Genomic DNA, 144,179 nt, shown 5'->3' on the forward strand with positions numbered 1-144,179 from the left:
CAAGGGGTCATCGAAAATGAAAGTGGATAGTGGTAAGACAACTGCGCCACCATCAAAGGTGGGGAAGGGCCAAAAACTGAAGGGCAGGTCAGGAGAGGGCATGGTGGCACAGACTGAGGGACCAGAGTCACACCTTCTGTCCACGTCCACGCCAACCTGTATGGCGGCGAACACTGCCAACTGCACCGCCACCTGCACCGCCACTTCACCGCCTCTGGCACGTCTACAGCTGCTGCGACAGTCCCCAGCCTCTACCCCAGTGGGCAGCCGTCTGAGGCTGCAGGAGAAATCCTGCTTTCTTCCTCAGCAGGTGCTGACACATGCTCTCTGCCACAGACCCCGCCGCCAGGACCCCCGCCACAGACCCCGCCACAGACCCTGCCGCCACAGACCCCACCACCAGCACTGCCGCCACAGACCCAGCATCCAGCACCTCTGCCACAGACCCCGCTGCCAGCACCGCCACAACGGACACCGCAGCCAACAGCACCACAACAGACACTGCCGCAATCACCACCAGCGGCCCCCACTACATCCTCGGACAGTGGCACCACCGCAGACATGCCTACCATCCCCAATGATCAGTCATCCGAGACTGGTGGTGAGTTCCAGGACCCTGGGCAGCTTCCTTGAAGCATTACTGTCATCACTGTTGTCACCTGCAGGTGGAATGCGAAGCCGCTGCAGTGTGGGGTATGTCACTGCCTCCATGGCATATCATGCTACCTGTACCTCAGCAATCTCGTGGCACACACACCCAGGTGAGGGAATTGTACTGGCCACTCTGCACATGGAGCACTCTGGGCACCAGGCTCCCTCCAGAACCAGTGGAGAACAGCATCCACTCACCCTATCCTTGGCAGGATGAAGCACTCTGGGCAGAAAGCCCCCTCCAGAACCAGTGGAGAACAGCATCCACTCACCCTATCCTTAGCGGGATGAAGCACTCTGGGCACAAAGCCCCCTCCAGAACCAGTGGAGAACAGCATCCACTCACCCTATCCTTGGCAGGATGAAGCACTCTGGGCAGAAAGCCCCCACCAGAACCAGTGGAGAACAGCATCCACTCACCCTATCCTTGGCAGGATGAAGCACTCTGGGCAGAAAGCCCCCTCCAGAACCAGTGGAGAACAGCATCCACTCACCCTATCCTTAGCGGGATGAAGCACTCTGGGCACAAAGCCCCCTCCAGAACCAGTGGAGAAAGGCATCCACTAACTCAGTCCTTGGCAGGATGAAGCACTGTGGGCACAAAGCCCCCTACAGAACCAGTGGAGTAAGGCATCCACTACCTCAGTTCTTGTCAGGATGAAGCACTCTGGGCAGAAAGCCCCCTCCAGAACCAGTGAAGAACAGCATCCACTCACCCTATCCTTAGCAGGATGAAGCACTCTGGGCACAAAGCCCCCTCCAGAACCAGTAGAGAAAGGCATCCACTACCTCAGTCCTTGGCAGGATGAAGCACTCTGGGCACAAAGCCCCCTACAGAACCAGTGGAATAAGGCATCCACTACCTGAGTCCTTGGCAGGATGAAGCACTCTGGGCACAAAGCCCCCTCCAGAACCAGTGGAGAACAGCATCCACTCACCCTATCCTTAGCAGGATGAAGCACTCTGGGCACAAAGCCCCCGCCAGAACCAGTGGAGAAAGGCATCCACTACCTCAGTCCTTGGCAGGATGCACCACTCTGGGCACAAAGCCCCCTACAGAACCAGTGGAGTAAGGCATCCACTTCCTCAGTCCTTGGCAGGATGAAGCACTCTGGGCACAAAGCCCCCTCCAGAACCAGTGGAGAAAGGCATCCTCTACCTCAGTCCTTGGCAGGATGAAGCACTCTGGGCACAAACCCCCCTACAGAACCAGTGGAGTAAGGCATCCACTACCTCAGTCCTTGGCAGGATGAAGCACTCTGGGCACAAAGCCCCCTCCAGAACCAGTGGAGAAAGGCATCCACTTGAGAGACTGTGGCTTTGCACTCCCCAGGATAAAACAGTGGGCAAACCACCCACTGTAGAGACTTGAGAGACTGTGGCTTTGCACTCCCCAGGATAAAGCAGTGGGCAACCCACCCACTGGAGAGACTTGAGAGACTATGGCTTTGCACTCCCCAGGATAAAGCAGTGGGGAAACCACCCACTGGAGAGACTTGAGAGACTGTGGCTTTGCACTACTCAGGATAAAGCAGTGGGAAACCCACCCACTGGAGAGACTTGAGAGACTGTGGCTTTGCACTCCCCAGGATAAAACAGTGGGAGAACCACCCACTGGAGAGACTTGAGAGACTGTGGCTTTGCACTCCCCAGGATAAAGCAGTGGGCAAACCACCCACTGGAGAGGCTTGACAGACTGTGGCTTTACACTCCCCAGGATACATCAGTGGGCGTGGAGCCCCCTAGTGCAGCAGTGGCGTTGTGCGTTCATCTGGCTGAGGTGCGCCCTTCCCCCTGAGGTGCCTGTTTCATTTTGATCTGATGCCCCTCTAGTGTTCTCTCCGTTTCCAGTCAGGTATCTAGTGTGGGCTTCGCCAATGCATTTTGGGCCCAGTGATCCATGGACAATAATTGGTGCACTATTCAGACTTGTGCAGTTGCTGTACATAATTGCGTTTACTGGATTTTGAACTTTGATAGTGAGATTTCACATGATTACATTTGTTCATATCAATTCCTTATGTCCTTGCGTTCTTCCAGGGGGAGGGAGGGTGTATATGTACTATTGCTGCATGTGTGTCACTCTCTTTTCCCTCCCCCCTCCCCTGTGTTGTAGGTGCAGTACTGACCGTGGTCGTTGCCGCTGTCGTTAGTGCTCCTGATAGAAGAGAAGGAAGACCAGCATCAGCAGTATCTGCAATTCGGGCTCCATGACGTCCTGGTTCCTCGTGGGCTGAGGAGAGGTGAGTGTTTTCCCTTCTGTGTACTGTTTCCACCGTGTTTTTGTTCGTGTTGGTACCGCCCCGGAAAAGGTGGCGGATAGGCCTTTTTTGTGATAGGGTGGGCGGTACATTGTCTTCTGCCTGTCTCTTGGCAGTTACTGCCGTGCTGTTTGTTTGCACTGCCATAGCAGTCAGAGTGTTAAAGTGGCTGTCTATGTTGGCGGTTTCCGCCACAGTTGTAATCCCATTTTTTTTGCTGCCGGCCTGTTTGTGGTATTACCCCCGCTTTAACACCGACCGCCAGGGTTGTAATGAGGGCCTATATATTACACTACACAAAGAAAACGTAAGTTAGTGTTCACCAAACAGGGACTTAATTGATAAGTAATTAAAATAATACTAAGCCAACCAATGAAATACAACTATAAACAACTTTAACCAATAAAATAGCACAAACACATAAACAAACAATGTAAACAACATACTAACCTAAATAAATGCTAAGAAACACAAATGCTGCAAGAGGAGGAAACTCTGCTGGATTCTCGCAAGAAACAATTATAAATGAAAATGTACATCTCTACAACTACATATTCAAGTAAGTAATACGTATATGTAATCTAAAAATCAAAGGTTATTAGACTAAAAATTTAAAAAATAACAACTAAATAGCAACAAACTCTGTAACTTTTAGTAATGTACACAGACTATCTAAAAGAAAATAAGTACTTCCAAACCACCAAACTGCCACGAAAAATCAACTGTGAAAAAGCACCACAAACATATAATAAAGTAAATATACATAGATAATAAACTAGAAACTCGCTCAAACAGCGACCACAAATAAACCTAACTCCTTAAACCTTGACAAACTAGCAATAAAATATCCATGTTAAAAATGTTCTAACTTTTCTCCTCCTTTAACAGGAAATAAACACGGCTCCAAGTTGAAATGAGCTGAAAGGACAAGCTGCAAAACAGTGCTTAGCATATTAAGAAAACAGAAGTAAATAAAGTAAAAATAGCTTCAATTAAAAAAAATATTAATAGCTAGCATGCAAAAATTAAACAATAATATATATTTATTTTATTAAAATACCATTACTGCCATTATGACAGACGGCAACAATTTTATCACTTCACAGTAAGGAAAACAATTATTAAGGGGCTCATTTAGAGTTTGGTGGACGGGTTACTCCATCACAAATGTGATGGATAGCCCATCTGCCGTTTTACGATTTCCATAGGCTATTATGGGATTGTAATATGGCAGACAGAATATCCATTATGTTTGTGACAAAGTAACCACCTGAGCCAAACTCTAATTCAGGCTCTAAGTCACATGGGCTACACCCACAGCCAAGAAAGTGCTTTAAGAGAAACTATAAACTTGAAAATTACTAAATATTATTCTAAATCATGCTGTGGAAGGGCAACTACAAAATAAAATGTTGTGATTAATGTAAAAGAGCACAACCACCCCCCAAATATGACAGAAATAGAAGTACATTAGAGAACTTTTCAAGATATAAGAGAAGCAAACACTTGTTCTCAGGAACCCACAGGCAAAATCCTTCAATACATCCTAACCAAAGTCCCCGAAGACATAAAAGGCCAACTTCCATCTATTTCCACTTTGAATATCTTATTGCATGCACTAAAAAAGCCACTGGTGATATCATACTTGCTCCGACAAGATGCCTACACATACCAGACCATTTAACTATTAAACAAAATGAGGAACCTTTACTTTTATATGACAATCAAAATAATGAAAAATGAATCCTAATCTTCTCTAATGTAAGCAACTTAATAAAACTTATCCAATTCCAAACCTGGATGATGGATGGGGCCTTCAAAATGTGTCCCAAACCATACACTCAGATATTTTCCTCCATGCATGCCAAATATCAACAAACCAATATCCCTTTCGTATATGCTTTACTTCCAAATAAACAAAGAAGTACCTACTATGAACTCCTAATCTATATAAAACAACAAACAAATAACTACTACCTCCCAAGATAATCATAGACTTTGAACAAGCCATGATTCAAACAATACTACAAATCTACCCCAACATAGCTATACAAGGCTGTTACTATCACTTTAATCAAAGTATATGGCGACACCCCTAAAATCTACACAAAGGTCCTCATCTACAAGGGTAGACACACTGCTTCAGGAAATGCTTCAAAAGTAGGAGGCCACAAATTCCATCCTGTCCTCCCTAACAGGGGCATTCGGGGAGATTAGCAGTATCCGGTTCAGGGATTGTGAGCAACACAAGGGGCCATATTTATACTCCCTTTACACCTGATTAGCATCATTTTTCTTTACGCTAATCCGGCGCAAACTTAACATCATACCTATACTTTGACGCTAGACCCATCTAATGTCAAAATATCCGAGTGTGTGCCATTTTCTGGACGCATGAAACCGACTTGCTTCAATGATATGCAAGGTAGGCATTCCTGTCCCAAAAATTACTTAAACACTTGTGCGGCATATTTATCCAACCACGCAAAAATGCCGCACGTCTGGTAGGCAGAGCCGGAAAATGGCGCAAATCCCGATTTGTGCCAAATTGTAATGCCTGGGTCAGGGCAGGTGTTAAAATAGGGCAAACACAACACTACTTAAGGAAAACTCACAAAAGCAACATCATTGCTCAAAAAGGAAGACATGGTGGTGCTACTCATGCAGCATGCACGAAGACGCAGAGCACAGGAGCAGCAGCTACCACCACACCAACATGAACCCCAAAGGCAGCGCAGAAGGCAGAAGAGGATATTCAGGACCAGGACAACCCTTCAGGGCATCAGGGACATGACATTATCCTGAGGTACAGACTAAACTGGCAAGCCATACAGTATCTGCTGCGCCACATTGAGCCACAGTTAGCAGCCAGCTTGCAGACACCCCACATCATTCCAACGGAGACCAAGCTGCTAGCTGTCCTGCACATATTGGCAAGTGGCTCTTTTCAAACCACTGGTGCCCTGGTTTCCGGGATCTCACAGCCCACATTCTCTGCCTTCCTTCCCAAGGTACTTGATGCCATCACCTCCCTCACAAGCCACCACATTAGCTTCCCCAATACACAGCAGAAGCAGCAGGAGACCAAACAGTGGTTTTTATCAAATTCATGGCTTTTCGCACATGCTCGGTGCCATTGATTGCACACATGTCCAGATTGTGCCACCTGCTGCAACTGAGCACCTATACCGCATCAGGAAGCACACAAGCTTCATCAATGTGCAGGCCATTGTGGATCACCGGGGATTGTTCACCAACATCATGGCAAAGTATCCTGGGAGTGTAGATGATTCATTCATCTTCCGCGACAGCACCATCAATCAGCACTTCCAGGATGGATGAAATGGCAATGGCAATGGCCTACTTGTTGATAAGTACAGAAACCTAGTAAGTTACACACAGCACAGCAACCTTGTAGGACACCCAACACATGCATCACTACATTGACACATGGCGAGGAAGACACTGAAGTGTGACACTGGTAGTCATGTTTGATAACCTGACCAAATGGGATACACACCTATGGACAAATGACAGATGCAAATGACAAGAGATGTCACTCCAGAGCCACACTGGACCAATTTAAAACCACACAGTGACAATTACATGGCCTTAACTGGCAGTACAACTTTGAAGATGAACCTTTCAAAATCACATCAATAACAATCATACCCACACCCTTCCAAGCAATACGTCCTGTGTAAGGGGTGTGTGATGTGTGTTGCTGCAGGTCAAACACCATGAGACACATAGCATGATGATGCTGACTCTAATGAAGGTGACATGGAATTATTGAGGCAGTACCAACATCTCACATCACTCCTGGGGTGAGATTGCCAGCTAGCAATAAGGAATTGGACGGTGCTATGAAAACATGTGGATGTGACACTAATGCAAAGAGCACACTGCTACACATACGGATTGAGACAATTACCCATATACATAACAGATGTACAGGCAGATAGACCTTCCTACACTAAAACCTTCACCCCCACAACCAAGTTAGCCAGCTTACCTGGAGCAAGTTCAGTAGTGTAGGTACACTTTTGCATATGAGCCAACTCGGTGAGGGCACAAAAATAGGTTTGCATAGAACTTGTCACACAGGGGATAATTGTGCATTGTCAATTGTGAATACTTCGGTGCTGCCAATTTATGGAGATGTGTGTGCATTCTCACCTAGCCAAATCAAAGGGCCTCACTGTTGCATTTCACCTGCAATTATATATGTTGAATTGGATGGGATGTTCTGGCCATATAGTGCAACCATGTTACCACCGACTGGAATTGATTGTGTGTGTGGAAGTATCATGTCATTCCAGTGAAGGCACACGGGCACTTCTTTCACATTACATAATGCATGGGAGATACACACTGAACTGCAAGTTGCTAAATATACCACTGATATCAGGTCAAACAGCCAAACACCAGTTTTGATAGTCAAACAACCCAATGCAGAAAGAACATCACAGACGCCTAGGATCCCACACAATACCACAAACACAGATGAGTCACAGACGACACAAGATGACAACTGCCATGCAAAGTGACAATCACGGTGCAACCAACAATAAAATACTTACCTTCATTTTCTCTTTCAGCTGATCAGGGTTACGATATCCAGCCATGGATCATGACCCCAATTGCCAACCCAAGCACAGCAGCAGAGTGTGCCTATAAGGAGGCACATCGTAGGACATGCACCATAGTTGAGCGGACTTTTGCCATCCTGAAGTCCAGATTCAGGTGCAGGGACATCACCGGAGGAAGCCTCCTATATTCCCCTGAAATGATCTGCAAGATCATTTTGACCTGTGCCATCCTGCACAACATTTGTGTGAGGAGGAACATTCCCCTCTATGAACCGGATCAACAAATGCCTGAAGAGGAGGAAGAGGAGGATGCTCTCTGTGAAAATGATGGGGAACATCCAAACACAGCTGCAGGTTTGCGTCAGAGACAACAAATCGTACAAAACTTCTTCTAACTATAGTCACCATCACCACTTTGTTATCATATGTAATTAAACACCTCACTTCATCACTCAATCATGCTCTGGGTATTTATTTATGCATCACATGATCTCCAGGAATCATAATCAGAGTTGTGCCTCATTGAGCATTGCAGAAATACAAATTTGCATACTGAAAAATACACATCACATTTGATGGGCATGAATGTACAGCACACATCACACACAGTGTAAATGACATATATCCTGTCTATTTCAAATTTGAAGGGCAATATCAGAGGACCACAGCTATAAGACACATCCATGTTGCCAACATTGTCCATTGCAGCATATGACACCCAACTAAGACACCATCAATCATAAGGTAAAAAAGTGCATCATATATGAGGCAGTGTGTGTGCTATTGCATTGGTAACAGGAATGTATGACCACACCCTTGACAGCAGTAAGTGTGACATCAGCTATCTCTGCAAGGAGCATATGTGACAAGAAGTGCATCAAACCTGAAAATGGATAGCACAAGTGCCCCAGGTATGACAAGCATTGCTCACAAGACATGCCCTCCGCAGTCCATCCCAGGTAATAAGTCCTGCCACTGTCATGTTTTAAGTCTCTCCCCACCCTTCTCTAGGGGGTGCTGTAAATGGAATGTCTGTACCCTGAGAATCTTCATCTATACTCACCCAGACTCCCATTTTGACTTCTGTGTGCTTCCCTCTCAGTATGGCATGCCATAGTCATAGTTCTTCAGTCTGCATGGACTTTAGGTCTGATAATGCACTACTTGGTTAGTCGGTAAGACCTGTAATCAGCTGTCAATTGCTTCCCATGTGAACGGTCCAGTTGGCCCTTTGAACTTGATTCTCAACTCCAGGACTTGTGAGAGACTGAAGGTGCACACACCTGTGAGCACTTCCATGTAGACCTGCTCGGCCCTTGCTGCTGCCTGGAACTGCTTAGAAGCTGCCATTTTCTGAATCTCCTTGTTGTTCATTGGCATACAAATCACTTGTGTACCAGAGTCCTTGGGGGATTGTGTAACAGTGCAGACCACAGCCCAACCTGTTTTTGTTCCCACAGTGTTGTTCCTGCTTGTCCCAGTCAGAGTATGCTCACTGTGTATTTCCCTTGTTCATGTTTGTTCCTGACAGAGCCTGCATCCTGTTAGCCAGACAGGTTCCAGTCTTTGCTTTAAACATAGAGGTTCCCTGTGGCTACATTTTTCTCATAGTTGCTTTCCATGCCCTCTGTTTCCTTCTGTGGTATTATGGGGGTCATTCTGACCCTGGCGGCCGGTGACCGCCAGGGTCACCGACCACGGGAGCACCGCCAACAGGCTGGCGGTGCTCCCTCGAGCATTCTGACCGCGGCGGTTCAGCCGCGGTCAGAAGCGGAAAGTCGGCGGTCTCCCGCCGACTTTCCGCAGCTCGGGGGAATCCTCCATGGCGGCGGAGCGCGCTCCGCCGCCATGGGGATTCAGACACCCCCTACCGCCATCCTGTTCATGGCGGGAAACCCGCCATGAACAGGATGGCGGTAGGGGGTGGCGCGGGGCCCCTGGGGGCCCCTGCAGTGCCCATGCCAATGGCATGGGCACTGCAGGGGCCCCCGTAAGAGGACCCCGCAAAGTATTTCAGTGTCTGCTATGCAATACTGCCACTGCACCCGTCGCACCTTCCCACTACGCCGGCTCAATTCTGAGCCGGCGTCCTCGTGGGAAGGTTGATTTGCCCTGGGCTGGCGGGTGGCCTTTTGCCGGCCGCCCGCCAGCCCAGGGCAAATCTCAGAATCACTGCAGCGGTCTTTCGACCGCGGTGCGGTGTTCTGACGGGGTTACTTTGGCGTGCGGCCTCCGCCGCCCACCAAAGTAAGAATGAGCCCCTATGTTTGGTAGGTCTACGATGAATCCTCAAATGTATAGTATAGTTTAGTCAGTTTACTTATCGTATTCTGTTCTGGGACATGTATTCAACATGGCCTAATCCAGCCCCCATCCCTTGTCTGGTTTTGCATGTATTCATTAGTGCCAAACAGTGACAGTGTGCCATGGCTGTATGCATGGATTTGGTACTGTGCCTCCAGCACAACAAACAAGGGTTGCTAATGTGTATGTAAGGACAAAACATGTTTGTGTCCTGACGGGCCAGACACAGATTCACTTCTGCCGCCACCTTTTGCTGGGGCTTGCGTGGTGACTAGCTGTGAGATTAATCAGCACAGAGGCACTGATGTTCCCTGTTGCAGTGGTAATTTTAGAGCCCACAGTGTGTACAAATGTTGTGATGAAACCTGCCTGTTTCCTATTACTGATCCATAATGTATTTGATCACACCAAGGTTGCTCTGTCGTCAGCCTTCAAAAAGTTATGCTGTGCCATAGCTGGACTATCCCCATGCATGTTGTTTGTTGATCTTTGGCCTTTGGCCAAATCTGCTTTGAAGGATAATCTATTAATTCAAGGGTTGGCTCCACAGACTCATGACTAGACCTGCATGTAACTGTGACAACATGGAGACCAATACTGACACAGGGTACACATGGCCACACACTTGAACTGGACACCTTTGTGCAATTAACCACTGGAAATTGAACACATGCAGCCTGGTCTGCTGGTCCTCCACAGCCACAGGAGAAACATAGGTAATTTACATGACTCAATCTGTGGTGTACATAACAATTTTAGGATTGGATTTGAGACTCTGTGTCACAAACACTGTACCTACCTAGCATGTTCAAAAGCCTGACTCATGGGTAGTATACACACAAGTGACCATGAAGTGGTATCCAACATTTCATTACATGTGAAAGGTAACATTTCTGACATAGCCATTATCAACCGTCCTCGATCTTTCCTATGTATAGTTTGTCATGGGAAATGTTTTGTCCTCAAAGTCAAGGAAGTACACACAGCATAGGACGCAACAGATAGAACAAACACATATCATGACTGATGTACCTCAATGAATGACATCTGATGTTGTACACATTTCTACCACATTCATACATGCACATTACGCCAACATTTTCTCATGACATTCCCACAGAGTCACAACAATAATTTGAACAGACAATTCATAGACATAAACACACAGGCCATGAGTCTATTTGTTTAGTAGCGTAGCTTTGCTGTCTTCCATTGATGAAACACCTGCTCAAACTAGTAAATACCTATTTTATTTCCAAAGTTTGTGTTGCTGTTGCATCAGTTAAGAGAGCTAATCCTGCACAACAACATGAGTATTATGGGCCGCAGTAGTATGGTCTGCTACATGTGCCCAAACACTGGAACACACACTGCAGGTCATACCATCCTATCTTTGTATAGTTATAGGTTGCATGCATGTAAAAAATGGAAAATTCACACAAACACAGTTTAAGACAGATTTTTTCAAGCAAACGGGTAAAAAAAGATGCATACGCATCAAAATATTACGCTTATGCGTTAAAATATGACACTCACTCACATTATACATCAATTGGTCCCTAGCGTTAATTCTAACACCGCTCCCCAGGAAAGCGGTTAGCCATTTAAAATGTATTGATCCTAGAATGAGGGGGAATTTTCATGCATATGCATCAAAAAATATTGACGCATACCCCGTAAGCATCATAAAATTACACGCAATACAAAAAAACGGCACGCAATTGAGACAAGAAGTGATGCAATAGGATATCCTCTTTACAGAAATGGTACAGTGGGTGTACTTTCACTTACACTTTGCGGAATGTGATTATTCCAGACTGTGTGGCTGTGTTTTGAGTTGTCTCTGTGAATATTGTGAATTTGTCTGATGTGTGCTATTGATATTGTTATTTTGGTGTTTTGTAAGTGTCTGTGGGAATCTGTGAATGTGTTTTTTTGTCATTTAGTGTAATTAGATTTGTCTTTGTACTATTGGGAGTCTGTTTGAGGGTATTGTTAGTTGGGGTACTGTTGGGCTGTCTGTGGGTTATTTAAGTTTCCTTTACCAACCTCCTTTCCCTGTTTTTCCCTCTTTACCCTTTTCTCTCCTAATTTTGTTGATATGTTGGGAAGGCCACGTCTTGGGCGAATGGATGAGGAGGAGCTAGGGGCATTTGTGTGGCTGGTGTGCCACTTCCTCCCCCTGATGTTGGAGGCTGGGGGCCAGGTGATACAGGGGTATCACACGGAGGCACGGAGGCTCAGGTGGGCAAAGGTGCTGTTCAACAGCCAGCGCAGCGACCACCAGCTGAAGCTTCGCTGGGCTGACCTTGTGGACCGAAAGCAGGACCTGCTGGACCACCTGCGTGTGGTGATTGATGGCCCTGTTGGTGAGTGCAAATTTGACTAATGTGTACAGTACAATGCTCCGGAGTGACAGTAGAAGATTTTGTGACATGCTGCATGCAATGTTTGGGGACATGTGGAATGCAAGTTGAACAAACTGCAGCCCTGATTTATACAATTTTTGCAACGCATTACAATCATTTTTTGACGCAAAAGCTGCGCAAACTAACAAAAGACAAATTTATCTTGTAAATTAGTGCTGCTTTTGCGTTAATAGATTATGGTAATGCGGCACAAACAAAAGTATGAATCAGAGTCTGTGAGTGTACCAGGAATGGGATATATTTCACATGCTAACACAAGGAACCAATGTAGACCCCGTTTTTTTTTTCAACCATGTCTGAACAGTATTCATGGCCATACGTACAAAGCTCTTCCTAACCTCCGCTAATATCTTAGGCCGATATTTCTTCTTTGTTTTTGCTGCATTTGCGTTATTTCTGGATGCAAAAGTATAGCACACTTGCTACAAACAAATTTATTTTGCCAATTTCCACAGCTGTAGGGTAAACAAATGAAGCAAATGCAACACAAAAAAATGACACATCTGGCCCTAAGTTCATTGTTTCTGTGTGTTTCCGTCTGGACAGAAAATCTTTCACATGGCCAAACCCAAATGTGCCAGGATGCTACCAGATTTCAGTAGCACAAAACAGGTTCATCTTGTGGCTTTTCAGAATAGGCATTGAAATCCTATCATTGAGTAGCAGGGCCAAACAAAATTTTTGTCTTGGGTGCAACTGCTGGTACTGAGCTCGTGCTTTTACCATCTGCGTCACTTTATAGCCAAACTATTTTGCAAAGTGAATGGCTCATCATGGTATCTCTGCTCTTTGTGAATGCATGGTCACAAACTTTTTATTAGTATGATGTTGTGCAAGGGACCACTGACTGCTTCCATTATACCATTTAAGTGATGAAATAGGTTGATATTTTACTTTTGGTACACCCCTGCTGATATAGTGCAGAGTATGTACAATTATTAACTTCATGAAGGCTGTCACATACATGATGGTATGGTAAGATCAGCAGGCCAGCATTCCTTGAGTGCCACCATTCCCAAGGTGCTTTCAAATATAGACCTACTTCATCATGATTGCAGAAGTAGGACATTTGCTAACCCATGTTTCAATTAGCGGACAGTGTCAGTTCTGTTGTACTAGCACTGATCACCCAACTTGGCAATTCTAATTTAATGAATCTGGCAAAGTGCAATTTACAATACCTAATATAGGTACACAGGGCCCAGAGTAACACATTTAGGCCCTCATTACAAGTTTGACGGGCGGCGGAGGCCGCCCGCCAAAGTTGCGCCGCAGGAATACCGCACCGCGGTCTGAAGACCGCGGCCGGCATTCTGAGTTTCCCGCTGGGCGGGCGGGCGGCCGCCTTAAGGCCGCCCGCCAGCCCAGCGGGAAACAACCTTCCCACGAGGACGCCGGCACGGAATCGAGCCGGCGGAGTGGGAAGGTGCGACGGGTGCTACTGCACCCGTCGCGTATTTCACTGTCTGCTATGCAGGCAGTGAAATACAAGCGGGGCCCTCTTACGGGGGCCCCTGCAGTGCCCATGCCATTGGCATGGGCACTGCAGGGGCCCCCAGGGGCCCCGCTGTGAGAAGGTAGCCTCTTTCTAGCCTTGTTACCCCCACTTTTGGCCTGTTTGTGAGTGTATGTCAGGGTGTTTGTCACTGTTTTCACTGTCTCACTGGGATCCTGATAGCCAGGCCTCAGTGCTCATAGTGAAAACACCATGTTTTCAGTATGGTTGTTATGTGGCACTGGGATCCTGCTGGTCAGGACCCCAGTGCTCATAGGTTTTGTGGCCTATATGTATGTGTCACTGGGACCCTGTCACACAGGGCCCCAGTGCTCATAGGTGTGCATGTATATGTTCCCTGTGTGGTGCCTAACTGTCTCACTGAGGCTCTGCTAACCAGAACCTCAGTGGTTATGCTCTCTCATTACTTTCAAATTGTCACTAACAGGCTAGTGACCATTTTAACCAATTTACATTGGCTTACTGGAACACCCTTATAATTCCCTAGTATATGGTACTGAGGTACCCAGGGTATTGGGGTTCCAGGAGATCCCTATGGGCTGCAGCAATTCTTTTGCCACCCATAGGGAGCTCTGACAATTCTTACACAGGCCTGCCACTGCAGCCTGAGTGAAATAACGTCCACGTTATATCACAGCCATTTTACACTGCACTTAAGTAACTTATAAGTCACCTATATGTCTAACCTTTACCTGGTAAAGGTTAGGTGCAAAGTTACTTAGTGTGAGGGCACCCTGGCACTAGCCAAGGTGCCCCCACATTGTTCAGAGCCAATTCCCTGAACTTTGTGAGTGCGGGGACACCATTACACGCGTGCACTACATATAGGTCACTACCTATATGCAGCTTCACCATGGTAACTCCGAATATGGCCATGTAACATGTCTATGATCATGGAATTGCCCCCTCTATACCATCCTGGCATAGTTGGCACAATCCCATGATCCCAGTGGTCTGTAGCACAGACCCTGGTACTGCCAAACTGCCCTTCCTGGGGTTTCACTGCAGCTGCTGCTGCTGCCAACCCCTCAGACAGGCAGCTGCCTTCCTGGGGTCCAGCCAGGCCTGGCCCAGGATGGCAGAACAAAGAACTTCCTCTGAGAGAGGGTGTGACACCCTCTCCCTTTGGAAAATGGTGTGAAGGCAGGGGAGGAGTAGCCTCCCCCAGCCTCTGGAAATGCTTTGTTGGGCACAGATGTGCCCAATTCTGCATAAGCCAGTCTACACCGGTTCAGGGACCCCTTAGCCCCTGCTCTGGCGCGAAACTGGACAAAGGAAAGGGGAGTGACCACTCCCCTGACCTGCACCTCCCCTGGGAGGTGTCCAGAGCTCCTCCAGTGTGCTCCAGACCTCTGCCATCTTGGACACAGAGGTGGTGCTGGCACACTGGACTGCTCTGAGTGGCCAGTGCCACCAGGTGACGTCAGAGACTCCTGCTGATAGGCTCCTTCAGGTGTTAGTAGCCTTTCCTCTCTCCTAGGTAGCCAAACCCTCTTTTCTGGCTATTTAGGGTCTCTGTCTCTGGGGAAACTTCAGATAACGAATGCATGAGCTCAACCGAGTTCCTCTGCATCTCCCTCTTCACCTTCTGATAAGGAATCGACCGCTGACCGCGCTGGAAGCCTGCAAACCTGCAACATAGTAGCAAAGACGACTACTGCAACTCTGTAACGCTGATCCTGCCGCCTTCTCGACTGTTTTCCTGCTTGTGCATGCTGTGGGGGTAGCCTGCCTCCTCTCTGCACCAGAAGCTCCGAAGAAATCTCCCGTGGGTCGACGGAATCTTCCCCCTGCAACCGCAGGCACCAAAAAGCTGCATCACCGGTCCCTTGGGTCTCCTCTCAGCACGACGAGCGAGGTCCCTCGAATCCAGCGACGCTGTCCAAGTGACCCCCACAGTCCAGTGACTCTTCAGCCCAAGTTTGGTGGAGGTAAGTCCTTGCCTCACCTCGCTGGGCTGCATTGCTGGGAACCGCGACTTTGCAAGCTACTCCGGCCCCTGTGCACTTCCGGCGGAAATCCTTCGTGCACAGCCAAGCCTGGGTCCACGGCACTCTAACCTGCATTGCACGACTTTCTAAGTTGGTCTCCGGCGACGTGGGACTCCTTTGTGCAACTTCGGCGAGCACCGTTTCACGCATCCTCGTAGTGCCTGTTTCTGGCACTTCTCCGGGAGCTACCTGCTTCAGTGAGGGCTCTTTGTCTTGCTCGACGTCCCCTCTCTCTGCAGGTCCAATTTGCGACCTCCTGGTCCCTCCTGGGCCCCAGCAGCGTCCAAAAACGCCAAACGCATGATTTGCGTGTAGCAAGGCTTGTTGGCGTCCATCCGGCGGGAAAACACTTTTGCACGACTCTCCAAGGCGTGGGGGATCCATCCTCCAAAGGGGAAGTCTCTAGCCCTTGTCGTTCCTGCAGTATTCACAGTTCTTCAGCCTAGTAAGAGCTTCTTTGCACCAACCGCTGGCATTTCTTGGGCATCTGCCCATCTCCGAGTTGCTTGTGACTTTTGGACTTGGTCCCCTTGTTCCACAGGTACCCTCAGTCAGGAATCCATCGTTGTTGCATTGCTGAGTTGTGTTTTCCTTGCATTTTCCCTCTAACACGACTATTTTGTCCTTAGGGGAACTTTAGTGCACTTTGCACTCACTTTCCTGAAAAGTGAGTGCAAAGTGCACTAAAGTTCCCCTAAGGACAAAATAGTCGTGTTAGAGGGAAAAACTTGGGGAGGGTTATCTTTCTAACTCTCACTATTTTCTAATAGTCCCAGGGACCCTCTACAAGGTCACATAGGTTTGGGGTCCATTCGTGGTTCGCATTCCACTTTTGGAGTATATGGTTTGTGTTGCCCCTATCCCTATGTTTCCCCATTGCATCCTATTGTAACTATACATTGTTTGCACTGTTTTCTAAGACTATACTGCATATTTTTGCTATTGTGTATATATATCTTGTGTATATTTCCTATCCTCTCACTGAGGGTACACTCTAAGATACTTTGGCATATTGTCATAAAAATAAAGTACCTTTATTTTTAGTATAACTGTGTATTGTGTTTTCTTATGATATTGTGCATATGACACTAAGTGGTACTGTAGTAGCTTCACACGTCTCCTAGTTCAGCCTAAGCTGCTCTGCTAAGCTACCATTATCTATCAGCCTAAGCTGCTAGACACCCTATACACTAATAAGGGATAACTGGGCCTGGTGCAAGGTGCAAGTACCCCTTGGTACTCACTACAAGCCAGTCCAGCCTCCTACATTGGTTGTGCAGTGGTGGGATAAGTGCTTGAGACTACTTACCACTCTTGTCATTGTACTTTTCATAAGAGAAAAATATACAAAACAAGGTCAGTGTATATACACATAGCCAAAAAGTTTTGCATTTCCTCTTTTCACTCTTTTCTAAGTGCTGAAAAGTACTTCTAAACTTTCAAAAAGTTCTTAAAAGTTTAAAAAGTTTTTTCTGTCTTTCCAAAAAGTTCTGAAACTTTTTTCTCTTTTTCTGTCACTTTAACTCTCTCTAAAAAATGTCTGGCACAGGAAAAAATGTTGAACTGTCCAAACTTGCATATGATCACCTTAGCTGGAAAGGAGCAAGGAGTCTCTGCATAGAGAGAGGTTTGAGTGTAGGGAAGAATACTTCCTTAGAACTGTTAATTAATATGCTTAGAGTACAGGATAAGGCCATAAGTGCCCAATCTGTAGAAAAAGTAGCTAATGGTTCTCAATCTGATCCAGGGACTCCCCCAGGAAAAGGTTCAGGAAAGAAACTTCTCAGCCTGCCCATTACTAGACAGTCTAGCATAGTTGGTACAGAGGTAGAATCACACCATACTAATGGTGTGCTCTCACATTATACTGGTAGCCAAGCTGTTAGGGTGCCCTCTGTAAGGGACAGGTCTCCTTCTGGTCATTCCCATCATACCTCTGTATCTAGAAATGTCCCTCCCACCCACCCTGATGACAGATTGTTAGAAAGGGAGCTCAATAGATTGAGAGTGGAACAAACCAGACTGAAGCTCAAGAAGCAACAGCTGGATTTGGATAGACAGTCTTTAGAAGTAGAGAGGGAAAGACAGAAGTTGGGTTTAGAAACCCATGGTGGCAGCAGCAGTATTCTTCATAGTCATCCTGCAAAAGAGCATGATTCCAGGAATCTGCACAAGATAGTTCCCCCTTATAAGGAGGGGGATGACATTAACAAGTGGTTTGCTGCACTTGAGAGGGCCTGTGCTGTACAGGATGTCCCTCAAAAGCAGTGGGCTGCTATCCTATGGCTATCATTTACTGGAAAAGGTAGGGATAGGCTCCTTACTGTAAAAGAAAATGATGCTAATAATTTCCAAGTTCTTAAGAATGCACTCCTGGATGGTTATGGCTTAACCACTGAACAGTACAGGATAAAGTTCAGAGAGACCAAAAAGGAGTCTTCACAAGACTGGGTTGATTTCATTGACCATTCAGTGAAGGCCTTGGAGGGGTGGTTACATGGCAGTAAAGTTACTGATTATGAAAGCCTGTATAACACAATCCTGAGAGAGCATATACTTAATAATTGTGTGTCTGATTTGTTGCACCAGTACCTGGTAGACTCTGATCTGACCTCTCCCCAAGAATTGGGAAAGAAGGCAGACAAATGGGTCAGAACAAGGGTGAACAAAAAAGTTCATACAGGGGGTGACAAAGATGGCAATAAGAAGAAAGATGGTGAAAAATCTCAAGATAAGCATGGGGATAAGGGTAAAACCAAAGATCCCACTTCAAATCTTAAACACTCTTCAGAGGGTGGGGATAAAACAAATTCTTCCTCTTCTTCCCAACCTGCACACATTAAAAAGCCTTGGTGCTTTGTGTGTAAAAATAGAGGCCATAGGCCAGGGGATAAGTCCTGTCCAGGTAAACCCCCTGAGCCTACCACCACTAATACATCAAGCTCTAGTGCCCCTAGCAGTAGTGGTACTAGTGGTGGGACTGCTGGCAACAGTCAAGCAAAGGGTGTAGTTGGGTTCACTTATGGGTCCATAGTGGAAACTGATGTAATCAGTCCCAAGACAGTTTCTGTCACACCTAGTGGCATTGGCCTTGCCACACTGGCTGCTTGTCCCCTTACAATGGATAAGTACAGGCAGACAGTTTCAATAAATGGTGTTGAGGCCTTGGCCTACAGGGACACAGGTGCCAGTTTCACTTTGGTGACTGAAAACCTAGTGCCTCCTGAACAACACATCATTGGACAACAGTATAAGATTATTGATGTCCATAACTCCACTAAGTTTCTTCCCTTAGCTATAATTCAGTTTAGTTGGGGTGGAGTTACTGGCCCTAAGCAGGTGGTGGTATCACCTAGCTTACCTGTAGACTGTCTCTTAGGTAATGACCTAGAGGCCTCAGGTTGGGCTGATGTAGAGTTTTATGCCCATGCAGCCATGCTGGGCATCCCTGAGGAATTGTTCCCTCTCATTTCAAGTGAAATGAAAAAGCAAAGGAGAGAAGGCCTGAAAACTCAGGATCCCTCTCCATCAACAGGTAAAAAGGGTATCACAGTATCCCCTAACCACCCTACCATTCAGGATACTATTCCTGTGGTGGGAGAAACCTCTCCTGGGGTGGCACCTGTACCAAGGGAATCATCAGCTGGCCAAGCTGGACTCCCTGAGGTGGAAGTACCTCTCTGTGGGATAACTAACATTGGTGAGAAAAAGAGCACCATTTTAGTTAACATGGAGCATCCCTCCAACCCTCCCAGAGAAACTTTAGTGCAGAAACTCTGCACTGCCTCACAACACTGAGGACAGCATCCCTGCCCTAGTGTGAAGCTGATAGGACAGCATCCCTGCCCTGCTCCAACCCAAGAGAAACAGCATCCCTGTTCTCTCTTCCAGCCATATGGACAAAGTTTTTGCCCAGCTATGGCTTTTCTGAGACAGCATCCCTGTCTGGCATTTCCATCACTACAAATAGGTTCAGTGGACAATTCCCACTGCTCTAAACCAAAACTTACTGATAGAAACTCTGAAAATACATCTTCACATTGTTGCTTAGCTAAAAAAATTCAAACAGGGTGGTTTACATCCCCACAGGGAAGTAACCATATAGTGGATGATAAAGGGAGTAACCAGTCTATTGCAGAGCTACTCTCTACTTATCACCACTTAGACAATAAAGTCTCAACTGGCCAAGGTTAGCCTTATTGTCCTTCGTTTGGGGGGGGGTTGTGTGAGAAGGTAGCCTCTTTCTAGCCTTGTTACCCCCACTTTTGGCCTGTTTGTGAGTGTATGTCAGGGTGTTTGTCACTGTTTTCACTGTCTCACTGGGATCCTGATAGCCAGGCCTCAGTGCTCATAGTGAAAACACCATGTTTTCAGTATGGTTGTTATGTGGCACTGGGATCCTGCTGGTCAGGACCCCAGTGCTCATAGGTTTTGTGGCCTATATGTATGTGTCACTGGGACCCTGTCACACAGGGCCCCAGTGCTCATAGGTGTGCATGTATATGTTCTCTGTGTGGTGCCTAACTGTCTCACTGAGGCTCTGCTAACCAGAACCTCAGTGGTTATGCTCTCTCATTACTTTCAAATTGTCACTAACAGGCTAGTGACCATTTTAACCAATTTACATTGGCTTACTGGAACACCCTTATAATTCCCTAGTATATGGTACTGAGGTACCCAGGGTATTGGGGTTCCAGGAGATCCCTATGGGCTGCAGCAATTCTTTTGCCACCCATAGGGAGCTCTGACAATTCTTACACAGGCCTGCCACTGCAGCCTGAGTGAAATAACGTCCACGTTATTTCACAGCCATTTTACACTGCACTTAAGTAACTTATAAGTCACCTATATGTCTAACCTTTACCTGGTAAAGGTTAGGTGCAAAGTTACTTAGTGTGAGGGCACCCTGGCACTAGCCAAGGTGCCCCCACATTGTTGAGAGCCAATTCCCTGAACTTTGTGAGTGCGGGGACACCATTACACGCGTGCACTACATATAGGTCACTACCTATATGTAGCTTCACCATGGTAACTCCGAATATGGCCATGTAACATGTCTATGATCATGGAATTGCCCCCTCTATACCATCCTGGCATAGTTGGCACAATCCCATGATCCCAGTGGTCTGTAGCACAGACCCTGGTACTGCCAAACTGCCCTTCCTGGGGTTTCACTGCAGCTGCTGCTGCTGCCAACCCCTCAGACAGGCAGCTGCCCTCCTGGGGTCCAGCCAGGCCTGGCCCAGGATGGCAGAACAAAGAACTTCCTCTGAGAGAGGGTGTGACACCCTCTCCCTTTGGAAAATGGTGTGAAGGCAAGGGAGGAGTAGCCTCCCCCAGCCTCTGGAAATGCTTTGTTGGGCACAGATGTGCCCAATTCTGCATAAGCCAGTCTACACCGGTTCAGGGACCCCTTAGCCCCTGCTCTGGCGCGAAACTGGACAAAGGAAAGGGGAGTGACCACTCCCCTGACCTGCACCTCCCCTGGGAGGTGTCCAGAGCTCCTCCAGTGTGCTCCAGACCTCTGCCATCTTGGACACAAAGGTGCTGCTGGCACGCTGGACTGCTCTGAGTGGCCAGTGCCACCAGGTGACGTCAGAGACTCCTGCTGATAGGCTCCTTCAGGTGTTAGTAGCCTTTCCTCTCTCCTAGGTAGCCAAACCCTCTTTTCTGGCTATTTAGGGTCTCTGTCTCTGGGGAAACTTCAGATAACGAATGCATGAGCTCAACCGAGTTCCTCTGCATCTCCCTCTTCACCTTCTGATAAGGAATCGACCGCTGACCGCGCTGGAAGCCTGCAAACCTGCAACATAGTAGCAAAGACGACTACTGCAACTCTGTAACGCTGATCCTGCCGCCTTCTCGACTGTTTTCCTGCTTGTGCATGCTGTGGGGGTAGCCTGCCTCTTCTCTGCACCAGAAGCTCCGAAGAAATCTCCCGTGGGTCGACGGAATCTTCCCCATGCAACCGCAGGCACCAAAAAGCTGCATCACCGGTCCCTTGGGTCTCCTCTCAGCACGACGAGCGAGGTCCCTCGAATCCAGCGACGCTGTCCAAGTGACCCCCACAGTCCAGTGACTCTTCAGCCCAAGTTTGGTGGAGGTAAGTCCTTGCCTCACCTCGCTGGGCTGCATTGCTGGGAACCGCGACTTTGCAAGCTACTCCGGCCCCTGTGCACTTCCGGCGGAAATCCTTCGTGCACAGCCAAGCCTGGGTCCACGGCACTCTAACCTGCATTGCACGACTTTCTAAGTAGGTCTCCGGCGACGTGGGACTCCTTTGTGCAACTTCGGCGAGCACCGTTTCACGCATCCTCGTAGTGCCTGTTTCTGGCACTTTTCCGGATGCTACCTGCTTCACTGAGGGCTCTTTGTCTTGCTCGACGTCCCCTCTCTCTGCAGGTCCAATTTGCGACCTCCTGGTCCCTCCTGGGCCCCAGCAGCGTCCAAAAATGCCAAACGCACGATTTGCGTGTAGCAAGGCTTGTTGGCGTCCATCCGGCAGGAAAACATTTCTTCACGACTCTACAAGGCGTGGGGGATCCATCCTCCAAAGGGGAAGTCTCTAGCCCTTGTCGTTCCTGCAGTATTCACAGTTCTTCAGCCTAGTAAGAGCTTCTTTGCACCAACCGCTGGCATTTCTTGGGCATCTGCCCATCTCCGAGTTGCTTGTGACTTTTGGACTTGGTCCCCTTGTTCCACAGGTACCCTCAGTCAGGAATCCATCGTTGTTGCATTGCTGAGTTGTGTTTTCCTTGCATTTTCCCTCTAACACGACTATTTTGTCCTTAGGGGAACTTTAGTGCACTTTGCACTCACTTTTCAGGGTCTTGGGGAGGGTTATCTTTCTAACTCTCACTATTTTCTAATAGTCCCAGGGACCCTCTACAAGGTCACATAGGTTTGGGGTCCATTCGTGGTTCGCATTCCACTTTTGGAGTATATGGTTTGTGTTGCCCCTATCCCTATGTTTCCCCATTGCATCCTATTGTAACTATACATTGTTTGCACTGTTTTCTAAGACTATACTGCATATTTTTGCTATTGTGTATATATATCTTGTGTATATTTCCTATCCTCTCACTGAGGGTACACTCTAAGATACTTTGGCATATTGTCATAAAAATAAAGTACCTTTATTTTTAGTATAACTGTGTATTGTGTTTTCTTATGATATTGTGCATATGACACTAAGTGGTACTGTAGTAGCTTCACACGTCTCCTAGTTCAGCCTAAGCTGCTCTGCTAAGCTACCATTATCTATCAGCCTAAGCTGCTAGATACCCTATACACTAATAAGGGATAACTGGGCCTGGTGCAAGGTGCAAGTACCCCTTGGTACTCACTACAAGCCAGTCCAGCCTCCTACACCCGCGACACCCCCTACCGCCATCCTGTTCCTGGCGGGCGAACCGCCAGGAACAGGATGGCGGTAGGGGGTGTCAGAATCCCCAAGGCGGCGCAGCAAGCTGCGCCGCCTTGGAGGATTCCAACGGTCAGCAGAAAACCGGCGGGAGACCGCCGGTTTTCCTGCACTGACCGCGGCCAAAGCGCCGCGGTCAGAATGCCCTGCGGGGCACCGCCGGGCTGTCGGCGGTGCTCCCGCCAACCGCGAGCCTGGCGGTCACAGACCGCCAGGCTCGTAATGAGGGCCTTAATGTGCAATGACTACACCAGTGCCCATGCATTCTACCAGGCATGATCAAATTAGACACTGTCAGCATACATCTTTTTGTTGTTTTTTAATCAAAATAATGGCCAATCCATGTTTAGCGTAACATTGTCATTAAGTAACACACAGGATCCCGACCATCATGTTGTCATAAGGGGCATATACAGCTCTGGCTACACTGCCATTGTGGCATATGTAACCTACATTCAACACTGGCACACATATACTGGACCACTGAAAACACAATAATTTCCTGAACAAAAATCAACCCACATGAGCATCACACAGTTACTCATTGTCCCTTGATGCACAAGACACAATACCTGAGTCACTGGTATTGCAGTGCACCAGGAATGTGGCATTGCATGTGTCTCCCAATTACAAATGATGAAATGGAGTACCCTCTGGAATGACTTAAGCACAAAATTGAATAATCATGTTTGGCACCACATGATTGTTAGTGACAATGCATGTGTGCATATGTGTGTCTATCACTCACTGGAGTGACAGTGTCAATGCATGTTTGCAGTGATATGTCTGTTGGGGTTTCTACATGCCTGATGTGCAGCTCTATCTATAAAATGTCACACACAGTGATTTGTTGTTCCATGTTTTGTACAGTGAGCAAACATGGAGCACATATCACCCTTGCATGTTTTACAGGTGGACCAGCCCCCTACACAATTGTTAAAGTGACTTGATTTGCAGACCCAGACCTATCCAGCAAGTGTTAATATGTTTGTCCTGTGTTGTGTTTGCAGCTGTTGTGTGATTGACTCCTGTGTGTTGAACTCATTGCAAGGTATGATGTGCTGGCACGTGATCTGATATGTGACTCGACTGGAGGTTGACATTTTTTTCCATGGTAGAGTTAGACGTTCTGCGGCAGAGAGTCATATATTCAGAGTCGAGAGCCGCGCAATAGGCATGGGCAGGTGAACAAGGTGATTTGTTGCTAAACATTTATTTAATCAGCAAGTCATACCCGAATTCACACAGACCAGTGATGCATCAGTTTTCCACACAGACTTGCGCATCCGTGTTAAGTAATGAACATGTAGGACTGTACGAGTGACTGTCCCGCAGCATCTAGCTCCACATGTTGTACTCCTTTTACGTGGCACTTGAGTGAAATGTCATAGGCGTGGATGCAGGTCAAGGCCAGTTGGGTGCTTGCATCAATGTGCTTGATTTTGGAAATGTGTCAGTGAGATCTAAAGATGTTGACAATTGTCCGCAATTAGAAAAATAAATGTAGATGTGATTGTCCAATGGTTGACTCACTCTTAGTTGGCAGGCCTCCTTACCTGTGGTGGACTGACTAAACCCATGGACAGCTGTCCAAAGCTTCATGGTTGTCCTTGATGTTTGAAAGTATGTGTTACATGTCCATCCCCCTCTGAGGCACAGGGTTAGGCCTAGAAAATATGTGAACCTAGGTGTGATGATCATAGTGTAGATGACAGACATGTAATTCAAGCATTCATGTGTTCCAAACTACAATGCCCCCTCATGATTACCAACCGCGTACCGTCCTGGCAGTTCCATATACAAATCACATGTCTTGTGAGCTTTGATTTTGATCCTGAAGATAGTTATTAGTCAGCCTGGCACATGTTGAGTACTTGCAGCATTTGTTATGTGACTAATAGTAGTGCAAATATGCACAGATCATTTAATTAAGTACACACCTTGTTGTGCATTGCTGTGCTGTTAGATAGTTGATGGGTAGGCTGCGATGCATTTCATTCCTCAGGGACATTCTATCATCTGTACTGTGATTCGGACTGTATGTGCTATTTTTGATGAAGTGTTAGAATATCATCTGTACATGTATCACACAATGATGTCACTAATGTTTGCCTGTCTCTGATTTTATAGCTGCCAACATGAATGCCTAGGAGATATGGGAATTTCAGAGGCAGGCAGTGGGGTACAGCCACATACTTGATGTGGAGGCTGGGTTCCGCAATATGGCAAGGAGATATCATCATGAGAGAGCCACAGGGGTATGGAGGGCATTTAGCCAAGGGGGGACCAGCATTGCCTACAACTCCCACCACCACCACAACTCAGACCGCAGTGGCCCCAGGGATGACAGCCACTCCAGCAGGTCCCTCAACCTCGTCATCCCAGGGCCCACAAGCAGCACCTCCTGCACCACCCCCTCCAACCACGGCACCAGCACCAGCTTCTACAAGTGCAACCCAGACGACACCCGCTGCTGTATTGAACATGACTGAATTCCAGACACTAAAATGTGACATGCACCGTGTGTTGCGCCTGATGGACAGGCTGCAGCAGAAGGTGGCCCACAATAGCAGGAGCCTGTGGGGGATTAAGAAGATCCTGTGGAGGACCAATTTGTTACTTTTTGATCCTCACCCATAATTCCCTCTCCTCCCTCCTCTTTTCTCCTTCTTTTCTTTAGTAGGTTTAAGGGGCTTAGTGTTAGGTTAGAGCAAGCTGTTAGTTTAGTTAGGATAAGTGGTTTGGGGGGTGGAGGTTGTTATATTATTACATGTTTGTTTGTGGGCGGGTAGGTGGGGGATGACTTTGGGGTTTATGTGTATAAAAAATTAATTATTAAATAAATATACAAAAATATGTATTTTTTAGGATAAGTTAGTATGTGTTTAGGTTACACGTTTCCCGTCATATAAGGGGGTCGGGGTTGATGTTTACAGTGTTAGGTTTGCATTCCTACTGATATAATAACGTTTTATGTACTCCTATACAGTGTGTGTCATATGCTTGGGGATCAGGGCCTTTGCATGAGTGTACAGTGTCAATTTAGTATTTACATTTGTGTTCCATCCTGCATCCAAATCCCATTCTTGACATGGTTATTCCCACTTCCAAATGAGCCGTCACATTGGCAGCTACAACAAAGCTGCTTCTCTATGCATCTGCCATCCATTGCACTCACCACTCAAGGTAACTATGGTTCCCAATGTGTTGTAAAGGTTGTGTGATTTTAAATCTGTCTTTGTTTGAGTCCTGTGTTGGAATCCTGGGCACTGTGGGACATCTGCCTGCAGCCTGATGTTCATGTGAACCCTGATAAGCTGAGTGATGTCATAATCTTATAAAGTTCTGTATACATAACTCACACCTATCATTTCATACATTGTACTCCCAGGTTACATAATTGCCCATACACTCATACACATCCATTCCTGCTGTATGGTGTGTGGTGTGATTAAAGTTTAGAGTCAGATGTCACATACATAATGATTGTCTTGAAGGGATTGTGGGCCACATTGAGTTTCATCTTGTACATACTTTGGACCTGACATATTCAGTTCTACACAGCATTATAGTGTTTGTGATCTTTTAACTTCAGATATAAGCCTAAGGAAGCACAGATGATAGTAAAACCCAGACCCCTGTGCATAGTTATCAGCCCACATTCTTTCTACACTGTTGTATTGACATTCTGGGGCCATTGACATGTTACATACATCACAAATCTCCTACATAGTTAATGTGTCACATTACACAGAGACAAAGTGGTTGTATAAGTGCTATTTATTTTAAAGTACTGTAGTGCAATATTTACCTAGTCCAGGATTGTAAGTCCATTAGTGTGACGCCTTCTATTGTGATGTAACACAAGTGCAAAGGTGAGGGACAATTCATTGGACATGCTGTGGTGAAATGTCATTCAGTGCAGAGGAACATGAATTGCCAATGAGGTAGTGAGAGACAATTGCAGTGCATAGTGGTAAGGTAAACAGTGTGCTGGAGAACAGTGCATCTTACCAACTGTAGCAAGACTGGCATGTTAACAAGCACAGGACATAGACAATCAATGCCCATGTGGCATGAACTGGTGCTACCGGATACTCCTACGGGTGAAGGTGATCTGTTCCACGTCTTCATCTTCTGATGTGTGTGTCGCCTCCTCTGCCCTTGGTGGTGGTGGGTTAGAAGAGGCAACACACACTTCAGTCTTTGAAGATGTGGAGTCAGAATTCCCGGTAGCTGCCAACAGTGGGGCTATTAAGGGCATTACTGCAGCAAGGAGGAGCTGCTGGTTCTTGAGTATAGCAGCTACATTGCTGGGGTAGGCAGCCAGATCAGCCCTGAGGGGGTCATCATTGTAGTCATGCACGCAGTGAAATGTTTGGGATGCCAGGTGTTGTGGCAGCTCCCTAACTGCTGTGGTGAAATCCCTCACACATTGTTGTAGTCCTTGCAGTAGGGATTGTTGCGCATGCATGGCTGCTGACTGTTCTGCCGATGACATCATGCACATGCGCATCCCCTCAAGGCTGGCTGCCATATTTTGCATCCCCACCCACAACTCCTTGGCCAGCTCCCACTGTACTCCCACTACTGTCCTCTCAAAGGTGGTACCAGTGTCATCAGAGTCCTCAGCTGGGTTGGAGCTGGCAGGTCATACTACTGGGGTGGTGGGTGGGTCCTTAGTGATGGCTGCTGCATCTGTGCTCCTCCTTGCGTCTGAAAGTGGGGTTTGGAGGGTTCCAAGGACATCTTGGAGGGTTTGCTGGCTAATGTTTGTCAGCTCGTCATCCATGTCATCAGGGAAGTCCAGGACAGGCATATCCACAGGAGAGCCATCGTCCTCTGCAATTAGATATTGTACAATTACTGTGTCTGTGTTATGGCAGTTGTAATGTGACGTCACTGACTTCCTATTAGTGAGACATTGTAATCTTGGTTCCTGTTCACTGTTCCTGTCATTAATATTAGCATTCTCACAGGCCTATGCCCCACCTGCATATCACATGTATTGTGGTCAGTTCAGGGAATTGTCTGCGTCACATCCTCTAGGTGTAGGTTCTGTCCACATTGTGTGTTGCCACCTTCTTGTCCTACACAACCCTCCCTCTACTTCCATTAGCATGGTGAGGCCTTGCAATAGCTGTGGGTGTTCTGATGCCACTTGCACCACATTCAATAATATGGGACTGACCCAGTCTCTGATATTTCACATACACCAATACGTTACTGAGACAAAGCATATACTGTGAATAGCATTGGCATGGCACGATACAGGTGTTATCATTGGTACTATGTCATGTTGATGTTTGCGAACGTGTGCTACGTTATACTGCACTGATGGGCCTGGCAGTGTTCCATTTCATCTTATGACTGTGCAGCTGTGTTTAACTAGCTAGACACATATGTTCTACCCCTCAATGCTGTTGTCTTAGCAGTATGACATTTGGGATGTTTCAAGGTGGCATTGCAGCTATTGTAACACAGGCACGGGGTGGACCCTGGAATGGGCAGCACGGGTATGACATTACTGCTGTGTACTTCATAATGTGAGTAACAATACCTGATGTTTATTGCGCCTATAGACATGAGCATTTGACAGAATTTACACTTTGGTAGGAATTAAAGGGGATTGATAACATTGTCATAGTGAACCCTCTATTTTGGGGGTGTTTGATCCATGCCATTTGCTACTTGACCAGCACACACAGCACAGGTGGTAAAGGCAACTGTTGTCAATGGTACATGCCACTTGCAGATATGGCCTGAGACTGGAAATTGAGCCATAGTTCATGTTGTGACAATAACAGCTGTCCTGTGACAGCAGGCCAGTTTTACATTCTACCCTACCCTCCTGGACTGGCTTGGCCTTTCAAACAGCCTTGCCATGGCAGAGTACCTCCATGCAAAGGTTGTTGGTGTAGTGTTGTGCTGTGCCCCTGGTTTTCCCTGCACAGCCCATGCACCCATTCCATGCCCCTTTGACCTTTCCACTGCCTGATTTCCATGGCTGACATGCATTGTGTAGTAGGTATGTACCTCCCCCTGCTTGCAGTTAACATTTAGGCATTTCTGTTCCCCATGCGACTTACCCTGCATCTGTGTTGTTATCTGGTAGTCTGTGCTGTCCTGTCCATGAATTCCTGTAACGATCTCCTCTGGGATGACGGCTGCCACCATCTCCTCCATCTGGTCCAGGGCCTCCTGCGGTGCATGACTCCCACCTCCAGTCTGCAGTGCTGCCTTCCTGTTCCTTGCCATTGTTCTCCGTACCTCTGCCACACTGTTGATCTTGTCAACAATTTGTTGCCAAATTGCCTCTCTCCTCCCAATTGGCAATTTAGAGGTGACTAAATGTTGATGCTGGTGTTCCGTCACCTCCCTGACTAGTATTTCCTGCTCCTCTGCACTGAAACAACACTTCCTTTGCTTCTTCTCCCTCTCCTGGGTCTTGTCTGTGTCCTCCTGTCTGGTTCCTGGTCAATTGGGGTCTACCTGGGGTCTCTCCTGGCTTCTGGGATCCATTTTGGGGCTCCTTAACAACGTTTACTGAATTTGAGATGCTTTTTGATGGTATTGTGGGGAAAATTGGCACTTATCCACCGTAAACTGGATTAGAGTCATTTTCTCTGCATTAACGTTGTTTTGCTTTACGACGTGGCGCAATGGTTAGAGTAAAAACAAAAATGCCTCTAACCAGTGTTTTGCGCCACAGTGCGTCTAAGTATAAAATTGACACCCGGGTGGCACAAAGAAATGACGTTAGTGGTGTTAAAGTTTTTGATGCAAAACTGTGTTTGTGCAGTTTTGCATCAAAAATAATAACTATGGCCCAATATGCCGTCATTTGGACCAGCAACACCACGCCCTTCATCATCGGTGCCAGCCACTGGAAGGGAGGCCCTATCAGGGAAGGAACCCGCAAAAGACACCCCTGCCTCTGTAGCATCAGATCACACCCCGCAGGCAGGGACGTCCAGCTAAGATTAAAGGAGATGCATATGGCAAGACACCCACCACTGACAGCAAGTAACCTCTCAATGAAAGAACTCCTTTGTGTGCCACATAATCTCCCTGTTGACTGTCCTTCAACAACCTTTCATTTTCCATGGGAGTAGTACATTGGACTTTAGAATAAAAATGCTGTGGCATCTAATACAGTGATTTCATCAACCATGACTGAACCCCTTATTTTCATCCTATGCACTTATGCACAAAAAATATCACCTATCATAAAGCTTGTTTCTGCTTGCTTCTGTATAAATTATTGCTATGTAGAGATGTAAGACCATGTGAAGCAAATGAGGAAGACATAAGATACTAGTGCAAGGAGGGATATGTAACAGGTACACTGTCCTACTAACTATTACTAACAATACACACAAACACATTGGTACAAGTGTCTGGTTACACCAAACATTTTAATCCACTGTACAACACATATGCTGTCTAAAAGGTGGGACTGTCAAAGCCAAGAATGGCTTACTCATATTGTTTCAAGGTGGATATACCAAGGCACAGTCATCCAGACCACAGAAGGAAGGGCCTTGTCAGACATTGTCGTGTAGAATAGGCAAACAGAAAAGTGAATGGTGTCACCAGCTTCATCCTTATCACATACCACATCAATATAATCCAACATCACATAATCCAAGGTACAGACAGAGGGCAGGGCAACAGTCCCTGATCACAGGTCCATCATACTCCAATGACCATGCATCTAGTGGTATGATACAAATATATGCAAGTGTTGTGGCACAGCTACTGTGGCCTGCAATGATAAAACACATCTACAGCTACAACCAGGTTGTACAAGAAGAGTATTTAGCCTATGTGAAGGGTGAATGCCTGGCATGTTCTTGATGACAACATATTTCATGCCCACATAGTCACATACATTGTGCAATTGCTCCAACACAGCACAAAGAAACAAGTAATTTGTGCACTTCAGACCTCCCACCCAAACCACCGCCAAACTGCCTTGGAACAGGTTTAATACACCTCAAATCTTTTACCTATATCACCTGGAACAGTCCATGTCCACTTCCAATGTCAGAACAGCATCAGATAACTGCCAATATCACAACTCTGAATTGCCCACATGTGGATGTCAGAGTGAAGGTAACTGGACAAAGAGAAGCCAAGGAGTATAGATTTAATAACATGCCTACAACACAAACCACATAGCAAGCATCTGGAAATGAGTTTACATTGCAATGAGACTGACACAAACAAAACAGCTACATCAAGGTGGGTATATGTCAAAGGCTAACTTTTCTTGCACCCTTGCATGAATGTTGAATAGCATTAGCTCCTCATTGTCTTGCAAAATCACTCTACTCTACAAATTCTGACAACTACAGTTCATTGCACAATCATAGTCATTACATCACATGACATACTTACACTCATGAAAAGTAGTTATTGATGAGATCTTCCTGCAAGTCAACTCCTTCCTCTTCACCAATGTCATCCTCAGTTGGCATTTAAGGAGGCTTACCCAGTGGCACTGTAGGCTCCCTCTCCTCTGGGATGTAGGGGATATTCCTCCGCACGTCAGTGTTGTTGAGCATGCAGCAGACCACAATGATCTCACGCATTTTACTGGGTAGGTAGAGGAGGGATCCACCATTGTGGTTCAGACACCTAAATCAGACCTTCAGGAGCCCACTCCACTACCCGTCTTGATCTTCCATGGGCCTCTTTGAAGCAGCCTTCCCCTGGAGTAGTTGGATTCCTTAGTGGCATCAACAACCAAGGATGGTTTGGATATGCTAAATCTCCTGTTAAGGAATGAGACATATATGCAACTATGAGTCACTCTTATCAGAATTGTTGCACAGGACATTGCACACACACAACCAGGACAGATGTGACTTACCAACCAGCCAGCCCCTCTCTGGGCACAGATGTGACATTAGCTTGGGGACTGTGCTATTCTGCACTATGAAGGCATCATGGACTGAACCCTGATGGTGGGCACAGACCTGTGAAATGTAGCAGTCCATCAAACATACAACTTGGATGTTCATGGAATGGAAGTTTTTTCTATTTTTGGAATATTTGTTCATTGGCATGCAGTGGGACTAAGCCAACATGTATGCTATCAACAGCCCCCACCACATGTGAGAGAAGTGCAAAACCATAAATGTTAATCTTCACATGGGCCAGATCCTCACATTGGGGAAAATGAATATAGTTGTCCAAGTGTTTCAACATTTCTGAGAGGACATCCTTCAACACCAGACTGAATATAGGTTGGGACATTCCACCAGCTAGGCCACTGTATGTTGGAAGGACCCTGTGGCTAGAATGTGCAATACTGCCATAACCTCTACAATGGGTGGTATGCTGGTTGTATAACTAATTGCTAGCATCAGATCTGTCTCCAACTGGCGACATAAGTCCACTATTGTTTGCCTATCCAGGCGGTAATATGATAGGATGTGCCTTTGCTCCAGGGTCCGAAGGTCTGGCATTGGACGGTAGACGGGGGGTTGTCACATCCTCCCTCTCCCTGGGTAACTATACATGACAAGAAATGACAAGTTCTGTCATTAGTCATTGTGTCCACAGTAACATTCATGATGCATGTCAAGGATTACATGTGACGTCAATTTTGAATGGATGAACATGGTGAAGAGTACACATCACAACTGCTCAAAACACAAAAGTCACATGTTACTCCCTTGATTTTTGTACACATCATGTATCAGGACTAAAAGCAACATTGTGCGTCACAGATGCCACTCGGAATGTGATTGGATGTCCTGCATGCACAAATGACCTTTGATGGGGGTTGACAGTGCCCCACTGTAAATTTCCATATGTGCCCAGCAACATACTACAATGGTGTTTGAGTAGTAGGACAAACATAACTGAACTACAAGAGCAGGTTTTAGTGTGTGAGTTTTATATGAGTTGTGATGCACTTTAAAATTCCTCATACCACATGGACTCTAAAATGGCAGCTGCCCTACCTACTCCATTTGACATTAGGAACCCCCCACCACCGCCGACCGAAGTCGTCATGTCGGTAGGTGGTAGCAACCGCCGCACACACAGCCATAGGCTAACATTGATTTCAGCGGTGGCCTTGGGCCAATGGCTGTGTCCTTCGGCGGTGATGACTGCGTACATGGTGGACATGACTGCCATGTTCTGAAAAATCCCTCACTTGACTCCTGACACTGCTGCCAGCTAGACCTCCACTACTGAGCTGCTGTGTACTGCCTCTGGGAGCAATCATGCCACATCCAGCAGGTGATAGGGTCTCTGCCTTCTCTCCTGAGGAACTGGAGAGGCTGGTGACTGAGGTCCTACCCCAGTATGAACCGCTCTAGGGAGGAGCAGATAATTACCTCATGTGCATCGTTTTCCCTGTACTTCACCATCTTTTCCATCCTCACAGGTTAGATTGTGCAAAGTCTGCCAGATTTTTTACTTATGTGCATGTTTTTGCATTCCGTGTGGCATTAACAAGAGAGTCAATCTGCAGGTATTAATGGCCAGTGCTGATTTCATTCACATTGTGCTGTATCCACTGGCATCTATTTCACCGAGATTGTTGAATATCTGAGAGAACATATATGTGCATGTCAGCATGAGCTGAGTATGCATGTTACACGTGTCAATTGTGAGGAATGTAAGCTATGTGTCTGTTGCCTCTGAGATTACTTCAGACATCTGCCCTTGCTAGTCATTTTTGGAAGGTATACCATCACTCACTCTACTCTTCAGATTCCCACACACACCACATGGCAAATTGCTGTTGGCTACATGATGTACTGTAATAGTGATGAGAATGTGAGTATCATGTAGGTTCAGTCTGCTCAGCCTGCTGGATCAAGGGCCTTTCACATGTTTCTCCCAGTATGGGTCCTAGTCTAGTTTGAGGTGGAGTCACTGTGGCTATAGAACTGTGGCACTGTGTCTACTCCCTGTACCCCAGCAGATAGTGTCATGTGGGTAATATGAGGCTCTGGTGTAAACTCCTGCCCAGGGTGCCTCATTCATTTGATTAGATTATGAATGGGTCCAGAGGTAAGTTACTAATCTAGTCCACATGTGCACTTAGCCTAATTGTCAATGTGTGTCTTTGAATCATGCCAGGTCCCTTACTTCCACAGCCCTGTTGTCACCTTCACACAGGTCATATATGTCCTGTGCATGCTCATTGCATGACTGACATTTCCACAGTGCAGAGAGAGTGCTGATTCCTGGGAGATCATGATATGTGACTTAGTAGCTTGATCTCATAGTAGAAACTGTACAATGCATGCTTTTGTTTTTTGGATGGGATCTAAGTAGGAGGGACGCATATGACTCAAAGGGTGTTCTGTGATACTGGTTCATAACACAGAACCCTACCACCTGAAGTGGCATGACTCTGCATTTGTCATTGAAAAGCTCCATATATGGACTGGGTAGACGATTGCTGTACCCACCTTGCTTGTCCCTTCATTGTCAACCATGTGGGTTGTCTGAGTTTTTACTCTTGCAGTGACCTGTAGATAATGCATGCAGGAAGTCATTCTCACAGATATGTGTATGTGTTGTTCAATTCATGCCTAAGGAGTCTACCTTTCAAAAGCCACAGCGGTATGAAGTGCTTCATGGTAGCTCACATCTCAGTCAGGTTGCTAGAACGTGTCCCACAGGATGTCAGTAAGCCTGCCTAGTAATTGTAGAGCCAGAGCCGGGGGTTGGGTTGTGCTGCAGATTGGGACATTTATGTCTGTAGTCATGACCCAGTACTCATTCGATTATATATTACCCACTTGTGAAGTATTGACAAAATGGGAAAGGCCAAGCTCGATGTTTTTGAAATGTATGTGACTCTGCCATTTGTGATGGCACTGATGAGAATGATCTCTTGGCTTATCTTTAGTATCCATGAAGGTCAATGCCCATCAAAAGAAAGGGATATGGAGATCCATCACCCGTAAGGTGTGGACCCTGGGGGTCCACAGCCGGAGGAGCAACCACTCTTGCAAGAGGTGGGAAGACCTAAGATGCTGGGCCAGGAAGATCACGGAGGCCCAGCTGGGGCTTTCCTTCCAATGTGGGCAGTGTGACCATTGGATAATGCCCCCCCACCCCCCTAATGGCTCATCCTGGAATTGGCCCATCCAGAACCTGATGAGTGTTTTAGGGCTGCACAGAAGCCACAAGGGGGTGAGCACTGAGAATATGTCTGCCTGTCCCATTACCAAGTGATTGAGGTAGGTTCTGACAGATCACTCTGACATTAAGGGATGAGCCACAGGTCTCACAGTAGATGTGAAATTCTTTCATTTGGCATGCCATGTATTTTATTCTGATGTACCTTGGCCTATTGCATCAGGGATCTAGAACTGCACAGGATGGGAACCTCAAACCACTAGCTTTAAAAGCCCCACATATGGCTGTGTACAGTTATCAGTCATGTACAGTTTGCTGTTGTAGTATGTGTATTGTCTATGTAATAGACCACAACACCTCAGTGTTGTAGGCCAACTATAAGTAGGTGATGTATCACGGTCCTCAGCCATGCATCTGTGTAAATGTGTATGATGGCACCTGCCACCCAGAAGATTGCTTTCTTCAGTGTCTAATGGGTTCTGATGCCTCACTGCAGCCTGTAATGTAAAGGTGTCTGACATACATGTGAGAGGGCTTACATTTGACTTTGTATCCAGCTATGAATCACTACTTTCCGTTGGTAAGTGGTGACTGTCCTTTGACATGATGTATGTGCTGTGACTGTTGCCAACATTCATTGGGCCTATGTGTCAGCATGTGTCCCTTTCTCTTTAGTATACATATATGAGCAAATGTTTTGTGCATTGTACAACTATGTTGATCGGATGATGTCTTTATTCCTATATATATATATATATATATATATATATATATATATATATATATATATGTGTGTGTGTGTGCATGGCAAGCTGTATGTGGTATGTAGAATAAGCCATTTCCAATGGGGTACATTTTATGTTATTCCACATACCACATATCGGAGTGTGTCACCATTGCCTGTTGGGTGACACATACCCTCAAGCATCTTAGCATGTCATTTAGCATGCACATCTGCAGTAGCAATGAGGGACATGACAGGTACGTCTGGAGTTTAGAGCCACAATGTGACTATCTAAGCCCTTGATGTGGCATCATGTTGATAAGTACAGTGCCCATGTGTCATGTTTAAGGTTTGTGCCCTGACTGACGGCATACATTATGGAGTGACCTGCATTAAAGTTTCAGTCACATGTGTTTAGGTACAGGCATTCATCCACAGACATCTGGGTTTGCATGACCAAAATGTAGATAGTGATGTAGCTTCCCACTGGACAATCCATTGAGGGACGACTACATGTCCTTGTAACTTCTGTGTCTCTCCAACATGCCAAGAACTAATGGCTTCTGCTGAAGCACTCAGAACATGTCATTGTACGGGGTGCTAGACATTAGTGATGATCACCCTGGGGCTTGCTGATTTATAGTGTTGTGTATTTAGTGGAAAACTCTTGCTGACATCTTACATATAGGGCCTGATTACGACCTTGGCGGATGGGACACTCTATCACAAAAGTGCCGGATATCCCTTCTGCCGTATTATAAGTTCCATTATATCTTATGCAACTTGTAAAACGGCAGGTGGGGTATCTGTCATTTTTCTGACAGAGTAGCCCACCTGCCATGTTCGTAATCAGGCCCATAATGTCTACTGTGTTAATTTCCATGCCACATGTGTAGCCTATCTCAAACTCAATTCCGACAAGATGGAAGTCCTCAACTTCGGCTACATCCCCTCGGCATGGGATGACTCCTGGTGGCTTGCCACTCTTGGGACCGCTCTGACTCCCACCGACCATGCACGCAATCTAAGCATTGCCGTAGTCCAGTTTGCTGCTTACCAGCAAGTCAACGCCATCTCCTCCTCCTGCTTCAACACCCTCTGCATGCTCCAAAAGATCTACAAATGGATACCCACCGAAACCAGAAGAACAGTCACTCAAGCCCTCGTAAACAGCAAACTGGACTACGACAATGCCCTCTATGCAGTAACCACGGCCAAACTCTAGAAGTGGCTGGAACGCATCCAGAACGCCTCCGCACGCCTCATCCTGGACATCCCCCGCCACTGCCACATCACAGACCACGTGAGAAAACTACACTGGGTCCCAGTAAACAAGAGAATCACCTTCAAACTCCTCACCCATGCTCACAAAGCACTGCACAACACCGGACCAGAATACCTGAACAGACGGCTCTCCTTCTATACCCCAACCCGGTATCTCCGCTCCGTTGACCTCGCACTTGTAACCGTCCCACGCATCTACAGAACTACAACCGGAGGTAGATCATTCTCACTGCCAAAATGTAGTACACTCTTCCCACCCACCTGCACCAGAACAAAGACCTCCTTACCTTCAGGAAACTTCTCAAGACATGGCTGTTCGAGCAGTAGCAGCACCTCCCCCCACTGCTTCCCCCCTTCAGTACCTTGAGACCCTCACTGGTGAGTAGTGCGCTTTACAAATTCCTGATTGATTGATTATCTGAGCAGCATCAATGATACCTATTTGACTCTATTGGGATGGATGTCACTTGGTGACGTGTACATAGTGGAACTGCTTCCGCTGTGACATAAGTATATCCTGTCACCTTCTCCAGGCAATTGTACTTTTGTTGTCAACATGGCAGAATTTTGGAACATCATTTATTTATGTCGGCTCCTTATTTATGTGTTAAATAGATGTGTGCATGCCCTTGTGTGGGACATATAGGAATACTTTTGGCACTGGCCTATAATTATGTGACAACAGGTAACTGATGTGTTTCCTTTGGGGAAAATCCTTGAGGGTGATGAGGTCTCCTACTAGTTCAATGGTTACTGTGGTTTCACAACTTCAGCCATGAAATTCTAATTGTCTGAGATCCTGATCTTCCTGTGGGCAACCATTGACATTTCAGCTGATGCATGCATATTGTATGGCACATGTATTGGCCACTTAGATGGAGTTAGTAGCTGGGGCATACTTGACATCATGATAATGTTTGCAAATTGCAGCTGTTATTCAAGTGTGTTCCTTAACATGTGATGACACTAGATCTGGTTGTCATTGCAGCATCTGCAAGGTAAGTGAAGGAGATGGGGCTGAGCCAAATGGGGAAGCATCTGGCCATGTGATCTCAGGTCAGGACACCACTGACACAGAGGGACCCAATGACCCAGAGGTTGAAGGGAGTGCCACTGGGGGAAAGCGGATCAACATCATCATCGTCATCATCAGAGTCCTCCTCCAGTGGCCTCTCCCAATGGGTGTGGATCCATTGGGGCATCCCCCAGTACCATCCTTGTCTACCACCCCCGTTCTACCACCACCTGTTAGAAATGGGGTCTTTGGTTGGTAGTCAGGTTACCCCCTGTCCAAGCAAGGACCCTCACTCTAGTCAGGGTAAAAGAGAATCACCCTCAGCTAACCCCTGCTTACTCCCTTTGGTAGCTAGGCACGAGCAGTAGGCTTAACTTCAGAGTGCTAGGTGTAAATATTTGTACCAACACACACAGTAACTTAATGAGAACACTACAAAATGACACAACACAGGTTTAGAAAAATAGCGAATATTTATCTAAACAAAACAAGACCAAAATGACAAAAATCCAAAATACACAAGTCAAGGTATCAATTAAAAAGCAAAAAGAGTCTTCACATAGTTTTAAACACACACTAACACTGTTAGCATGAAAATGTACCTTGGGTGCATCAAAAAAAAAAAAACAAGGGCGAGTGTGCATCAAAAAGGGCTTGCGATGCATTGATTTCACTCACAAGCGAGACCTTGTGTCGTTTCTCCTTTTGACGGGTCAGGTACGGAATTTCTTCTCTCCGCAGGAGAGTGATGCGTCGATCCAGTCAGCACTCTCAGGTCCAGGCAGGCTTTGTGTTGTTTTTACATGACCAGCTGTATTTGTGTCGGAAGTCCAGCCGCACGATGATCCGAAAACCACGCAGTGCGGGTTGCGATCTCCCCAGCCTCTGTCAGTGATGCTGCATGTTGTTTCTCCAGCTCCGTGCATCAATTCTTCGGTTGCGTCACCAAAGCTGGTGGATCATCGATTTCTCAGCCGCAGATCAAAGTCGTGTCGATCTTTTCCCCGCACGGCGTTCTGTGCTTGGATATCTTCCTCTTAGGCTGCCAGCTTCTCTTTTCAGGGTCCCAGGAACTGGATGGGCACCACAGGGCAGAGTAGGAGTCTCTCCAGAGACTCCCAGTGCTGGCAGAGAGAAGTCTTTGCTGTCCCTGAGAACAACAGGAGGCAAGCTCTAAATCAAGCCCTTGGAGATCTTCACAAGATAGAAGGCACACAAAGTCCAGTCTTTGCCCTCTTACTCTGGCAGAAGCAGCAACTGCAGGATAGCTCCACAAAGCACAGTCACAGGCAGGGCAGCTCTTCTTCCTCAGCTCTTCAGCTCTTCTCCAGGCTGAGGTTCCACTTGGTTTCCAGAAGTGTTCTAAAGTCTGTGGTGCCCTTCTTATACCCATTTTCTTGTTTGCAGTAGGCCTACTTCAAAGCAAAGTCTCTCTTGAATATGAAATCCTGCCTTGGCCAGGCCCCAGACACTCACCAGGGGGGTGGAGACTGCATTGTGTGAGGACAGGCACAGCCCTTTCAGGTGTGAGTGACCACTCCTCCCCACCCTCCTAACACAGATGGCTCATCAGGAAATGCAGACTATACTCCAGCTCCCTTTGTGTCACTGTCTAGTGTGAGGTGTGAGGTGCAACCAGCCCAAATGTCAAACTGACCCAGACAGGAAATCCACAAACAGGCAGAGTCACAGAAATGGTATAAGCAAGAAAATGCACACTTTCTAAAAGTGGCATTTTCAAACACACAATCTTAAAATCAACTTCACTAAAAGAGGGAATCATATGTCCATCCGCTTCCAAAGGGAATCTACACTTTAATCAGATTTAAAGGTAGCCCGTGATAACCTATGAGAGGTACAGGCCTTGCAACCATGAAAAACAAATGTAGCAATATTTCACTGTTCGGATATATAAAACACATTACTGTGGGGGTCATTATGAACTCCGGCGGTTCAGACCGCCATGCCGGCGGCGGCGGCAAAGACCGCCACTGGCACGGTGGTCTGAACCGCCATATAATGGTCACATTCAGGCCCGCCTGTGGCGGCCCTCCTCCACCGCCAGGCTGCCGTCGACAGACAGCCTGATGGTGGAGGGAATCATTTTCAGACAGGGCAGCGCTGCCCTTCAGATAATGATCCCCTTTTTTCACCAAGCCTTTCCCAGACGGGGTCCCCCGCAAGGGAAAGGCTGGCGGAAGGGGTGCTCTGGGGCCCCCTTGGGTGCCCCTGCACTGCTCATACACTTGGCATGGGCAGTGCAGGAGCCCCCATGCAGTGCCCCATGGCGCAGGTCACTGCCCGATTTAAGGGCAGTGATCTGTGCGATGGGTGCTGCTGCACCCGCCGCACACCAACATTGGCGGCGGCTCCATTTGGAGCCGCTGACAATGTTACGCCCCTTTTCCCTGCTGGGCCAGCAGACGGTAACACCGTTTCCGCCCGCCGGCCCAGCGGGGAAAACATACAGCTGTCGGGGGGTAGTTGCTGTGGTGGTCTTCTATTGACTGCAAGCGCTGATCTTGGCGGTTTTTACCGCCAAGGTCATAATGAGGGCCTATATGTCCTACCTTAACCATACACTGCACCCTGCCCTGGGGGCTACCTAGGGCCTACCTTAGTGGTGCCTTACATGTAAGAAAAGGGAAGGTTAAGGCCTAGAAAGTGAGTACACTTGCCAAGTCGAATTTACAGTTAAAACTGCACACACAGACACTGCAATGACAGGTCTGAGACATGATTACAGAGCTACTTAGGTGGGTGTCACAACCAGTGCTGCAGGCCCACTAGTAGCATTTGATTTACAGGCCCAGGGCACCTCTAGGCCACTGTACTGGGGACTTACTAATAAATCAAATATGCCAATCATGGATAAACCAATTACATACACATTTTGTAAAGGTGCACTTGCACTTTAGCACTGGTTAGCAGTGGTAAAGTGCCCAGATTAACAAAAAGAGCAAAATCAGAGTCCAGCACACATCAACAACCTGGGAAACAGAGGCACAAAGGTAAGGGAGACCACACCAAGGATGAAAAGTTTAACACCACCCTCCCTGTTGCTCCTCTCCCAGTTGGCCATGCCCACTCACCCAAGAGGGTGGAAATCTCCTTCACAACAGGCACCTCCGCCCCAGCCCCTGTTATCCTTGCTGCCCTCAGTGAGGAGGCTATTGACTAACTGAGAACGATCTCTGTGGGTCAGTCAGCCATTGTGAATGCCATACAGGGATTAGCTATCAAACTGCAACAGATAAACATGTTTCTGGAAGTCATTCATGGCGCAATGGCTGGCCTGTAGAGATATTTTCAGGCTCTGGTTTCCTCACTGATAGCAGCCACTCACCCCGACCTTCCGGTTCTCCTCCCACTCCCTTTTCCCAGTCCAAATACTCCCTCCTCCTACCTAACCAAAGCACATAGTCAGATCTTCAGACATCCACCTCAACACCCAAAAAGAGCGCAAACAGAAGCATCAACAAACACACTGGCACATACACAAACAATATCCACCAACAGACACCACAACACTCACAACCTGCACAGACACCCCACCACCCCAGCATCACACACACACCATCAGATATACCCACAGGCATCACTCACATATCACAGGCATCAGTCACTGACACACCCACAACACCCATCCTACCTGCAGACACCACCCCAGCAGACTCCCAGACATCCACCACACGCACCACACCTGCAGACACCACAACTACAGATGCACAGACATCAACCATATCCACTGTACCTGGAGTCACCAGTTCAACAGACACTGACCCACCCACCAAAGTATCCCCTGGCACCTCTACCCCCTAAGCATAAGATACATAAACACCCTTCCTCGCCCACTCAACAGAAACCCATGACACCAAGCATACCTCCCAGAAGCATTCACCTAGGTCATCCACACCTACATAGCCTACAACCACTCCTAATCCCGATCACCTTCTGATGACCGTTCCAAAGAACGTTTTTTGTTTGACCTTGCCCTTTCCCCTGTTTCCTCCACCCTGTCACAAACCCAAAATTCCCCCACCCAGATCCCAGCTAGCCCCTTCCACCTCAAGTGCATCCCTTGTCCCCCTGCAAGCACCCATACCTCTCCTTTGACAAAAAGACCACCCCTCTCAAGAAGAAGACCAGCCATCCCAAGCCCACCTCCTCTCCCAAAACTGACTCTACCCCAATGGATAATCCCTGAGGTGCATGCCTGCCCCCTTGATGCCCCTTCCTGTGGAGGTTCCGTGGCAGTTGGGAGTCAGGTTTACACAAAACACCGTGCTACAGTATTAAGGATGATAGGGACTGGCCAATAGCATTGGCCATTTTTGAAGAGTTGTTTTGTTTTGGGTACACATTTGTCCTGCAGTCCCTTTACTACCATAATGTTGTTTCTGAGTGACTTGTGTTGTCTGCCTACAGTTGTGTGTGTTTTGTGCTTCTTGCTGCTCCTTTCGCTATTTAATGTCTGCATTGTCTCACTTTTTGGACAGTGCTGGTGTCCCCTAAGAGGAATATATATATGTTGAGTGTATGTGTATGTGGGAGTGAATACAATGGTGGTATCATGGCATTGTGTGGTGTTTGTTATGATGAATATTTCATTGTGTGTTGTCCAATGTGAGTATATAAGGTGTTGGGCTTATTCCCTGATATGGCTTATGTATTCATCTGAAATGTGTCAGGTTGAGTTTTGTTAGTGCAGACATGGAGTGTGTTCAATTGTGCTAGCTACATTTGTAGTTGCCTGTGCATGTGCACATGTATCTGTGTGTTCCTTGCAGCTGGTTCCTGTAGTGAAATATCCCATGCATTTGTAGTTGTACATGCTTTGTAGACTTGTAGTTCCACATTGTGCAGATGGTCATGACTTTGTGTATGGTACTGTTTGTCCTTAAGAAACATATAGGGGCCTTTCTTACACATGTTGGTTTATGGGCAAACGCAAAGTGATATGTGTCCTAGTGCAGTCTCCTTCCCTGAGTGTTCCTGGTGCCTCCATCCCAATAGTGCAAGTGTTGTGATGGATGTTTCCCTTTTCCTCTTTGTCTCTCTGTGTTTTGTGCATGACATTGTCCTTCTATTGTGCTGTGATGTGTGTGTCCATTGCAGGGTTGTTTAATGGTAGTGTTACCTGTGTTTGAAGCCACATTGGTAGATATGTGTGTTGTATGTGACAACAGTCCCTGGCCTTTGTGGAATGTGGGTGTGTGAATTTTATTTATATCTGTGATGTTTGTGTTTTGTAGATGATGTGTGTGAGAATGTTGTGTAACCTTCACTGTCCCTGTGCCTGAGATGTGTGACCCTGTGTTTTTATGTAGTGTTGTGGTGCACTGTGACTGACCTGCACAAAGGGGGAGTATTGTGACTGTGCATGTATCCTTCATGGTATCTGGTTCAGACACAGGAAACAATGCCATGGATACTTGCTGCCCATAGCATGCCCCTCATATGATGTGGACGACGGCGCTACAATCTGTTGTTAAGATTAATCACCCAGGTAGGTGTGTGTACTCAGGGTTGGTAGCATCCATGTCAGTGTTAATTTGGGTCTCCTTTGATAATCACCAGCAGTGGCAGGATGTGCATGATGGGTTTCATGACAGCAGTGGATGTGTAAAGCTTCCTAGAGGTGAGTGTCTCCCTTTAGACTGTCTATTTCCGCCTTCTGAGACATGGTGGTTGCCTGCCAAGGTCTCATTGGTAGTGTGCAACCTCATAATGTATCCAGTGGAAACATTGTCTATCAGTCTGTTTGTGATTCCTCCTGACCCTGGCGGTCCCTGCTGCTGGGCGGTGCCGGCAGAACCTCAGTTTTTGCTCTATGGGCCTGCATGACTCATACTGGGGCGGTCCAAGAGCTAAGCTGACGGAGGTTGGACCACCACCACAGCCATGGCGGTCGACGGACTGCCATACTCGTAATCAGGGCCTATATAGGTGACATTAACCATTCCTACTCCATTCTAAACCAACTTTCTGAAGGTATTGGACAGTAAATGGAAGGCATTTGCTATTTTCACTCCAATCTCAACCAATTTGAGAAAGGTGTTGCACACTAAGGAGGTCAAATTTACAAATCCCACTGCAATCTATACCAAGTTAAAGAAGGTGTTAGACACTAAAGGGGTGACATTTACTGATCCAACCTGGATCTAAACCAATTTGGAAGATGTTGGACGCTAAAGTGGTGTCATTTACTATTTACAAACCAGTCTAAACTAATTTGGGGAAGATGTTGAACACTAATGGGGAGACATTTAGGGGCATATTTATACTCCGTTTGCGCCGAATTTGCGTCGTTTTTTTAGACGCAAATTCGACGCAAAACCAACGCCAACTAACGCCATATTTATACTATGGCGTTAGACGCTTCGGGCGCCAAAGTGCCCGGAGTGTGCGTCATTTTTTAGCGTGAACCCCTTCCTTGCGTTAATGATATGCAAGGGAGGCGTTCCCGTCTTAAAAAATGACTCCCAGGCCTTTACGTGGTATTTATACTCCCGGGCAAAAGAGATGCCCGGGAGTGGGCGTGGCCAAAAACGGCGCATTTGCGCCGCTTTTTAACGCCTGGGTCAGGGATGGCGTTAAGGGACAAGTGGGCTCAAAATGAGCCCAGAGTGCCCTCCCCTGCCCCCAGGGACCCCCCCTGCCACCCTTGCCCACCCCAGGAGGACACCCAAGGACGGAGGGACCCATCCCATGGACATTAAGGTAAGTTCAGGTAAGTATTTTTTTTTTTTTTTTTTGTGGCATAGGGGGGCCTGATTTGTGCCCCCCTACATGCCACTATGCCCAATGACCATGCCCAGGGGCCATTGGGCAAGGGGGCATGACTCCTATCTTTACAATGATAGGAGTCATGTTGATGGGGGATGGGCGTCGAAAAAATATGGCGCAAATCGGGTTTAGACGATTTTTTAGCGTCAACCCGACTTGCACCATTTTAAGACGCCCTAGCGCCATTTTCCCCCTACGCCGGCGCTGCCTGGTCTACGTGGTTTTTTGCCACGCACACCAGGCAGCGCCGGTCTGCTTGCGCCGGCTAACGCCATTCCATAAATACGGCGCCCGCATGGCGCTTCGGAATGGCGTTAGACGGCGCTAAAATTTTTGACGCTAAACTGCGTTAGCGCAGTTTAGCGTCAAAAAGTATAAATATGGGCCTTACTGTTCCTACTCCAATCTAAACAACTTTGGGGAAGGTGTTGAAGACTGAAGGGGTGACATTTACTTTTAAACTCCAATCTAAACAAATCTGGGGAAGATGCTGGATGCTAAAGAGGTGACATTTACTATTCCTTCTCTAATACAAACCAACTCAAGGAAGGTGTTGAACACTAAGGAGGTAACATTTACTATTCCCACTCCAATATAAACCATCATGGGGAAGATGTAGTACATGAAAGGGTGATTAGTATTCCCATTACAATCTAAGGGCCTGATTACGAGTTTGGCAGTCTGTGGACCATCATGGCGGTTGTCCGACAGTCGTTGAGTTTGCAGTCGGACAACTGTATTACGATGCATGCGGTTCTGTTGACAAAAGACAACTGCAGTCCTGCCAGCATCACCAGACAGCACGGAATGGTCACGAGGTAGGCCATGAGGCTTTCGGAGTATGGACCACTAGTGTTTCCCCGGACTTAATATGATGTTGCTTTCTGCCGATGTCACTGTGGCAGTCCAACCACCACGTTTCAGCTGGCAGAGACAGAGGCATATAAGGTAAAAACTCACCTATAGGCCACTTCATACATCCTGTGCTGCCATGGAGTTGATCCTTCACATCCTGCTACTGCTGCTGCTGATAGAAGGAACCCAAAATTAATGCCACTGTCAATGCAACCAATGGTAAAACAACATACCTACCCATGTCCCCTAACTCAACAGCAAATCGATGCACTGCCATAAACCTGGTATGGGGGCTATGCACTGTGGACCAAGTATAAATTTGGGTGTCCTGGGTCAGAGTAATACACAACGTATGACCCAGGCCCATGACGCCCCCTGTGGGCAGGTCAGTGACACTACACTGCTACACTCCACAAAACCACACATATATGCACATCACAGTTTCAGGGACAGGAGAAGTATACATAACATTGTGTCACACAACAGCAACACCACATCAATATCAAACCTACTAATTGAACTGACACCCTCACATTGCTCACATGCCATGGCCTGTTGTAATATTTTAGACACATATGTATGGATGTGTCATTTAACCCAAACACCCTTTCCATGCAACATCCCTGTAATGGACGAACACATATCACCCACATTTCAAGAAAATGGAAGGTAAATGGGATGCACAATAGTTTGTGAGACAAATATCCATAGCTCAAATTGTATACAATACATGCAGAATAGGGATGGTGGCATCAGGGGAACGCCAGGAAGGATGTTATCCTGAGACACATTCCACATTGCACATTCCCCCAAACACCATTTGCACAGCAACTGGGGCTCCATGTATCTCAGGGACATCCAATAGTATAACCAAGTGCCATGCCTATGTGCCAAATGTTTAAGTGCACGTCAAGGAAGCAAATGCAAGAGCATAGGTCACACATGTAGAGGAAGTAGCTGGATGTATACACATGAAAATAGACACATGGTCAGTCAAATGTATGGGGAGGTAGCACAATTGAACACCCCTGTGTGTTGACAAACTAAACTCTTGCTTGCAGACCTGATGAGAATGTACAATCAACATAAAGGGGACAAATGTAACCCAATAAATGTTGACATTGGCCCAGCCAAGATGAAATACTTTCCATATCAAACAGACAATGCAATGATACCCCAATTGGATTACCACCTTCATATCCATCAATTGAACAATGACCATCTCCCATTGTCCTGTGTGACACCAGCACTGATCCCAAAGTTAGATCTTGCCAACCACAGCAAATGGATCAGCAATCAGGGTGAAGCAAACACAAATGTAGAGATACATCACAAAGTACCCAGGAACAACAAAAAGTCTGAAGAGTAATGGCAGGACAAATGTCTATCCAAAAAACAGCTTAAGTTTAGTAACAGAACTCAAGTTTTGATTAAAGGCCAGTGGTCAGTCCCCATATGTTAGTGCATGTACATCGCTGTGCACCACAATTTGACTTCCTGATCACTGTCATAGGAACCTCCACAGAAAGGGACATCAAGTGGGCATGACTGGTTCCTCATGATCACCATTGGGTGGTGTGGGGGTCTGATTTAGGATGGGTGGGTTTGGTTTTGGGAGAGGTGGGCTTATATTTGGTTAGGGTGGGCTTCTTCTTGGGGTTGAGAGAGATATAACTGGTTCCAGGGGGCAGTACGGGGTAGGTATGACAGGCAATTACTTTCTTTGGTACAATGGGTAAGGTCTACAGGAGGGATGAGGGGTTGGGAGGTTTAAGAAGTGCTGGGGTTGCTGGTGTATGTGTGTCTGAGGAATGTTTGAGTTTGGGTGGTGTCTGTTTCATGTGTGAGTGTGGGTGTATATGTCTCTTGGGGGCTGTGAGGTAGAGGTGGCTATGTATGTAGATGTTGGTGTGGTGTCTGGTGGTATGTTGTGTGTGGTGTATGGGTCTGTGGGTGTTGGGTGGTATTTTGGGGTATGGTGTGTATGGGTCTGTAGTGTTTGGGTAGTGTGTTGGGGTATGATGGGTGTGGTATGTGGGTCTGTGGGTTTTGGGGTCGTTTCTGTGGGGACAGTGTGTTTGGTGGTGTCTGTGAGTGACATTTGAGTGCTTGCCTGCTGGTGTGTCTTGTGGTGTTTGTGTGTGTTGAGGTGGGTGCGTGCAGATGTGTGTGTACTTCGGACAGATATGGTAAGAGGGAAATTGATGGGGAAGAGGTAAGTGGTGGGAGTAGGATTGTGGGGTGTCGAAGGCTATTGTCATTGAGGAGGCTAGCTCTTGCAGAGATCTCTATAGGCCAGACATGGCACTATGAGTGCCTTCCAGGTATACAACCACCTGATGAAGCTGAGTGCCCTGCACCTGGATGGCATTCAAAGTGGTAGTCTGACCCACAGAGATACTCCTCAGGAGGTTGATAGCCTCCTCACTGAGGGCAGCTTAGGTAACAGGGGCAGGGGGTGAATTGGCGGGTACGTAGGAGATGCTCTCCTTCTTGCTTAAGCGGGCACGGCCAACTGGGTGGGGAGCAACAGGGTGGGTAGAGATGGAACTGGGGGTGGCGGACAAGGATGGAACAGGTACAGGTCCTAATGGGCTCGCTATCACTAGAGAGTGGCCACTGGAGAAAGAATCCCAACAAAGAAAATGTTGATCATATGTCCTTTGTGGCACTCCTCTCACCCTTCGCGCCACTAGATCCCTCCATGTCTGACCTCTCATGACTGAAGGTACCATGGGCAGCTGCTTCCCACTGGTTTCAGCCCTGTCTCTGCAACTTGCCTGTGCTGATGTTGAAATTACAAAGGAAAATAGGGTCATTACATGTGTCTGATCACACTTGAACAACAACTTTAATTCTCAAACATTACCATAAGGTATAGTCCACAGAAACAAGTTACAGTAACGTGACTCCAACATTTGCTACATCATATGAACGCATGCTATGTGAACTGTAAACAGTTTCCTACAGGAAAATTCGGATCATAGACAACTCCAATTGTATGGGTGGAGTTATGCAATTACAATATCCATGGATCAAGTAGGAGACCTTATCACCTTGAACGGTTTGGCTTATGTAGCATTCCTCAGTAAGCTGCTGTCACAAAATAGTATGGCAATACCAAGTTCAGTCTCACAGATCCAACACAAGGTCATGCATCCAGCTAATCTCCATACATCCAGCACCACATTATGATGAAATGATGATCAAATAATCCAGCCATGATGCAGCAAAAAGTACAGTATCGGGAAAAAGGTGACTTGGAAACACCCAGGTCACATCGTAAAAAATCCCCAGTGGTAACTTCACAATGGTTGTTAATTAAATAGTATCATGGAAGTTGTACTAATGTTGCTCTGATGTAGAACACATCTTGCACAAAAAAGTACACTGGAGACAATTTGGCCAAAATGTCTAGGAGATTTGTTTACAAATATCCACACCAAAATGAATCAGCTACCTCAAAGGAAATCACCTGACTTGATTGGTACTGCTGGGAATACACTTCTCAGATTGCATAAGTAAATGTCAATAGTTCTTTGGATATTGTAGAGGCTCAGGGAATCTCCAGTGCCTGTAGAAGGCATGTAACATGTTGCCCAATGAGAAGGCACATTACTGACATTTTTGTCGTGCAAACCCAGATTCACTTGGATGAATGAGAGTACACAACCACATTTGATTCCCACATTTCCTGATGCATGTCAACAGTTAGGTAATGCCCTTTCACCATTTAACATGTGTTAAGCACTTTGCCAAATGATTCTGCATCAATGGTATGAAAATGTACAATGTGAATGAAAACTGTAGTCCTACCCATCATGTCCTTCATTGCTTCTGCAATTTTACATGCCGAATTACATGGAGTTATTGGTGAGGGTATGTGTGAGCCACCAAGCAATGGTGACACACTCTTGACTGTGCCACCACATGAACTATAGCCCCCATCACATATGTCGAATTCCAAACACATGTTAGCATGCAAACATCTGTGAGAGAATCAGACATCATTCCATGAAGAAAGGTAGACCATGCAGGAAACAGCAGTGAAAATGAAATGCCAAAAGGGAAAGGTACACATGCTAACCAATCAATCAATCAATTTTTGTAAAGCGCGGCTACTCACCCGTGAGGGTCTCGATGCGCTGGGGGGAGAGGGGAGGGGCCTCATCCAATGAATCACATCTTGAGGTTCTTCCTGAAGATGAAGAGTGATGGGCTTTGCCTGAGGTGCAGGGGGAGGTTGTTCCAGCTTTTTGAGGCAGTGTAGGTGAAGAATCGTCCTCCGTGGTGGTTTTGCGGATGCAAGGGATAGTGGCCAGGGCCATCTGGGCAGAGCTGAGGGATCTGGTGGGGGTGTGAAAGGAGACGAGGTAATTCAGGCAGGCTGATCCTGCATTGTGCGTGTGGGTGAGAAGCTTGAAGGTGATTCTTTTCTCGACCGGTAGCCAGTGGAGGGTCCTCAGAAGTTGGGAGATATGTTCTCTGCGAGAGAAGTCCAGAATGAGTCTGGTGGTGGCATTCTGGATGAGTTGTCATTTTTTTATGTTTCTAGTTGAGGTGCCGGCGTAGAGAGCATTGCTGTAGTCGAGCTTGCTAGTGACTTAGGCCTCATTATCAACTTGGCGGCAAACACCGCCGACCGCCGTGCTGACGGCCGACAACAGACTGGCAGTGGCGGCCGATTGCATACCGCTGTATAATAATGTCAATAAGGTAGACCACCAAAAAATTGACAACCTCCATGCACTGCTAGGGCCAAAGACTGCAGAAATGAAGTACACATCATCCCGCCACCGCCACGCATACAAACCCCGCCCACCAAATAATGATGCACAAATCAGCGCAGTGGTCAGTGAATGTCGAATGACCATTGGCGATACGGACCGCCTCGGTCAGCAATGGGACCTACCAACAACAAATGCACGCATTGGCGAATTTGAAAAACACACACCTGACACACATCCACACACCTCACACACCCACCCACACCACTATAAAACACACACATAAACACCCCACAATCCTTTGCCACACCACCAGCACAACAGATATTGACACCTCAACACGCATACACTGAACTAACCATCACACAAGTCACACACACAAAACCACCACCAAAACTCAAACACTGCACACCCACCATCACAAACCACACACCCAACCACACAAAAGCACTGTCACCAACTCACCTACAACACACCACCCACAACACTCACAATGGCACCCCCTAAGCACCCCGCTTCACCGACAGGGAGCTAAGGACCATAGTGGACTAAATACTCAGGGTTGACCCACAGCTATTCAGGGCACAGGTGCAGCAGATGCCCTTGGCCAAGAAGATGGAGCTATGGCAGAGGATAGTCAACAAGGTCAATGCTGTGGGAAACCATGAGAGATGGAACGACCTCTTGGGGATGGTGCATTCCATGGCATCAGGACGCAACATTGCAGTACAGAAGACTGGTGGTGGTCCTCCACCTTCCCCCCGAATACACCGACTGGGAGGAGAGGGTCTTGGCTATCTTGTAATCGGAGAGCCTCACTGGACGCCCTGGAGGACGGAACTCGGGTAAGTCAACTATGATGCCCCAACAGTCACCAATTTTGTAATGCATGTATCACCTGATCCCTCTCACTACCACCATGCCCCATCCCCTACCCAGCCCACAACACCCAAACACTCCTATCCATGTTTCCTGCATGCCCACAATCCTCCAGACAAATCACTATCCAGTCCCCTGTCACCAACCCATGCATGTAATGTCAGGAGCACTATAACACCCAGAATGCACCACCACCCCCTCACTAAATGCACCAAAAAGAACAAAAAGTGACCCTGCATGCTACTACATGGAAAGGTAACCACCAATTACTGGTGAGCAGAGCTTCAAGGGATATGGCAATGACCATATGGGGAGCAGAAGACAGGAGACATACAAGACAAATGTAATCAACCCCAAGACAAATACCCAAACTACCCCTTTGAGACCAAGGGACAGTACTATCTATGCCATATCCCATGCAGCACTGGCAGTACACAAACACATACACCAATATGCACAAGAAAGTGCAGGACACCCACATCTATATTCTCTCACACACAGGCACCACCACCCATGCCACCTGGATGGAGACGTCAAAGAGTTCCAGGCCCCACTCAGGAGAGTGCAGAGTGGAATCTGGACATAGAGGAAATCCCTTGTCCATCCCACAGTACTGGACAGTCACCCTCCAGAAGCCCCACCCAGGACACCACTGACACCCCTACCACTCAGCTACCACCATCAGCTCTGGCCCAAAACCCCCACACCAGTGTCTCCAGGCCACAGACTGTCTTCCCAACTGTACAGGGGCCCAAGTCTCCACCCACCACCAGGCAGGTGGATCAAGGCCCCAGTGCAAGTAGGACTGCCAGACCTGTGCAGGGTACACAGGCACACAGGGCTAGGGCCAATGGGAGGGTATCAGTGGCCCAAGGGGTGGCCTAAGGAGTGATGCTGCTGCCCAGGAGGCCATAGCTGAGGTCCTGGGAGCATACCACCCTTCCTAGGACAGGACGTCCCAGATCCTGGCAACGTTGGAGGCTGCAGGTAGCACACCACCAGAAGTCCATGGAGCAATGGAAACAGCTCAGTGCTAATATGGCCTCCATTGCAATGGTGCTGCAGCGCCAGACCAACATCCAGCCTAAGTCTTCCATCCACCTGCAGGCCCCTTCCACTAGCCAGGACACTGCCCTGACATCTACATCTGCAGCAGCTAGTGGACTGGTGGAACTGCCTGAGGACTCAGGGGACACCATCAGCCCTTCCCCTGCAGCCCAGTTTCCCCCTCACAAACGTGGCCTCAGACCCAGACATCCCAATGAAACACCAGCCAAGACCAAGCCCACCGCCAAGAAGTGGCTCTGCCCTAAACTGTCTCCCTTGTGTGCCACTGAGCTACCTTGTTGACATGCCACTGCCATTTCACCATCTTCCAATGGCCCCATGGACTCTGCCCCTGTGCTACCAACAGCTGTGGAGATATACCTGAGTATATTGTTCAGCATGTGCCCACTCCCTTCCACTGTCCCATCACTCATGTATGCATTATCTTTAAATAAATACACTTGCACACACAGAATATCTGTCCTTATTTAAATTAAGCAATCAAATGTTAATGTGTACCTATTAGCCTGTTTCCACCATAATGCTGCTTTTATTGCAGGAGGGGGTCTAACAGACTGTACAGTCTATTGCTGTAACACACATCTGTTTCTTCATTCATAAAGTTGCCAGATCAATGGTAAGGGATACCACAGCAGCATCTGTCTGTAAAGGTAAATATTGCAAATCAGTACTGCACTGTTCAAACACAATATGTCACTGATGTTCAGACACACACAATTCACCAATGCAACATAGGGGAGAATGCACAAGTATCACTTAGGTCATCAATAATATTATCAACATGTGACCTAGCACAGTTTCTATCATACAGTAATGTAGATTGGCATCTAAAAAGTGTTTTCTGCACCTATCACCAGAGTGTAGACACATGACAACATGCCAGAAGAATAGTGTGCCCCTGCCTAAACAACACTGATGTCTCATAATGAAGCATGCAGACCTACTCCAGACAAGTACACTGTCTGAGGGATGTTTCTAACCACTATCAATGTTGCAAACAGGTAACTATGATGTGTCATCAGTAACATTACACATACTACAATACAGGCATGTGCCCCTCAGGTAGTTCCCCAAAAACACCTTAGTGAAACATACCCAAGGACACACAGCACCATGTTGGTACTTAGTATATAAGTCACCCTGAAACAATGCAGTAAACCCATTTGCATAATATAAAATTTACCTGAGAGTCACTGGAAGTCAGCCGGATTAGCTGGGTTCTGGAGTTGATGTCTTCCCCCTCTTCTTCTACATCAATCTCATCCTTCCTCTGATGTGGCAGGGGTGGATGGACAGCATCCTCCTTCTCCAGAAGTGGGATAGCTTTCTTCACAGCCAAGTTGTGCAGCATGCAGCGAGCCACCACTATCTAACACACCTTGTCAGGGACATAGGACAGGGATCCTCCAGAGAGATGCAGGCAACAAAATCTTGCCTTCAGGAGTCCTATGGTCCGCTCAATCAACCTCCTAGTGCGACCATGTGCCTCATTATGACAGATATCTGCATATGTCCTGGCATTTCTCACAGGTGTCAGGAGCCACTGCATGTTTGGGTAGCAAGAATCCCCTGGAAAAGTGGGTGAAAGAGGGTTAAAACACACACTTTCTACTTGTATACAGCCTGCCTGTTAGGTATGTAACTAATAGTGTGTCATACACACTCACCTATGAGCCAAGCCCTGTCCCCCTGTAGTTGTCACGTGTGGCACACTGCAGTTTCTCAGGACAAAGGAATCATGGACTGATTCTGGGAACCTGACATTGACATGAGAAATGTATTGATCAGAAGGATAAACCAATCTTACATTAATGGAGTGAAAGTTTTTACGATTTCTGAACACCTATTCATTTACTCTTGGCGGTATGAAGGCTATGTGGGTACCATCAATGGCACCTATCACATGGGGGATATTTGCAAAAGCATAGAATCCTGATTTGGTGGTGGTGAGATCAGCCCTTTGGGGAAATTGGACATAACTTTGCACGTGTTACACAAATTAATTAAAAAAATTAGACAGGATGTGGCTGAACATTGGCTGAGAGACACCGGCTGCCATGCCCACTGTCACTTGGAATGAGCCTGTGGCAAAAAAATGTAGCACAGATAGTACCTGCACAGTTGTAGGTATGGCATGGGGATTTCTAACAGCTGGCATCAGATCAGGTTCCATGGTGGCCAGATCTACTAGGGGTCTGTAAACAGATGGGGCCCCCCTCACCACATGGGTCTGTACCTATGGGGGAGGAAGAGAGACACATTGAGTTGGGATATACACTTCCATAACAAGGTTCCCCTATTTATGTTGTACATGCAACACAATTGTCCCACATACAGACATAAAGGCCCATATCTATACTCTGTTTGCACCGGATTTGCGTCATTTATTTTGGTGCAAATTCAGCGCAAACTTAACTCCATATTTATACGTTGGCGCTAGACCTGTCTAGCGCCAAAGTCATTTTTTTTAACTTAAAATCCTACCTTGCGCTAATGACATGCAAGGTAGGTGTTCTGTGCAAAAAAATGACTCTAAGGCATGTGCCCCTTATTTATCCTCTGGCGTCAAAATGACGCACAGGAGGAGGCGGGCCTTAAAACATGGTGCCCAGCTGGATTTGCGCTGCTGTTTAACGCCTGGGTCAGGGCAGGCGTTAGGGGACCTGTGGGCTCATTTCCATGGTGGGAGACCATGGAAGCAGTCCTCAGGTACCCTTCCCTGTACCCAGGGACACCCCCTGCCACCCTTGCCCACCCCTTGACTACACCCTTGGATGGGGGGACCCATCCATGGTGAGTGCAGGTAAGTGCAGGTAAGTATATATATATATATTTTTTAAGTGGCATAGGGGGGCCTAACTTGGGCCCACCTACATGCCACTGTACCCAAAGAAGTCCCCTGGGCATGGCCGTTGGGCGGGGGGTATGACTACTGTCTTTTCTAAGACAGGAGTCATTTTCATGGGGGTTATGCATAAGAAAATGGCGATAGTCAGGTTGGAGACAATATTTTTTACTCTAACCTGACTTAAACCATTCTTTAGCGCACAACCCCCCATCTTCCCTTCCCCTCCACTGCCTGGTTACCATCATTTATTTTGACACTAACCAGGCCGCAGCGCCGGCTAACATCATTCTATAAATAAGGCACTCAGCTGGTGCATTGGTATGGCGTTAGCCGGCGGTAAACTTTTTAATGCAAATCTGCCCTAGCGCTGATTTGCATCAAAAATTATAAATATGGGCTAAAGAGCGTGGTAATCCTGTCAGGGTAATGTGTGGTGAGGTGTGTATGCTTTATTGCATCACAGTGTAGGCACACTTCCCACCATGATTCTATGATGAGGACCAGTAATTATGACAGTATTCGATGAAGGGGAGAAGGAATGGAGCCATAGACTAGGACCCCAGACAGACTATTAAGGCATGCTGGATGCAAAATGGCAGCCCCCTGCCCTACAGGTAGTGTAGTGTAGGAAGTGACCTAATTCTGCTGACTCATCATGGCGGTAGGCGGTGTTCATCACTGTGCACCTGATCATTGGATAATCTTGTTGTCAATGGGGAAGCAGGGCCAATCATGATCACCGCTGGCGGTGATGGTGCACACCGCCATGGTATATACCGCCATTTTGCCATGCCCTTGACTCCTGCACCTCGAGTAGAGAAGAACTCCACTGCATGTGCTGCTGTGTCCTGACTCTGGTCCTTGAGATGGCACGTCCTACAGGGGAACGGGCCTGACCTTCATCATGGAGGAGCTGGAGAAGCAGGTGGACGGGGCCCTACCCCTGTATGCAAAGCTCTATGGGCGACCAGAGAACCAGGTGAGTTGCTATTTGTCCTCCTTGAATGTGTGTAAATGTGGCAGATGTTTGTATGTGTTTTTGATGGCTGTGTGAATGCTTACCCATAGTGTGTCTGACAGTTTTTGGCTTGGCTATTGTCTATATGTATGTCTCCATGGACTATGTCAGGTTGAACTGACATGGCATCTGTGTATGCGGCACCCACACTGACATCTGTTTCATTACTCTGTGTGTCCCATGCAGGTCAGTGCCCACCACAAGAAAGGATTGTGACAAGCCAGCACCAAGGAAGTGCGGGCCCTGGGAGTCTACAACCGGCAGAGCACCCACTGCAGGAAGCGGTGGGAGGACCTGAGGTGCTGGGTCCGGAAGAGCGGAGAAGCCCAGCTGGGGATGGCCTCCCAATGAGGGAGGGATGCCCGTTGGAATCTGACGCCCCTAGTGGCCAGCATTGTGGTGGTGGCCTGTCTGGATTAGGATGGGCGAAGGCAGGATAGCAGCCACAAGGGGGTGAGTACCAAAACTGTTGTGATGCTACTATGATGAGTGCAGCTAGGTGCTATTGGGTGCATGCATTGTGATGCAAGGTCCATAGACAGGTGTGTCCCTGCAGTCCTGTCCCCCTCTACGTCCATGGGATAGTGTCCTTAGGTAGATATGACAGGGAATGTAGGCCTGTGAGGGATCCCATGTTTGGGCTACTGGTTTTAATGTAGCCTCATGGATTTGCAGCTTTGTTGTCTTGGTATCATCTCTCATTGTTTCCCATTGCAAAGTGTAGCAGACTAAAGGCCCATGAAGGTAATGTAGTGTACTGTGGGATCATGCCTACCAGTCAGCGGCACATTCATATCATACATTGTGACTGCTGAGGGTTAGTGCCTGAGATGGGTGGGAATGTATTTGTCCCAACATGTATATTTTTCTGGAATTGGCATACTTCTTTCTTGTTTTGTCTCCCCTCTGTGCTCTTGTGTCCTTGTGTGCTTTAGCATAATCTGGCGAGGAAGCTGAGGCACCAGCGAGTGGGGATGCTGTAGCCCACAGGACCCAGGAGGCAGAGTCCACTGACACCGAGGGGACCAGTGGGTTGGAGGGGAAGGGAAGTACCACTGGGGAGGCAACTACCACTGGATGTAGTGACTCCTATACCTCCTTCGATGGCAGCTCCTTGGTGGTGGCAGACCCTACTGGGCTCACCCATCTTCTGCCACTCCCATACCACCACCTCCCAGTAGCTCCTCTTGTAGTTGCCCATTCCTGCTCACCCAGGAAGGTGTGTGTCTCCTTCACACAGGCACCTCTTCTCCTGCCCCAGTCAGCCCTGCTGCATTCACTGAGGAGGCTATTGACCTCCTGAGAAACAACTCTGTAGGTCAGACAACCTTTGTGATTGCCATCCATGGGCTGGCATGAGATGCAGCAATGCAAGGACTACCTAGAAGGCATTCACGGTGCCATGTCTGGCCTACAGAGATCTTTTCAGACTCTGGCCTCCTCTTTGATGGCAGCCACTGTCCCTGGCCTGTCCGTCCCCATCGCACCATCTCTTCCCCTTCCAGCACCCTGCTCCCTTCACCCATCCCAACCACACATACAGTCATCCATGCACCCAAATCAACAAGAAGCACAAAGAGACACACAAGCACCACACATTCCAGCACATGCAGGTACACACCCAACTTACTAAAGCAGACACACTAATATCCACCTCCCCCTCTGTGTCACCCTCCCCCTCCTCCCTGTCTGTCAACTCACCATGCACACCCACATGCACTGCACACTCAGTCACTGCTGCTGCCCCCATTCTTACAGTCACTGCAACAGCTGACATCCAGTCATGTACCCCAGATACCTCACCTGCACTCACCACAACTACATTCACAGACACTTGCAGCACACTCACCAGACCTGCAGATACCCACACAATACCCATATACACTGGCAGCCTGTCTTCTCCCACTGTCTCCACCCCTCTCCACCCCTCTCCTCCCAAAACACACAAATGCTCACACTGATCCACTCCACACACATCCATCAAACATATGCATACTGAACAGGCACCTCCATCCATGTCTAGCACACCTAATCCTTGTAGTACCACTCCGTCAACCTCTACTCTCAAACCTGTATCCAAAACCCCTCCAACTGCACCTAAAAAGCTTTTTCTCTCCCGTCTTGACCTGTTTGAACCCACTGGCCCCCCTGCCTTGTTCCTAAATGGTCCTTTGTCCTCCCCAAGTCTACTCCTTCCTCTTTAAAGTCCTCCACAGTCCACTCTTCCCATTCCCGTGCACGTTCCCCAGGGAGGAAGAAGGCCCATGTTGCCCCTGGCCCCTCTGCCACCCCGGGTCCAGGCCCATTCCTCCTCCTTCCAAGAGCAAGCTCAAACCCCCTTTATCTCCAAAACCCAAGCCCAAGACCCCCCTTCTAAACCTGAATCCCCAACCCTAGCCACCTCCTGCCCCTGATCTCTGAGGTGCGTGGCTATCCCATTGATGCCCCTTCTCAGTGAAGTTTTTTTTTTTCATTGTATGAGTCAAGTGTGGGCTATATTTGCCCTTCTCGGATGTCAATATGGACTGGCCTACGACCTTGGCTGGACATTAATAATGATGTGTTTAAAATAAATGTTATTGCCCAGCAGACATGTTCATGCAATATTGAAACACTGTGCAGCGTTTCACTGTGGGGGTGTGGTGTGCATAGGTGTGTGCATTGGTATAGGTATTTGTTGGCTTGTGTCTGGTAAGGACATTTTGTTAGAGTATGTATGGCTTGAGGTGGTGGGAGGAGTGGGGTGTGCATTGCGGTATGGGAGGGGTGGGTGGGTGTGTAATTGTGCCCTTTCCTCCCATGTACGCTAGGCTGCGGTACTTACTGCCTTCATCTTCGTCGGCGGTCACGGTCCTGGAGAAATATGGCAAGTAGAAGCACTGGGATTATTTCCAACTCTCGCTCCATGTCCCCTTGGGGGACTCCGCAGTTGACTCCTATGGGTCATGAAGTGTGGGGCAGGAGTCTGACCCTCTGCTCCTCCTGGAGAGGAAGGAGTGGATCCACTCCAGGGCTCTTCCGTAGATTCCTATGTTGTGGAATCTGGTGGGCAGAGTGGTGTGGGGGACTGTGTTGAATGCTGCTGAGAGGTCGAGGAGTATGAGCGCCCTGTTGTGGACATGGTCTAGGAGTAATCGGATGTCCTTGGGGGCTGCCAGCTGGGCTGTCTCTGTGCTGTGTTGCTGCGGAAGCCAGAATGGAAGCTGTCCAGGGAGTTGTTGGCCTCAATGAAATTCCATAGTTGTGCGTTGATTGCTTTCTCTAGTACTTTGGCGGGGTAGGGTAGCAGTGAGATGGGCCAGAAATTGTTTGGTTCTGATGGGTCAGCTAAAGGTTTCTTCAGGAGAGGGAGTTTTTCAGAGTGTTTCCAGTCCTTGGGGAAGGTGCCCGTGTTGATGGAGCAGTTGATTGTGTTCCAGAGCTCGGGCGATTAATGTATATGTGGTGCAGGCAGGAGTCTGAGGGGGCTCCGGAGTGGGTGCTGTTCATGATGTTGACTAGTTCCTCTGTGGTTAGCGTGGACCAGCTGTGGATGGTCTGGGTGGGTTATGGGGGTGGTTCAGTCACAGGTTCAAGTGCCAGGATTTTCCAGGAGGAAGCTGTCATAGATGTCCTGTATCTTGTGGGGAAAAATGGTTGCAGGTTTGTCGCAGAGGTTCTGTGACAGGGGTATGCTGGTGGCTTCAGAAGGGGGAACTGTGAACTCATTGATGACTGAAAAGAGCTCCTTAGAGTTGTGTGCAGAGGAGTTGATGCACTCCCAGAGTGTGTCCTTCTTTGTGTTCTTGATTTTTCGTCGGTTGGCGGAGGTTGCGGCTCTGATTGAGGTGAGGTCGTCTCTGGTTTGGCTGTTCCTCCATTTTTTCATAAACATCTGCGGCTACGCTTTGACTCTTGGAGTTCGGTGGTGAACCAGCTGGTTTCAGGCCAAAATCATGCCAGTGGACATTCACTACTTACAGAGGGAAAGCATTGCCAGCAAACATTCACTACTTACCAAGGGAAAGTATTGCTCTGTGACAGCACCCAAAGGGCAATGTAAGCTTGGTCACATGTATGATGGTCACCTAAACATGGGAGACAGTAGTGAGGCACCAGCACTCCTCACACGCTGAGGACAATGGGCCTGTGGGGGGCTGATGCCAATGCACTCACTTGAGGAGACAAATGGAAGAATACAGGGATCTATTACATCATGTTGTTTGTTGTTGGGTGCTGACACACTGAAGACATGTGGACTGTTGGGTACAAATGACACACACAACAACAAACAACATGACCTGATTGGTCACTGTACTCAACCATGAGTTGGCCCCCAAGAGTATATTGGTAGTGGAATGTACTCTGTTGTGTTCTAGGTCACTGGACCAATAGGAAAGGCACATCAGCATTCACCAACCTCTATACCTAGACAAACAAATATGCATCTTGTGTCTCACACATGACCCATTTCCAATCTTCAGGGGGAGATGACAGACTCTAACACTTCAACTTGGCAATGTAGCAGGCAGGAAAATGCCAGGATTCCCCTTGCAGCTGCTCTGTTCCCCTCAAATGCCCATTAAGCTTTGGGTAGGCCACCACAGGAATGAAGACCATCCGGGGCTCAGGCTCTGGCATGCACCCCGCCCACATAGGGAGGACAGGCCCAGTTGGATCTCCATGATCTTCCAGGTCCAACTTCTCAGGTCCTCCCACCTCTTGTGACAATGGGCTCTCTGCAGACTAGAGATACCCAAGGTCTGCACCTTTGGGCAATGGCTCTCCAACTTCCTTTCTTCTGATGGGTGTTAACTTGAATGGATTGAACAGAAAAATGGAAAGGTTACAAATCCATTAATTTATCCAATTGGTTGTGTCTCACACATTTTAGAAACACCAGGTACAAAATATTTGTAATTGTCAACACACCACAAGTGTGAAACACACATGCTGATAAGTACAGGGACAGAAATGCACACTTTTGGAGTCATCTGCAGACTAAACCACTACCATGCTCATGGCCTACACTGACTGTGCAAGCCCACTGAGATCAGGAAGCCCACGCTCAATCAAAATGTACTGTGATGTGAGCCACAATGAAACACAACACACCATTGTGACCTTCTGAAGGGTAAACTCCATGGGCCTGACTGGACACATACATTTACATCCAGCCACATTGACTTAATGCTAACAGTCCCTACAGGCAGCTATAACAGTACAGACTATACCCTAAAACTTAAGTGAAAATGAAAAGAGTGTCATTAGTGGCATGGAAAGTCTCTTCCCTGTGCACGTGTGGACATGTCTCTTACCCAATGTAATTTCATACCACATCAGAGTGGGTTTGTGAGGTATGAACGTGCAGAAAAGAACAAATTTTTTATTATATGTGTCATTCCTACCGAGATGGCATCCAACATACTAAAGTATGTTTGTTCTGGTTGGTTGCATGTAACCAAGCTGAGGCAAATGTCATGCCCTCTCCTGAATCAACAAACTATCTGCGCTATAGGATTGTCACTTGGGTAAAACATCTGTAATCTACAAAGATGACTCCTGTAAAGGTGATAATAGAGCTGTGGGAGTAAGGCACCTGTCATAAGTCAATTGCACACCTTGCCAATGAGGGTCAACACAAATATGTACTAGGTCAGGTGGTTATATCAGTACACCTTCCTAATGTTGTCAAAGTACAAAGACTTTCATGCCAAGGCTTGCCACTGAAGACTCGATTTGGCCACATCCAACGATCTGTAGGTCTACAGGGAGAGGGACGGGTGCCACCATTTCATAGCCACAGGACTCTATCCCAGCCTGATCTATGTCCCATACTGGGAGAAACATTTGACAGGCCTTGGTCTTTGCAGAAAGAGCATACAGAACCTACATGACACCCACATTTCCGTCACTTCCATGCATGATGGTACATCCTCTACCCATCCTCTGTGTGGACTCAGTTTTGTCTGGCACTCTGAAGGACCTTGAGTTTTACATGGGTATCATCCAACAGTTTGTCGAGGCCAGATGTGGGCTGAGCGAACTGTGGGAATAAACACATTGCTAACATGATCCTAAAATGACTCAAACAGTATGCATACACAGTTCATGCTGTGATGCAAATGCATGTTGTTTTACATTTACAAACATCATATCCAAAGATATGCCATTGTATGCCTGTAAAGTCTTCTTGTCTAGATATGTGAATGCAACAGAAGGAGGATCTAGGGCTCATCCCACATCACAAAACACAGTGGTAATGTAAAATAAATACATTACTTGCGTCCACTATCAGCACCATACAATTCTCATGTATGAAACACCAAATGTGAAAACATGCACCCAAAAGGTCTCACTGGCACTCCAAGGTGCATTGTAGCCTATGAGAGAGGAAAGGATGGTGTCAAATAGAGTCAAATATGCCTATGAGGTTCTTATCTGTTTCTCTGGTGAGCCACAGAACTGACCATACAGGGCAAGGACCCCTCACAAGCCTCTCCAGCTCCTCAGGAGAGAAGTCAGGGCCCTTTTCACCTATTTGGCCTGGTATGATTGCTGCCGTCGGGAGCACACAGCAGCTGAAGTGGTGGAGGTGTTGATGGAAGCAGTGACAGGAGACAAATAAGTGATTAAGCATAATGCGGAGTACATATACGTCATTTACGTGGCCATCGCCATTGACCCTTGCCCATCAATCACCAATGTTAACTTATGGCTTTGTCTGCCCCAGTTGAAACTGCCCACTGCATGGTCAACTTCTGCTGGTGCTGCAGGCCTTACCTTAAGTCCAGCGAAAAAGATCAAGCATCCACCATTTTGGCAGTTGCAACTACAGTGTTGGACATTGTTAAATGTGTCACAACATCAATATGTGTCTGCTCATCTCAAACTACATAAAGCAACCTTGCTGTGTGTGTTTTCCTACACAGTTACCAGTGTAGTGTGTTGCTGGTCACAGAGGGAATATTATGGCAGTGCATGGTCCACCGCCAGGATTTTTGGTGGTCAAAATAGACTGTTGAATTTCGAGGAGCACATGAGGAGCAGATGGTTTGGTAATGCTCAAATCTCTGTTGTAGGCACATGTTGTAGGAAAGTACCATCTTGCCTGGCATGTTACCACCATTTTTACTGTATGTATGTTTGTTTTAGCCTGTGTCACTGGGATCCTGCTAGCCAGGACCCCAGTGCTCATAAAGTATGCCCTGTATGTGTTCCCTGTGTGGTGCCTAACTGTATCACTGAGGCTCGGCTAACCAGAACCTCAGTGTTTATGCTCTCTGTGCTTTTAAAATTGTCACTGCAGGCTAGTGACTAATTTTACCAATTCTCATTGGCACACTTGAACACCCTTATAATTCCCTAGTATATGGTACCTAGGTATTGGGGTTACAGGAGATCCCTATGGGCTGCAGCATTTCTTTTGCCAACCGTAGGGAGCTCAAACAATTCTTACACAAGACTGCCACTGCAGCCTGAGTGAAATAACGTCCACGTTATTTCACAGCCATTTTACACTGCACTTAAGTAACTTATAAGTCACCTATATGTCTAACCCTCACTTAGTGAAGGTTAGGTGCAAAGTTACTTAGTGTGTGGGCACCTAGGCACTAGCCAGAGTGCCCCCACATTGTTCAGGGCAAATTCCCTGAACTTTGTGAGTGCGGGGACACCATTACACACGTGCACTACATATAGGTCAATACCTATATGTAGCATCATTATGGTAACTCCGAACATGGCCATGTAACATGTCTAGGATCATGGAATTGTCACACCAATACCATTCTGGTATTGGGGGGGGACAATTGCATGCACCCCCGGGTCTCCAGCATAGAGCCCGGGTACTGCCAAACTAACCTTCCGGGGTCTCCTCTGCAGCTACCGCTGCTGCCAACCCCTCAGACAGGTTTCTGCCCCACTGGGGCCTGAGCAGCCCAGTCCCTGGAAGGCAGAACAAAGGATTTCCTCTGAGAGAGGGTGTTACACCCTCTCCCTTTGGAAATAGGTGTGAAGGGCCTGAGAGAAGTAGCCTCTCCTGGCCTCTGGAAATGCTTTGAAGGGCACAGATGGTGCCCGCCTTGAATAAGCCAGTCTACACCGGTTCAGGGATCCCCCCAGCCCTGATCTGGTGCGAAACTGGACAAAGGAAAGGGGAGTGACCACTCCCCTGACCAGCACCTCCCAAGGGAGGTACCCAGAGCTCCTCCAGTGTGTCCCAGACCTCTGCCATCTAGGATACAGAGGTGTGAGGGCACAATGGACAGCTCTGAGTGGCAAGTGCCAGCAGGTGACGTCAGAGACCCTACCTGATAGGTGCTTACCTTTCTCTGTAGCCAATCCTCCTCTGTGGGCTATTTAGGGTCTCTCCTTTGGGTATCTCACCAGATAACGAATGCAAGAGCTCACCGGAGGTCCTCTGCACTTCCCTCTTCGACTTCTGCCAGGGATCGACTGCTGACTGCTCCAGGACGCCTGCATAACCTCAACAAAGTAGGAAGAAGACTACCAAAAACATTGTAGCGCCTCATCCTGCCGGCTTTCTCAACTGTTTCCTGGTGGTGCATGCTCTAAGGGCTGTCTGTCTTCACCCTGTACTGGAAGCCAAGAATCTCCTGTGGGTCGACGGAATCTTCCCCCTGCTAACGCAAGCACCAAACTTCTGCATCACCGGTCCTCTGGGTCCCCTCGCATCCTGACGAGCGTGGTCCCTGGAACACAGGAGCTGGGTCCAAGTGTCCCCGACAATCCAGTGGCCCTTCTGTCCAAATTTGGTGGAGGTAACTCCTTGCCTCCCCACGCCAGACAGTAATCCTGTGTACTGCGTGAACTCCACTGTGCACTTTTGCAAGACTTCCTTTGTGTACAGCCTAGCCCAGGTCCCTAGCACTCTGTCCAACTCGCTGAGTTGGACTCCGACGTCGTGGGACCTTCTTTTGTTGTTCTGAGTCAACCGTCATCCTCAGATCTTCTAAGTGCCTGTTCCAGTGCTTCTGTGGGTGCTGCCTACGTCTGCGTAGGCTCTCTGTGTTTCTGAGCACCCCCTCTGTCTCCTCCTCCAAGGGGCGACCTCCTGGTCCTTTCTGGGCTTGGCAGCACCCAAAATCCTCAACCGCAACTCTTGCAGCTAGCAAGGCTTGTTGTGGTCTTTCTGCGTGGAAACAACTCTGCATCCTCCAGCATGCTGTGGGACATCTTCTGACCAAAGGAGAAGTTCCTTGCACCTTCCGTTGTTGCAGAATCTTTGGCTTCTTCCACCCAGAGGCAGCCCTTTCGCACCTTCATCCGGGGTTTAGTGGGCTCCTGCCCCACTTGGAAACATGTGTGACTCTTGGACTTGGTCCCCTTCCTATACAGGTCCTCAGGTCCAGGAATCCGTCTTCAGTGCTTTGCAGTCAGTTGTTGTCCTGGCAGAATCCTCTATGTCGACTTTACTGTCCTTCTGCGGTAGTGGGGTAACTTTACTCCTACTTTTCAGGGTCTTTGGGTGGGGTATCTTGGACACCCTTAGTGTTTTCTTACACTCCCAGCGACCCTCAGTCGTGGTTCGCATTCCACTTTTGGAGTATATTGTTTGTATTGCCCCTAGGCCTATTTCTCCCTATTGCATTCTATTGTGTTCTACATTGTTTGCACTACTTTTCTAACTGTTACTTACCTGATTCTGGTTTGTATGTGTATATTTTGTGTATATTACTTACCTCCTCAGGAGCATATCTTCTGAGATACTTTTGGCATATTGTCACTGTAATAAAGTACCTTTATTTTTGATAACTCTGAGTATTGTGTTTGCTTATGATATAGTGCTAAGTGATATAAGTGGTATAGTAGGAGTCTAGCATGTCTCCTACTTCAGCCTAAGATGCTCTGTTATAGCTACCTCTATCAGCCTAGGCTGCTAGAACACCTCTATTCTACTAATAAGGGATAACTGGATCTAGCACAAGGTATAAGTACCACAAGGTACCCACTTTAAGCCAGACCAGCCTCCTACACATGTGTAGACAATCATGAGGCTCACATGTGGCCCTTGAGTAGTAGACAACTTTGATGAGTAATGGATGTAATGGTTTTCCATTCAGTAATGCTTTACCACATATTTTTGCTTTTATTCATCATATAGGTTGGTGTGGACACAGTGACTAATGCTCCAACTCATTTAATTTCACAAATAGGTACAGTGGGAGAGGGAGGACAACATCCAGTATAGTGTCCTTGCCAGATCTTCAAACAATGAAAGAAGGTCACACCATCAAAACAGTTCCTTCTCAATAGCCAAACTATTGTGGATTTATGTCGACAGTTAGAGACAGATCTGGTGCCTGAAAACATAAATCCAACATGCAAACCACCCACTGTTAAAGTCATGGCAGTATTACACTTCCTTGCCATAGGGGCCTTCCAATATACAATGACCATATCTGGTGGTATGACCCAACCCATATTCAGTGGTGTGTTAAGAGACGTGCCATCAGCAATGATGAAGCACATTGACAGCTATATCACGTTCCCCAGATGTTAGGATTTAGCCAATGTTAAGGCAGACTTCTATGGTTTTGATCGACTCCCACATGTGGTGGGAGCCATTGATGGCACACATATTTTGCCAATGTGCCACCGAAGGCCAGTGAACAAGTTTATTGCAACAGGAAGCATTTCCACTCTATCAACATGACAGTTGTCTGCTCGTCAGATCTCTACATCTATATGTCTGTGCCCGGTTTTATGTTCAGCCCATGATTCCTTTGTAATGCGCAACAGCACTGTACCCCAGCTGATCTCACAATTGGAACTAGTCCTGGCTGGTTGGTAAGTCACATCTTTCCTGATTTGGTGTCTGCAATGTCAGGTGCTACCATCATGAAGTGAGTGATTCATTGTGGCACTTATGTCTCACTCCAATAAAGGAGACTCAGCATATTCAAACCTTCCTCGGATGTTGACACCGCTGAGGAATCCAACTACACCAGGGGAAGTATTCTTCAATGATGCCCATGGAAGAACACGGCAGGCAGTTGAGCAGGCTTTTGGGCTCCTGAAGGCCATATTTTGCTGTCTGGACAAGACTGTGGGAGCCCTCCTCTTCTCACCCAGGAAGGTGTTTCAGATCACTTGGCATGCTGCATACTCTATAACATATCCCTTATATTCCTGAGGTCAGGTAGCCTGCTGTGCCACTAGGTGAGAATCTTGAAATGTCAAATGAAGATGACAGTGTTGAAGAGGAAAGAGATGGCATGTGACAATACCTCATCAACTGCTTCTTCTCATGAGTGTAAGTATGTAACAAGATGTCATTACTTTGATTGTACAATTAACTGTAACTGTAATTGTGATAATGTGTGGAATATATACTCAGGCCAAATCTGCTAAAGAGTGTTTGAGGTGGAAGCTTTTGACACATTCACATTTTGATCATATTGCTTAGTTTGTGTCAGATTTTTCAAATGGTCTTTGTTCTCTAGATGTTTGCAATATGAATTGTGTCATACATATATTTTGGTCTTTGTTATGGTACCTTCACAATGAGATCTTCATTTGGGCATTTTAGCGTTGTGATATTGGCAGGTATACTGTGCTGTTGGGAAATACAAAGTAGACATGGATGGTTCCTGGGAATGTATTTCACAGACTTGGGGTGTAGAAGACCTGTGTCAAGACAGCTTACACAGTGATAGGACAGAAGTGCAGATGACTCCATTGGACTTGTTCCTTGCTGTGTAGTGGCCATGATATTTCATGTGTGTCAACATGTGATCAGTAAAAATGTTAATGTAGGCCAAAATCATGTCATTTTCCATTCACATTGGCTGAACACTCTTTTTGTCTGAACTGTTTGTAGCTAATATGTTTCATCATTGTAGGCAAAGTGTATGTGGCACATCACTTTTATTTGTTTGTGTCATACCACCAGGTGCAGTAGCACTGAACTGTAATGGCACTGTGATCAGGGGCAGTTGTACTGCCATCTGTCTGGGTGTTGCATTATATGAAATAGGTTTTCCTTTGAGAGCTAGGGATATAGCTCCATCTGATAACATCAAACATATCCATTTTGGGGGAAACATCCTGAACAATGCATTGGGAACAACCTGGATGTTTCCCACAAAAGTGGAATCCCGCTTGCTGGAACAATGACTGCCTTTTTCTCTGCCTTAACCACGCATGTTCTGAACTATGTATATGCATGGTTAAGGCAGAGAAAAAGTCAGAGTGGATCAGGAGAGGATGTGGTCCAGTAGGTGGGGTTGGTGTAGTTTTTAGGGATGGGGTGGATAAAGGGCTTGGGCTGTTTTATTTTAGGTGCAGGGGAGGGGGGAAGTTTGGGATTTTGTTTATGTGTAGGGAGGGGGATTGCGCAGGGTTGTGGGTAGTTTTTACGGGTGGGGTGGATAAAGGGCTTGGGGTAGGGGTTGGACTATTTTTCTTATAGGGGTGGGGGGTTGTTTGGGGTTTTTATTCAGGGTAGATCGGGAGAGGGTGAGGTCAGGTGAGTGGGGCCTGGGCAGGGTTAGGGGTAGTTGTTAGGGGTGGATTACGGCATTGGGGTGGGGGTTGGGCTATTTTATTTTAGTGGCTGGGTGGGGGGTAAGGGGAACTTTGTTTTAGGGCGGATGGAGGGGTCGGGCAGTTTTGTTTTTAGGGCCGGGGTGGGGGTTGGGGTAGGTTTGTATTTGGGATTGGGGGTTTAGGGTAGTTTTGTTTTTAGGGCTGGTGGGGGGGTCAGTTGTTTATAGGCTGGGTGGGGAAGGTTTTAGGGCTCAGGGTGGGGAGGCTTTGGGGTAGTTCTGTTTTTAGGGGTGTGGTGGTCAGGGTAGTTTTGTTTTTAGGGTTGTGGTGGGGGTCGGGGTAGTTTTGTTTTTAGAGTCAGGGGTGGGGGTTGGGGTAGTTTAAGTATTAGGGATGGGGTACTTTTCAGCCTTAGGGCAGGTTGGTGGGGTGGCATGATAGATCCGTGCATGCCGTTTCCACACATGACTTTACTAGGCATGGTTTTAGAACAAAAGATCGTGGTAAAGGCATGCATGGTAAAGGCATGTGTGGAAACAACGCAATTGTTGTTCCAATCAAGTTGTTAAGGCATGGTGGTTCCTGCATGCATTGTTCTATCATACATTCCCATTTTTGCCTCTTTAACAGGACTATGACTGATATGACTATTCCTACTAACAATGTTCTAGGGGTCTGTATCTGTATTTTTTGTGGCCTATACAGTCTGACATGGTCATGTCTGAATTTTTATGTTTCTTAAATCTTGACAGCCTATTGGCTGAACAATGTAATAAAATCTATTCTGAAACAAGACACTTGTATGTATGTGTTTGTATGGAATGGTTGTAATCCTTACTTGGAAACATGGGCCCATATTTCTACTCTGTTTGCGCTGGATTTGCGTCATTTTACACAAATGTGACGCAAAGCTAACACCATATTTATACTTTGACACTAGACCACGCTAACGTCAAAATATCTCAGTGCGTATCATTTTCTGGATGCGTGAAACTGCCTTGCGTTAATGACATGCAAGGTAGGCGTTCCCGTCCAAAAAATGACTTAAACACCTGAGTACCTTATCTATCCTCCGGTGTCAAAATGATGCACAGGAGGAAGCGCGTCTTAAAACATGGCGTCCAGCTGGATTTGCACCTTTTTCAATGCCTGGGTCTGGGCAGGCATTAAGGGAACTGTGGGCTCATTTCCATGGTCAGAGACCATGGAAGCGGTCCACAGGTGCCCTTCCCTGCACCCAGGGACACCCCCTGCCACCCTAGCCCACCCCTGGAGGACACCCATGGATGGGGGACCCATCCATGGTGAGTGCGTGCAGGTAAGTGCAGGTAAGTATATATATAAAAAAAAATTAAGTGGCATTGAGAGACCTAACTTGCCCCCCCACTACATGCCACTGTGCCCAATGGCCATGCCCAGGGGACAGAATTCCCCTGGGCATGGCCATTGGGCAGGGGGGCATGACTCCAGTCTTTGCTAAGACAGGGGTCATTTCCATGGGGGTTGTGCATCAAAAAATGGCGCAAGTCAGGTTAGAGCCAATATTTTTGACTCTAACGTGACTTGCACCATTCTTTGACACACAACCCCCCAGTCTTCCCTTCGCCTCCGCTGCCTGGTTAGAGTCATTTAATTTGACGCTAACTAGGCCGCAGCACCGGCTAACGTCATTCCATAAATAAGGTGCCCGGCTGGCGCATTGGAATGGCGTTAGCCGGGCGTAAACTTTTTGACGCAAATCGGCCCTGGCTCTGATTTGTGTCAAAAAGTATAAATATAGGCCATTGTGCATGTAACATATCCTTGCTCGCACAAGTAGCTTGTATATTCATTGTACAGTTCAGATGGTCTTACACATCTACACAGCTAAATATGAATTTTGAGACGGTAGACAAAAGTTTATGACACATTTATTACAATGCTAATACAGAAAATTAATTGGAAAAAGAAAGAAACAAAAATGTACAGTGAAGGGGTCAATCATGGTAAATGAAATCACTGGACTACATGCCACACCATTGGCAGTCCAAAGTTCATAAAACTCCTGCTGGAATGTTTTTGAGGATCAATCCACCAAGTGTATGTGTGACAGACAAAGGAGGACAATAAGGAAGAAGTTTCTTGCTGGCAGTGGTGAGTGTCTTGCCTCCTAGATTCCTGCATGGATGTCCCTGCTTGTAAGGGGGGAGATCAGCTTCTGCAGAGGCAGGTGTGTCCGAGGGTTGTTGTGCCTCTGGCAGGCCCTCCCTTCATGTGGCTGCTGCAGATAAATTTGGTCTTGGGTTATTTGTCCCACAGGAAGAAGTGGATGGTGGTGGAAACATACTGCTTAGGGTTGTGTGGATGTCCCTTAACACCCTTGCTAGGGGGCCTATGTTTGAACTGTGGTCATCCATTTTTTGATCATGTCACTTTGTAGCTGCTTCATTTCCCAGAATTCAGTTAACACCTGGCTCATCACGACTTGGGACTCCTGACAGAACCCCAAGACGTGGCTGATGGTAGCCTAGTCAACAGCAGCTCCGGTGGCCTTATTCTATTGGCCCACAGCATCTTTTCCCACCTAGGTAAGTAAACTTCTTTTGAGAGTTCACTAACAGATACATTGGGGCAAGTGAACACTGGGCTGGAGGATGGAGTTACACAAACAAGACCTACTGGGTTTTGCACTCAGGTCACTCCCTCTACTTCCTAACACTTGACAAGTGGTACACTCTCAGGTGAGTAAACTTCATTTGAGAGTTCACTAACAAATGTATTGGGGCAAATGAATATCTGGCTGGTGGTTGGAGTTACAGAAATAGGGCCTCCTGGAATTTGTGGTCAGGTCATTCCCTCTGCTTTCCAACACTTGACAAATGTTGGGTATTACATATCTGTTGCAAGGCTGCATGTAGGTTGGAGCATACATTTTTGATATTGAAACACTGGCACGATTCCAGCTTCTGGCATGTGATGGGCCTTGGTAGCTGTAATGTTACGTTCAACAATACACATTGAAAGTCTTACATCTCAGATAATCGTGTTGAAGTTAATGAACGATACTGTGCAAAAGCTGAGCTGTGAGCCTGAATGACATTGTAGTTTTTGTGTTGTAACTTGCCAGACTCCTCTCCCCGGGTATTCCTGTCAAGCAGTCAGGATGCAGGCTAGCCAAGACCTTCTTCTACCAGGGAAAGAGTTATAATGGGGCATTGGGAGGCCTCCACCAGTCTTGCTGGCCTCCATCTGTTACCTAGAGGCCAAGTAACGTACAACAATCCTTTGCCACAGTTCCCATTTCCCTACTCAGAGGAGTGTGCTGAGCTTAGGCTCTCGAAACAATTGTGGTTCTGCTCTTATGATTTGATCTACCATGAATCTCAGCTCATCTTCTGAGAAATGGGGATATTTGAGGCATGGCATGGTGGGGAATTAAAGTGGGTGAAAGGGAGATACTTGTAAAAAGAAAGTGATGTGGGGAGTAAATGCAGAAACGTGTGTGAAAGAGGTTTTAGGGATAGTGAAAAAAGGGGTGCCTCATCTCTCTCTTAACAAAATCAAATCTTGGTTGCAGTGGAGATTCAAATAATCATGGTCTGTGAAGGGTTGTGCTTTATAGTGTGATTGTCAGATGTGTTGTTTTTTGATTCATCGAATGGACACTTGTCTGTTGCTTTGCTCAACTCGTACCACGGTGGTCGTCCACCATCTGCTATCTGCCGCAAAGGGACAGCTACATGTAGTGTGTGTTCGCAATCGGCTTGGCGGTTGGAGTCGGTGTAGACGGCACCAGAGTACGGACCGATATGATAACAGACTGCTGCATCACTGTCAGTTAGCACTTTGGCTTGGCAGGCAGCAGTTCTGCCTGTATACATTGTAAAACGACAGTCTGGGGACTGCCATCGCAGTGGTCTGGTGGTCCTATCACTGAACACATAATTGGGCCCTAAGCCAATTTGGGGAAGGTGTTGGACACTGAAGGGGTGATGTTTGCTATTAAAATTCCAATTTAAACACATTTTGGGAAGTGTTAGACACTAAAGTAGTGACATTCACTATTCCCACACCAATGTAAACTAACTTGGGGAAGGTGTTGGACACCAAAGGGGTGACATTTACTTTTCCAACTCCAATCTAAACCAATTTGGGGAAAGTGTTGGACACTAAGGGGATGACATTTACTATTCACACTCCAATCTAAACAGACCTAGAGAAGGTGTTGGACACTAAAGAGATGGTATGTACCATTCCCATTCCAACCTAAACCAACTTTGGGGGGATGTTGGACACTAAAGGGGTGACGTTTAGAATTCCCACTCCAATCTAAACTAATTTGGGGAAAGTGTTGGGCAATGAAGGGGTAACATTAGCAGAGGTGGATACCTCTAACCCCAAAATAGAGAAAATGGGTGAAGATATCAGAGACACAGACAAGAGACAATTTCAGACTAGGTCCTATCACTGTGGAAGTAGGTCAGTGATGTATTATTCCTACTCCTATATAAGCCAAATTTGGTAAAGGTTTTGGACACTAAAGGGGTGACATTAACTATTTTAACTTCAATCTAAGCAGATTTAGGGAGAGTGTTGGAATATAAAGGGGTGACATTTTGTATTCCCACTCCAATGTGACATTTACTATTCCAACTCAAACCTAAAACAATTTGGGGAAGGTGTTGGACACTAAAGGGGTGACATTTACTATTCCCACTCTAACTTAACCAACTCTGGGAAAGTGTTGGACACTAAAAGTATGACATTTACTATTCCAACTCTTATCTAAACCAATTTGGGGAAGGTGTTGGCCACTAAAGGGGTGACATTTACTATTTCCACTCCAATATAACCAACACAAAGATGTGGGACACTAAAGGAGTTTTATTTATTATTTCCACACTAATGTAAGCCATTTTGAGGAAGGTGTTAGACAATAAACAAGTGACGTTTACTATTCCCACGTCAATATGTACCAGCTCAAGGAAGGTGTTGGACACTAAAGAAGTGGCATTTACTATTTCCTTTCCAAAATATAAACCCAATTGGGGAAGGTGCTGGACACTAAAGGTGTAACATTTACTATTCCCACTTCTAGATACATTTACTATTCACACTTCTATATAAACCAATTTGGAAGGTGTTGGACAGTAAATGGCTGATTCCCTATTTCAACTCCAATCTAAACAAATTTGGGGACAGTGTTGGACATAACAGGATAACAATTACTATTCAAACTTTTATATAAAGCAGCTCTAGGAAGATGTTAGACACTAAAAAGGTGACATTTGCTATTCCAGCTCCAATCTAAAGTACTTTGGGAAAGGTGTTGGACACTAAAGGGGTGACATTTACTATTCCCACTCCAATTTAAACAAACTGAAGGAAGGAGGGACATTAAGAGGTGACATTTACAATTCCCTATCCAATATAAACCAGTTTGGGGAAGGTGTTGGACTCTACAGGGATGGCATTTACTATTCCCAGCATAATGTAAACAATCTTTGTGGAGGTGTTGGACACTAAAGGAGTGACATTCCCTATTCCCACTCTATCAAAAGCCGATTTGGGGAAGATGGTGGACAAAAAGCAGCAGGTGACAATTACTATTCCCAATCCAATATAAACCAGTTCAAGGAAGGTGTTAGACAATAGAGGGTGACATATAATATCCCCACTCCAATATAAACCAACTCAAGGAAGATGTTGGGCACTAAAGAGGTGATGTTTACTATTCCCAATCCATTACAAATCAACTTGGGGAACATGTTGGACACTAAAGGGGTGACAAGTACTATTCCCACTCCATCTAAGCCCATATGGGAAATGTGCTGGACAGTAAAGGGGTGACATTTACTCTTCACACTCCAATCTAAAAAAAGTTGGGAAAGGTGTAAGAAACTAGCATTTTATAAAAACAGTTATATTTTTAATTCAAATAAATTGATTTAAAACATGTGAAAATGTATCTTACAAACAGAATAAAAATGTAATATATGTAAATACATTTTAATTAAAAATAATTTGCATATCTTACAAATCATTAACTTAAAATAAAAACATTAAACACACATTTTTATTACGATACCCAACCTTATCCCTTATTAAACCAACATCCCACTACTGAAGACAATCAATAATTAATAAAGAGGTCTAAAATGAAAACAGGTAAAAAAATAAATAAACAGAGATCATAAAAAATGTACTATACATTACATACTATTTAACAATAAAGTGGTAGAGATCTCCACCGACATGCTAGACAAGTTATTTGAAGTAACTGAACACTTGTGAAATATGTTGCAGAATTCTCCCCACCTTCATTGGAGGGGGTGAAGAGATTTAGGGCTACATCTAGGTGTAAATATGTGCTCTGAAATGGTGTTGAGAGTTACACCTAGGTGTAGGAGTAACTCTACACATAAGTAAATCTGCACGCTAGTAGATCGCCCATATGATGCGCAATAAAACATTGCTAGCTGGAGGAGAGGATGGCGGGTTTTTCAGTAAAGCACAAATATGTCAATGCCAAGCCATAAGTTGTTTCGGTCTAGTGACTTTCTATTATGTGATTTTTTGGGCCCTGTTTGGAAAGTCTAATTCCTGTTAATTTGGTGTACAACTGTTACAATAGGTATATAATAAACAAAAGTTCAATAATGATTGAGTTCAGAAAGTGACAATGACAGCATAGTAGACAATGGTGTATGTATTTATTGTAATCTCGTATACAGCAAAAGTGTATCAATACAATTTACTGCTAGCCGTGCTAAAATTTAAAAAATGATTTCCTATTAATCTGTTTAAAAAAGAATTAGACAAGCTATATTTACCTGTTACGATTGTCGCCTGTAAAGTTCCTTATGTAAAAATGTATATTAAACTGTATTATTGGAACAATGCCGCACAATGCCCCCACTGCTGATTTCAGTGAACTAGAGTATTGTGTCTGCTGGAGGTGTAATAAGATGTGGAGAAGCAAAGAAATGTCCTTGAGGTTAGTCGCTTTCATACTTTTAACCTGATTCCATATCCACCCTAAAGAAAGAAAATAATTGTGATGTGGTTTGTTTCGCAGACAGCTCAAGGGTAGAGCACACCAAAGGAGATTCTCATATGGAGTTATTGTTTGCGTTTTGGCCTAGTGGGAAAACATAAAACGCTGGCACTAGGTAGAATCGCCCACCACCGTAGAATTCATTAATCCTTTTAAATGTTTTCCTCCAGGATCCTGGGATCAAGAACCAGCAGAGACTAGAATGCAATGCTGGTTTTAAAATGTTTCTTTGTATAAAACACTTTAAACGTAAGGAAGGTACCATGTGTGTCTGTTGCTAATGCAACTATGTTGTTATTCATTACATGTCCTGTTTGCTGTGTGCCTCATGATGGTAGATTCAACAAGGGAAGAGCACGTGGAATTGGCATGACCTTGTAATGAAATGAAAATAATTTTCATTTTGGTTTAAAAGAGCAAGCTCAGAAAAGGAGGGCCTCATTTTCAACGATTTTAGTGTAAGGCAGCGTCCAAGTATTCTTGCAGCGCTGCCCTACGCCAAATCAAACGGCAGGAATTCACCGTGTCTACTTGATAAGGTGCAAAGCTGTCTTTTCAGCCAGCGCTGGCGCACAATTTAGTGCCTAGCGCCAACACAGGCCCATTGCACCATGGTGCAAGTGTATCTATGTTGTTGGCAGGATTGTTTTTGTGCGGGAAGGAATACCTTCCTGCACAAAAGCAATTCATGGAGGCATTTTCCTCGTTCTATGTGTGCTGTAGAATGCAGCACACATTGAAAGAGGAAAAAACGAGAATGATAATATTTCTCCTTGCTACGTCTGCTCTGGGGAGAGGCAATGTTTTGGTGCTGCAATAGGTTTACAGGCTCCTGTAAATCTGGGACAGATTAAAAATCCATGGGTGTTTTGTGTGAACACCCACTGCAACGCCCATGGGAAGTCTCCTTGATGCAGTGTTAGGCAACACAGTGCTTTGCGCTGCCTTGCTTTATTCATATCTATGAGTCCATAGGTATGGTTGGGAGGCCTGCACCAAAAGAACATCTAACAAAGTGACGCTCCAGTGGTACAGACCTTTTGTAAATAAGCCCCAGGGTCTATACTTCTACAAATGTGTGATGTAATAGAGTGCCATTCATTTGATGTACAAACTGCAAAAACAAGAGGACTGTTCAAAAGAAATTAACCACCAGTTTGAGGTCAATTGAATAAATTATTTTGCTTTAACAAAAAATAGAAACAATGACTGGTCGTTCACAGAGCAGAGGGAGTTCTCCTTGTCAAAAGGTAGGAGAGGAATGGAGCTGGTGAACTATATTAGGCGGTTATATGTAAGGAGAGTTGTCAGGGCATACTCACATTGGAAACACCCCTCTAGGAGGCCAATGCATTAGCACCACAGTGAGAAGTTGAGGGAGGGAAAAAGTGGAATGTTCTGGGGATTTGGGAAAAGGTGGAGTCTGAGGGGACCTGATTCCCTTATGACCGACTTCAGGCAAAATATGAACTAGCAGAGAGCCAACATGTGCAGTATGTGCTAATCAGATGCCTCCTCCATGGCTGCATCGGCCAGACTGAGAAGATCCCGAAGGAGAGGCCCCTAGAGTTTAGGGTGCTATGCTCCCCATTTCAAGTCACATCATATCACTTATACATAACATTTTGCTAGCTAATATTGCCCCACCACTCAGAGCCCTTGGAGACAGATGGGAAGGCAATCTGGGTGATCACAAGTAGGGGGAAGCATGTCGTGACCCCTTGGGGGTGGAGAAAAGGACAGACTTTTGGCTGCTCCAGCTCCAAATACTCCATAGGGCATATTTCACAAGGACACAGCTTTTTGATATGAATAGATGCTCATCCAACAGATGCTTCAGCGAATGTACATACTGGGCTACATTACTACATACACTGTGAGAGTGTCCCAATCTGAGACTCTTTTAGACCAGAGTCCGGACCAGGGTTTCTGAAGTCCTGGACACATCATTGGAGCTCATGCCCAAATTAATAATGCTTGGAATCTGGGGGGAACAATTATTGGGCAAAAACACATATCTATTCTGTAACATACCTATAATGTTGGCCAGATGTGATGTAATCCAGAAATGGAGCAGTGACAATGTTCCGAGGGTGGAGGACTGGGTAGTTAACATGGATTGGTGCATGAGAGTGGAAGAACGGCCTATTCGAACAAGTTTGCAAAAATATGGGCCATGTGGAAGTCAAACCAAAGGTGTGGACTGAGACTCCAAGGGCTGGTGGGGGTTTTGATACTTTAGGATTACCGGTGGAGAAGATTCTTCTGGAGGACACTGAGAAAGAGGGACTGGGTAACCAGCTAGGACTCCATAGAGGTAAGACCCGCAATCACTTTCTGGAGAATTATGTGTTACAATGGGGAAGAAGAGTGTATTGGGTGGCCAACTGTCCTCAAAGGTCAGGCAGGCCTTGGGTGGTGCACCTGAGGGGTGTTTGTTTGAAGTGTTTTAAGAATCAAATAAATAATATGTAAAAAAAAAAAAAATCTTCTATAAAGATCATTCTGTACTCTAGAAAAGGTCATGTATTGTCAATTGTTGGGAGACCTGGCTTTATTCAGGTGGCCCTAATTTAAAGTGAATAAATGCCCCTTTTGAGTCTAATTTTTACAAATATGTTGTGTGTTTGCAGATCAAAGTAAAATATAGCATGACAACTTCCCTTGTATGCTTTAGACTCCTAAAGTGCCCTAAACAATTATAGGCAAGGTGTAGGAAAGTTTTTGCCAGCTGAAAAACCTGTGATTCGCTTAAACTGTGGGTTTGAGATGGTCAACAAGTTGCTCCTTATGCTCTAAACCCATTTTAGGAGTCAGTAAAGCTTTACTGATTCATAAAATGGGTCTAGAAATGGGTTACCAATCATTATCTGGAAGGGGTGCATTGTGAGCATCCCATCATAATACCTCTTTGGCACCCCATGTTTGGTAGGATCAGTGACATACTATCGATCACAAAAATATCGTGACATAAATATTGTGTCAAAAATATTGATCACAAAAATATAATTTTCCTATACTTAAGTACAAAAATATTAAAAATAAATACTGATTCACATTAATATTGTTAAAAAATAAACAACATAATATATAGTTTAAAATAGTAAATCTAAAATAGTTTAATATATAAAATTAATATACTGTAAACTAAATAAATGTAAGCAACTTTTAATACCATAATTAAATATGTACTTAAGTAAACGTTCACAGATATACAGATATACATCTGTGTGTGTGCATATATATTATATATATATATATAGCAGAACATTATTACTGAAAATATGTTATATATTGAAAAATGCTGTCTGTTCTTAATTCACTGCTATAAAAGGCAAATATATACACATAACTGTTTTTACATATATATACATAAATAATCTAAACATAAAAGAGTTGAATCAAATGCACATTAATAAAGTAACAAATGAAGAAAAAAATACATTTACTAGAAAATAAAATACAAAATAAATAAATATATGTATACACACAGAGATAATATAAAATAGAACAAATAAATAATAATATTACATATATTTGAACAATATTAAAAAGTAGTAAAGTCTCGGGATAGTAAATAAGCTATTTCCACTCCAATGTGTACAACAGTAGGGATAGTATTAGACTTCTGAAGAGTCAAGTTTACTATTCCCACTTCAGTCCGTGCAAGAGTAGGGAAAACGTTGTACTTGAGAGAGGTTAAATTTACTATTTTAACTCCTGTCTATGCAAGAGTAGGGCAAGGGTTGGGCACCAAAGAGGTTGCATTTACTATTCCCACTCTGGTCTGTGCAACAGTGGGGAAAGAGTAGGACTCCAGAGGGATTCAATTTACTATTTCCACTCCAGTCTGTGCAACAGTATAGAAAGCATTCTCTAAAATATATCTATATATATATATATATATCTATATACTGGAAGATGCAGGATCACAAGAAAACAACAGCCAGCCAGGGCAAAAATCTGGATCCCAAAGGATACAAAGAGCCACAAGAAAATGTAATATCCAAGAAAGAAGTGACTCAAACAGATGATCTCACTAAAGAACAAAAATATATTTCTACTACAACGTTTCAGCTTCCGCCTTCCTCAGGTAGTACAAGATGGTTTGCTCAGTGGGTGCAGCCACTGAGCAAACCATCTTGTACTACCTGAGGAAGACGGAAGCTGAAACGTTGTAGTAGAAATATATTTTTTTCTTTAGTGAGATCATCTGTTTGAGTCACTTCTTTCTTGGATATCTATATCTATATATATATATATTCATATATATATAGATATATATATCTATATCTATATATATATACATTTTCTACCCCTTCATAAATTAGAGATACAATTGATTTTCTACTCTTGATTAATGATATTGCTTGGGAACATGATATTTGTATTTGTGTTTGGATGTCAATAGCCTTTACTCTTGCATACCCCATAATCTGGGGATTCAAGCCACTAGACATTTCCTCAGAGCGAGGTCCTCGTCTTATCTAATGCACACTGAGATGCCTCTAGAAATTATTTATTTTTGTCTTACTAATAGGGTGATATATTGGCAGACTCAGAGGACCGCAATAAGCACCTTTTTTGACTCCAGCTATGTGGATCTTTACCTCGGTCCGTGAGAGGAACAGGTGGTCCAGAACATCGATCTGTTTGATAAGCACATGGTCCTCTGGGTCACATATAAACAAGATCTTTTGCATCTGGAGAGGAGATGTTGAGTCAGCTTACACATTTGTCAATATTTTAACTGACAATTCATTGAATTTAAAATTGTCTTGTCGGATTGACCCCAGGATAATATCATTTCTAGATGGTAAGCTCTACAATGAAAATGACAGATTAAAAAATATTTTGTAGAGGAAGGAAATGGCAGATAACAGTTTGTTGCATGCTAGGCATGGTCATCCAAAAAAATCTCATACAGAACATTCCATATGGAGAGCTATTGCAAGCTCGACGGAATTGTAGTTTTGATGTGGCCTTCTTTAAAGAAGTCAAGGCAATTAGTAAAAGGTTTCTTCAAAGGGATTACACTAAATCTATGATTGATAAGGTTCTGTACAAAAGTTACTCAGGTGAAGAGACAGGATTTGTTAATAAATATAATAAAACTAATGATGAGAAGAAACCTATCAGGTGCATTACAACGTATCACAGTAAAATCAGAGAATTGAAAAAGATATTTAGCAAATTTTGGCCTGTCTTGAAAACTAATGAGACATTTATTAAGAATCATGATGAATATGCATGATTTACGTTTAGGAGAAGCATTTTCCCGAAAGATTCCTTGAGTCAGTTCCTTATACCCCAGGTAGAAACTAACAATCCTGTTTAAGGTTTCTACATGTGCGGGAAAAGCAAAGCATGTAATTACAGTGATAATGCTAAAAGAGTTAAATTTCCCACAATTTCTAAGCCATATACTATCAAGAAGCACTTATCAAGCAATTCTGATTACAGTGTTTATACTCTTTGTTGTCCTTGTAATAATTTTTATATTGGTAGTACCATTTATGTAGCCAAATGCAGGTACTAGAACATATGAGCAAAATCTTGCATGATGACAAGGCGTATCAAGTAGCTAGCATTTCAAAGAGTTTCATGAGCAGAAGGATAATCTTTTGAAATTTGTAGTTTTGGACATAATTCCAATTAAAGAAAGAGGAGAAAATTGAGTTCTGGAATTTAGAAGACTTGAATCAAGATTGATTTTTGTCTTAAATGCTTCATATCCTACAGGGCTTAACATGGACGTGGAACTGGCAGTATATGTAGGCTATTGAGTTTGGTCATTTTGAACTTCCGTATTTGCTGGTGACACAATAGAAGATGATTGGTAAAATGCATAGCTTACTGTCTTCATGTTGTTTTTTTATATAACAATGTACTTTTTAAAATTCATTTTATGTGTTTTAATCCACATGTGTGAGGCCACTTTTTGTTAAATTTATGCTGATGGACTACTGAGATGGATATATATGTGTACATGAGATTTACTGACGACAGGCAAGGAAAAAAACAATATCCTTTAACTTTTGTTTGCCTACTTGGTCTTGATTGAAGTTTGAATTATTATATTAACTTTGGTTCAATAACCTTATAAAGGATTTATTTAAGAGATATGAATCAGCCCTTGGGTATGAATTAAGGTTAATTATAGTGGAACTTAATGAAGATCAGGCCTCAATATGTGAATATAAATATTTTTAAGAGCCGTTAGACACATTTTATAAATATTTGGTTGTTAAAGTTATTGGCTGTCATTATGCAGTACTACGTATATTAGTAACAAATGTATTTTTTTTAAAACCTGGTAGAATATCAAGATCATAGGAAAGAAGTGGCTTGGCCTTTAGTTACGTCATTCTGACATGACCACTTCAAAATGGCTTACACTATATTGTTATCCCTGTGAATCCTTGGTGTATGGTCCGTCATTCATGTATTTGTAATGAATGCACTCTGGGAATAAAAATGGGAGGTAGATGTGGGTCACTCACCCAAGAACAAGGAAATTCTATTTCTGAAACATTTTGGTTTCTGTTGCTAAATAAACTTCACTTTTGCCAGGCAGAGTGTCTGGGTCTGTTTTTCTGTTTTTCATTGACCTGTGTGCACTGAAGGGTGAAAGCCTGGGCGGGAGAGACACATCTGTTTAAAAAAAAATAACAGATGTATATATATATATATATATATATATATGTTAGACCTGACAGCCTTAGGGTTGGCACCCCTAACTTTTTGTCCACTTTTTGGACACTGCACACTTTACCACTGCTAACCAGTGCTAAAGTGCATATGCTCTCTCCCTTACCCCGTATGGTGCCCTGGACGAGGTGATCTCGTCCAAGGCACTGGCTCCCGGGTGCCTTGGACAAAATCACCTCATCCTGCACCCAGCCCATGGGTAGCACTCCCCCCGGGGTCCCCACACCCCCCCGGTTGTGGATGGAAGGGGAATCCCTTCCACCCCTGACCCCCCCGGCAATCTGATGACGTCAGCACGCTCACAGCATGCCAACGTCATCAAGTATTGCCGACGGACGCGCTGGAAGCCATTTTCTTCCAGCGTGTCGGCGAGAGAGGACTCACAGGTGAGTCCTTCCCTCTTTCGGTGTTTGTTGGGGGGAAACAGACACGGGGAAAGGAAAGGGTTTTTCCTTTCCCCCGTGACTGTTTTCAGTGGATTCCTGCTGTGGAGCAGGAAATCACACTAGGCACCAGGGATTTCTTTTTATTGTTAGTTTTGGGAGCGACCCCTTGGGCAAGGGTCGCTCCCATTGGGGGCTATTATCTTCCTAGTTCGGCCCCCCTGGGGGCAGATCGCCCGGTCTGCCCCCGGGGGGGGGGCGAAAACCACCAGACACCAGGGAAATTATTTTGGGCATGTTTTTTGGGAGCGACCCCTTGGGCAAGTGTCGCTCCCATTGGGGGCTATTTTTTTTTCCCTATTTCGGCCGATCTGCCCCCGGGGGGGTGAAAACCACTAGACACCAGGTAAATTATGTTGGGCATGTTATTTGGGAGCGACCCCTTAGGCAAGGGTTGCTCCCATTGGGGGCTAATTTCTTTTTCTATATCGCTCCCCCCCCCCGGGGCAGATCGGCTGATTTTTAAGCTGATCTGCCCCAAGTGGGGCCGAAAACCACTAGACACCAGGGAAATTATTTTCTTTGTGTTTGAGCAGTGACCCCTTAGGCAAGGGTCGCTGCCCCGGGGGTAATAATTTTTTTTATATGTTTCGGCCCCCCCTCTGGGGCTAGATCGGCCATGTTTTTGGCCGATCTGGCCCCGGGGGGGGGGTCAAAACCCACTAGGAGCCAGGGATTGTGTGGTGTGTGTTTTGTGTGTTTGGGGGCACCCCTTGGGCAAGGGTCACCCCCCCCAAAGGGGGAAAATTTCGTATTGGCCATCTCTGCCCCCCTTGGCGGCAGATGGGCCTATTTTTGTAGGCCCATCTGCCCCCAAGGAGGGCAGAAACCACCAATACGGCAGTGTTTTTTCTTTTGTTCCCCTTTTTTTGTTTAGTGCTGTGTTGCCCCCTTTTGCCGCCTTTGGCAAGGGTCGCAGAGCTGTTGGGCATTTCTTCCCCATCGGCCATTTTTTTTTTCGCCCATCTGCCCTCAAGCGGGGCAAAATCCACTTAGGCACTAGGGATCCTCTGTGTGTGTGTGTGTGTTTTGTGTGGGGGGGCGGCACCTTTGGCAAGGGTCGCCCCCAAGGGGTGCACGTTAGTGATGGCCATTTCTGCCCACCTTGGTGGCAGATCAGCCTATTTTTTTTTTTTAGGCCCATCTGCACCCAAGGGAGGCAGAAGGCACCAAGATGTCAGAGATTCATTTGTTTGGTTCCCTTTGTTTTTTGTGTTCTGGGGCACCCCCATTCGCCCGCTTTGGCAAGGGCCGCTCCCCAAACAGGGTACAGAACTGTTGGCCATTTCTGCCCCACTTGGGGGCAGATCAGCCTATTTTTGTTTAGGCCCATCTGCCTCCTAGTGGGGCAGAAGCCACTTAGGCACCCGGGACAATTTCTAAGTTCTTGGTGGCGGGGTGTTTGTCAACTGGCAAAGTATTTGTAATTGTGATTATAACAGTTTATTTCTTCTTTTTGTTCTAGTTCGAAGCTTTTGCTTCTATTGCTGTGGATCCTTGCGGTTTTGGCAGTAGTTGTCCTGCGGTTTGCATAGTTGCATGTTTTATGTAAGTGAAAGCAATTTACTCCAAAGGAGTATTGTTGACATGCACAAATGACATGTTTGTATGTGGTGTACTAAATGCAGTATTGTGTGTGAAATTGTCCTTAGATTTGAGCACAATGATATTTGTGTTGTCATATGTCTAATTTGCGTTTTTCTTTTTTCTTTTTAGTGGTTTATCATTGGTGATTGCTGTGTCTATGCAGAGTAGTTGCTGGTGAGTAGCTTTTTCAGGCAAGTGAGTGGTATAGGTTTTTAGTACATAACTCTTTGTGATAAAGTTACACTTTGTTTATTACTTATTGTAGTGCTAATTGTTGTTGGCAATCCATTTGTTGTTAGTGAGGATCACCATGGCTAGCCTCAGAGTGACCGCTCAGTAGGTTATTGGCATGCTCTTTGAGTCGTCTTCAGACCATGATTACGAGACTGACTCTGCATCTGAGGCAGAGGAGGAAGTGAGAGATTCTGGCAGTGAGTTTTCTGTCCGAGAGTATTCTTCTGATGAGAAAGCTACTCTCAGTGCAGGCCTGTTTTAGAGGAGGGCATTGATGTGCCAAGAGTGCAGCAGCCTGGGGCTGAAGGGTTTCCCATTAGAAGACTTGACACCTGGATTGCCCCAAACATGGAGCAGCCACAGTTACGTGCATTTACTGGTCTCCCAGGGTGTAGAGTCAATACGGAAAACGTTTTGCCTGTCCATTTTTTTCACTTGTTTATGGACGATGTATTTTTGGAAGAGATTGTGGAGCAGACTAATTTGTATGCAGAGAAATATCTGAGGGACAACGCTGCCAGACTTAGGCCTCAGTCTAGAGCTCTCAGTGGGTTCCCACATATCTGGAAGAGATGAAAAAGTTTTTAGGTTTGACTTTTTTGATGGGGTTGATCAGGAAGCCGTCACTGGCTTCTTTTTGGTCTACTAGTCCCTTGATGGCAACGGCTATATTTCCTGCAACTATGACACGTAATCGCTATTTGCTTCTTCTTCGTATACTGCATTTTGTAGACAAAGCTTTAGCCTTGCCACAAGATCACCCTGACTGTGACCGTCTTTTTAAGATTAGGCCTGTCCTTGATCATTTTGTAGATCGGTTTTCAGAGGTCTATGGTCTATGTTCCAGGCAAAGAGATAAGTGTGGATGAGTCATTGGTCCTTTTCAAGGGGCGTTTAGTTTTTAAGCAGTACATTCCTAGTTAGAGGTAAGCGATTAAATTGTATATGCTGTTATAAAGCAGTACATGATATGTGTATAATTTCTGGGTCTACACTGGTAGGGATTCCAGTATTGACCCTCCTGATTGTCCGGCCAGTTTAGGAGTTAGCGAAATAATTGTGTGGGAACATGGTAGACGACTGTTTAACAAAGGTCACCATTTGTACGTAGATAATTTCTACACTGGAGTGCAGTTGTTCAAGGAGTTGTTTAAAGTGGGCACTGTTGCTTGTGGCACAATCCGTTCTAATCGGAAAGGGTATCCAAGGGAGCTTGTCTGTAAAAAACTTGGGAGGGGACAGTGCAGTGCCTTGCGGAATAATGAGCTGCTAGCTCTGAAATTTTCAGACAGGAGGGATGTGTACATGCTATCTACCATCCATGATGACATTTTTCCCCTGTGACTGTTTGGGGTCAGGTTGAGGAAGTGCGCAAACCTGCGTGCATTTTGGACTACAATAGGCACATAGGTGGTGTTGATAGAGTAGATTAGAGGTTGTAACCTTACACTGCTCTTCGTAATTCTTACTTGTGGTACAAAAAGTTAGCCCTACATTTATTTCATTTGGCAACTTTTAATGCTTTTATTGTGTTCACGGATTGTTCACCTGAGTCAAGGATGACATTTGTTAAATTTCAGGAGTCAGTGATAGAGAGCCTAATTGTGGTGGAACGGGCAAGAGTTCCTAGAGTAGAAGTGGTGGAGGAAGTGGCTAGATTGAAAGATCTCTACTTTCCAGATCACATTCCTCCCAACTCCCAAAAAAGACTTGTCCACAAAGATATGTAGAGTATGTGCCCGGAGAGCTACCTGGAGGGAGAGACGGATGTACTGCCCCGATTGCCCTTCAAAGCCTGGGCTGTGTGTGACCGGCTGTTTTAGAAGTTACCACACCAGGAAAATGTTTTGGGAAATACCATGAGCGTAAACTGCCTATTTTATATTTTCATATGTTCAGTTTCACAGTTGGCATTACTCTCATGTATTTAGTTAGAGCTTTTGTGTTTGTATTTTTGTACTTATTTTATAATTAGTTAGTGGTTTCTTTGTTGTTTATAAACAAAAAAAAAGTGATGTTGGTGTGCGTGTGGTGGCGTTTGGCTGGCGGTGTGCATGGGGTGGTGCTTGGCTGGCGGTGTGCTTGGGGTGGCGCTTGGCTGGCGGTGTGCTTGGGGTGGCACTTGGCTGGTGGTGTGCATGGGGTGGTGCTTGGCTGGTGGTATGGGTGGGGTGACGCTTGGCTGGCGGTGTGCTTGGGGTGGCGCTTAGCTGGGGGTATGGGTGGTGTGGCACTTGGCTGGCGGTGTGCGTGGGGTGGTGCTTGGCTGGTGGTATGGGTGGGGTGGTGCTTGGCTGACAGTGTGCTTGGGGTGGCGCTTGGCTGGCAGTGTGTGTGGGGTGGCGCTTGGCTGGCGGTATGGGTGGGGTGGCGCTTGGCTAGCAGTGCAAGCCAAACCGCCAGTCCACACACTCATCAGTTGGTGTGATCGCTGTATCAGGCATGTGGGTGTATGAAAGTGATGGACCCTTGACTGGCGCTGTCTGTCGATGCGAGTGTTGTAATGTGCTGGGCCCGTGGCTGGCGGCGTGAATGGTCTTGTGCATGTCATGTATGAAAGGTGTGTGAATGGACTGTAAAGCGGTTGGTACCTTGCCGTGGCTTTACAGCTCATGAGCTGTGAGTCATTGGTTAAATTTTTGGGCCTTTCAGTTATTACCAGTGCATTTCACTTTTGGGAAATCTCTTGTTAATAAAATTTGATCTACTGAACCATCACTCACCCTCGTGCCAAATCCAACCAGTATGTGTGGTAAAAAATTAAAAACCTGCTCCGCTGTAATCATGCGTCGCAGCACACTTGTGACACGCTAGGGCCCGTATTAATACTTTTTTAGCGCCGCATTTGCGTCGTTTTTTGACGCAAAAATGGCGCAAACTTGCAAAATACCATTGTATTTTGTAGGTTTGCGCCGTTTTGCGTCAAAAAGCGGCGCAAATGTGGCGCTAAAAAAAGTATAAATACGGGCCTAGGTGTCTCAGGTGGGACCCCGATGATGAAGCATGCCACCAACTTGGTTGGTGGGTGAGGGATCTTTTTCACATAATCTAAGTGCGTTTCTTTTCACAATTTTACTGTTTGGCACATCACAGACGTATGTGGACACATCAAAATGATATATTACAAAACTACATGTGTTTGGGGGAGGGGTGTTTTTGGTCCTTGGTGCGGCCTTCATCTAGGGAAACCTATCAAACCCAGACATTTTTTAAAACTATACACCCCAAGGAGTCCAGGGAGGTATGGCTTGCGTGGATCCCCCAACATTTTCTTACCCAGACTCCTCTGCAAACCTCAAAATTTGCTTAAAAAAGCATATTTTCCTGACTTTTGTTTGTACGATTGCCGCTCCAGCACAAATTTCCTACTCACCAGCGTTCCCCTCAGTCTCTCAAGTGAAATGAAACCTCAATTGAGTGGGTACCCAGGGCAGAGTCAGCCTAAAGATGTATAAAAGAAGAATATGTGCTTATCAACTCGCTATGCTATCCCCATAATCTCTAAAGGTTTGTGGCCTTTTTCTGTTGCAGGCACCTGGCCCACCCACACAAGTGAGGTATCATTTTTATCGGGAGACTTGTGGGAACACTGGGTGGAAGGAAATCTGTGGCTCCTCTCAGATTCCAGAACTTTCTGTCACCAAAATGTGAGGAAAACATGATTTTTTAGCCAAATTTTGAGGTTTGCAAAGGATTCTGGGTAACAGAACCGGGTCAGAGCCCCACAAGTCACCCCATCTTGGATTCCTCTAGGTCTCTAGTTTTAAAAAATGCACAGGTTTGGTAGGTTTCCTTAGGTGCCGGCTGAGCTAGAGGCCAAAATGTACAGGTAGGCACTTTGCAAAAAACACCTCTGTTTTCTGTAGAAAAATGGGATGTGACCACATTGTGTTTTGGGGCATTTCCTTTTGCGGGCGCTAGGCGTACCCACACAAGTAAGGTATCATTTCTATTGGGAGACTTGGGGGAACGCTGGGTGGAAGGATATTTGTGGCTCCTCTCAGATTCCAGAACTTTCTGTCACCGAAATGTGAAGAAAACGTGTTTTTTTAGCCAAATTTTGAGGTTTGCAAAGGATTCTGGGTAACAGAACCTGGTCAGAGCCCCACAAGTCACCACATCTTGGATTCCCCTAGGTCTCTAGTTTTAAAAAATGCACAGGTTTGGTAGGTTTCCCTAGGTGCCGGCTGAGCTAGAGGCCAAAATCTACAGGTAGGCACTTTGCAAAAAACAGCTCTGGTTTCTGTAGAAAAATGGAATGTGTCCACGTTGTGTTTTGGGGCATTTCCTATTGCGGGCGCTAGGCCTACCCACTCAAGTGAGGTATCATTTTTATCAGGAGACTTGGGCGAACGCTGGGTGGAAGGAAATTTGTGGCTTCTCTCAGATTCCAGAACTTTCTGTCACCAAAATATGAGGAAAACATGTTTTTTTAGCCACATTTTGAGGTTTGCAAAGGATTCTGGGTAACAGAACCTGGTCAGAGCCCCACAAGTCACCCCATCTTGGATTCCTCTAGGTCTCTAGATTTAAGCAATGCACAGGTTTGGTAGGTTTCCTTAGGTGCCGGCTGAGCTAGAGGCCAAAATGTACAGGTAGGCACTGTGCAAAAAACACCTCTGTTTTCTGCAGAAAAATGGGATGTGACCACAATGTGTTTTGGGGCATTTCCTTTTGCGGGCGCTAGGCGTACCCACACAAGTAAGGTATCATTTTTATCGTGAGACTTGGGGGAACGGTGGGTGGAAGGATATTTGTGGCTCCTCTCAGATTCCAGTACTTTCTGTCACCGAAATGTGAGGAGAATGTGTTTTTTTAGCCAAATTTTGAGGTTTGCAAAGGATTCTGGGTAACAGAACCTGGTCAGAGCCCCAGAAGTCACCCCATCTTGGATTGCCCTAGGTCTCTAGTTTAAAAAAATGCACAGGTTTGGTAGATTTCCCTAGGTGCCGGCAGAGCTAGAGGCCAAAATCTACAGGTAGGCACTTTGCAAAAAACAGCTCTGTTTTCTGTAGAAAAATGGGATGTGTCCACGTTGTGTTTTGGGGCACTTCCTGTCGCGGGCGCTAGGCCTACCCACACAAGTGAGGTATAATTTTTATCGGTAGACTTGGAAGTACGCTGGGTGGAAGGAAATTTGTGTCTCCTCTCAGATTCCAGAACTTTCTGTCACCGAAATGTGAGGAAAACATGTTTTTTAGCCAAATTTTGAGGTTTGTAAAGGATTGTGGGTAACAGAACCTGGTCAAAGCCCCACAAATCACCCTATCTTGGATTCCCCTAGTTCTCTAGTTTTAAAAAAAGCACAGGTTTTGTAGGTTTCCCTAGGTGCCGGCTGAGCTAGAGGCCAAAATCTACAGGTGGGCACTTTGCAAAAAACAGCTCTGTTTTCTGTACAAAAATGGGATGTGTCCACGTTGTGTTTTGGGGCATTTCCTGTCGCGGGTGCTAAGCCTACCCACACAGGTGAGGTACCATTTTTATCAGGAGACTTGGGGGGACATAGAATAGCAAAACAAGTGTTATTGCCCCTTGTCTTGCTCTACATTTTTTCCTTCCAAATATGAGAGTGTGTAAAAAAGACGTCTATTTGAGAAATGCCCTGTAATTCACATGCTTGTATGGGCTCCCCGGAATTCAGAGATGTGCAAATAACCACTGCTTCTCAACATCTTATCTTGTGCCCATTTTGGAAATATAAAGGTTTTCTTGATAGCTATTTTTCACTCTTTATATTTCAGCAAATTAATTGCTGTATACCCGGTATTGAATGAAAACCCACTGCAGGGTGTAGCTCATTTATTGGCTCTGGGTACCTAGGGTTCTTGATGAACCTACAAGCCCTATATATCCCCGCAACCAGAAGAGTCCAGCAGACGTAACGGTACATTGCTTTAAAAAATCTAACATTGCAGGAAAAGTTACAGAGTAAAACGTAGAGAAAAATTTCTGTTTTTTTTTACCTCAATTTCAATATATATATTTTTTTTGTTGATATTTTCTGTAGGAAACCCTTGTAGGATCTCCACAGATTACCCCTTGCTGAATTCAGAATTTTGTCTACTTTTCAGAAATGGTTAGGTTTCTGGGATCCAGCATTGGTTTCACACCCATTTCTGTCACTGACTGGAAGGAGGCTGAAAGCACAAAAAATCGTAAAAATTGGGTATGTCCCAGTAAAATGCCAAAATTGTGTTGAAAAATTGGGTTTTCTGATTCAAGTCTGCCTGTTCTTGAAAGCTGGGAAGCTGGTGATTTTAGCACTGCAAACCCTTTGTTGATGCCATTTTCATGAGAAAAAAAAACACAAGCTGCCTTCTGCAGCCCCTTTTTCCCATTTGTTTAAAAAAAAAACTACATTTTCAATGTATTTTGCCTAATTTATTGCCCTCCTTCAGGGGATCCCACAAAGTCTGGGTACCTCTAGAATCCCTAGGATGTTGGAAAAAAGGACGCAAATTTGACATGGGTATCTTATGTGGAAAAAAGGTTATGAGGGCCTAAGCGAGAACTATTCCAAACAGGCAAAAAAAGACCTTGCACAGGAGGGGGAAAAGGCCTGGCAGCGAAGGGGTTAAAACATGGTGACATTGGCTTATACCCAGTTGGCTTATTTAATTTACTTATAAGTCCCTAGTGAAGTGCACTACATGTGCCCAGGGCCTGGAGATTAAATGCTACTAGTGGGCCTGCAGCATTGATTGTGCCACCCACCTAAGTAGCGCCATAACTGTGTCTCAGGCCTACCATTGCAAGGCCTGTGTGTGCAGTTTCACTGCTAATTCGACTTGGCATTTACACGTACTTGCCAAGCCTTAAACTCCCCTTTTCCTACATATAAGGTAGTACGTATGTAACCCATAGGACAGGGTGCTAAACAGGGAAAAGGCAGGACATGTACCTGTGTAGTTTACATGTCCTGGTAGTGTAAAACTCCTAAATTTATTTTACACTGCTGTGAGGCCTGCTCCTTTCATAGGCTATTATTAGGGCTACCCTCATATACTGTTTGAGTGGTACATTCTGATCTGAAAGGAGTGACAAGGTCATATTTAGTATGGCTAGAATGGTGATACAAAATCCTGCTGACTGGCAAAGTTGGATTCCACATTACTATTTTAGAAATGCCACCTTTAGAAAGTGAGCATTTCTCTGCACTTAAATCATTTTGTACCTTACAATCCACACTGGCTAGGTTAGTTGACAGCACCCTTGTGCATTTCAGACAACCGCAAACACAGGATGCTCAGTCACACATCTGCATACTGAATGGGTCTCCCTGGGCTGGAGGGTGGAGGGCCTGACACTTACATGTCAAGGGACAGTGGCCTGCCCTCACACAATGGACTGCCACACCCCCTACCGGTAACCTGGCAGACTGGTTGGAAATTAAAGGGCACCTTGTGCACTTCTAAGTCACTCTTTGAAGTCTCCCCCACTTCAAAGGCACATTTGGGTATTTAAACGGGGCCTCTGATCCTACCAACTCAGACACTTCTTGACTCGATACCACCGGGGAGGAAACTCTGAACCAGAACCTGTAACCTGCCAAGAGAAGCTGTCTGGTTGCCCAAAGGACTCACCTGACTGCTTTGCTGAAAAGGACTTCTGCCTTGCTGTTGCCCGGCTGCCTTGCTGCCCTCTGGCTCTACTGAGAAGTGCTCTCCAAGGGCTTGGATTGAGCTTTCCTCCTGTCTTTTGTAATCTCAGGGTCAAAAAGACTTCATCTCTGCAAATAACTCCTTGTGCTTTGAAATTTTGACGCACAGCCTGCCTCAAAAGATGCACAGCCTGTATCGCGGTGAGAAAATCACTACATGCCGAACCGGAATGATGCAGCCCAGCTCCCCGAGTGGAGATTTACACAGCGCCAGCATTGCGACTGGAACTTCAATGCATAGCCAAGCTGGAACGATGCAGCCCGACTTCCTGCTAGAAGAATAATGCAGCACCTGCAGTATGACAGAAATTTCCCCGCTTCACCCACTGGATCAACACAGCTCCTGTGACTTTGTCCTGCACACCCAGGATTTCTCCGCATTGTCCCTCGGGCGTCCAAATACCCCGCAAGTAGATCCAAGTCCACGCACCGGAAATTGATGCAAGGCCGTGGCTGCGTGAAAAATGTTGATGTATCTTCTGTGTGCACCCGGTGAAACTGACGTACACCTCCCCGTTCTCCACACATCTCCTCCTCTGTGGTCCCTTGCGGATATTTTCAATGCAAAACAGGTACTTTGTCCTTGCGAGAGAAACTTTGCTTTTAAGAACTCAAGACTCTTTTTTATCATTCTCTAAAGTGATATTTCAACATGTACTTATCAAATCTTGATTGTTTCAACTTTATTTTATCCAGATAAATATTCCATGTTTTTCTAAACCTGTGTGGTGTATTTTTGTGATGTTTATAGTGTGTTATTACATGATTTATTGCACAAATACTTTACACATTGCCTTCTAAGTTAAGCCTGACTGCTCAATGCCATGCTACCGGGGGGGCGGCACAGGATAATTTGGATTGTGCGTGACTTACCCTGACTAGAGTGAGGGTCCTTGGTTGGACAGGGCGGAACCTGACTGCCAACCAAAAGCCACATTTCTAACTGTATATATTTCTTGGCCCTGGGGACCCCATCTCCCTGGCCGATTGCTGCCTCAGGGACCACATTCTCTGCAACCCAGAGTTAATATTATGGCGGTCCCCCTGGGGAGGTGGCCGTCTCCTGAGTTGCAGGGGGCCAGGCGGCCTACATATTTATTACTGTGTTTGACCTAGGGAAGTGGTGGTACCCAGGGCTTCATGGGAGGGTTGGGAGGTCTCCTCTCATTTAATACTGTTTGGTCCTGGGGCAGTGGTGATCCCCAGGGCTTCTGGAAGAGGGTAGACACCTCCCACATTTATTATTCTTTGGCTGCAGGGAGGTGGTGGCCCCTGGGGCTTCAGGGGGGATCACGCTCCCCCCCGCATTCAAAATTTCAATGCCCCAGCGACCTGGTCCACCTGGGGATAGTTGACAAAACAAACAAGGGAGCCCATACTTCTTTTATTTTTTTTATTTTTGCTGTATCAGCAGATCAGTTGTGATTCCCATCAAAATGTTTTTCAATAAGCTTTTTTGCTCTGAGGTGGTCCCTCTGGGACCCCAGCACCACAACTAAAGGAGCCAGGGTGTCCCTACCCTGGCCCCTTTTCTTATTGTTTACCTTTTTTCTGGGATTCAGCTTAAGACAAGTCCTAAGATGACTGCACCACATCCCTATACTTACAGATATTTTTCTTTCATATTTTAAAACCTACTTTACAGATTTACACCAAATAACAAAAAAGGCTCTTTCTGGACTGAGAGCTAGCTTTCTGCCAAATTTGGTGTAAATCTGCCCAGTACTTAGGCTGCTATTCTTGTTGAAAATCCCTATGGAAATTAACATGGAGAAAATACATTTTGGGATTCCCCCCATTTTTCTCAACCCTTCCTTGACAGATCACCCTCAAACTTTCCAGACAACAGCTTAACTTGAGCATCAAATTCTTTTGGAAAATTTCGTGAAGATTCATCAACTGATCCCAAGGATATGAGAAAGAAAAATAACTTTTTCTATAGAAACTAAGGCCCATATTTATACTTTTTGACGCAAACCAGCGCCAGCGCTGGTTTGCGTAAAAAATGTTACCGCCGGCTAACCCCATTCCTACGCGCCATGCGGGCGCCTTCTTTAAGGAATTACGTTAGCTGGCGCTGCGAACTGGTCAGAGTAAAAAAAAAAAGACTCAAACCAGGCAGCCCAGGCATAGGGGAAAATGGGGGTTGTGCATCAAAAAATGGTGCAAGTCAGGTTTGAGGCAAAAATCATGCCTCAAATCGGACTTGCCCCATTTTTTGATGCACAACCCCCATTGAAATGGCTCCTGTCTTAGTAAAGACAGGAGTCATGCACCCTTACCCAGTGGCCATGCTCAGGGGCCTTCTGTCCCCTGGGCATGGTCATTGGGCACAGTGGCATGTAGAGGGGTCCAAATTAGGCCCCCCATGCCACTTTAAAAAAATAAATAAAAAATACTTACCTCAACTTACCTGTACTTACCTGGGATGGGTCCCCCCATCCATGGGTGTCCTCCAGGAGTGGGCGAGGGTCGCAAGTGGTGTCCCTGGGGGCAGAGAAGGGCACCTCTGGACTCCTTCCATGGTCAGAGACCACGGAAGTGAGCCCACAGGTCCCTTAATGCCTGCCCTCACCCAGGCGTTAAAAAACGGCACACATCAAGCTGTGCGCCGTTTTTAAAGGCTCGCCCCCTCCTGTGCGTCAAAATGACGCAGGGGTATAAATAAGGCGCACAGGCCTTAAAGTCATTTTTTGGGCGGGTTCGCCTACCTTGCATGTCATTAATGCAAGGCAGTTTCCTGCATCCAAATAATGATGCACACGGAGGAATTTTGACGTCCCCAGGCTAAGGCATCAAAGTTTAAATATGGTGCACGGTTTGCGCCGAATGTGCTTCAAATTTTTTTACGCACATTCGGCACAAACACAGTATAAATATACCCCTTAGGGTCAGATGATCGAAGCAGTAGCAACTCACAAACCAGTCGCAAAATGGTTTTCAACTGCTCAACAACAGACGCGGGATGTCCAAAACACATTCGCAATCAGGGTTTTTCGAAGCAAATGTTTTGCGACTTCCTAAATTTTGTGACCTATTTGTGTAACTCACTATTTGGAAAACCAAATAGCGAGTCACAAATTGCATGCTGAATGCATTCGCAAATAGTGAATTAAGAGTCATTAGCAATTTTGCATGTGCAATTTTGCATCAAGTCAGATTAGGTGGCAATTGACTGCAACCTATAAAAAAAGGGCCAAATTGCATGAGGGTTCTTTCAAAATGGAAGCTTTGTACATGCTAGCAAGGGGAATAAGGATTTTGGCTCAGCTGAGAGGGAGGAGGAGGTGGAAGGAGAGGATATACAGAGTCAGGGTGACCATCTTCAACCAAACAGAGGAGGAAATATGTGACAAATACAGGCTGAGTAGAGCTGTAATATTCGATCTGATTGTACTCCTAAGACCACACCTTGAATGCAACACACTGTGAAGTAATGCTATCCCCACACATGTAAAGGTTCGGTGCTCACTGCACCTGTTAGCACCTGGTAGTTACTAGGGAGTCATAGCTGCTGCTGGCGGTGTACGTCAGAGTGCCATGTCATGTTTTTTTGTTCTTTCCTTTATGCTGTGTTAACACATATCAAGGAGTGCATCTATCTATCCTGAAATGTCTATGAAATCCAAGCCACAAATTTGGATTTTTGTCGTAATGTCAGTTTTCCACATGTAATGTGTGGATGGAATACATGTGGCCATCTGCACCCCCCATCGCACCAGGAATACATATTCCAAAAAACTGAAAAAACACACATTCACTTAAAATACATGTGGTATGTAATGCATACCAAATCATGACTGACATTGTATCCCCGTATCCCGGAAGCACACAGGATTCACACATATTCAGGCACAGTGGAATCTCCTGACTGCTAGAACATGGGGACTTTGATCAAGGATGCCTATTAGGCAATGCAGCATACTACAATGTGTGAATTGTATGATTGTGACATTCATATTGTGACCAGAAACACATGTGTATGTCTTTCCACAGGTGACAGGTCATGTGCCTTGAGACTCTGGATACTGACACCATACCTCTCCCCAAGTAATTTGGTTGAAAAACTAATTCGGTGTTTGCACAAGAGTGGGGTTGCACCACGGTACGCACCAGAAACAGCTTGCAAAATCATAGCAACTTTTACAATGCTGCACAATATTGCCACCTGGAGAGGACTACACATAACAGCAGCAGACTCTGACTCAGAAGATGATGATATCACACCTCTGAGGCAGCAATGCGTAGATGACAAGAGGGCAGTGGAGAGCATATTGAGACTAGACCACATTGCCAAAAAATATTTTGGAAGATAACTGCATGCATTTGATAATGTGGTAAAAAAACACACAGTTGGTAATTTTTGGAAAATTCTGACTTTATTGACTGGTATGAATGTTAATTGCATGCTTAATAAAACCAACAATAGTGAGGTATGCAATGCTGGTTAATTAACCAGAAATGTCCATTGCAACATATGGGTAACACACTGATTTTACATCATCAATACTTTCTGCTTCTCTGAATTGATTGTGTTCTTTGATTATGTGTCTCAGCATTAAGCTGCTGCTGCATCTTTGTGTTATGGTATCAATAGTAGACACACTACTAATGCTCGAGTGGTCCTCACTACCCTGACCCCATCCAGCTATTGCGCTGCAATTTGCTCAGTTTACAATGTCTCCACGGCTGATGTCAGGAGCTGTAATCCTCTTGCAACATCCCCACTGAAGTGGCTCAATTCTATTGGACATTAACAGTCTTCCTGCATAGGGTAGTCATGGCATGTGCCAATCTGCCAATTGAGTGGTTTAGTGTGTCCAGTTTGGTAGCAAGGTGCCTATCCTTGTGCTTCAGGTTGGTATCACAGGTAGCAAGTTGAATGCACAACTGTTCAATTGCAGCTTTCATGCTGTTCTTCGTTTCTTCGTGTCCATTTGATCCTGATTCTCTGTCAACTGTCTGGACATATTGACCAATCTTAGTGACATTCTTTGCTTCACAGTCTGCAACCTTCTATTCATCATTTGTATTTCTTTTGCAGGCGTTGAACATGCAACATGACTTTTTCCTACCCTCCAAACACCTGCTCGGTGTGGAGGTGACTGCCTGTGCAAAAGGTCTTGGCCTGCGTCGTGGCCTGCCATGTCCCAGAATGCTCTGCTGGCGTCATCTCACCACCGGAATAGTGTCCATGCTTGACTGTGTTTGGGCCGGGAAAGCCTCTTCAGATGTATGCTGTGATGTACATGCAGCACTAGTGCTGTGCCCTTGTGATGATCGAGATACAACGGCCATATTTATACTTTTTTGAGTAAAAATTTGTACCACAGGCTAACGCCATTTCTCTGCGCCATTCGGGCATCAAATTTATACTTTGACGCACGGTGGCTCAAACCACAGGTGTGAGTCTTTTTTTTTTACTCAAACCAATGCATCACGTCGTAAAGAAAAACGACGTTAATGTGGCGAAAATGACTGTGAGCCAGTTTATGACGTTGCAAACCGGAAACACGCCATTTTTTGGAGCAATTGCATCAAAAAGTGCCGCAAACACAGCAAAATGTGCTAAGGAGAGCCAAAATGGATCCCAGATGCTTGCACAGACCCCAGGAAGATGACAACAGACCTGGAACCAGCCAGGAGGACCTACACAAGACCCAGGACAGGGAGAAGAAGAAAAGAAAGTGTAGCTTCAGTGCAGACGAGCAGGAAATTCTGGTGAAAGAGGTGACAGAGCACCAGCACCAACTGTTTGTCACCTCAAAGTTGGCAATTAGTAGGAGAGAGGCAATATGGCAAAAAAAAATTGAAAAGATTAACAGTGTGGCATTAATACGGAGAACAGTCATCAAGTGCAAAAAACCCTGACATGACTGCAAGTGCGGGACCAAGGAAAAGATGGCCAGGAACAGGAAGGCAGCACTGCAGACTAGAGGTGGGAGTCCAGCACTGCAGGAGGCCCTGGACAACATGGAGGAGATGGTGGCAGCCGTCATCCCTGAAGAGATCGTCACAGGGATTGAAGGACAGGACAGCACAGGCTACCAGGAGACAACACAGATGCTGGGTAAGTGCCATGGGGAACTAAAATGCCTAATTGTTAACTGCAACCAGGAGGGGGGACATACCTACTACACAATGCATGTAAGTCATGATATTCAGGGAGTGGTATGGGTAAAGGGCCATGGTACGGGAGCATGGCCCGTTCAGGGGAAACCTGGGGCACAGTACTACACTACACCAACAACCTTTGTATGGGGGTATGCTGCCATGCCAAGGATGTTGGAAAGGTAAAGCCAGGCCAGGAGGGTAGGGTACAACGTCAGCCAGTATTCTCCCTACATGAACTAGGGCCCAATTAACAATCTCAGGCCATATCTGCAAGTGAAAATTAATATTGACAACAGTTGTCACTACCACCTCTGCTGTGTGTACAGGTCAAGTAGCTAATGGCAGTAACGCCCCCAAGGATCAAAACACCCAAATTAGAGGGTTCAGGATGACAACTTTATCAATCCCCTGAAATCAATACCAATGTTCCAATCCTGTCAAATGTGATTGTCCATAGTTGCTACAAACATCAGCCATTGTCATTAACATTGAGGTATACAGCACTAATGTCATACCCATGCTGCATATGTCAGGGTCCAACCTATGCCTGGGTCACAATAGCTCCAATGACACCAATCAACATCCCAAATGTCATACTGCTCAGACAACAGCATTGAGAGGGAGGACATATGTAACTGGCTAGTGAAATACACCTGCATAGTCAGAGGAGGAAATGGAACACTGCTAGGACCATCAGTGCAATCCAATGTAGCACACATTCCCCAACCTCAACAGTACACATTACCAATGCTGACATCCGTATCGTGCCATACCAATGCTATACATAGTATATGCTAGGTCTCAGCAACATATAGCTGGATGTGAAATATCTGAGACTGTGTCAGTTCCAGATTGTTAAGTGTGGTACAAGTGCCATCAGAACACCCTCAGCCAGTGAAAGGCCTCACCATGAGAATGGACGTAGACGGAGGGTTGAGTAGGACAAGAAGGTTGCACTTCACAAATAGGCCAGAACTAAAACCTAGAGGATGTGATGCTGACAAGTCCCCAAACTGACCACAATACATGTGACATGCAGGTGGGGCATAGGCCTGGGAGAATGCTAATATGAAAGACAGGAACAATGAACAGGAACCAAGATCACAATGTGAAACTAATGGGAAGGCAGGCACGTCACATTACAAATCCCACAACACAGACACACTAATTGTACCATATCTCCTTGCAGAGCACGATGGCTCTCCTGCGGATATGCCTGTCCAGGACTACCCTGATGACATGTATAACGAGCTGACAAACATTAGCCAGCAGACCCCCCAAGATGTTCTTGGAACCCTTCAGACCCCACCTTCAGTCACAAGCAGGAGCACAGACGTAGCAGCCATCACAAAGGACCCACCCAACACCCCAATTGTCTGACCTACCAGCTCCAACACAGCTGAGTACTCTGACGGCACTGGCACTAGCTTTGAGAGAACTGTAGTTGGAGTACAGCGGAAGCTGGACAAGGAGGTGTGGGTGGAGATGGAAAATATGGCAGCCGGCCTAGAGGGGGTGCATTCATGCATGATGTCAACTGTAGAACAGGCAGCAGCCACGCAAGGGCGAACATCAATCTTGCAGGAACACGAAAAAGGATGAAGGAAATCAGCACAGCTCTAAGAGAGTTGACACAGCACCTACAACAACAATTCTGTCAACACGTGCACGAATGCAATATTGACCCCCTCAGGGCTGACCTGGCTGCCTACCACAGTGATGTGGCTGCTATACTTAAGAACCAGCAGCTCCTCCTTGCTGCAGTACTGCCCTTAATAGCCCTTCAGTTGGCAGCTACCGGGATGTCTGGCTCCACGTCTTCAAACACTGAGATGTGTGTTGCCCCTTCACAATCACCACCACCAAGGGCAGAGGAGACAACACACACATCAGAAGATGAAGACGTGGAACAGACCACCTTCACCCATAAGAGTACCCTGTAGCACTAGTCCCTGCCACATGGCCACCTATTAGCAAAGTCTTGTGCATTGTAACATGCCAGTCTTGCAACAACTGCACTCAAGCACTGTTCTTCAGCCCACTGTTTATCTTGTCACCCTGCCCTGTGATTGTCTCTCACTAACTCATTGGCAAATCCTGTCCCTCTGCACTGCCCGAACCCTCACCCCAGCATGTGCAATGACATGTCCTTTTGCGCTTGTGCAGGATCACAATGAAAGGTGTCACACTAGTGAACTCACAATCATGGACTAAGTACAAATAGCACTACAGCACTTTAAAATAATTAGCACTTACACAACAACTTTGTCTCTGTGTAATGTGACATATCAACTGTGCTGGCCATCAGTGATGTTTAACACAGGTCAATGATTATAGACCTGACCTGAAAGAATGTTGGCTGATAACTATGCACAGTGGTCTAGATTGTACCATCATCTGCCCTTCCTGAGGGTTAATTCTGAGGAAAATAGAAACTATACACCATAATGCTGTGTTGGACAGAAAAACGCTTCCTCTAGGGATATATAAGCCAAAAATTATTGCCGTCAACTTTTACTTTAAGCCAAAACTTACGTCTGTGACATTTGATACAAACTTTACGTAACACACACCATACTGCATGAATGGATATGTAACCGGGCGGAACATTGTAACAAATGATAGGTGTGAATTATGTATGCCATACTACATGATAGCATACTACCACTCACCTTATAAGGATTCATTTGGACATCAGGGTGCAGGCAGACTTAAAACAGTGTCCCCAACACCAATTCTGGTAGCAAAGTATGTGAGATTGAAAACATACATCAACAATTAACAACGCTTTGGGATACATAGTAACCTTGAGTCGTGGGTGCAATGGATGGCAGTATCTTAGCAAAGTAGCTTTGGTGTAGCTGCTAATGTAACAGCTCAGTTAGGATTTGGTTACAGGATGCAACACAGTAGCTAATACTAAAGAGACACTGTTCACCCGTGCCAAGGCCCTGATCCCCAAGCATGAGACACATACTGTAAAGGGTTACCTAAATATTTACTAAACAGTAAAAACAGAAGCTAAAACCAGGGGAAACACCTTACCTAACCTAACCTATCCTAAATACACATTACCCACAACTGGCCCTAACTAACCTAAGCTAAACTTACTCATCACATTTAACAAAACGATCTGAACATCAGCCCCCCATCCCCCTTATAAGACGGTACACATGAAGGACTACATATACTAACCTAAACACACTATCTTATACTAAGCAAATATATATTTTTTGTATTTTTATATTCTATATCTATATATATATATATATATACATATATATATATATATATATTTTTTTTTTAACACCAAAACCCCAACATCATCCCCCACACACATAATAAAAATAAAATAAAAAAAGTATCATACCCCCAACTCCCACCCACTACTACTAACTAAACTAACAGCCTATTCTAACCTAACACTAAGCCCTCTAAACCAACTAATGAAAAGAACCAGGAAAGAGGAGAGGGGGAGGGAATCATGGCTGAGGGTAAAATGTTTACAAGATCGCCCTCCGCAGGGTCTTCTTTATGGCACACACCCTCCTATCCACTTGTGCCACATCCTGCTGCAACCTGGTAATTTTCCTCAACATACGGTCCAAGGGCCAGATGTAGGTAGGAAAAAAATTGCGAGTGAGAATTTGCGATTCAATGCGAATCGCAATTTCCGACTCGCAAAATGGGATCCAAGAAAAAAAGCGACACCAATTTGCTACTTGCAAATGATGTTGCACCGCATCTTGCAAGTTCGCTTCTTAAGAGGTCGCGTTTTGCGAGTCGGGTGTCGCAAATTGCGACTGGCCCACAAATTGCCTGCAGGTACAGCATAACAGTTAGGAAATACACTTCCTGGCTCTTGCTGATGACATCAGAACCAGGAAGTCATCAAATACACCTGGGAGGAGGGAGGACCACACCCTTTCCAAACTGCAGTGCAACATCCAGGCGAGAGGACCTGTTGCTACTATGGAGGACACAGGCAGTGCAGGGGGAAAAAGAAAACTAAAGTTTTCTGCTAAAGAACTGGAGGTGCTCACTGAGGAATGCTGCCAGCACCATGACAAATTGTTTGGCAAGGCAGCCCTGAGTGTCCCAGACACAGAGAAAAAGAAGATCTGGCTGCAAATCCAGGACCGGGTTAATGCCATAGGGGTGAGCCACCGCACCCTGGAGGAAATAAAAAAAAGGTGGTATGACCTGCGCTCCAGGACAAAGGAGAGGGTGGCAGAGCGGCTCCGAGAAATGAGGGGCACAGGAGGAGGCCCATCCACTGTCCCACCACCCACAGCCATGGAGGAAATGGTGGAGCAGACCCTGGAGCCTGAGGCCGTTTCTGAAATGGGAGAATTGGACAGTTCTGCGCCAGGGACAGCCAAAAGTGAGTACCATGAAATATGCATTCACACCTACAAATGCAGTATCCACACTCCCCCAGTACAAAGCAGCAGGTACAACCAGACTAGCTCCATTCATGTTTATTATGAGGCATACAACAGATGTGAAAGACTGACAGTATATTCCCTATGTCCCACAGGTCTCCCACATGACACCCCCAGCAGCGACAACATCCAGGGAGGAGACAACAGGCCAGAGGCAGTGCAGGAGGCTCCAGCAGAAATTCCTGGGCCCAGCAGGACACCACCACAGTCCCCGCTGGAACAAGAGCAGGAAATGGGGGAAGCTCACACGACCCCAGGCCCCAGCCCCACAGTAAGTCGTCCAGAGCCAGCAGCACTACCAAGGAACAGACATAGATGCCGAGTTCTGGCAGTGCCCCAGGAGGAGATAGGGGAGGCAGCAATGTCAGGAGTAGAGGCATCCCTCCTTAACGGTCAGCGTCTGCAAACAAGACAATTGCGGTCAATATCAAGTGCTTTGCACAGACTGGAGTACAACATGACCCATGGCCTGGCTGATGTGAAATCGCAGTTCACTAGACTTAATGATAATGTGGGCAATCTCACCCAGGCCATCCGCCAGATAGTGACGGAACTGGTGGCAGATAGACGAAGCGCAAGGCGCAGGGAGCGCCAACTAGTCGCACACTTTGACCGCATGGCAGCGTCCATTGGGCGTCTTGCTACGAACACTACTGGCCTGTCCAGACGGACCGTGAGTCTACAGGTAGAACTTGGCCACTTTGCTGGGGATGTGGCATGGGGACTAGGCCGCATCAGCCACACAGTGGACTTGTTGGAGGCTAGGCAGGTGGCAAGGGGCACAGGTGAGACCCCTCAGGACAGTGAGGAGGGGTCCACAATAAGCAGTGTGTCTGCAAGTGACTCACGTGTGCTGAGGAGTGCAAGTGCACGCCAGGGGTCAGCAGACCCACCTGGGATGAGCCATGCTGGGCCTAGAAGGAGGAAGGTGTAGGCCATAAGACAGCATGACTCATCAGGCACATGATGTCAATGTGTCCTCATAACGTTTGGACCTGTACAGCCCTTTAAGGACAGCAGTTTTCTTTCAACATTTAGTTCACAAATAAAAAGGTTTTGTTTGTTCCACTACACAACTGGGCTCTGTTTGTGTGGCATCAGTGAGTGTGGTGACAGTTGCCACGTACCTGCCAAAGTATTGGGTTGCAATGTAGTCCTGTCTCTGTCTGCCTTGTTTTGCAATGCTTCTATCCCCAGGCTGGTGATGTGGTAGCTCTTGCTCCTCATCCTCCGAATCTGTGTCTTCAGGGGTGAGATGTAGCCCACGTCTGGTAGCAATGTTGTGTAGGATTACTCCCTGGAAATTTGGCTACAATGTCAGTGATGACATTATGGGAGTCGCATACCACCTGGATGTTTAGTGAGTGGGTACATTTCCTATTGCGGAACACATATTCCAGATTTGCAGGAGGGCAGATTTGTATATGTGTCCCGTCTACACACCCTATTACATGGGGGAAGTTGGCAATTCTGCAGAAGTCCAACTTGGTGCTGTTAATTTCTGCCTCATTCCTTGGTAGGTATATGTATCTGGACATGTGTGTGAGTATGGCATCTACAAAACATCTGAAGAATTGTGAGAGTGCACTTTGGGATACCCCACCTGCCACAGCAATAACCCCCTGATAGCTACCCGAGGCCAAGAGGTGCAGTGAGCATAGCACTTGAACATGTGTGGGGATGGCACTGCCGCGCATTGTCTGTCGTTGAAGCTGTGGATTGAGTAGTTCAATTAATTCTAATATTGCTGCACTGCTCAGTCTATATTTGTCATAAATCTCCTCCTCAGTTTGTTGGAAAAGTGTTTGCCTGGTTTGGTATATTCTCTCCTGTCTCTGGCTCCTCCTCCTCTGCTGGGCGGCGTGGACTCTCCTCCTCCATGCTTTCACATACAGTTCAGCCATTTTGAGCAGCCCAGATGCCTTCTGGGTCTCCTTTTATACTTTGGTTCTGGTTACCACCTGCTCTGACTTAGTGGTAATTTGGGTGTGCAAAATGAGCTTTATGCGACTAGTCGCAATTTGCGAGTGACTTTTTCATATGGTTTGTGACTCGCAAAACGCGACTTCCTCTTTGCGGGTCGCTATTTTTGCGAGTCGGTAATGGCTTGCATTGCAATTTGCACTTCGGAATTTTGATTTTTGCATCCCATTTCGAATTTTGCGAAGTTGCAAATTGCGAATCGGCCCATTTGCGACTCGCAAAACTTTGCTACATCTGGCCCCAAGTTCTGTTGCATCTGCTGAAAATCTGCTGGGTCAATGACTGCAGCAGGGGTGCTCTGGGTGCCAGTTGAAGAAGTATGTCCCCTTGTCAGTGCCATGCCTGTAGGAGGAGGTGCAGGTGGTGCTGTGACAGGTCCTGGAGCAGTGGAGGTTGACGGCCCAGCAAAGGAGCCTGCTAGGGTTGGTGTTACCTGGGTGGTAGTGGTGATGCTGGTGGTGGTGGCTGTGGTAGACACGGAAGGGCCCCCTTGTGCAAATGCCCTCCATGCTCCGGAGGCTCTTTCATGGCGATATCTTCTTGCCATGTTGCCGTACCCAGACTCAACATCAAGAATGTGGCGGTATCGCATTGCCTGGTGTTGAAACTCCCGAATCTGGATGGGAGTCATATTTGCAGCTGTTAAGACAAATAGAAAACCAAACATTAGGTAGTGCATTGTGTGAAATGGCTCAAGAAGTAAATCAGACATTACATCTAATGTATCTGTAACAGCCCATATCATCATACAGATCACTGATAGTCCCTGAGGAAGTACATGGCAAGCCAGCCTACAAACGTCCTATCATCAAATAGCACATCCAGACCCTACAAGACGGGTAATAACTGGAATGATTTTGGCATCATAGTTCTGCCAGTTGTCATGTAAAAATAATGCTGCATATCCTCCACCACTGCCAGGCCAACATATTTCTATGTACTGGATGGCAATTTAGGGCCACAAGATCTGTGAGTTGTAAATGGACTTGCCAGTATAGAAAGCATGTGCTAATCATGAGTGGGTATCCTAGATTTGGACAAGTGATTTACTGATTTACATGTCTGTGTACCAAACTTGAATCATCAGTCCTAGGTACACTATTCAAAACCCTACGCCTGTGTCTGAGGGGGGGGGGTGGAAATCAACTAATAATTTCTAACAACAAGGACACCCAGGAAGCTTTGGAAAGCTGTACATGGGTTTGGCCAGCACACCACAGGTAAGGAGGAACTCCAAATAGGATACACCCAAACCTTGGACAATCCCATCAACACTTATCTTTGGAAATGCAGACCTTTGTCCACATCATTTACTACCAGTGCGCCATGACTTACAACAAACAGATAGATGCAAGCACACCTCTGGCCATGAGCTGCATGCACACCTAGGCCATTGTACTCAAGTAACTCATACTCATAGCACTACATGTGGAGCTACATGCTGCTAGGAAGTTGAACATATGGTCAAACATGTTCATTAGCGAATAGGCAAGCTGAAGTCTGTGGGTAAGACTTTGGCATCCCTATTCTGGGAGAATCAGGGTCTGACTGGCTGACTAATTCACTAATATGCTCCACTGCTACTTTGTCAGATTCAAGTTTTATCCACATGACTCATCCTTATGCACATGTGCCTACAGGACTGACCTAGAATCCCAAAATATGACAATACAGTAAGGATTCACCAACTCAAAGATGGTGATAAAATGATATTCCACTCATGGAACAAAACCAATGATTGACCAGCACATCCCACCTTGCTATGTGTCCAACACACAGGAGTCAATCACACATCATCAGCAAACACAACACATAACAGAAATATCAACACTTACTGGAGATGTCTGGGTCTGCAGATTGAGCCACCTCCCCAATACTGTAGGGTGCCGGTCCACCTGTAAGGCATGGAAGGGAGAAATGTGCTCAATGTCTTTGCATTGTATAACAATTCAAAATACAAATACTATGTGTAATATGAACTCAGAAAGTAAAGCCTCTCATACATGATGATACTGCACCCTACATACCACTGCAAACATGTACAGACACGAGGACTCCAGTGAGTGATACACACATATCTGCACACATGTAGTGGCCCTAACTATCATGTGGTGGCAAACATGCTCCTTCATTAGTGAGCAGACAAAATCATGGAGTGTATTCCTCTCATCATGTGTATCCATGAGAGACATCCAAAGCCACTTTCCGTGAGGACTGCAATACCAGTCACCCAGACATTGTGACTAAGACCAATTTTAGAAACACAGGTACAATGTACGGAGGGCCAGGGACAGTTGTTAGCCCTCAAGTTGTATCATTTTCTTCATTTGATGTGCCACAGCTATGGTGAGTTGCACCAACCATAGAGATGTGAACCCATGTGCATACCTTTTGCTAGCCATCCCTAATTGAAATGTGGCACTACAAATTCCAAATATCAGTCTAAGATGTTAGCAACTATAACTTGTTACGTATGTGTCCAAATCCAGTTCTGACATGTATCCGAAAACAATGGAAGGACACAATATTTCTGGAAATTTTGGGGATTTTCATGATCTGTTTCACAGACACACTCACCGACCACACATGAAACATATGCTTGCGCCACATTGCCATCATCAATTGATGTGAAGCGTGCACTAATTTTCAGGCTTCTGTTTTGTTTATAAAGTTAGTCTAGCTGTTGCGTCAACAAATGATGGTAATGTGTTGGACATTTCTACACCTCACAGGCAACTGTGGCCCATATCTAAACATATTTTACACCACATTTGTGTTGCTTTTTGACACGAAGGCGCCTCAAACTTACAAAATACAATCGTATTTTTAAGTTTGAGGTACTCTTGCTTCAAAACAGGTCGCAACTGCGTTGCTAACAAAGAAGAAATATGGCCCTGTATGTTTCACTAGCATTCCACATGTTCAAAAACATTGGCGCCAAATTATGAAAAAATCAGCTACTGTCACTACAGAGCATTTAAATGTGCACATTACCCTGATTTGTACTCACCAACAGGGCCACCAATCACAATCCCCAGGTGGTCCAGCAGATCTTGTTCCCTGGATACAAGGTCAGCCCAGCAGTGCTTCAGCTGGTGGTCATTTCGTGGTGTGTTGTATATTCTCTGCAGATGGTGCAACACCTTTGCCCACCGGAGCCTCCGTGACTCTGTGTGATAGTCTTGGATCACACGACCACCTCCAGGGGTAGGAAATGGCATACCAGCCAAATGAACCCACCCAGCTTCTCCTCTCCCATCCTGCCAAGACGAGGCTTACCCAGCATTATCTCATAAAAATAAAGAGGGGATAAAGGGGAAGAAAGGAGAATGGAGAGAAAGTAGGACAGGAAAAATGCAAAAGAACTACAAACACAGCCCAACTATACCCAAACTACCACTACCCACAACAGACCCCCAACACAACAAAGATAAAAAGATAAATGTTGACAACACAAATGACCACAAAAACACTCAGACAGGATACCACAGACAGTTATGAAACACAAAAAGACAATTTAAAGACCACACTGGAGACAAAATCGCAAAAATGCACAAAGAGACAATTCTAGACACAGCCACACATTCAGGAAATATCACAGACTGCAAAGTGAAAGTGAAAGTACACCCACTGTACCAATATGTAAACAGGATATCCTATTACATCACTACCTGTCTCAAATGCGGTGCATTTGTATTGTTATGCATCAAATATTATGACACTTACAGTCTGCACGTCATTTTTTTTTTACACACATGAGTAGAATTAACCCTGCATCCATATGGTTCAAAAATGTTTCAAACTTAACCAATTTCCGGGGGTACAGTGTGGGAATTACCGCTCAGGGCCAATGGATGTTTCAGGGCATTGTGCATCATATTTCGAAGCATAAGCATAATTTTTAGAGGCATGTGTGTCATTTTTTTACGCGACTTCTGACATTAACTGGGTTTGGGTCATTTTTCCATTTTAATGGTACATGACAGTTGTGACATTACAGAGATAGGCTGATTGCACCCACTTTGGGCATTACGGTGTATGGGCACATGTGACAGATCATACTACTGCGGACCATGATCCGCTACTTGGTGTACAGGATTTTCAACCCTTCACTGATGCAATAGATAGCCAAATGTGTGGGTTACAAATATGTATTACCCAATTTGGGCATGTTTGGCGTTAAGAGAGGATAGCAAGGCGACACACATAAGTACAATAACTCAATGCCTATGGGTCAATGTGTGTGATTTGGCTACTATTATTGTTGTTGACCCACTGTGTAACCATCACAAGATGCATTTTAGTAAATATGCTTACATGCATATGGAGTCAATTTGTCCAACCCTCAGATGCAGGTCAGTGTAGAAATGAGAGAGGACATGTGTTAGTCATACGTGTAGTAACAACTGCTGTGTGCACTTTCTAGTTGTTTTGTAACATAAACACCACAAATGAGAAAGCATGCACTGGATAGATAGCAGACGGTTGTTCATGTCAATGGTCCAAAACTTGGCCATCACATGTCCTGGAATGTTGGATACTACTTCCTAGTCACTTGTTTGTTAACCCACCATGAGTCAGGCACGGGTACATACTATGTGGGTACTGTGTTTGTGACACGGAGACCCAAAGATAAACAACATTTGTAATGTTACGCCACAATTGAGGTCATATAACTGAGCCATGTCTCTCCTGTGGCAATGGAGGACCAGCAGACCAAGCAGCATGTGTTCACATATTTCCAGTGGTCAAATACACAGAGGTGTCTGGTTCATGTGTGTTGGCCAATGTTTAGCCTGTATAATTATTGGGGTCTATGTTATCACAGTTACGTGCAGGTCTAGCCATGAGTCTGTGGCACCATTTCCTGTTTCTACAAAGTATCTTTCGCAGATCAATAGAAGTAAAGCCAATGGGGTTTTGAGAACACACATAGAGATGGGCCAACCCTGTCACTGCAGACGTGTTATGAGACTGTCAACAGGGCAACCTTGGTGTGCTGAGAAACTTAATATCTCAGGATTCTTGTACCGGCAGGTGTCATCACAACATTTGTACACAGGTTGGCCTCTTAAATTCCCACTGCATCTGGGAACATCATTGCCTCTGTGCTGATTAATCTCACAGATATTCACCATGCATGCCCTATCAATGTGTTGGGAGCAATGTGAATCAGCATGTGGACTGTGAGGGTCCTAACATGTGTAGAAATTTCAAGCACATTATCTGACGTTGTTGGTTCTGCTGGAGGCACCATTCCCAATCCCTGCATATAGCCATGGTACACTGTGACAATTTGTCACTCATGCAGACAAGGGCTAGGCCATGATTCGGGTATTTGGAGACTAGTCCCCACCCATAGTACGTTGAATAAACTGATTATGCTATACAATGTATTTGAGTATGCATTGTAGACCCACCTGACACAATACCCCAGGAGGAATATGAGGGTTGGTTAAGCAACTATGAAACAAATGTAGCCACAAGGAACCTTAAGGGTAATGCAAAAACAGGAGCCAGTCAGGCTAACAGGATGCAGAGTCAATCAGGATCCCAACATTTGACAAGATAAATACACAGTGGTCAGACTGACACTATTCAAAGGTGGAACAACACTGTGGAAACTGACAACTGTGTTTCTACTGTGTGTTGGAATGTAACACATTAACCCAAGGCCTGGGTGACACAGCTGATTTTTACGGCAATGCCTAACAGTGTTACAGGTTAAATGGCAGCTTCTATGCTGTACCAGGCAGCTGCAAGGGCAGTGCATGTTCAAATGGCTGGTCTCCATGGAGGTGCTCACAGGTGTGTGCAGCATCAGTCTCTCACAAGTCCTCTAGGTGAGATTCAAGTTCAAAGGGCCAACAGTACCTTTCACATGGGAAGCAATGTACAGGTGATAACAGGTCCTTCGGACTACAAGGCAGTGGATTATTTAACCTGACGTCCATGCAGACAGAAGTACAATGACTATGGCATACCATACTAAAGGGGGAGGCAGAATGGATTAACATTGTGAGTCTGAGTGTGTGTAGAGGAGGGATTATCTAGGGACACATATTCCCATTCCAGGGACCTCTGAAGAAGGGTGGGCTGAAACAGGGAACATGGGTGTAGCTAGACTTAGGACATAGGCTGCCATGTGCAGGGGATGTCATGTGAGCAATGCTAGTCATACCTGGGGCACTTGTGCTATTTATTTGCTGATTATATGGAAATCTTGTCACACATAGTCCTTGCAAAGATAGGTGATGTGAAACTTACTGCTGTCAGGGGTCTGGTCATTCCTTCTTGTCACCAATGCAATAGCACATCCACTGCCTCATGTATGAGGCATTTGTTGCCCCTATTGACTGATGGTGTCTTAGTTGTGTGCCATATGCTTCGATGAACCATGTAGCCAACAAGTATGTGTGAAATAGGTGTTTCCTCTGGTATTGCCCTTAAAATGTGAAATGTACATGATATATGTCATTTATAGTGTGTGTGAATGTGGCTTTAGATTCATACACCTCACAATAGATTTGGAATTTCCTGTGTCCTAATCTGTATTTCACCAATGCTCCATGAGGCTACACTCTGATTCTGATAGTTAAAGATAATGTAATGCAAAAATGATTACCCAGACCATGATATGGTGAATAGAATAGGTGTCTATTGGCATATGGTAAAACAGTGGTAATGGTGAATGGAGTCAAAAGAAATTGTGGACAATCTGTTGGCACTGATGTAATCCTGCAGCTGTGTTTGGATGATCCCCCTCATGTTGATGGACAGCATCCTCCTCTTCCTCCTCTTCAGGCATTTGTGGGTCTGGCTCATACATGGGAATGTCCCTTCTTACACATATGTTGTGCAGGATGGCACAGGTCAAAATTATTTAGCACACAATTTCTGGTGAGCATAGGAGGCTGCCTCCGGTGATGTCGAGGCACCTGAATCTTGACTTCAGGATGCCAAAGGTCCTCTCGACTATGGTTAGTGTCCTCCTATGTGCCTCATGATAGGCACCCTCTGCTGCAGTGCCTAGCTTTGCAAATGGGGTCATGATCCACGGCTGGATCCCATACCCCTGATCAGCTGAAAGAGAAAATTAGTGGTAACATGTTGAAGTACCTTGCAACATGATTATCACTTTACATGGCAGTTGTTCTCTTGTGTTGTCTGTGACTCATCTGTGTTTGTGTTATTGTGTGGAATCCTAGGCTTCTAGGATGTACATCAGCGTTGGGTTGTTTCCTTTTCTGAACAGGTGTTTGGCTGTTGACCGTATGTCAGCAGTATTTTTGTAGATTTGAAGTACAGTGTATACTCCCTTGCATTGTGTCATGTGAAATAGGTGTCCCTGTGTCTTACCTGGGGTTGAGATGATACTTCCATACACTGAATCAATTCCACAGTAGTGGTAAGATGGTTGCATCTATACACCCTGGACATCCCATCCAATTTCACATATGCACTAGAATTATTTAAACATCAGTGAGACCCTTCGAATTAGTAAGGGGACAATGTGCAACACATCTCCGTACGTTGTCAGCACTGACGTGTTGACAATTGACTATGCACTAATTTCACATGTGTGACAAGTTCACTGCAGATCTATTTCTCTGCCCTTGCCAAGTCGACTCAGGTTGTAACGTGTACCTATACTACTGCACATGTTCTAGTTCAGCTGGCTAACTTGGTTGTGAGGTTGTCATTTTGAGTTTCAGAAGTCCGTATGCCTGTACATCTGTTGTGTGTGTATTAATTTGACACAATGAGTATGTATAGGAATGTGCACTTTCAATATTGTCCCATGAAGATGTATTCTTCGCACAGTCCACTTGCTTATTGGTAGTGGGCAATGTTACCCCAGGAGTGATGTGAGATGTTGGTACTGCCTCACTGCTTCCATGTCCCATTCATTAGAGTCATCGTCATCAGGCTATGTTTGTCATGGTGTTTCACCTGCAGCAAAACACATTACACACCCCTTATACAGTATGTATTGTTTGGAATGGTGTTTGATTGAGTGTTATTGTTGTGATATTGAAAGATTAATCTTCCAAATTGTACTGCCAGTTGGGGCCATGTCTTTGTCATTGTGTTGTTTTAAATTGTCCCCTTGTGTCTGTGGAGTGGCATCAGTTGTTATTTGGAATAGTCAGTTGTCCCTAGGTGTGTATCCCATTGGGTGTGGATCTCAAACATGCCCAGCAGTGTCACTACCTCTTGTCTTCCTGTCCACGTGTCAATGTCATGGTGTATGTGTTGTGTTGTTGCGTGGGCTCTCATTATCCTAAATGAGACTACTGTATTTCTAGGCAGCAGGATTGATAACGGTGTGGGGGACTGAGTCTGACCCACGTGTAAGGAACTCTGGCGGTCATTCTGAGGACCGCGGGAGCACCGCCAACAGGCTGGCGGTGCTCCCAAGGGCATTCTGACCGCGGCGGTATGGGCGCGGTCAGAAACGGAAAACCGGCGGTCTCCCGCCAGTTTTCCGCTGCCCTGAGGAATCCTCCATGGCGGCGCAGCTTGCTGCGCCGCCATGGGGATTCCGACCCCCTCACCGCCATCCTGTTCCTGGCGGTTTTGCCCGCCAGGAACAGGATGGCGGTGAGGGGTTTCGTGGGGCCCCTGCAGTGCCCATGCCAATGGGCCCCTCTGTCACCCTAAATCCGGTTTTTACTCTGGCTAACTAGCAGTGCCTCATTTCTCCCATGGGGAAGAGATGATTGGGCAGCCGAGCGCATGACATCTTTGGAACTTCTCAGGGAAGTCGTGGTCACTCAGATCCAAACCAACTCTCTCATTTACAGTATGATCTCATATACAAATGATAAATACAGTATAGGTTTTATATAATGTTTTAATAAAACGACTGTATTTTAGATAATAAGGCGTGAGCCGCAATAACCAGAACCATACAACACAGTAGGATTGAAATAGTCACCAGGAGAGTAAAACATAAGAACAAAGCTATCATCGTGTCTATTAGTTTCTACTCTCCCTCTGCTTGATCTATTTCGAGCACAGCATGTTAAGCTTCTAACTTGCCTTTCTGAATCACTGGGGAGACATCAGCCCTCATACCTGAGCAAAGGCCTGTGATCTTGGTTCAGCATCTGCAACGAGGCAGTCAGCGTCTAGTTGTGGTTCCCTGGTTGGAATCTCCCTCTTGCGTGTATTGGGACAAGGAAGTGTTTTTATAACTAACATGTCAGCGTGATCACAAAATGTCCCTACGCAGAAATGCCAAAGACTAAACTCCTACCATGTCTATCGGCAATGTACCAGACTGTATCCTTGACTGAAGCACAGAGTGAATGTGTTATGGAGAACTCCAGTGCTGAAGTATGCTAAACAGTGTGATATGAATATAAAACAAGACCGTAGAACTGGCTATTTGAAAAATAACAGTACGAAGCCTAATAAAAATTATTTAGAGCAAAGTGCACAGAGGCTCTAAGCTGCAAGCAAATGAATAAAATATATCCAGGGCAAAGTGCACAAAGGCCTAAAGCCTGAAAGCTAATGCGCAAAGGATACGTAAAACTAACCACACTACACCCTCCCCTTGTCGGTAGCAAGTGGTTCCAATAACATAAAAGTATGCCCCAGATATAAACAATACCTAAAATATATATTTCGACAAAGTCAGAAGACAACAAAGTCATACATTTAGGAAACATGTGACGATAAAGCCAAATTCAATATAGTGTCAATTTTGTAGGGAGAAAAAAAAATCCAATTATCAGACAGAAGCAATAGAACGTAGGAGCTCCTCCACCTCGATATATGTCAATATTGGAAGATCCACGCCAAAAAGTACCATGGAGCAGGTGTGTTCCAAAGCCCCAAAACCATTTAGGGCGGCACCCCGTGCAGGGCCTATACAGTAAATGAGACAATACCATCTTCCTCCAGGAAGGGAATCTCATAAACTGCCTCACGAAGCAAATGCAACCGTAGTACACAAGCCTGGGAATGAGCCCTAATCGGAAACATCAACAGATCAGTATCAACCACCGGAGGGCGCTGCAGTGAGAGACAGAGAGCCAGTGCATGTTCAAACGAGCACCAAAGGCACCGAAACACAGGTTGCACACAATCCAAAACTGGTCGGAATGACAGAGACCAGTCACACTCCAAATGTCCCAGGAGTGTCGCTCCAAAATGCTGCATCATGCATTCACGACACAGCTGCACTGACGGGAGCAGCAACACAGGATCTCGTTGTGGCGGGACAGCCATTGCGAAAAAATAGCAACAATAGCAAGACTCCAGCCAACAAAGCCAAAGTAATCGGGAAACCCCCAAAAATGCTTCCGAAAATAGAGTGTATAGCCGAAGGTATCAAACCGAATATGGAAGAGAAGGTGTGAGCAAAACCAATACCAACGGCTTTGAAAAAATGTGCAATTCCAGCAGTGCTGGACGCATTAAATATACGTCCCACAAGTTCACCAAAGTGACTCGGAAAGTTAGTATTCAAAAGGGACTGTATTTCCGCTGATGACCTTGCCACTTTTAGTGCGTAGGTCTCGCTAGCAGATGTAAGGGCCACATGCTTTTGAAACAATAAAGCCTTCAGTCTACTCAACTTCTCGAAATTAACCTTGGAAGTAGCAATATGAGGCCAGATGTCCGCTACCTCCCTAATTTGAGTGGGGGGAAACAACACATTCCCGCAGCACGTAACGGCCTTGGTGACAACGACAACGTAAACTATTCCGGCACGCATGCCACAGCAGCGTTTGCTGTTAAGAACAATGTAACTGCCGTTAGAAAGCACCTGGAAAGTGTTTTTAATAACCGGGACTGGAACTCCCTTCAGATAACAAGCTAAGTTAGCAATCGAAGCGTTACACGCTCCGTGCAAGGACAGCTGTTTACAAACCATGGAAGGGCTGACAGAAGTTTCGCATTCACTACCGCTAAGAAAAACCATTAATATATCTGTATAGAAAGGGAAGCTCCCACACCTCGTGTATGTAACTGTCTCCCAACCGTTCATATCTACCCACCGGAATGTGTTTCAAACAAGAAGTAAACTGCAGAGTGGAGATAGGCAGATTAATTACCCCATGAATCAACCACTCAGCTGATGAAATCTCAGAAACCGTGAAAGGCAGTTTTTCCAATTTTTCAATATTCAACATGACATACGTCTCTTCTTTTTTAGCCATCAGCTGTTGTTGACGAGTTAAATTAAAGGAGACAAAGATCTCTCTGGCACGAATGTGCTGCCACGGAACGCGACCTGCCTTCAAGGTCTGAAGAGTCCAACCCAGCTGCATGATGGACTGCGTCTGACTCTGCCCATGATATAAAGAAGACATATCTGATTTAATAATGTCTATAGCAGAGGAAACGATGCTGTCAATTGTGTAAACATGGTCAGAAAGGGCATGCATGCCATTATCTACAACAGACAAAGCCTGCATCAGGTTTTCCTGATCAATTTGCCTCAACCGGGCCGCTGCCTCCTGCTGTGAAAGCTTCCAAATCTCATTATATACTTCATATAAAAACCGTTTCTACCGTGGTACCTTAGGTCGACAAAAAATCTTGTAAGTCAGTCTCATTAGACAGTAACGTGAGATGTGATTTAACTGCATCCAGCGTGGACGAATTCAACCATTGCTGACAAAGCTTTCCCACGCTGTATGTAGTTATGATATCAGCATGTTCTGGTGAAATGTAACGAGGGTCTGCCCTACTAGTCCTGAACCCCCCTGAAGAGGTGACAAAACGTTGATGACACTTATTAGTGTCTACAGGCCATAATAACCACCCGCCCGGATGTACCAATGAAGTGTTAAGCGTACCATTCTGGACCCAGTGTGTAAACTCACTAAACGTAGCATTAACATATCGCTGCCAATTGTTCAATTTGGAAGGGACAGGTATACTAGGCAAATTTAACTCTCTAATCGTTGCCAAGCCCAAACAGCTAGTCTGTTGTACTGTGTCATTGAGGAAAATCATCTGCACAGGGATAATACATGCTCTAAATAATGTGTCCCTGCCTTGCATTTGCCAATTTTTCGTTCCCCAGACACTTTTCAAATCAACAGTCTTAAATCAATATTCATACCCCTCAACCGAAAGTTTAGACACAAACAAATTTGAATACAGCAATTTAGTATCGGTCAATAACATTTGCTTATTAGCATACGGAGTAACTTTAAAATAGTAAGACTTAGCATTTTGTTGATTATGCCCAGAAAAATATGCAAATTTATCATAATACGTTTTTGAACTCCCTTGTGGAGGAGTTGGGCAATGTTCCCATTGCACATAATCAAATATGGACTTAGGGCTACTAGTGGTGTCCATAATAGTTGTAGCAAAACATGTCACCATGATCACCATGATTACCTCTAAATAGGTAAGCATCTTCATCGTCATATACAGTATAATATTGCAAGTCTGTCAGCATAGAATCTACTGTCTTCACATCCCAATCATCAGAAACAATGCCTGGTATAGCAATATCATTCATTGATAACTTGAGGACATACGGTATTTGAATCAATTCAGTGGGACCATATATATCAAACATTACTTTATCCCACACAATTCCATCCGGAATCGGTATTGCAGAAATGTGTACATTGGACAAGTCTCTTCGAACCATATGTGACGAAAAATGTGGTTTTAACACAGTCTCCACGTGCTCAATGTCAGATCGTTCAGGAAGAAAATGACCATGTATTACTAGAAAAAAGCAACCACAAATCCCAACCACAAAAAAAGAGTCATAACAGCCATAAAAAGCCACAAATAGTTCCAAGGAAAAACAAAGTATGTGCGTTTAAGCCAACACAGCAGCTTACGTGGACCTCGGACTGAAGACAATGACGAGGAGTCTGACACAGCATCATCAGTGTCGTTGAAGCAGCCAGAGGCAGTTCTTGCAAAGGGTGCAACTGTGAACAAAGAAGCAGATGGAGGCTCTCGACTTGGCACACTATAAACCACATGTTCAGAAACTTCAGTAGAACGTACAGCAACTTGATCAAAAGATTCCAAATTAATAGTTGTCTGTGGAACAATCGCAAGATCATCTTCCACCCTCCCCAAGCTCGGAGAGGAAACAGCGTCAGTGTAAATCACCTGCAGCGGGACTTCTTCCCCAGTAGTGAGAGGGATTCCGGAACTACTGGGTGTCCCTCTTGGTCTGCTGTGCAGAATCGGCCACATGTTGTAACTTGACATTATCAATGGAAACAAAGCGATTTCCTTTGGCCCCCTGCAGCGGCGGTAAAATCAAAGTTCTCGTGCCGCTAACCCCTAACACAGGGACAGGTGCTCGATAAGAAGGACCAAATTCTTTCTTTACTGCAACCTTTTCACGCACTAGATCCCCAATCCTGGGTATCCATCCAGTAGGAGTTACTGGCTCATCCTTAATTCCTGAGGAGGCAGCACTTGCAGAAGAGTTATCTTCGCGGAATTGTTGTGAATCCTGCAAAACAGTGACACAATCATTTATGTCAAAAGGCGTATCTGCCGCCTCCACACCAGGACCATCTAGATCAGGAACATACATTTGTGTTCCGAACAGGCACTCATATGAAGTACGACCCCCCAGTGACTGTCTAGGCAAGTTATTCAGTGCTCTCTGTACTCCATACAGGTGGGCTAGCCAACTACGACCCGTACCTATATCCCTGGCCGTCAAGGATTGCTTTAAATCACGATTTAAACGCTCCAAGACAGAATTTCCCTTGGGATGAAATGGAGACGAGAATTGGAGTTGGACCCCCAACGAAGCCATGGTGTCCCTGAATTCCTTAGAGGCAAAAGCAGGGCCCTGGTCCGAATGAAAAGCCGGAACTGCAAATGCATCGACAAAGATGCGCAAATCTTTAATAACATTTCAAGCGTCAGCCAAGCGTTGTGGCCAGACCCACACAAATCTGGACCACGAATCTACAGCAACCAAAATATATTTGTATGCACTATCTGGTGTCAGCGGACCACAATGATCCAAGTACACACACTGTAAAGGTTTATTTGAAATCAGAAGGGGCGTCTGCTGCGGGCGTCTAGCCGACAAAGCTTTAATTTGTTGACAAACATCACAACAAAGGACATATTGCTTTGTCTCTTTATAGAGACCAGGCCACCAGTAACGAGCCTGTAAAAGTGAAATCGTGGCAGCCACACCAGGATGTGCAGACGCAACCCCCTCATGTGCTGCAGAAATTAATCGAGGTCTCTCAATTTTATTGGGTAGTTCACGTACACCAATGCCTGGAATATTAACAACAGCATTTAGCGCACTACTCAAGCAGTAACTATATTTAGAAGGAAATCCTTTAGGAAATGGCGTGCCATCAGCCGTAGCTTTTATGGCAGCCAAAATCTCTGTGTCTGGTTTGGAACTCAAACGAGTCACTGCGCCCACAGTGGCAACAGCCACTGCCAATTTCGCGGCTTCATCAGCCAAAGTATTCCGAGCAACGTGTATTCCAACGCTCTGGTGTCCAAGTGTATGTACAACATGGACCTTAGGAAGCGTCTTTTTCAGATCCGCAACCTTACCCCACAACAATTTGTGTTTAATGGTGTTGCCCTTAGAATCTCTGAACCCATTCAACTTCCAATAGTGTAGATATTCATTGAAAGACTGAACACAGTAGTAGGAGTCACAGACCAGCAAGGTTAAAATCGCCGGATCCGCGTGCTCCAACGCAAACAATAGAGCTTTGAGCTCAGCCAGCTGTGCCGTGCAATCTCCCAAGGTTTTAGTATAAGTATGTCAGGGGCAGAACACTTCCCCCTCCATAGTGCCGCTCACCACCGCACATGCAGCAGAGTACTGTTGTTTAGTCCCAACCACTGGTTGCGCAGAGCCATCGGCATACATGACCACCTGATATTGGTCAATAGGCAATGTGCCAGCAGGAACTGGGTACTCCATTTCATATTGAAGAAATTCTTGAGTCTGCAGTTTAGGGTCAAATATGTAATCTACATCAGTGGCTGTCAAAGACGTAGCCCATTGTATCCATCGCGGGTGTAAAGCTTTCGAATTAGGAACACTCGCTTTTGTAACAGCCTCTAAGGCCGGAATTGGGGAAACAACAATAATGCGCTGGCCCTGGGCAAGCGGTCTTTCTTTAATCACAGCCATCTGTACTGCAGTGAGTATTTTCTCAGTCTGTGCAAATCGTTGTTCTGCAGCAGAATACAAGTGGGACTTGTATGCAATCGGGACTGTCTCACCCTTATTAAAGGTGACATATGTAAACCCAACAGCCCCAGGTATCACCCTGATGACTAAGGGCCTGATTCTGACCCTGGCGGCCGGTGACCGCCAGGGTCACCGGCCACGGGAGCACCGCCGACAGGCTGGCGGTGCTCCGAAGGGCATTCTGACCGCGGCGGTTCAGCCGCGGTCAGAAAGGGTAAACCGGCGGTCACCCGCCGGTTTACCGCTGCCCTTCTGAATCCTCCATGGCGGCAGAGCGCGCTCCGCCGCCATGGGGATTCAGACACCCCCTACCGCCATCCTGTTCATGGCGGGAAACCCGCCATGAACAGGATGGCGGTAGGGGGTGCCGCGGGGCCCCTGGGGGCCCCTGCAGTGCCCATGCCAATGGCATGGGCACTGCAGGGGCCCCCGTAAGAGGGCCCTGCAAAGTATTTCAGTGTCTGCTATGCAGACACTGAAATACGCGACGGGTGCCACTGCACCCGTCGCACCTTCCCACTACGCCGGCTCAATTCTGAGCCGGCGTCCTCGTGGGAAGGTTGATTTGCCCTGGGCTGGCGGGCGGCCTTTTGGCGGCCGCCCGCCAGCCCAGGGCAAATCTCAGAATCACCGCAGCAGTCTTTCGACCGCGGTGCGGTGTTCTGACGGGGTTACTTTGGCGGGCGGCCTCCGCCGCCCGCCAAAGTAAGAATGACCCCCTAAATGTGTCTTATTGTCCCGTGTGTGTAAGTGTTTAACTGCTAAGAGATCAGTCTGCAAATCCCGTAGGATATGTGTATGCTCAATCGTCCAAAATCTACTCGAAAAATTCGGGCGAATCAACTCGTATAACGTTTTATCCGCGTAGCATAATCAGGAATGTAAGTTCTGCCAAAATTCAGAAACCCCAACAATAACTGGAGCTTCCGAACCGTATTAGGAGGCTGCAATAAAGCACATTTCTCCAAAAAATGTGGCGCTAAGCTCTTGCCCTCACTCGACAACTCATAGCCCAGGAAAATGACGCTGAGGAAGGCAATCTTCGATTTCTTAAAATTAAACTTATAGCCAATTTCAGCAAACCCCACAACAATGCGCGATACACGCCTTAGATGTTGCAGAATCTCATCGTCTGTCAGATATATGTCATCAACATATGATAACGCTTCAGGGTCCAACTCGTGCAGCATTTCAGTCACACGAGCCGAAAACAGTCCTGGGCTATTCTTATACCCCTGAGGCAAATGACAAAACTTTTTCTGAGAGCCAAACGCACTGAAACTGGTATAGTCCCGACTTTCGGGAGCTATATTTTGGCAGAAAAATCCATTCGAGATATCTAACGTTGTTTTGTATTTCTTACGCACTATATTATTCATAAGCGCTGCGCTATGTGAATTCTGTATTGCATATGTGCGTGTATGACCATTTAAATGTCTGTAATCCACCACTATCCTATATGAATGGTCCGGTTTAGCAACCGGAAATAAGGGATTATTCATTGGCGAGACACATGGCTCAATTACACCCTGGTACTCCAATTGTGTAAGAATTTTCCTAACCGATGCCCTTGCCTCAAATTTGATAGGATACTGCGGCTGCGGCTGAGATTCGCCCTTTATTGGAATTACATGATAAGGTGATTGTCTATCTCACCCCACATTATTTCTATATAGAGCGGGGGCCTGTGCAAGAGCCCATATTTTACTGTAGGAGTAAGCTAGTTCTCTCGGAACAAGTGGTGAGAAGGAAGGTGTAATAACCTCTTCCCCAACCGGACAGTCGCGAACAAAGTCAGGCGGCCAATCTTGCTCGGCCAGCAGAACGTCATATGATTTCACCATATGGTCCCAAAAGATGGCGTGTACAATGCGGTCAATGTCCCCTTCTAATTGCAGAGTCACGTTATGTACTCTATCAGGATCAGAGACTCGCATATCTGCCGTTTCGACTTGTATGAAGTCATCAGTTGCTTTCACCTCCAGATGCTCTAGAAGACTCCGGCGAACTATTGTGACCTCTGCCGCGCTGTCTAACAGTGCCAACGCCCATGTCTTGTTCGTCAAGAGAACTCTCTTCTTGAGCGGCATGTCTAACTGAGACTGCTGCCACTTTCTTCTTTTTAAATTGCTGTTTTTGTTGCAGCGGTTTCTCTTCTTGTTTAATAGAAACCTCAGTTGAGCGTTGTGAATCCTGTCTTGGTTTCACGTACTCCGTTCTCCGCTCTGACCGCCCACCTCTCTCACTTCTCTTCTCTGAGGAGTCCTGAAAGGAACGAGATTGGCGTGTATCAGTATATTGATATCTTTCAGGCGTCTTCAAATTATCCCTATTCCTGAGATTATACCTATTCTGTGGGGTCTCCGGTTGCGGAGACTGTCCCCCATCTTTCTTAGGTGTTTGCTGTTTCTTTTCCCAGCGCTTTTTAGTACCCTCAGGTTGCTGTTGTTTAGCATTGTCTTTATTAGTTTTACCCTGTAATTGGGGTTTTTGCGGTGTAGCCCCTAGGCTATCGCGACCAATACTGGAATATGTCTCTGCTATTATTCTCGGAAGTTCCCGCTCCTGATTAATCTGCGGAACGTCCCGAAGACGCATTCGCACTGCTAGTGCTACTGCCTCTCCCTTGAGATTACTCAAAATAATAGAAGAAACTGCGGCAAAATTGCCCATTAACTGCATGCCCAAATCTAAGGCAGGGGCAGCCCCATATTCATCTTGAATTTGTTTAAGCACTTCCGGTAAATTAGCTAATGTCGGTGTACCGTGTGCCGTAGTGTAGAGCGCGGCAAACACCGTGCCCCAAGTATTACAAAGGTCCACCGGAGGAACCATTCCATACGGCAAACACATTGTCAATATTCTATGTTTATCCTGTGGTCCCGTATGGGGAAATACTGCTTCCAGCGTATTAATTTTTTGCGCCAGCTAAAATGGAGTCTCCTCACGTTTAACCGGTACTTTACCCATAACTGAGTGCACAGTGGCCGGATTAATACCCGGAACCACTGCTTGTGGGTGCGCCGGAGCAGCACGCGCTGCGTTTGTGTTTAGTGTCTGCATTACAAACTGAACTAATCATCTATATGTAGCCATTAAGTCTGTATATAAACGACGAACTTCAGCCACTGTCAATTGAGCAGCCGCAGGATGAGGTGTATATGTAGCCAATAAAGGCCAGGTAGGACCATCATTACTTAGTGGACCTAACCTAACTTGTGCTACTGTGTGTGGGAGGGCGCCATCAAGCCAATTATGGTGTTCTTGATAAGATAAAGGTATCTCTAAGTATGCATAAGCCCTTTATTGTCCAGGGACATTCGCAACAGTGTATTCGTGAAAAGTGTTTGTACCCCCATCAACTGCTGGAAATACGACCCAAGAATAAAAAAGTTCTGTTCTATAGGCTGCATGGGCGTCCACCACAAAACTGACCAGACCCCCCTGGTTCGTCAAACCATGTGCTATCAGATGTCCCGTGAGCGGTTGGCGCATATTAAGCGCTATGCTCACTACTAGAGGATTCGCCATTTGCAAAAAACAGTACTAGGTCAGAGAAGGCACACCAATATCGGGGTTTTCCTTTTAAAGTTTAAGCTTGAACAACCAACCACTAAGTAATAGGATGTACCTATCCCGTGGCGGCGGAAATCCTCAGCCCCACGGACGTCTCCGCTTACGGAACCGAGTAGTCAAAATATATATGAGACCGAGAGAGTCAGCCGGACCTAAATATTAGAGCCAGACCAATCGTTGGCGGCGCCATGTCGCGTGGGCTCTCATTATCCTAAATGAGACTACTGGATTTCTAGGCAGCAGGATCAATAACGGTGTAGGGGATTGAGTCTTACCCACGTGTAAGGAACTCTGTCACCCTAAATCCGTTTTTTACTCCGGCTAACTAGCAGTGCCTCATTTCTCCAACGGGGGAAGAGATGATTGGGCAGCCGAGCGCATGACATCTTTGGAACATCTCAGGGAAGTCGTGGTCACTCAGATCCAAACCAACTCTCTCATTTACAGTATGATCTCATATACAAATGACAAATACAGTATAGGTTTTATATAATGTTTTAATAAAACGACTGTATTTTAGGTAATAAGGCGTCAGCCGCAATAACCAGAACCATACAAAACAGTAGGATTGAAATAGTCACCAGGAGAGTAAAACATAAGACAAATCATTGTGTCTATTAGTTTCTACTCTCCCTCTGCTTGATCCATTTCGAGCACAGCATGTTAAGCTTCTAACTTGCCTTTCTGAATCACTGGGGAGACATCAGCCCTCATACCTGAGCAAAGGCCTGTGATCTTGGTTCACCATCTGCAACGAGGCAGTCAGCGTCTGGTTGTGGTTCCCTGGTTGGAATCTCCCTCTTGCGTGTATTGGGACAAGGAAGTGTTTTTATAACTAACATGTCAGCGTGATCACAAAATGGCCCTACGCAGAAATGCCAAAGACTAAACTCCTACCACGTCTATCGGCAATGTACCAGACTATATCCTTGACTGAAGCACAGAGTGAATGTGTTATGGAGAACTCCAGTGCTGAAGTATGCTAAACTGTGTGATATGAATATAAAACAAGACCGTAGAACTGGCTATTTGAAAAATAACAGTACGAAGCCTAATAAAAAGTATTTAGAGCAAAGTGCACAGAGGCTCTAAGCTGCAAGCAAATGAATAAAATATATCCAGGGCAAAGTGCACAAAGGCCTAAAGCCTGAAAGCTAATGCGCAAAGGATACGTAAAACTAACCACACTGTGTCCTAGAGGGTTGCTGGGCAGTGTGTATATAACTGGGTTTCTGTACTTATCAACAAGTAGTCCATTTCCATATCGTCCATCCTGGAAGTGTTGATTGATGGTGCAGTGATGGAAGATGAATGAATCATGTACACTCCCATGATACTTAGCCACAGTGATCAAACCCCGGTGATCGACAATGGCCTGCACATTGATGGAGTGTGTGTGCTTCCTGTTGCGGTATAGATGTTCGGTTGCAGCAGGTGGCACAAGTCTTACATGTGTGCAGTCAATGGCACCAAGGACGTGTGGGAAGCCATTAATTTGGGAAGACCCCTGTTTTGTCTCTTGCTTCTTCTGCTGTGTGTTGGGGAAGCAGATGTGGCGGGGTGTGAGGGAGATGATAGCATCCAGTACCTTGGGTAGGAAGGCGGAGAATGATGGCTGTGAGATCCCAGCAATCATGGCACCAGTGGTTTGAAAGGAGCCACTTGCCAACATGTGTAGTACAGCTAGCAGCTTGGTTTCTGGTGGAATGGTGCGGGTGTCTGACTCAATGTTGTGCAGCAGCTGCTGAATGGCTTGCCAGTTGAGTCTGTACCTATGAATGATGTCTTGTTGGCGGACTCCCACAAGGGTTGTCCTGGTGCAGAATATCCTCTCCTGCCTTCTGCGTTGCCTTTGGGGTCCCTGCTGGTGTTGTGGAAGCTGCTGTTGTTGGTCCTGTGCTCTGCGTCTGCGTGCATTCTGGATGAGAAGCACCTCCATGTCTTCCTTTTGGAGCTCTGGTGTTACTTCTGTGTGTTTTCCTTAAGTACAGGTGAGCTTGCCCCATTTTAACGCCTGCCCTGACCCAGGCATTATTTTTTTACACATATCGGTCTGTGCGTCATTTTCCGACTCCGCGTCCCGGCCGTACGTCATTTTTGTGCAGTAGCATAAATAAGGCGCACGGAAGTTGGAGTCATTTTTTGGACAGGAACGCCTACCTTGCATGTCATTAATGCAAGGCGGTTTCCCACATCCAGAAAACAATGCACACAGAGGAATTTTGGCATTTGCTGGCTCATGCTTCAAAGTTTAAATATGGTGCACGATTTGCGGCGATTGTGGGTCAAAATGTTTGACGCACACTTGGCGGAAACGGAGTATAAATATGCCCCTTAATATCATAATCACACCTTTATTGCATGAGGGGATCCAACGGACTGTAGCATCTGAAGTATGTCACACTGTACACAATATTGGGTTTCCTTGCACATACCACTTTAGTCATCAGGTAGCATTGTCACTGACAATAGACACCACATTACTTATCACATCAGTCAAACTGAAACCATGCAGTGAATACATCAGCATCATTGAACAGTACCTTACAGTCACTGGAAGTATAGGTGGATTAGCTGGGTCCTGGAGTTGAGATCTTCCCCCTCTTCTTCCTCGCCATCACTTGCATTCCCTCTCTGAGGTTGCAGGGCTGGTTGGGCAGCCCCCTCCTCTTCCAGAAGGGGGATAGTTTTCCTCACAGCCAAGTTGTGCAGCGTGCAACAGGCCACCACTATCTTACATACCTTCTCAGGGCCATATAGCACAGAGATCCCCCAGAGAGATGGAGGCAACAAAATCTGGCCTTCAGGAGACCTATAGTGTGCTCAATCACCCTCCTAGTACGTCCATGGGCCTCATTATAATTCCTCTCTGCTTCTGTCCTGGGATTCTCACAGGTGTCAGGAGGCATTGCAAGTTGGGGTAGCCAGAATCACCTGTAAAAGTGAGTGAAAGAGGACTTTAACAAACTGCCTTTATTTGCATTCAGCCTGGCTGTCAGCTATGTACTGATCCAGTGTCACACTCACCTATGAGCCATCCTCTGTCCCCCTTGTAGTTGTGCCATCATGTGTGGCACACTGCTGTTCCTCAGGACAATTGAATCATGGACTGAGCCTGGGAACCTGGCATTGACATGTGATATGTACTGATTAGCAGTACACACCAATTGTACATTCATGGAGTTATAGTTCTTACGATTCCAATACACCAGTTCATTCACTCTTGGGGGTATGAGAGCTATGTGGGTTCCATCAATTGCACCTATCACATGGGGGATATTAGCAAAGGCATAGAATCCAGATTTGATGGTGGGAAGTGCAGCCCTTTGGGGAAACTGGAGATATGTTTGAAAGTGTTGAACGAATGCATCCAGGAATTTGGACAGGATGAGGCTGCAAATTGGATGTGAGATCCCAGCACCCATGCCCACTATCACCTCAAATGAGCCCGTAGCCAAAAAATGGAACACATATAGCACGTGCACAGCTGTAGGGATGGCATGCTGATTTCAATTTGCCAGTTTCAGAACTGGATCCATTAAGGCACAGAGGTCATATATTGTAGCTCTATTGAATCTGTAGGTAATAATGATGTGACGTTCCTCCATAGATTCCAGACCTACCAGGGGTCCGTATACAAATGAGGCCCTCCCTCACCACATGGGTCTGTACCTATGGGGGATTGAAAAAAAACATTCTGAGTGTCAATTTACACTTGCATCCCATGATGTAACTGTATTTTAAAATGTGCGACACATAGGTAACACACAAAAACGTAAAGTATAGGGTACACCCTCAGTCAAATGTGGGCTGAGTTAACTTTGTCATAATGGCATCACAGTGTGAACACACTTCCAAAGATGGGTACATGTGAGGATTGTAGATTCATTTCAGCAAGCGACAAAGGGGAGGACGATTGTGGCCCTGGATGAGGGCCCTGGCCAGGCTATGGTGACGTGGTGTTAGCAAAATGGCAGCCTCCTGCCATCCAGGTATGATAGAGTGGAAGTGACTTTATTCCACTGGTGTTAGTCATCCTGGTGGAATGCGGGCACTTGACCATTGGATTACATGGTTGTCAATGGGGAACCTGGGCCAATCATGACCGCCGCCAGCGGTGACGGAGCACACCGCCGCGGTACCTAAGCCATTTTGTCAAACCCTTGACACTTAGGCCCAGATTTATACTTTTTTTGTGCTGCATTTGCGTCACTTTTTGATGCAAAAGTGGCGCAAACTTACAAAATACAATTTCATTCTGTAAGTTTGCGCCGCTTTTGCGTCAAAGAGTGACGCAAATGTGGCGCTAAAAAAGTATAAATATGGGCCTTAACTCCTGATTCCCATGAAGGGTAGTACTCCACTACGTGTGCTGCTGTGTCCTGACTCTGGTCCCTAACATGGTGTGGGTTACAGGGGAACGGGCCCCAGCCTTCACCGCAGAGGAGCTGGAGAGCTGGAGAATGGGGTCCTACCCCTCCATGAGAAGTTGAATGGGCATATGGAACACCATGGCATTTGTATTCAGTGCACACATACTGACATCTGTTTATTTGCTCTGTGTGTCCCATGCAGGTGAGCACCCATCAAAAGAAAGGCCTGTGGCAAGCCATCGCCAAGGAGGTGCGGACCCTGGTGGTCTACAACCAGCAGAGCACCCGCTGCAGGAAGCGCTGGGAGGACCTGAGGCACTGGACCAGGAAGACCGGAGAGATGCCCAGCTGGGGAAGGCCTCCCAATGAGAAAGGGGTGCCCGTTGGACCCTGACCCCCCTAATTGCCTGCATTCTGATTGTGGCCTATCCGGATTTGGATGGGCGCTTGAAGGCAGAACAGCAGCCACAAGGGGGGAGTACCAACACTGTTGTCATACCGCTTTGATAGATGTATGTTGGTGCTGTAGTATGTACGCATTGTAGTTCCAGGCACTCGGACAAGTGTGGTCCTGCAGTCCTGCCCCTCCAAGTCCTTGGGATGGTGTAAGAGCTAGTTTGGGCAGTCTATAGGCCTAGGTGGGGTCCCCTTTCTGTCATCTGGTATTTATTGTGGCCTTATGGACTTGTAGGTGTATTGGCTGGACATGTTCTCTCATGGGTGTACTCCACATTGTGTATCAGGTTCATGTTCCATGAGGGTTATGTGGTGTACAAATGCAAAAAGAACAAGTGATGGACGGAATGCTGAACAATGTCAAACATTCACCCCCAGTACAGAGATCTGGGCCTAAATCCATCATTTTTTTTCTGCCCACGCCATTCCAGTTTGGACCAGCCATATGCAAATCAGTCTTGACCCTTTTCCCCATGGGAACAGTCCTGCCCGAATTGCCAAGCTAGGTCTTCCCTGGACTGGAAACAAGCATCCTGGGACCGGTTTCGGGGTTTCACCCCTCATCAGCCAGGCTAGCTTGAATCCAGTTGCATGGGAAGCACGGGACCAACGTCTGGGCATACCCTTCCCACTTAGGGCGACAAATGCAAAAAGAACAAATGATGGACAGAATGCTGAACAATGTCAAACATTCACCCCCAGTACAGAGATCTGGACCTAAATGCATCGTTCTTTTGCTGTCCATGCCATTCCAGTTTGGAAACAGCCATATGCTAATCAGTCTTGACCCTGTTCCCCATGGGAACAGTCCAGCCCGAACTGCCAGGTCAGGTCTTCCCTGGACTGGAAACAAGCATCCTGGGACCGGTTTCGGGGTTGTACCCCTCATCAGCCACGCTAGCTTGAATCAAGTGGCATGGGAAGCATGGGTTATGTGGTGTATTCTGGGGTCATGACCACTAGTCAGGGGCACAGTCATTACGTATTTTGTCTGTGCTGAGTGTCAGTGCGTGACCTGGATGGGAGTGTGTGTTAGCGAGCGATGCCAAGGGGACCAGTGGGTTGGAGGGCAAGGAAAGTACCACAGGGTAGGCAACTACCACTGGAGGTAGTGACTCTGATACCTCTTCCAATGGGAGCTCTCTGGTGGTGGTGGACCCTACTGCGCCAAACCATTCTTTGCTATCTTCTGCCACCCCCAAACGATCACCGCCCTCCCAGTTGCTCCCCACCGAGTTGCCCATGCCCACTCACCCAGGAGGGTGGGCATCTCCTTCGCCCCAGGCACCTCATCACCTGCCCCCATCAGCCCTGCTGCCCTCACGGAGGAAGCTATTGACTTCCTGAGGAACATCTCTGTAGGGCAGACAACCATCGTGAATGCCACCCAGGGGATATCATCCCAGAAGTAGCAATGCAATGCATACCTGGAGGGCATTCACAGTGCCATGTCTGGCCTACAGAGATATTTTCAGGCTCTGGCCTCCTCTTTGATGGCAGCCAGTGTCCCTGATCTTTCCGTCCCCACTCCCACCACCTCTACCCCTTCCAGCACCCCACTCCCTTCACCCATCCCAAGCACATATACAGACAGCCTTTCACACAGAACAACACACAAGAACCACACTGAAAAACACAAGAACCACACTTCTCACCACAGGCACACACCCAACAGACAAAAGCACACACAATAACATCCACTTTCCCCAATGTGTCAACCTCCCCACCACCCTGTCTGTCACCTCACCATGCACACCCACACGCACTGCACCCTCAGTCACTGCTGCTGCCCCCATTCATTAATTCACAACATCTGACATCCATACATGCACCGCAGACACCACACCTGCACTTACCACAACTACATTGACAGACACTTGTAGCACACTCACCAGACCTGCAGATACTCAGAAAACATCCACAGGCATTCTGTCTTCTCCCACTGTGTCCAAACCCTCCTCCCAAAACACTAAGACATTCACAGACATCCACACCACACACATCCACTCCACATAAGCATACTTTACAGGCACCTGCATCTACGTCCGGCACACCTACACCTGATATGAGCACTCCCTCAACCTCCACTCCCAGACCTTCCTCAAAATCCCTTCCAACTGCACCTACGAAGCTTTCCTCTCTCATGTTGACCTGGTTGAACCCACTGGCCCACTCTGTTTTGTCCCTAAAGGTGCCCATGTCCTTACCCAGTCCAGTCTCTAGTGGCCTGGATTACCAGCGTTCTCGCTGCACGTGCCGGTCAGCTGTGAACAGCTGTTTGTGGTGCCACACGCGCAGGGGAGACGCTGACACGCACCCGTGTCTCGTTTTTCAGAGTTCCTCGTGCTAACAACGCAACGAGGAACACCAGAGATTCTGAGGCAACGGTCGGACGTGCGGTTTGGATGCTGCGACTTCAGGGGGCCGACTGCTGTGCGCTAGGGTGATGTTATTTCTTTAATGTTTATTTTACTCAAGTAAACATTGGAAATTGGCACTCACCAGGCTCTGCTCGTTTTGTTTCCAGCTCACTTCAAATGGCGACGAGCTGTGAAACTGAATCACCCCAGGCAGAGATCGCGTAGCCCACTCGTGCTAGTTTTATTTCTCTTCTCATTGATGACCTCCTGGACTGCTGATATAACGGTGATGTCTTCTTTTTCCTCCCATGAACCTTCATTCAGGAGGTGATGGTACAGGGAGGTCCATTTTGGATGGAAAAAGTGCAGCCATCATTGAACGCCATTGATATTCAACCTTCCTAGAGTTTTTTTTTTCAAGCAGATGTTGTACTGGAGCTACCAATTCTGTGATAAACTAATTATTTAGGTTTTATATAGTCCCTGTGTCTGCATTGCTTCTCTTTCCTGTCATGCAGTTGGTCAACCCTCCGCCACCATTCTTGGAAACACCTGGGGCCATATTTATACTTTTTGACGCAAAACTGTGCTAACGCAGTTTTGCGTCAAAAAAATTTGCGCCGGCTAACGCCATTCTGAAGCGCCATGCGGGCGCCGTATTTAATCAATGACGTTAGCCGGCGTTAGCCGCCGGCGCTGCCTGGTGTGCATGGAAAAAAACTACGTACACCAGGCAGCGCCGGCATAGGGGGATATGGGGCTTGGGCGTAAAAAAATGGGGCAAGTCAGGTTGAGGCAAATTTTTCGCCTCAACCCGATTTGCGCCATTTTTTCCGACTCCCAACCCCCATAGAAATGACTCCTGTCTTAGCAAATACAGGAGTCATGCCCCCTTGCCCAATGGCCATGCCCAGGGGACTTCTGTCCCCTGGGCATGGTCATTGGGCATAGTGGCATGTAGGGGGGCACAAATCAGGCCCCCCCTATGCAACAAATTCTTTTTTTTTTAAATGACTTACCTGAACTTACCTTAATGTCCCTGGGATGGGTCCCTCCAGCCTTGGGTGTCCTCCTGGGGTGGGCAAGGGTGACAGGGGGTGTCCCTGGGGGCATGGGAGGGCACCTCTGGGCTCCTTCAGAGCCCACAGGTCCCTTAACGCCTGCCTTTTCCAGGCACTAAAAAACAGCGCAAAAGCGGCCGTACGTCATTTTTTTTGACCCGCCCACTCCCGGGCGTGAATTTTGCCCGGGAGTGTAAATACGGCGCACATGCCTCGGAGTCAATTTTTTAGGCGTGAACGCCTACCTTGCATATCATTAACGCAAAGTAGGTGTCCACGCCAAAAAATTACGCAAACTCCATGGACTTTGGCGCTCGACGCGTCTAACGCCAAAGTATAAATATGGAGTTAGTTTTGCGTCGGAATTGCGTCAAAAAAACGACGCAATTCCGGCGCAAACGGAGTATAAATATGCCCCCTGGTGAGCCAGCTATACCATGGAAGCAATGGTATGATGCGTTTGAAACGTATATGGGTGCTATTGGAGCATCAAGGTTCAGACCGGAAAGAAAAAAATGCTTGTTACTCCATTCTTTAGGCTTTGAGGGAAGGTCGGTGTTTAAACATTTACCAGACATTCAGGCGGATGAAGGCGAGGAACTCAACGAATTTGATGAAGCTCTTAAGAAATTGGCCAACAGATTTGATGCTCCACCGAGTTTAGTTATTGCAAGACATACGTTTTTTAAGAGAGAGCAAAAAAGTGGAGAAGATGTTAATACCTACATTTCTGCTTTGAGGAAACTTGCGTCAGAGTGTTGTTTTGACACATTTACGGATCAGTTAATACGTGACCAGTTCATTTGTCACTGTTCTGATAAAGATATCAAGCAAAAGTTATTGTCCTTAGGAGATCAATCTTTGTCGGATTCCATCAGGATTGCTAAAAGCATCGAGACTGCTATTAAATCTGCTAAAGAATTGGAATGTGCTCAAACAGAACAGGTGAATGTAGTTCAGAGACCTGACGACAGACGCAAGACTACTGTATTTTCGCACAACAAAGGGGAGGCGACCAAATACAGTAGCTTTTTCAAGCAGACTAATATTTGTTTTAGATGTGGCTATACATCACATGTAAAAGGAGGAAAGATCTGTCCAGCAAAGAATGTTCAATGCAGATCATGTGGCAAAACAGGTCATTTTGCAAGTGTTTGTCAAAGTAACAAAAATAGTAACACTAAGGTTAATGCGGTCAGTGATGATAATGATGACAGGATGGTTGAGTTAATGACTGAAAAGCAGGAGATGATTCTGGCTGTGGGAGACCAGGACATAGTAACCGGTAATCCCGAGCACTGTATTGATCCATACATTTTTGTTCAAGTAGGAGACAAATATTTAAAGTTATTGGCTGATTCGGGTGCCAGAATCACTATGATTACTCAGGAGCTTTTTGAACAAAACTGGGGCACCCACCAGATAGGACTCCGATTTCTTATGAGGGGAGGAGGATTGATTTAGTATGGTTTCTTTTAAGACATTTGGGTTTTCAAGGGTCGACGCATTTTTGGGAAGGTCTATGTGGCAGTGAAAGGACTGAACATTTTAGGATGGTTTCACCAAAGGTTGTTTGGAATGGTTTGGCGCCAAGGTACGTGTGAACAGGTGACAGCTATTAGAGACTCCTCTGATATAGAGAAATTGTTGAATGAGTTTCCAAGGGTTTTCTCGGGTGAATTAGGAAAGATAAGAGGCTTTACACACAAGATTAAGGTCAAGGACAAGGCCATTCCTATTAAACATAAGCTGGGAGGTGTTCTATTCAGTGTCAGAGATGAGTTGGAAAAAGAATTGGAAAGTTTACGAAGAAAGGAAATAATTGAACCCATTGATTCTTCCTTATGGTTATTTCTGTTGGTGGTCACAAAGAAAAAAAATGGGGATTTGAGAGTATGTGTCGATTTGAGGGCACTCAACAGAGAGATCTGGGTGGACTCCCACCCTTTGCTTAAGATTGGTGAGATGCTCTCCTGCATTAATGGAGCGAAATTATTTTCTAAACTTGATTTGGCTACCGCTTATCACCAAGTTGAATTGACACATGATTCTCGGCACTTTACGGCCTTTGTTTCCCCGTGGGGAACATATCAATATTGTCGTATGCCATTCGTTTTGGCGTCAGTGCCGTCAGTATTTCAGAGGATAATGTCTACACTTCTCAAAGGCATAGACAAGGTGTGTATTTTTCAGGATGACGTGTTGATACATGCGTGTGACCGAGATGAACATGATGCAATTTTTAAAGGTCTTGAGTAAGTTTGACGGTGCTGGTGTGGTGTTGAAAAGAGAAAAATGTCAGTTTTTACAAACGTCTGTAGAGTATCTTGGTCATGTCATCACAGCTGAAGGTGTGCATCCCAGACCATGTCTGGTGGATGCGATTGTAAGTGCACCAGCTCCTCAGGACAAAGGTGGGGTCAAATCGTTTTTGAGACTTCGCGAGTTCTATTCTAGATTTATTGAAAATTTTGCAACACTAGTCAGACCCATTTCTAATCTGCTCAAAACTAAAGCTGAGTTTGTGTGGGATGCTGAGTGTATGGAAGCGTTTGGCACGATTAAGCGGAGGTTGTGTAGTGCTAAAGTTTTAAAATCTTATAATCATAACTTGAAATGTTATTTGACTGTGGCTGCCAGTAAATTCGGTCTGGGTGCTGTCTTGATGCAAATGAATGAGAAACAGGAGCATACCATTGGGTTTGCGTCGAGTACTCAGACCTAATGAAGTATATTATTCTGAAATTGAAAAATAATTATTGGCATGTTGGTGGGGTATAGAGAAATTTAAGTCATATTTATGGGGAAGACATTTTTTTCTCCAGACAGATCACAAGCCATTAGTTTCTATTTTAAATGGTACCAATGTTAAAAGTAGTACACCAAGAATTGCAAGATTTGCAGCCAGGCTGTTACAATTTGATTTTTCTGTGGTACACATTTCTGAGGGAAAGTATGTGAGAACTGATTACCTCTCCAGGTATCCAGTTTCTGAAGACAGTGAAGAGGAAATGGACTGTCAAGATGAAAACTGTTTCATTGCTGTCATCGATTTGGAACATACATGGTCGTTCTCCGAAACACAGTGGAAAGAAGCGTCTTCAAGTGATCCTGAACTCTAGAGTTTTGACATACATTGAGGATAGTTGGCTACATGAATTTTTTTAAATCAGAGTGAGCAACCCTTTTCAAAGGTGTCTGACTAACTATCTATTGAAGATGGTGTATTGTTGAGAAATGATAAAATTGTGCCTCCTGATGTTATAAGGTCCAAGATTCTGCAAAAAGCACATGAAGGTCATTTTGGTGCTACTTTTACTAAAAAAAAGGGTGAGAGAATACTATTGGTGGCCGCAAATGGACAGAGACATTGAAACTTTAGTCAAATCATGTCATATTTGTGCTTCTAGTAATAAGACTCTTAAAACGTAAAGTCCTCCGCTAAGGCAGATAGAATGACCGGCAGGTCCCTGGGAAAAGTTAGGTATCGATTTGCTGGGACCGTTTAATTCTCTTTCTCCTAAATTATGGTATGCTTATGTTGTAATTGATTACTTTTCCAAGTGGCCTCATGTAAAGTTTGTGAGTCATGCAGCTTTCACATCAGTTGTATCGTTTTTAAAAGATGTATTTTTGGAGGAAGGGTTTCCCAAGGAACTTGTGTCAGACAACGGGGTTCAGTTTGTATCCAGTGAAGTCGAGAGTTTTCTGAATGAGTGTGCCATCAAACATTTTAGAAGTTCTCTCTATAAACCGCAAACAAATGGTTTGGTTGAACGATTTAATAGAGTGATTAGTGAATGTATTCAGTAGGCGTTAGCTAATGGGTGTGTGGTTGATGCCGCTGTAAAGAGTATGCTCTGGTTTTACTGAACAACACCTCACACTAGCACAGGGGTATCTCCGTTTGAGGCACCTAAAGGGTGAAAGCCGGCCACTCTATTTAGGCCAGCTTGGTTGTCCAAATTTTTCAAGCATGCTACATGTAAGAAACACATATACTTAAAGGTTTGTTCATATGTGGAAAAAGCTCAACAAAGACAAAAAAATTATTATGATAAGAAAAAGTGTGTGAAGGATGTCCAGTTCACCGTTGGTGATTGGGTGCGGGTTAAATTGCCGATATTTATCAAGAAAGGTGACTCTAAGTTTTCTGAACCATTGAAGGTTGACAAAGTTTGTGGTAATGCTGTGCGTGTTGACGGTCGTAACTGGTGGAACATGGGAAAAGTTGTAAAGGTGGAATCAAAGGGGGTTTTGTTGCCTCCTCAAGACAAAGGTGATCATTCTTCAAAAGCAAAGGAATGCTTAAATGTACAAAAATACGGAGGGGTAAAGACCTCCTGTTCAAAGAAGGGAGGTTCGTGCATAGATCTTGTGCCTATCAGGAAAAGTGATAGAGTGCACAGGTTACCTATAAGGTATCGTTGAAGGGGATTTGTTTATGTTGAATTTTAGGTAAATGTTCAGTACATGGCATGCATAGCTATTAAATGTTTTTTTTTTTTTTTAGGGGTACATTTAAAAGTTTTTTTTTATTTTGTTGGTTTGTTTTGTTGTTAAAAGGGAAAACTAATTGTAGTGGCTTGGATTAGCAGCGTTCTCGCTGCGCGTGCCGGTCAGCTGTGATCAGCTGTTTGTGGTGCCGCACGGGCAGCGGAGACGCTGACATGCAGCTGTGTCTCATTTTTCAGAGTTCCTCGCGCTAACAACGCAACGAGGAACACCGGGGATTCTGAGCCAACGGTCAGACGTGTGGTTTGGATGCTGCGACATCAGGGGGCCAACTGCTGTGCGCTGGGGTGATGTTATTTGTTTAATGTTTATTTTACGCAAATAAACATTGGAAATTGGCACTCACCAGGCTCTGCTCATTTTGTTTCCAGCTCACTTCACAGTCCTTCCTCATCCAAGCCCGCCCAAGGGAGGAAGAGGCCCTGTGTTGCCCCAAGTCCCTCTGCCACCCCCCAGTCCAAGTCCCCTTCCCCTCCTTCCCCCTACCTATGCCCAAACCTAAGCCCAAGCCCCCCCCCCACCTTTGAGACATAAGTCCCCAACCCGGCCACCCCATGCCCCTGTTCCCTGAGGTGCTTGGCAGCCCCATTGATGCCCCTTTCAAGTGGAGTACCCTTTGCAAATTTGGGAGTCAAGTTCAGCCTATATTGGCTCTTCTGTGGTTTGGGAATGGACTGGCCAATGGCCTTATTTGGACTTTACGGTTCTTACTTTGCAATAAATTTGAGTGCCCAGTAGTGCTGTTGGCACAATGTAGCAATGTTGTCCAGCATTTCAATGTGGGGTGTGGTGTGCACGTGTGTACTTTGGTGCAGGTCTTTGTTGGCTTGTGTTTGGTAAGTACATTTGGTTATGGTATGTTTGGCTTGGGATGGTGGTTGGCGTTAGGAGTGCGGTGCACGGTGGGTGGTGTGGTTGTGTAACTGTGCCCTTTCTTCCCATGTGTATTAGGCAGCGGTACTTACCATCGTCGTCTTCGTCATCGTTCAGGGTCATGGAGGAATATGGCAAGGAGAAGCACTGCCATTATTTCCAACTCTCTCTCCATGTCTGCATGGGCGTTTTCTGGGTGCTCCAGTCAGTGTTTCATTTTATATTGTTAGTTTACGCCACACTTTGCGTGGCGGTGGTTTCTGCCCCGGAACTGCTGGCAGTCTGATGTTTCATTGTTTGGTGGGCGGGTGGGTCCTTTTTGCCAGCCTGTTGGCGGCCTCCTCCATCCTCGTCGGACTACAAAGATGGTGGTGTGAGAATGGACTGCTACTTGTTTTTCATATGTTTCATTATTTGAGGGACCGGACCACCAGCCTGTTGGCGGTTGGTTCCGCCACTACCGGCAGTGCGGTGTTTACCGCCATGTTCATAATGAGCACCTTAGTTGCCAATGGGATGCACATAGTACCTACAGTGATTGACTGGACAGATCCAAAAGAAATGGAGTGCAGACAATATTTTAACATGGTGCAATTCAAAGTTAAGAAGCTCTAGGTGAATATAGCTCATGTTCCCAGTCTGCAATCATATAAGGATCACTTCAAGTGAGATGGTATATGTTACAAGAACTTACAAGTACTTCCTCCATGGGCATCCCAAAGATGTTGGTCTTTTGCCTGTAAATCCTCCTTCTCTTTTACAAATAATTGTTCCTCGAGTGACAACAAAGCAACAGAAATATTCACTGGTGGCATTTTTTTATCTGTCTATTGCTTTCTTATGTGGGCAAACTGTGTGATTGGTTGATGTTGGAATTAACTTCATCTGTTGAATTCCTCCATGTAACATGGCTTGACTGTGGTGTGTTCCCCAATCAAGCTGCAACCACAATCCTTGTTAGGGTAAGTCAGAAGCAAATTCTAAAGTAACCTTTGCTCAATCCACTGGTAGCTTGGCACAAAGCACTCAGGCTCAACTTAGAGGCAATGTCTAAACTATTTATTAACACTTCAAATAGTAAACCAGTGTAAACACCAAACAAAAAGATCCCAGACCAGGGTAGGACAATAGGACTTAATTTATAAAATAAAACAAGACATAAACAACAAATTAGTAGAACCAGACATATTAAATTTAAGAGAAAATAGCAGCAAAAGACATAAACCGCCAACTGTGGATATCTAGTCGTAACAGACTGGTACAAAATCACAAGTCCAGGCTGACCACAATGGAGAATTGGCTGCCTACAGAGACCCAGGTAGGCCTGTTGAACAGAGTACCTTAAATCCTTATTTGCTGAAGTTTAGGTGGATCAGTGTTGAAGGTCCATCACATAGCTGAAGTGATGCATCAGTTTCCATATGTAGCAAGGCTGTGGTGTGAGGTCCTGTTGCATCAAGGATTCCATCGAAAAGGTCTTGTGATCCGAAGTCCAGAGTCAGGGATGCGACAGGCAGTCAGGGCGATGTGTTGGTTCAGAAGAGCTGCGAAGCTGCGATGCAAATCATAAATGCTGCCTACAATGAGAGATGCAAGGGCCAGCACTGAGAATGCAATTCAAAATGACAGTTCTGAAGGGGATGCGGGCTGCGGCAGCAATCTCAGTCTTTGAGATGGTCCGATTCACACAGCAGTGGAGATGTGGCGGTTCTGCCCGGGGTTCAGCCACACAGCAAAAGAGATGCAGCAGTTCTGCTGAGTCCACAGAGGCTGGCAAACCACCTTAAGCCCACTTCCAAGGGTCCACTACCTCTTCGCAGGGTCTAGTCACAGATGTTAGAGGCCAGCTACAGATGCAAGGTTGTTGATAGCCTGTTATGTCCCCGTGGCTTCACATAAGGAGGCCAGCCAACTAGCTCTTAGAGTCATTCTGGATGCTGGGTTATGGGCTCAAAAGATGGAGGTCCAGTCCCTCTCACACAGGTAAGAGGGCAGCAGGTCAGGTCTGCAGAGTAGCGGTCCTTGAGCAGCACAGCAGTCCTTATTTATGTCATCCTGGTATCCACATGCCCACATGTGTACTGAAGTGGTAATGTCTGAGGTCAAGTATTTATATCTACTTATGCCTTTAAAGTGGGGTAGAAACTTCTATAGATATCGCTTTGAGGTCCCCAGGCATCCTGATTTCTATGTCCTGGATCTAAACTAACTCTAGGTATATGCATCCCCTTGTGTGGAGGCAGGACATAGCCTATTCAGGTGTAAGTGGGACTGTGCCCAGCTCTGCCCTCCAATCCTGCCATTGATGGTCTATTGAGGCACACCTAAGCCCCCATTGCGTGTGGCTGCCTATGAGTAATGCACAAAACCTAAATGTCAGCTATACCCAGTTATGTGACCAGAGACAAGCCACAGACTCTTTATGACTAGAGCAAAAATATGCCAACTTTCTAAAAGTAGCATTTTCAGAATTGCAATTTAAAATCTAAATTTACTATAAGTTAGGGTTTTACATTATGATTCCAGAGACACCAAACATGAACTGTTTATCCCTTCCCATTTGGAACGTAGATTTATAGCATATAATAAGGCAACTCCAATATTATCGTATGGGAGAGATAGGTCTTACAGTAGTGAAAAATAAATTTAAGAGTTTTTCACAAAATGGATGTGTAACACTTAAAAGGACATGTCCTATGTTTTGAATACATTGCACTTTGCCTTCTGAGCTATCCAGAACCTACTCTAGGGGGTGACATATATATAGTAAAAAGGAAGATTTGGGCCTTGTAAAAGGGTTATTTTGGCAGGTTCAATTGGCAGAATGAACTGCACAAATAGGTTCTGCAACAGCAGCACAGACATGTTTAAAGGGCTTCTTAAGTGGGTGGCACAATCAGTGCTGCAGGCCCCCTGCTAGAATTAAATATACAAGCCCTGGGCACATGTCCTCCACTGTACTAGGGACTTATAAGTAAATTAAATATGCCAGTTGGGGATAAAGCAATATTACCATGTTTAGAGAAGAAAGGTTATGCATGCTAGCACCGGTTAGCAGTGGTAAAGAGTCCTAAGGCCAGCAAAAACAATTTCAGGAAAATCTGAGGACTAAGGAAATAAGTTGTGGGGAATACCACTCCAAGGCTGATAGCTCAAACATTCCACCCTTGCAGTTGCAGGTGTGTAGAACATGAATGTTGCATTTTGGCAGTACAAGTTTTATTTTACTTATGCATTTTAAAATTGATATTGCTTATTACACATGTGATGAATTGTAGTTTTAAAGCAAATTTCTGTATTTAATTATTTTTTTAATTGAAAAAATGTTTTCTTCTAATTTTCCTATTTTTCCCAGTATGTCAGGGATTGATCATATGTGGTGCAAGGTTTGTTCCGTGCCTAGCTGAGACTTTGGGGGTCATTCTAACCCTGACGGTCGAAGACCGCCAGGGCTAAAATGACGGGGGCACCGCCAACAGGCTGGCGGTGCCCCGCTGGGCATTCTGACCGCGGCGGTTCGGCCGCGGTCAGAAGTGGAAAACCGGCGGTCTCCCGCCGGTTTTCCGCTGCCCAAATGAATCCTCCATGGCGGCGCAGCAAGCTGCACCGCCATGGAGGATTCTGACACCCCATACCGCCATCCTGTTCCTGGCGGTTCTCCCGCCAGGAACAGGATGGCGGTATGGGGTGTCACGGGGCCCCTGGGGGCCCCTGCAGTGCCTATGCCAATGGCATGGGCACTGCAGGGGCCCCCGTAAGAGGGCCCCAAAAAGAATTTCAGTGTCTGCTTTGCAGACACTGAAATTTGCGACGGGTGCAACTGCACCCGTCGCACCTTCCCACTCCGCCGGCTCAATTCTGAGCCGGCGTCCTCGTGGGAAGGGTGTTTTGCACAGGGCTGGTGGGCGGCCTTTTGGCGGTCGCCCGCCAACCCAGTGCAAAACCCGAAATACCCTCAGCGGTCTTTCGACCGCGGAGCGGTATTTTGGAGGGGGAACTCTGGCGGGCGGCCTCTGCCGCCCGCCAGGGTGAGAATCAACCCCTTTGTTTTGTCAGTACTTTAACTATAATAGATGAAGGTGTTTAATTTGTGAATGGCAATTTTCTTACTTGTGTGTGTGTGTGTTTGTATTTGCATGCCCCTTGCTAAATTTGTTAATACATTTCTATACACTTCTTCCATATTGGTGGGAATATTCACTACATCTTATCAAGCCCACATTTACAACACAACTGCCTAGTTCTGTGTCGAGAGATACCTGCACCCATGACTGAGATCTCTACACAGAAAATATAGGAGAGGTGGAGATCTCCAGGTAGAGGTATGTGAGTAGTATTTTTGAGTATGCAAAGTATTACTCATAGAGTACTACTTCAGGTGCTCATTAATGACTTTTGTCAGCTTGCACCAGTACATTCAGGTGAACTCTGCCAGTCAGGGGGAGTGTGTCAGCTTGTACCTATTCCCGCTCTCAGTTTAGAAATATTAACAGGTTGAAAGAGTAAATACCAAGCCTGCACACAAGAGTTCTGTTTTTAGTGATGCCCCTTTGCAGTTGGGCAAAGTCAGGGTAGAAATGGAGAATGAAAGCTGTAGTAACACACTCCTGTGAAAGTAGATTATATTAAACTCCGTCCAAAATAGTTTTCTATAGATCTTTCATGGTTTCCAAATATTGGGAGAAACTTTAAAAAAATGATTGTGGGAATAGGGGGTGCTAGAGAAGTATTCCACAGATCTGCACAAGGCCTCCAGGGTTTTGGGACATCCTAGATCTCACAAATGTCCACATAGGGATATTCCAGTGCCATGTTGCATTTAACCTTGCACATTTTTGGTCCAGAATGTTCTATAACCTTGTATGATGGCAGTACCGCGGCTGTCAGCCAGCACTCCTTCTCCCCTTCCACGCACATGCCCCTATTGTGTTTGTAACTTACCTGAGGGTGATGCTTGTTCCAATTGATCTTGTTACTCACCCTTGGATGTAGTCTACCAACTTTTTCCGTCTTAGTGGACTTCGCTACTAGACCTGGCCAGCATTTCGTTGGTGTAGCCAGACTAGTTTAAATAATATTGCATTATTTTTGTCATACAAAATTCCAGAAATTATGCTGTTAGACAATATTGAATAATTACTCACTGTCCATGATAAAATGTTACCACATCTATGCGGTCTGCAGTAAAGCTTTACCACAAACGCACAGGAAAAATTCAAATGACATAGCGCAAACCACTGTTGTTCATTGTGGTTTTGTATTTTTTCACAAAAGGGATGTGAAGACACATTTGCACCTAAAATACAGCTCTAAATGCCAGTTTTTACCCACAATGTTGAATTTTTGGGCAAATTATGCAAAATTGCAACACCCTTAGGCCCATATTTATACTTTTTGACGCTAAACTGCGCTAACGCAGTTTAGCGTCAAAAAGTTTTGCGCCGGCTAACGCCATTCTGAAGCGCCATGCGGGCGCCGTATTTATTGAATGGCGTTAGCCGGCGCAAGCAGACCGGCGCTGCCTGGTGTGCGCGAGAAAAACCACGTACACCAGGCAGCGCCGGCGTAGGGGGAAAATGGCGCATGGGCGTCTTAAAATGGGGCAAGTCAGGTTACGTCGAAAAAATCGTCGTAACCCGACTTGCGCCATTTATTTTCGACGCCCATCCCCCATCAACATGACTCCTATCATTGTAAAGATAGGAGTCATGCCCCCTTGCCCAATGGCCATGCCCAGGGGACTTCTGTCCCCTGGGCATGGTCATTGGGCATAGTGGCATGTAGGGGGGCACAAATCAGGCCCCCCTATGCCAAAAAAAATTATTAAAAAAAAATAAAAAAATACTTACCTGAATGTCCCTGGGGTGGGTCCCTCCAGCCTTGGGTGTCCTCCTGGGGTGGGCAAGGGTGGCAGGGGGGGTCCCTGGGGGCAGGGGAGGGCACTCTGGGCTCATTTTGAGCCCACTTGTCCCTTAACGCCATGCCTGACCCAGGCGTTAAAAAGCGGCGCAAATGCGCCGTTTTTAGCCACGCCCACTCCCGGGCGTCTCTTTTGCCCGGGAGTATAAATACCACGTAAAGGCCTGGGAGTCATTTTTTAGACGGGAACGCCTCCCTTGCATATCATTAACGCAAGGAAGGGGTTCACGCTAAAAAATGACGCACATTCCGGGAACTTTGGCGCTATTCGCCTCTAACGCCATAATATAAATATGGCGTTAGTTGGCGTTAGTTTAGCGTCGAATTTGCGTCGAAAAAAACGACGCAAATTCGGCGCAAACGGAGTATAAATACGGCCCTTAGTCACTACCTGCAAGACAGCCTCATGCCTTCCCCTGGAATCCTCCCTGGACCTTCAACTGAATTTAACCTGATCACTGAACTGCAGCAAGCCTTCATCCTCAAGGGCTAATTACCAGTACCAATTATTTGGTCCATTAGGCTTGCTGCCCCTGTCAGTCCTCATGATGTCTCTGCCAAATTCATCTTCGAGGGTCAAAACATTGATGCTCTATAAAATATGCACTGAGAATGGCACTGAGCAATCTAGACTGGCCAAAATAGCCATTG

The sequence above is a fragment of the Pleurodeles waltl genome, chromosome 3_1 (genome assembly GCF_031143425.1).
Source record: "Pleurodeles waltl isolate 20211129_DDA chromosome 3_1, aPleWal1.hap1.20221129, whole genome shotgun sequence".
Lineage (NCBI taxonomy): Eukaryota > Metazoa > Chordata > Amphibia > Caudata > Salamandridae > Pleurodeles > Pleurodeles waltl.